The sequence below is a fragment of the Saccostrea echinata genome, unplaced genomic scaffold (assembly GCF_033153115.1).
Source record: "Saccostrea echinata isolate AGI-Se365-2 ecotype Australia unplaced genomic scaffold, CSIRO_AGI_Sech_v1 ptg000009l, whole genome shotgun sequence".
Classification (NCBI taxonomy): Eukaryota; Metazoa; Mollusca; class Bivalvia; order Ostreida; family Ostreidae; genus Saccostrea; species Saccostrea echinata.
This window is the reverse complement of record NW_026889758.1, coordinates 40,968,076-41,082,329: the sequence shown is the minus strand read 5'-3', so window position 1 is coordinate 41,082,329 and position 114,254 is coordinate 40,968,076. Positions and strand designations below refer to the sequence as shown.

General features: G+C 32.3%; 6 protein-coding genes and 1 non-coding gene across 7 annotated transcripts; 5 read left to right on the top strand and 2 right to left on the bottom strand.

Annotated features, from left to right (window-relative positions):
- The first annotated feature begins 204 nt into the window (after positions 1–204).
- LOC133182391 (calcitonin gene-related peptide type 1 receptor-like) lies at positions 205–19,079 on the top strand. The gene is made up of 11 exons (XM_061317222.1): positions 205–896; positions 8,608–8,708; positions 8,893–8,999; positions 9,642–9,816; positions 11,287–11,437; positions 11,609–11,675; positions 12,023–12,089; positions 14,845–14,939; positions 15,243–15,369; positions 16,410–16,451; positions 17,540–19,079. The coding sequence occupies exons 1-11, from the start codon at positions 449–451 to the stop codon at positions 17,732–17,734; spliced, it is 1,575 nt and encodes a 524-aa protein (XP_061173206.1). The 5' UTR covers positions 205–448; the 3' UTR covers positions 17,735–19,079.
- A 2,653-nt stretch (positions 19,080–21,732) lies between these two features.
- Positions 21,733–30,082, top strand: LOC133182725 (MFS-type transporter SLC18B1-like). The gene is made up of 13 exons (XM_061317574.1): positions 21,733–21,951; positions 22,100–22,195; positions 22,512–22,585; positions 22,994–23,141; positions 23,562–23,630; positions 24,575–24,665; positions 24,941–25,086; positions 25,178–25,276; positions 27,862–27,956; positions 28,116–28,211; positions 28,610–28,684; positions 29,462–29,555; positions 29,641–30,082. The coding sequence occupies exons 1-13, from the start codon at positions 21,733–21,735 to the stop codon at positions 29,755–29,757; spliced, it is 1,419 nt and encodes a 472-aa protein (XP_061173558.1). The 3' UTR covers positions 29,758–30,082.
- Positions 30,083–32,448: 2,366 nt separating this feature from the next.
- On the bottom strand, positions 32,449–41,001 carry LOC133183733 (MFS-type transporter SLC18B1-like). Its single transcript, XM_061318650.1, has 13 exons — positions 40,740–41,001; positions 40,481–40,576; positions 40,266–40,339; positions 39,963–40,110; positions 36,809–36,877; positions 36,553–36,643; positions 35,833–35,978; positions 35,587–35,685; positions 35,216–35,310; positions 34,366–34,461; positions 33,464–33,538; positions 33,135–33,228; positions 32,449–32,620 (listed from the first exon to the last, which is right to left on the bottom strand). Exons 1-13 carry the CDS (start codon positions 40,998–41,000, stop codon positions 32,516–32,518), a joined length of 1,449 nt encoding a protein of 482 aa, XP_061174634.1. The 5' UTR covers position 41,001; the 3' UTR covers positions 32,449–32,515.
- Positions 41,002–46,700: 5,699 nt separating this feature from the next.
- Positions 46,701–59,740, top strand: LOC133182394 (MFS-type transporter SLC18B1-like). The gene is made up of 14 exons (XM_061317226.1): positions 46,701–46,801; positions 51,601–51,815; positions 51,966–52,061; positions 52,483–52,556; positions 53,924–54,071; positions 54,192–54,260; positions 54,609–54,699; positions 55,459–55,604; positions 55,694–55,792; positions 56,077–56,171; positions 56,457–56,552; positions 58,786–58,860; positions 58,975–59,068; positions 59,211–59,740. The coding sequence occupies exons 2-14, from the start codon at positions 51,603–51,605 to the stop codon at positions 59,319–59,321; spliced, it is 1,407 nt and encodes a 468-aa protein (XP_061173210.1). The 5' UTR covers positions 46,701–46,801; positions 51,601–51,602; the 3' UTR covers positions 59,322–59,740.
- On the top strand, positions 55,078–55,150 carry Trnat-cgu (transfer RNA threonine (anticodon CGU)). The gene has a single exon. It is a non-coding gene; the product is annotated as a tRNA-Thr (tRNA).
- A 21,707-nt stretch (positions 59,741–81,447) lies between the features above and the next one.
- LOC133183732 (MFS-type transporter SLC18B1-like) lies at positions 81,448–83,593 on the bottom strand. The gene is made up of 6 exons (XM_061318649.1): positions 83,574–83,593; positions 82,913–83,180; positions 82,650–82,745; positions 82,435–82,508; positions 82,136–82,282; positions 81,448–81,935 (listed from the first exon to the last, which is right to left on the bottom strand). The coding sequence occupies exons 2-5, from the start codon at positions 83,171–83,173 to the stop codon at positions 82,240–82,242; spliced, it is 474 nt and encodes a 157-aa protein (XP_061174633.1). The 5' UTR covers positions 83,174–83,180; positions 83,574–83,593; the 3' UTR covers positions 81,448–81,935; positions 82,136–82,239.
- A 13,384-nt stretch (positions 83,594–96,977) lies between these two features.
- LOC133182724 (MFS-type transporter SLC18B1-like) lies at positions 96,978–104,700 on the top strand. The gene is made up of 11 exons (XM_061317573.1): positions 96,978–96,985; positions 97,743–97,890; positions 98,006–98,074; positions 98,397–98,487; positions 99,814–99,959; positions 100,049–100,147; positions 100,421–100,515; positions 100,795–100,890; positions 103,070–103,144; positions 103,266–103,359; positions 103,504–104,700. Exons 1-11 carry the CDS (start codon positions 96,978–96,980, stop codon positions 103,612–103,614), a joined length of 1,032 nt encoding a protein of 343 aa, XP_061173557.1. The 3' UTR covers positions 103,615–104,700.
- Positions 104,701–114,254: the final 9,554 nt, after the last annotated feature.

The following is a 114,254-nucleotide window of genomic DNA, read 5'->3' as shown; positions in this document are numbered from 1 at the left end:
TTCCAAAATTGAGCATTTCAAAGAATTTGCTCCTTATCACTTGTTTTGTCTTGATGCCATTAAGTAAGATTGGTTCTTCATCTTATTCTAGTACGTAAGAATAGTCTCCACAATAGATCAACAAAAGACATTTCACGACACCGGATGATCAGGCTGTTTACCTCCACTCGAAAAACATAAACACTACAGTAATGAACAAAAATATTATTGTGTTCACACGAGAAATTAAATTGTCCGAAATACTATATCACGCCTTTGTTATTAGGATAACGCTTGCTAACGTGCTAACGGAGCATATGATTATTTGTATGTACCTGGAAATGGAATTAATTCCCTTTTTATTATAGAAAGCTTGTACCGAAGTTCATGAGAATGTACTCTTATAATTGAGTATGAATAATATCGTCTCATTTAAGGACTTTTGGATTAGAGTATAACGACACAGACAATGTTGCCGTCCTGTCTTCAAAGTAATGAATTAACATACAATATCACAACGGCTCTGTTTTGCCATCGACTTCTGGAAATGTTCTTTGGTGATAAATCGGTAGTTCTTTGGGACCCAGTCTTTAAAGCAAACGACTACAGATTTGTCGCAAATAACCTCAATGGAGATTTTCCGGAAGGATATTCCATTGTGCCCGACATTTACAACGCAACAAACGTAGCTATGGTGTGTACTGGATTGAGTGAAAACGAATGTCAGAGATGGATTTCGTGTTCACGTGCAGCCAGAGATTGTTGCAAAAGACAAAAAGCAGCTGAATTGTCAGAAACAGATCAAGAATTTTATTGCAAAATTACATGGGACGGTGTATCTTGTCTCGATGCAACTCCAAATGGAACTGTTCTCGACCTACAGTGTCCATCTTATTATATTCCTACGGATGATTCAAGTGAGTTTATTTCTAATATCTATTTTTGTTGGTTGCATATTGATACCGTTATAAATATACATCCTGTTTTTATGAGAAAAACAGATGTTCAATGGAGGCTAAGTTACATTTATTTGTCGATCCTATGACTGATTCGCTATTTTATCGTTTTAATTATTCAATATTTTTCATCAACTTATTTCTCTTGTTTTCCCTGAATTATGAACGGGAATCATCAATTTGTTAATGGGGTTGATAACAAGAGTCGAGCATTTCGTTTATTCATTAAGTTTCTGGCATACACTTTAAAACCCAACCATACTTTAATGGCCTTGTCCCATATTTAGCCTCAGATTATGAAAGTAAACTAAACGAAGTTGTACACCAGTGTTGCACCTCAGGCCATTTTAGAGTGTGTCAATTCAGAAAAAATATGTCGTTTTTTTCTGCTGGAGATGTTCATATCTAAAATAGTGATAAAATTAGAAGGGCATGCAAGTCGCTCGGGTGATCTAAAGCTATTGTCATTGGGCTTTATCCCTTGTTGCCCATTTACAGTTGAATATTTTTTACCTCTTACTGAATACACCTACAATCGTCTTTAATTTTATATAAAGTATGTAAGGGATCATAGGAAGACAAACTGTGATTTTGAAACTTTGAAAATCTTCCTCTTTACTCATGGACATTAAGCAAGCAATCTCCATGATTATAATACTAGTAAACACTTGGCCCTCTATCAAAATTTTGAAAATCATGGCCCCTGTGCATATGGTTCAGGCTCTTACAACCTTGATTATTTTCCCTGTACTCATCGACGTCTAGCAACTGTGTTGCATTAATTGTGTTGGGGAACTGGTTGCATTATTATCATCAATATGAATCCCCTATTAAAACTGTTAAATTCATGGTATTTGGTCCAGTGTGTAGCCCAAGGTTGGGGTTTAAAATTATTCCTTCATTGAAAATACATCGCATCTTTGAAAATCCTCTTTTCTACTCATGGAAATTTAGGAAAAAGTTGTTTCCATGATTACAATAAACACTAAACATTCTATAAAATTGTGAAATTCATGACACATAGTTCTAGCTCTAGGATGAGGCTTAGCTGGACATATATTGAAAATACATTACATATTTGAAAACCTCTCTTCTTTACTCCTGGACATCTTTTAGACAAACTGTTTGCATGATGATAATTTACTTTTAGCCTTCTATCAAAATTCAACGCCCTTGGCCCCAGGAAGGGACTAAGTTGTTCTTTTATTGAAAATCATAACATTTTTGATAATCTTCTTCATTTACTCATGGACATCCAGTGGGCAAATTATTTACATGATTATAATGTGCAGCGAACAATATAAAAAACAATATACAAATTTATAAAATTCATGCCTTCCGAGTTCAGGAGTTAGTCAAATATATACCGGTATATTGAAATTTATTATACAGAGTACCTTTAGGATCTTCTTTACTCCAAATCTTCCTCACCATACAGTTAAGTCACATAAGTCCCATATGGAGAAATGATGTACAGTTTTTTTCATGAGGTTGCTCCCACGTGATTTACTTCTCATTAATAGTCATAAGATCCTGCATAAACTCGAAATATTCCATTTCTTTAAATTTTTATATTAAAGCCTGCAAGCACAGTTTTGGTAATAAGTAGGTCACACTGATGCAAGAAATTGCCTCTTTCAAATTAAAAAGGCGGTCGTAACTCTTCATGAAATGATTAATCATCTGTATTTTATAAAAATAGGCATTCGTCTGCACCTATTGATCGGCGGAAGAACTCTGTCAACTTGCAATAAACACTTACATTTAATCACCAAAAATGATAAAGACACCAATTTTGTGCTCTTTCCTTCATTAAAACATTATACTCTCGCTTCGGAATTTCAAATCAAAACGGCGGTCGCAACTTTCACTTTGGCATCAACAATATTGTCATTTCCGGTAGAAGATTAAAAAAATCTGAACATCGGCGGAAGAACTTTATCCGAAATAGTTAATATATAAAAATCTGCGGGTTTTTGTTCGTTCTCTATATAAACCTTTATGAAATCTGTCGCTATTATAGCTCCAATATGGCCGATATGTAAATGAGAAGAATGAACACCATTTCTCCTTATGCAGAGTTGCAGTGGGTGGGGTCAAAGTGGACATAGCTTGAGAAATCATGATATTCAGATGACCGTCAAAACCCATTGGTCTCTTGTGAAAAATATGTGATTTTTTCTCATTTATTTTTCTGTTCATTTGTTTGGTAACATACTCTGATACAAAACCTGGGAGAAAAATATCTTGCAGGGTACTTCCACCAGATCTTTCTTGAAAAACTAATAAGTGTTTCTCCCAAATTCAATAAAATATAACAGATCTTGTAAAAACAGAAAAAGGATAACATTGTACACCGACAAAACTTTTAATTCTCAAACATATTAGCACCTCATATCTAAATTATGTGGATAATATATGGCAGAAGATCGGGTTTTTGTGCAATTATCTGCAAGACTTGTTTAAGTTTTCATGTTTCGAATTTATGAATATATTAATGACCTTGTCAGCAACTACAATTTATCATTGAGTCAAATGCTGACTGACGTTTTTCATACTAATTGTTAGACCATTATTTACACACTGAATTCTCGACGGATTTTTCCGTTATTTCCCGATCATGACAAGGAGTACACGGCAGGTGTGACCGGTCGGCAGGGGATGCTCACTCCTCCATGGCACCTCATCCCACCTCTGATGTTTTGGAGGGCCGTGTTTGCTCTGCTCCTATTTTGTATAGTTTAATGGACTTTTGAGCTTGAATACTGTTCGTTCATATATTTCATTTAGCATCAAAACTTGAAATAAATCTTAGAATACAGAGAAGAGAAGGCTAAAAGGATCATGTTTTCAACTTATTGTATTAGTAGATTAATCTATCTCCGGTGGGGATTTTTTTCTCAGAAACCTATTCAACTGATACCTATACTCCGGGATCTTGTGGTATATTAAAATTTCTATTTTAAAAATCATACTGTTCGTTTAACCTCTTTTTGAACACTACGTTAACCAAAAACAAATCATTGAAAAAATAGAAAAAAAGAGAAGGTAATCACCGTTTCAAATTATATATTATAAACAATACATTTTTTATTATTTCCAAATTGAATGTAAAGTTGATTGATTTATTGAAAATTATCATAGTATCAGGCAATGGAATTGAATCGCAATGTGCAGTTAGCGCAAGTACTAAGAATTGTGCGACCCCCTCACTAATGAGCTGGGGAAAAATTATGCCGTGAAAGCTTTTACCTTAATTTGCAAGAATTTATTTGTTCTATGCTTCTTTACATTCAAAAGGGCCAATAAAAAACCATTTGGTTGATCGGTAACACGATCATATTATACACCACATGTTCTCTATCAGACAACATAACAGCTGTAAAAATGCTCGCTATTTTTACAAATCAGTGTAATATTTATGTACAGTAAAGCAATATTCCTGATAGAATAACATATATATCAAACAAAATTTATCGACTGCATCTTTATTTTCGTAAAAGCTTGATAGCAACGATTTAATTTCTTTAAAGATATGTTGAAAAGGTTTACCAAGATTCAAAGTAAAATCTTTGAATACTTTACATTTTTCCTTGAAAGCTGATAGTCTTTAGAATGATTACCTCATTTCGTACAATTTTCGTACTACAATACAGTACTTTGATACAAACTGTGCCTTCTCGGTACTAATGCATATTTGAAAAAAAAAAGACCCTTATATATTACAAAAATATTACATTGCCATTTTATGTAATCTTAAACTTCTCTCAAGTGTATTTTATCATGATCGACATCATCTCTTCAGAAGCATGATTTAGACCAATTTTGGCAATTTCTGCATAATTGCTATGACCTTTATTACTACGAGGGGTTATCAAAAAGTTCGTGGACTAGCGCCATAAAATTAAAACCGCTTTAAATACACCAATGAATTTTAATACATCTAGCTACCATCATCTTTTCTATCTATAGAATAAAACGTAAATCATATAATATATTTTTTTAATAAATTGTAAATGTTTTTGTAAGCAATGGTATGTCCAAGCGGTGCAACCTCAAATATGACGTTTTTTCTACCTGAGTGTAACTGAGAAAAACTCATTTGATATGAGCATTTGTCCTCCAAAAATCCGGTTAATTCAGGCATATGATACAACACAATTGTTCCGTAAAATTTTTCAATTTTTACCCCATTCTGTAAATTCTATGAAATTTTATCGTAAATTTTATATGGAGTATCCAAACAATTAAGGACTTGAAAATGGCGTCAAAAAGGGGGAGGGGTTTCTGTTTCCAACATTCTTTACAGTTTCGCACCTGGAAAAACTGGTATAGACCTAGAGAATGTTTAAATCGGCTACAGAAAAATAAGATACACCCAGAGTACTCGTTTTAAATACCCAAAAAGATTTAGAGAGTTGAAAGATGCACAGTTAAAGTCAATTTGTAGTCAGGGTGTCAAAAATCAGTCACGTCGAAAAGTGACGTTGATCATGTTTGGTAAAAGTTGAACTCCAACAAGCTAAGTATTCTGACATAATCAAGTGAGGATCTTTCTTTATATATAGATACATTTACAATATTATATGCAATGAAAGCAGCTGTTCATGACATTGTAAAGTCACATAAACAAGACGGACTAAAGTCCTTACTTAACTCCAGGTAATTACATCAAGATAAGTGTATAAGGTAGACGGAGTGGACATTGAGAAACAATGAGAAACAATGACGTTGTCGGACGTCATGAAACTAAACGGCGACTGCGCCGGATGATTACACAATGTCTTTTTTAATTTAGAATAATTTGGCAAATTATCAACTTATTAAGCTAAAATGTTCAACATTTCTTAAACTTTTGTTAATTTATGATTTTCATAAATTTTATAAGCACAGACTACATAGTATTAATTTTATCGCATCAGTCCACGAACTTTTTGATAACCCCTCGTATATGTAAATCATGTGACCTTGTCAGAATACATTGACTCAGGGTTCAGAAAACATCCTCCTGTCAGGAATAAAAATAATTTTTACGTTTCTAATTCAAAATTACGGTCTGAACTATTATAATTTTACATTTGAGACACTGTGACTTAGGACTTGTCCCTTATGCCTTGGTTTTGAATTATGACACTCTCCGACTATAATGAATCTTTCTGCTAATGTTTTCCATTTCAAAGTTATGCCTTGACACAAAATGAGTAGAATAGATGGACTTCTTTGTAATGAAATTGTTGGCAAGTAGACTTCGCTTTGAATATGTAAGAATGACAAGTAGAGCAAAATCTAACACACACACACACACACCCTCACACACACACACATTTTATCGGAAATATGTTGATTTCCAGTATTACTTTGCAAGCTTAAAAGAAATTTCATAAGAAATAGTAAGGAGTTTTCTTAAAATTGACAAACAATATATCCATAAATTGACAATTTTAAATACGTTGTTTGGGAATTGTTCATTTATTTTATTTAAATTCCATTTTCAAAAAACCAACCTGACAATCGAAAAAGTTAACATCTAAAACTTGAGACGTGACTTTCATAAATATGTTTTCCACTAATCAACACTATAGTGAAAAAGGTGAAGATAACGAACAGTGATCGATCTTAAAAATTTACAAATACAAATCTGTGAACAGGGCATAAAACACGGATACCCAGAAATTCAGAGGTGAGATCAGGTGCCTAGGAGGAGTAAGCATCCCAGCGACCTGTTACACCCACAGTGAGCCCTGTGTATTGATTAGGTAGACGGAATATTCCGTAGTCAAATTAAGTATAAAAACAAAGGCCTAACAATTGATACGAGACAAGTAAGCCAAAATACGACCCAATAATAGGTTATATTTGCTAACAAGGTCATTATAACGACCATAGAATTTACGAAATGCTGACTGTAAATGAGGTCGTTCAAATCTCTGTAATATCTGTCAGAAGTCTGCCTCGGTTTAAAAATTGTTCGTACTCAAAGCATGCTCTTGAATATCGAATAACTTGGGAGACGTTAACACAATATACAGGTGATAGCGGAATATTACTAAATAGATAAAGAAAGTTGACGATGGAAAAGCTGAAGTCATCTCCTTTGCCATACAATTTAGTTGTTAGTTGGCCCTTAATGTCTATAGTTAGTAAAACATCCAAATATGAAACAGGTGTTGCAGACTCTGTGGTATCTTTCATTTCGAGTTCCCTGCTATATATCGAATCGACATATGAATGGAAGTAACTAGTGTTAATTGAAAAAAAAAAAACGTCGTTGAAGCTTAATATTTCATTCGCTGAATATTTTCATCTATGTTCCTAATGAAAACCATATCGCTGTCTATCCGGAGAAATAAATACAATTTAATTCTTAACTAGCTAGATCAGTTTTTTTTTAAAGAATATGTATTTCATAAGAATTTTGTTTTATTTATTTAAGTATTTTCAACAATGTATTAACAATTAAATGCCTTTTTCGTTTTGTTGTACGGTGTATAACGGTCGAAATCCTTGCAGAAAAAAAATTAACTTTACCCGCTAATGCATTTTTAATGCAATGTCGTACCCGATATCTTCCAAAATAACATAGAAGCATTATATTGTTTAAAAAATTGTTGATCTCGGAACTTGACATCCAGTAGTCAATGTGTAAAGTTAATTAGAAATACGTTTAACAAGAAATGTACATGTACTTTGAAAGCGTTCACGAATCTATTTCTCAAGGTAAATTCAGGAGTTAAGTGAGGAATGGCTAATCCTAAGTCTAAATTCGCCAAGAAGAATAATTATAAATCTTTCATGATTTGCTTCTGTTTTACACAAAAATCAAGATATACCTTATCTGTGAATTTAATCTTCCTTATCATTCAGAGATCTTACCTCATTTCGAAGAGACCTGGAAAGAAAAGCACATATAGTAGACACTTGTTGGCATGATGTAAGGAATCACTGTCTAGTTAGTAGAGTATGCCAGGGCATCAACGATAGTTGGAAACGTGGGATAATTTGCATAACGGGCGAAGCCCGTTATGCATAAATTATCCCACGTTTCCAACTATCGTTGATGTCCCTGGCATACTCTACTAACTTGACAGTGATTCCTTATATTTCCATTTCATTGTGAAATAAAATTGTAAATTTAGATTTTAAAATTGTAGACTAATAGATTTAAATTATACAAGGCCTCACATGTCAATTTCAATAGTCCCCGCTCACTGACGTCAAACACAAAGACAGCCGCACGAGAATTACATGCATATTAGGCCTCTTTAGAGTCAGACACAAAGATATCCGCACGAGAATTACATGCATATTAGGCCTTCTTAGCTCCTGACCTTTCGCTTGGCGAAATTTGCATTCCGTTAGAATGATCAAGAAATCAACTCTCCTAACTTTCAAAGAGTTATCACAGAGAGAACAAATAGAAATGGAAATATTACTTTTAGAACTCTAATATTAATATTTATTCTTCAACACGTTTTATTCAGAAATCATTCATATGTGAATTTGAAATATATGTTATATTTGAAAAGCCCAAGCATTTTTGAAAAAAAAAATTATATTCTTTTCCTGTTGAATTGGCTTTTGTTCAGGGAATTGTAAGATACATGCCTAACTAATAATTTAAAATGGAAAGGAAATATGCTTACTCAGATAACTTCAAATTATCTTATTTTAGAAACATTCTCAACTGTGTGTTTGCCTAGCGGGAAATGGAAAGAGCGTGTTATTGAAAATGGAACACTTCTTGTATACAAAACTTGCAAAGTACCTAAAAAGGTAAGCATTTAAAAAATAAGTGCACGTCAATTCAGTTTGCAACATTAATGACAAATGTTTTTGCAATCGTAAAATATGATTATATTTTAACGTTAACATCTACTTATTGTAAATGTTATATTTATTTTTGGAAAAAATGTTTCTTATGGTAAGTGTTTATTTAAAGATTAATTTACTATATAAGATACTCGGAGCAGAATTCTTAGAAGAGCACATAATGGTTACCCTGGTTACAAACCTCATTAGCTTAGCAATCACATTGCCTGCCATAGCAATTCTAACTCTTTTCAGGTAAGAATATATATGAATATGCTAAATTACATTTCACAATGTTAGTTGCTTAGCTAACTCGTACTTATAAAACCTTTGAAGACAGAGAGTCACAAAAAGTCTCACTACTATTTTCAATTTTTTCTTTAAAAGAGATGCATACCGTATATACTATAAGTCGGTTTTTTGGGGAGTAGAATTTTGGACTAAAACTCCTTGTCCGAGGCAAGTTATAAAAAGATTGGTATTTTAGATGGTCAATCCCTTTAAGGAGGCTGGGGGGTCAACAAATTAACCATCAGATATAACTTAATTTTTTAGATATGATATCTTAAGCTGTCAACTATCATTTGGCAAACAAAAATTTCAAACATTTTAGTTTTAAAATTTGATCATTTTTGTATATCTTTATATGGGACTCTTCTTCTAAAGGAGACCAATATAGTCTGAAAATGGCCACAACCACCCAGCCCTCCTAATATAAGCTTCAAAAACACAACCGACTTATAATACGGACCGACTTATAGGCGATTATATACGGTAATAAATATCATAGACACTCTTTTCAATATTTCATTTGTCGCACTTCGCCTAAACAGGTGGCATGAGTGAAAACTTCTGGAATGAATGCGACTTACAATCAATCAATCTTTGTTTTCATAGGTGCCCAGGCAACACAGAGTCAAGAAGAAGGACTCGAAAAATGTACAGAATTCATCAGCATTTTCTGCTATCTTTGATACTTGTTAGCATTGTAACATTGATTTGGGACGAAGTTATTGCAAAAGAACACATTGTCAAATTGCACAAAGGAGCAAGTCAAATAGACTTAAATTCGGTAAATTCTCTACATCCGATACCATTAATAAGATGATTAATCATTAAATTACATGAAACGAAGGTTTTTTTTACACAACTCGTCTGGATGTAGTGTTACAAGGATATGGAAAAAGCGTAGGAAGGTTAAATAGCTTTATTAGATTAGCTCTCATATTTTTGTTATCATGTTGCTTGTCAATGCAAATTAGATACAAGTTAAATCTGCTTGAAATGGCAAACGTATTACATATTTTTAACTCCTTAACTTAAAGGAAATTTGAGATAGAGACTACCGACTCCTACAGCGTAAAGTCCACCATATAAAATTTGTTAACTGGGCTTACTTTCTTTTCGTAATGTTTTAACGCTGCACACATCTGTTTTCTTTGACAATTACAGAACACTACTCATCATCTTTAAGACATTCAAATAGAAATTGTTAAAGATGGAAGAAGGCTTCATATTGTTCTTATCTTCCATTGTTTCATTCCTAAGTCACGTATCACAAGTTTAAACAGACTTATTTTCATTACCTCCATAACAAAATAATGATGTTTTAAACCCAAGTGTTCTGTTACTGAGGCTTGTTTTATCTAGGTTTCTGTCCCCAGTATAGACAAGAAAATTCATGAAATATTAAAACTAAAATCCCTTCAGCATAGAAGATTTGTTAAAATCGGAGATAAATGTTTAAAAGAGAGAAATTAAAAACTATTCATTTGATTTCAGTGAAATCAACTCATCGAATGAATATTCGAATGTTCGAATATTCGTTGCCATCCCTAGATTTCACCCATGTTAATGCTTTGAAAAATATATTAAAGTTAAATGGGAAAAAATATAGAAAAGTGTTTTCTATTTGGGAAATTAAATCACAATGTTAGTGGATTCAGTTTATCGAAGGAAGTTTTTCAAATTTCTAGCATCAGGTTGACGAAGTCATAACCTTGGCGAAGATAGATAACTCTATTATGGAACCCTAGAGTTTTTTCCCCCCATTTTTCACCAAATTATGTGGATTCACCAAACATTAAGTTGTTTAACTAAACAGATATCACTTCTTCTGTGAGATAGGTACTTATTTAAGCAAATATATTTTAATTTTAGATGGAAAAAAATTGTTTGTGTTATTTATCCTCAAGATGTCTGTATGTCCCGATACTATAATTCGGAGGTTCGAAGAGATTCCTGCATAACCTCGACTGTATTCATATATTTTATAAGTATTACACGATAGTTGAATTCTTTAAAAGATTTTAAAGAGCACATTATTTTTACGAAAGACATACCTCTAAGCACGGTGCTTTGATTTTGTTTTTATTTTTTTATCGTACTTTACCTATATATCTTCAGATGCTTATATTCTCTACAAGAGGGAAAAGTTCAAAGAATTCGACTTTGATAATACATGCAATTGTCTTAAGTACTTGAAGTTATATGATTCTATATACATGTATGATAAGCACATTAATATTTTCTTACTTCTAAGGCCTTTTGCAAGATTCTACATATCACACAGAGGTATCTTAGATCAGCCACCTATTTCTGGATGTTTGTAGAAGGACTCAATGTTCTCATTCCATTGCTTCCGAGTTTCCAAAAAGAAATAAGGTTGATGTGGATATATTTCATCGGGTGGGGTACGTTATACTTAATCATATTACGTGCATACATATGATTGATTTCACATTATAATTGTCTCGAAATAAAAATGAGCTGAAAGTCACATCCTTCTGTTGATATTTGAATTGATAAGTCCTCCATGATTCAATGAAATGCCTTTAATCCATTTCTTTTTTTTTAAACTCTAGGAGTTCCATTAATCCCTATTGCTATTTACGCATCGTTGAGGACGGCTATCAGTCAGTATGATTATAAGTATGTGAATGTTTCTTCATCATAATTTTAAAAAAATATATACATGATATACAACTGAATATGAATCCCTCATCCTATCTCTTTTAAATGAATACATATTTTTTAAACAACAATTTAGACACAAGATTCTAGTGTTTTATCCAATAACCTGTTGCAAAGGATATATTACACAAAAAAAAAAAAAAAAAAAAAAAGTGAACAAAAAAAAAATAAAAAATTTCATTTAGGGTGATAATATTAATCAGTATAATTATATTATATTCTTTTTTAGTGTATGTGTATTCAAATGGCAGAAAAACAGCAATATGTTTGCTTGAACTTTCAATTCTGCTGTTTCGTTTTTAAAGGTGCTGGATATATCCAGTTCTTTGGTTGGAATTTATAATTATAGGACCAAATGTCATATCTGTATTGGTGAGTGATTTTTCTCTTACCGATTATGTTTTCATCAATTTTGCAAGGTTAAAAATAAAACTTGTAAGTCTGTCCAAATTATAAATTAACAAAATTCTAACCTTTAAGCCGACTTGGGCGACAAGGCTCGGATGTGATACAATCAATGAATCTATCTATAAAGTAAAAAACAACAAAATTGATCGTACATTGTTATACATGTAATCAATCATGCTGATGATAATATATCCAGTCACCTAGAAAAGTACTGTAAATAACATCCAATTCCAATATATGAAATAGGTAAGATAACGAACAGTAATCGATCTAAAAAACACAAAACACAGCTACAAACAATACAAATCTGTAAACAGGGCTAAAACCACGGACCCCTGAAAATTCCAGAGGTGGAATCAGGTGCTTAAGAGGAGTAAGCATCCCCTGTCGAACCGTCAGTCGCACTCGCCGTGAGCCCTAGGTACTGATCAGGTAGACGGAGTATTCCGTAGTCATGTTTAATGTACAAACAAAGGCCTTACAATTGATACGAAATATGTCAGTCAAAATACAATCCAATGATATGTTTAAGTTACCAATAAAGTCTTTAAAACGACCATAGAATTTACAAAATGTTGACTTTAAACGAGATTGTTTAAATCCCTATAACATCAGTAGCATGCCTCGGTTTAAAAATTGATCATACTCAGAGCATGCTCTTAAGTATCGAAGAACATGGGAGATAAAAACACCATGTGCAGGTGATAGCGGAATATTACTACATAAATAACAAAAGTTGACGATGGAAAACTAAAGTCATCTCCTTTGTCATATAATTTAGTTGTTAGTAATCTCTTATCGTCTTTTGTCAGTAAAATCAAAATAAGAAACAGAGGCGGGAGACTCTGTGGTGTATTATATTTCGAATTCACTGGGGTATATTGCGTCGACATATGAATGGAAATAACTATTATTAATTGATAAAATATCTTTGATATATCTGAATGTCGAGTTGAAGACCACAACATGTATTTCATCTAAAAGTTGTTAAAAATAACTGCTTCATAGGAATATAAGAACAGGTCGGCTAACAAAGGAGCAAAACAAGTATCCATTGAAATTCCAACAGTTTGTTGGAAGACCTGTAGCCCTTTTCACAAAAAATCTTAAGTTTTTGCATAGGATTTTAACTTAAGAATCTCTTACGACAAATCTTAAGTGCTTTTCACGAACGCATTCGTAGCAGATTGAACTTAAGATTTTACTTACGACAGACTTCATCCCTAGCAACGACTTCAATATGCTTTATAATCCTTAAATAAGTGTGTGAAAATAAAAATAAAACTTAGTTTTCAACATTTGTCAGCAAAACAAACATTATTGAATACAAATATCGAATGCAATCGTTTGTGAAGCAAGGTAGTTTAAAATCTGACGTCACAATGGCAAGTCTGACGTAAAAGTAGGTCATACGAAAATCTTAAGTGAAACTTACATCGTAAATATTTTGAAGTGTATTTCATTTAATTTTTCGACAATGATTGTGAAAAAAAAATTTTAAATATTATTGGAAGTTGCTTTAAAAAGTTTAATGTAACGTGTATTTTGTTTTTTGCGGTTATATTTTGACAATAAAATCTATTATAAAATACTTAAGAGTGGGTTGGGGCTCTCGTAAAGTTACGACAGATTTTGCACTTAGGACTTTCTTAAGAAATTTTGTGAAAACGATTTTTATCATAAGTTTTCACTTAAGATAAAAATATGTTGTAAGATTTTTTGTGAAAAGGTCCACTGGTCTCCAAAGACTACATAAATTGTATTCATTGAGGAACTCCAGCATCCTTTTTAATATCAACTTCAGATTACTTGTGTGTAGAATCAGAGTGATTTTTAACAAAGTAATTTTGTTGATAACCAATCACAAGATATGAAAATTTCCGAGTTCTATTTTGTTATTTAGGAAACAGCTGTATATATATGATATCAAAAAGCCCAGTTTTTAATTTATCGTGAGGAATGGTTGTATAAAGTGTAGCAAAAGAATACGTTGTGATTTTATTAACGTTTGAAAAAAAATTGTAATTTTAAATTTCTAAAAGTTCTTTGGAGTTTCTGAGAATCCACATTTGATTTACACCACTTCTAGAATAAATGCTGTAGCACAGTACGTCTAAAGTAAATCCTTTATAGCAGTTGATATTTTTGTGAGGAATAAAGATGGGGGCTTTGTAGGCATTTGCTGGGCCCAGCAATGGATCTTTATATGTCAGGCAAACTAATTGAAACATTAAAGGCTTGGGTAGGGCGCTCTGAATCTGTTACAAATCAACAGTGAAATTGATAATTAATCACAAAAGTCATTGAGAACTCTGTTGTCAAGTCCAAAACCGCGTGTAACCTATGGCAGCCCTTTGGAAGACGTAAAATATTGAAATCAAAACCAATTATAAAAGTGTTCTGAAATCCATTGTTTATCAAATTACACTGAGTAGATTTAGATAAAACATTGCGTTTTGTCGATCATTAATTATGCACTTAATAGCTAATAGGATTAGATAACTGTAAACGCACTAAAATTAAAGCTTTCAATTTTATTTTTCTTTTATACTATTTTTATTTATTTATTTATTTATTTATTTATTTATTTATTTATTTATTTATTTTTGTAAAGTTCTTGGAAATATAAAACACCCGAATTTTTGGATAAAAACTAAAGTCAATCACAAACACAAACATGATATATTCCTTATACGTATATGGTATGTTTTATTTGCAGTGTAACATTATTTTCCTGGTAATAATAGTGGTGACAATTGTAATCAAAGAACGGAAAACGAATGAAACCCGTGCATCATTTTGTACTGTCATGCCGTAAGTTCATACTTGCTACGATTATATCGTTTTAAAAAATACATCCGAGTGTGCGTATCAAAGTTTAATGACATTATTCAAAGATTGACAATTTTTAAGTTAAATATTTTCATTAAGACGCAAAATATTTCATGATAGAGAATTCTCTTCTTGAAAGCTAACTAAACTGTAAAATGGGTTGTTATCATTTAACTTATTTATTTTACAATTTGATTATCACTCAAACAATATATTTTGAAGATAGAATATAATGAAGTGAAAAAATTATATACTACTAGCTCAATTAATTCCTTTCAATTTCAGAAAACCACTCCGTGCACTGTTCTTTCTCATTCCATTGTTCGGACTCCATTTCATTTTGGCTTGGGTGCTCCACGTGTTCGATGGAACATGGTGCTTCGTTGTCAACAGTGTAGTAGAAGGATTACAGGTATCAGTTCTGTACTTTGTCTTTCTAACATCTTAGCTAGAGATAACAAACAGAAATCCTCAATTTTAAGTCAATAGTTCGTAGAACACGGGTATCATTCTGTAGCAAAATCTTAAAATCACGTTGAACATATAATCTTTATGGCATTAATTGACAATGAAATGTTTAAGAGAGTTTTCTCGATATTTTAAGCTAATACGTGTAAAGCAATAAGTGGTGTGTCCTACTATTTCGTTACAGTATACACCAGCGACATACAGTTAAGGAAGCTCTAAACACCAAGAAAAGATGTTTTTTTGGGCTTTGACAAAATTGTATTATGTCATGTTGTGTATATTGAGTTTTTGAGTTATTTTTCAACATAGGTACGAGCCATATTTCTCCAGAAAAATGCTCTCAGACATTGAAGCATTTGGTGTACAGAAACCACCGTTATATATATTTACCTTCATTGGAAAAATGTATGCAAATAAAATATTCAATTATTTTATCATGGTCTAATATGTCGTTAAGAATACTTCAGTTTATTTAAAATGATGTCATTTACTGTAGATTCGTTTTTTTAGTTATATGTACTTGAATATATATTGAAAACATTCTAATTGTGTCAATTGTTACAAAATCATACCATTTTTGTATCAAATCAGTGATTCAAGAAAGGCATGAGTGTGTGTTTGTGTTTGTAATTGGTTTAGTTAAGAATTTTATCGCGAAAACTTTGCGAATAGCAGTGCTTCGCATGAAGTCTGCGCTAAGGTAAAATTTCAGATGATGGAAAATCCTGTCACAATCAGTGCACAAATTAATCAAATGACATAAAAGAGTCATATATATTCCGATACTTCAATTATGAGAATACGTACAAGAAATTTACTGTCGAGATCTGTTTTTAAAACATTTTTAGCTGGCGTTTTGTATGATCCAATCAAATTGTTAGATGATTATCTATGAAATTCGAGAAAAAAGAACATTTTTTATGTTTTTAATAAAAGTTTTCAATAGCTTGAACAAAATAAGACTAACATACTATTCTTTTTCAGGGTTCTCTAGTATCCATCTTATGGGTTTTCTGCAGTAAACAGGTAGGCGACTAAATAAAATTTCTTTAAAATTCTTAAATTCTCAAATTTGCAGTTGTGTAGAACCCAAGAGTCATTTTAGGTAGATGTCTTGCAAATTAGTATTATTACAGAAATTAGATTCCAATCAGATATTTTTCATCATATAACTCAGTCATCTTGGCTAATACAAAGTCATATGACGTCTATGGGCCATAGATAGCAACATAATTTAGCTTGATTATTCCAAGTTACAATTACGAGTTTGAGTAAAGTTCTTAATAAAACCTATACGTCATCAACAGGAATATACTTTCCTTATAAATTCATTTCAGGTAGGAGGGAAAATGAATTGTTAAAATGATTTAAATGTTTTAAAATTGTATAATGTAGATTTAGTTATATTGACCTTCAATAGAGATATGAGCATCCATTTTAATCATGGGGGATTATTTTTATCGCAAGCATTTACATAATGCATTTTGTGACTGTAAGCGGACAGATAGATAGGCAAAACGATAAACGTAGTAGGACAGACAGAAAGATAACAAAATATAAGATCCTGGAGACACTATTCATTTGGACACGACAAATTACAGCAGGGAGGATCTAAATGTGAATCAGTTGTTTCTTAGCGTGAGAAAGGCAACTGAAGAAGTCATCTAAATGGTCCTAGTTATGGATTATATGAGACAGTAAAAATTATTTGTCTCAAAAATAAAGGTTAATTTATCGACTAGAAGATGCTGTAATGAAAAATAGCAAAAGGTGTCTGGGATCATAAGACCTCACATAAATACATGGAGATCAAAATGACGACAAATTTACCAAATAAGGGTTTTACAAATTCTCCGTTTCATTATAGTGTCAATGATGATTTGTCTGGTTTGTTCTTGTCCTTCAGTGTTTGTTTATTAAATCATTAATCATGTCTCCTTGTATTTAATTAGATCAATTTGGACTAAATGTTAGGGAGATACTTATTACTTCTACCTCTCACTGCGTCAAGATGATTGCAAATCATAAGACCACAACTTGAGGTTTCATTACTTGTTTTTTCGTATGTGATTTTTATTGATAAATAATGAGATTTTTCATTTTCTTTTTCAAAGCTACGGGATTTCTTAAGAGCGTCCATTGAACGCAAATGTCCGCAACTTTTTTTCCGATTTAGGGAACGTAAACTCAGTGCCTTATCCAGTACTCAACTGACGCACGTTGTACATCCAGTACATAACACGGCTATGGCAGAAAATGTCATTCCACAAGAGGCTGAAGTACAGAGACTAGCACCCGAGGAGAGATGAAATATTAAAATAAAAACATTGTAAAGCTATTTTCCTACCTTTATCAATAGAAATATATTTTGTTTATCTCCTTAAGGGGGCCGACTGGAGTTTTCATTACGCAATACTTCGCGCAGCATAGTAAAATAAAGCGTATTTACTCTTTTAAAGTAACTATTTTTACATAATTTATAAAAATTAACAAATTTAGGAAAGCTAAGGTTAAAAAATCTAATTACGTTTTTAAATAAGTGATTTTCAAATGATTTTTCAAATGATGGGTAGATAGACGTCGTAATAGCGTGTTTTTGACGTTATGAATAACCGAAGTTCGACAAGCAGGGTCATTAATTATGTCATAAAATAAAAAGTATAAAATAGATGCTCTTGAAATTTTAAACATAGAAAATTGAGAATCTCACAATCATTTTTGTTATTTTTTATGTAAATCTGTGGCATCCGTCATGTTTTGTTGTACGCCATAAAAACGGGAAAATATCACGATTTTTGACATTTTGAGATGCCCCCTCTGGAAACCAGACGGTAGAATTTTGTGTTTCTTGCCAAAAATGTACAATATAGTATTACTAATCAAATAATATAATTTGAGCAAAAATTCTATGGTAGCATTTGAATATTTTGCTCCGAAGTGCGAAAAAATAGTATTTTCCTACATAATCCTATAGCAAATGTACCTGTATTTTGAGATGGTCCCTAAAAAATAACCAGACGGTAGATGTTCACTAAACTTGGCATGTATACTGTAAGGTACATATGGTATAAACTTAAAGAGTTTCTCTATAGTAGTTTTCACACAATAAAACCCCAGTCGGCTCCCTTAAAGTGAACCCTCGCTGCGACTGTGTATACCCGTATAACTTGCATTCTTATGTATTAGAAAAGTTTTATTATTATAATTATTATTTGTGCAATATTATATATGACTTAATAATTTATGGTGTGTGTTTGAAGTTTACTTTTATGTGTATTTTCTCTTTTACAAAAAGTTGAAAAGTTGATCAAGATATGCTATTTCCAAGTGTATGTATGCTTAAAATTATATGCTTTGTTTTAATCTATTTAAATCTTGCTGTATTGATATCTTTATGACGTCTAGAAAAGAATGACTGGAAGTATCACAGCTTTGAAAAAATTGAAAAATGTTTGATAACTCAATGATCTCACTTAGTAAGTGAAAATGTGTACAAGTACAAATCTTGTTCTGAATTGAATGGGGCATTTTAGCCATGAACACCTATACAGATGTTATGTACTGGAAATATGTTCATTCTTGTTGGTTTTCTTTTTTTATTTTTGTTTTCCATGTATTCCTTATGTTTGATTGAAAAATATATATATAACATTATACCCAAGACTTTTTTTTATTTTAATCTAGCTGTATGATCAAACGATCATATGAAATCCATTTCATTAAGTGACAACCGGAAGGAAGCTAGTTTTATTAGGATCGTATTTTGAGCCTATTTTTCACCCTCAAAACTTATTCAAAAGAATCCTGTCTCACAAATATTCATTAACTTCCAGAAACTGTAAAATATTTTCATAAACGTTAACCTATTGATATCGATACGAGGATTACATGCTAACAGTTCAATAAACCAAATGCAGCAATTTGATCACACAATGATTTCTAGAATTTTAAGTTAATTGGGGCACCGCTATTTGTGTATACCCTATAGTGATCAGTCTTTCCGCCCGCCTGTCCATTTGTCCGTCTGATTTCGTTTGTCCGGAGCTTTTTCTCTCCCCTTGTCCCAGTCAGGCTCAAACTTTACCCATAGATAGCCCGTGAGTAGAGGGTGTGCAGTGGCCTTGAACAGTTTTCTAGATTAAAGGTCTCTCTATGTAAAATCCTTGTTCGGAACATATATTCTCTCCCTTTGGCCCACCTGGGCTAATACTTCAAACATGGGGTTCTGTGGGTAGAGGGCGTGTAGTGACCTTGAACCAATTTTTCTGGATTAAAAGTCAAGGTTAGAAATCTCTGAATAAGAAAAAGCTTGTCAGCTTTTTCTCTCTCCTTGACCCAGACAGTCTCAACCTTCACCCATAGAGTTTCCGTGGGTAACAGGTGTGCAGTGATCTCGAATCAATTTTCCACTCGAAGAACAAAGTTATAAAACCTCTCTGTGTTCCTTATTCGGAGCATATTTTCTCTCCCTTGGCTCAGTTAGGCTCATACTCTACCCATAGAGTGTTCTTGGTTAAAGGATGTGCAGTGACCTTACACAAAAAAGTTGACGATAGAAGCGATAGGAAAACTTAAGTCATCTTGTTTGTCATACAAATAAGTTATTAGCTTCCCTTATTCTTTATAGTCAGTAAGATATCCATCTATGAAACAAATGTGACAGACTCTGTGGTGTCTTTTATTTCAAGTTCACTTGGATATATCAAGTTTTTGAAAAAATTCTACGCCATAGGAAAATAAGAACAGGTCGGCTAATAAAGGCACACAATTACTGCCCTTCGAAATTCCAACAGTTCGTTGGAAGAACTGGTCTCCGAAGACTACATAAACGTTGTCAATGACGAATTCCAGGATTCTTTTGATATTGTTTAAGAGTACTTATGTGTAGAATCAGAGTGATTTTTCACAAAGTAATTTTGTTGATGACAAATTACAAGATATGAAATTTCCGAGTTCTTTTGTTTTCTTGAAGAAGCAAGTGTATATACAAACAATTTCTAAAACGAGGCAAGCTATTTACAAATAAGTTGATAAACAAAAATATCAACAGTCTCGTTTAAAGTCAACATTTCGCAAATTCTATGGTCGATACAATGACCTTGTCAGCAGATATAATCTCTCATTATGTCGAATGTTGACTGACTTTTTTCATACAACGTGGAAGGCCATTATTTTCACATGAATTGTCAACGGATTTTTCTATTTGTCCGATCATGTCAAGGAGCACACGGCGGGTGTGACCTGTCAACAGGGGATGCTCACTCCTCCATGGCACCTGATCCACCTCTGATATTTTTAGAGGTCCGTGTTTGCTCTCCTCCAAATTTGTGTTGTTTCAATGGATTTCTGAGCTTGATTACTGTTCGACATCTTCATAATTCATGATATCAAAAAGCCTAGTTTTTAATTTATATATGACGTTGCCGTTTTCATATGTCTTGTGTACCTACTTTATATTACGTCATGCACTGATAATCCTAACAATTTTAAGTCAATAAAATATTTGAACTTCGGTCAAGTAAGCCTTAAACAAATGATTTGGACTTCTCAATATATTAACACACTTACCTTCGCAGGGAGGATACGTCATTGATGCAAGGTAAAAACTATCAAACTTTAGTCTAATTACTGTAAAATATGTGTACATTTCCTTTGTGTGCATATCTTGATCTTAAGAGAGATAACTTCATATTTAGTAGGTTATATACATGTATGAATATGCGAGTGTTTATATTTATAACTAACAACACTTCTTTATTTACTTTGTTTATCGATATGCATTTATAAATTGCTTTCATCACTGACTTGGCCGATATTTATCATGGTCAAATTGTTAGATAACGCCCTAGCAATAAAATTTTTCAACACTTGACAAGTAAATAGCTTGGCTTTTTCCTCCCTTGTAAATTATGTAGCAAGATCCCACTATTGAAGGCCAAGACCAATCACTTTAACAGGAAGGATATTGTTCCACTAAAATTCGCCCATATTATTATTTTACCGTGCTACGTTCTGTGCAGTTAAAAGGATGGTGAAATTGTTAAAATGCAGGATGTTAACACTACGGGACAGATAAATATCAAGATTTAGTGATTGTTTCTTAACTCTCTATTCCAAATGGCACAAAACATGTCGGAGTTTTCTTCAAAAGTCTTCTTATTCGTTAAGTACAAGACTGGAATAGATACGTTTACACTAACACCGCAGTTTAATGCAATTTTTCACACAGTTTTGTCACTTTTATTGCTTACCGCCTCGAAGAGCAATGAAAGTCTTCTTAGCTTCTACCTTTTCTTTCTCCCAAGGAATGGGTGACAACGAAACCGAGCCCCTCATAAGTCACAATATAAGCACTACGGATTATAGGAAGGAAAGTCTTAACACCAACATCAATACAAAGAAAGATGATGAGTTTTCATTTTCAAAAATACCGAAACACAGAAAAGTCCTTCTGGCATCCATGGCATTGGTCAATTTTTTAAGTGTTACGGGATTCGCACTTCTTGCACCCTTCTTCCCGGCAGAGGTAACAGTACACAAATTCAGAAACATCTTATAAATAAATAAATCATATGATGAAACATCATACAAAAAGAAACGATACAGTTAATGACATTTCTTTAAAAGTCCTTCTTAACTCAGAATAAATTGTAACGAGTTTGTGTTGATTTTAGGCTAAAAAGAAGGGAGCTTCGCAAACCGTGGTTGGAATGATATTTGGAGTTTTTGAGTTTGTTGTCTTCTTATCGGCTCCAGTACTAGGAAATTATGCAAGTTTATATGAACTCACCTTACTAATTATTTACAGTATAGGTTCCATTTCTATACATTCAAATGAATTACTAGTATTTTTTAAAAATAAAAGATGTTGCGCTGATTTGCTTCGAAGATTCTAGCAAAACTACAGATATCCTCTGTCAGTAAAAATATTTCTATCTCAGTAAAATGGAGACCAACATGATAAGGTATTATTAAAATGTTGTAAACAAAAGAAGAAGGGTACTGTTCATCTGTATAAGGCAGCATAGTAGGATGTTTATGTTCAATACTCTTTTAAGAGTTTTTTTTTATTTATACATTTGACAGATTACAAAAATTGGGTCAAAGTTTATGTATCTCTCAGGTACCATGATTGGAGGTATATGTGGTATATTATTTGGGTATGTACACACTCTAAGTATAAATATTTAATAAATTTTGCACTTGTTCTGTATTTAATACTTTAATTCTAATAATTAAATATTGGAACGAATTACATGTATATTAACTTTTTTCATTTTTATACTATAAATAACTTTTTTATTCGCGAGAACTTTATTTATGCTAATTACGCGAGGCTGTCTGCTCACGAAAATTTCATTCTCGCGTACATGTATATACCGGTCGATTATATACTCTAATACATGTAACCATAATTCGTGAAAAATTTTATCCCACTTATCTAAATAACTATCTCATGAAAATAAGGTGTCGCGAATATTTGGTGATCTACAGTACCCATAACTGCTAGATGGGGAAGGCAGAAAAACACAATAGTCGACATTTAAATTTTGTTCTTTTTTTTTCAGAGTGTTAGATAAAAGTCCCGATGGAACTATATACATAGTAATGTGTTTTCTCTGCCGTACAATAGAAGCTTTAGGATGTTCGATGTTCTTGACGGCCAGTTTTGCCATTATTGCGACGGTGTTCCCTGACAACGTTGCTACTGTTTTTGTAAGTACATGTATAAGCTGTTGGAATTGATGAAAAAACTCAAATAATCGATCATTAAGTGCACATCTGTATTTTCTTTTATGTGAAAAGTGCTCACCATACATTTGTAGATTTGTTTGAATTTATAGTACACTTATTTTTAATGAATTTGTCTATATTGAACAGAATGCTATGCTTGCCTGCGAATAAAATAGTACAGACTTTGAATTTGTGGGAATATTTTTTTAATTATTATTTTCCATTTTCTTTTTGTAAGATGTAAAAGAGACTATACAGAGATATAATGTGTTAATAGATTGTTGATTTTTTTTTTTTTTTTTTTTTTTTTTTTTTTTTTTTTTTTTTGTATATTGAATGCATTAGAAACATTTACATTTTTGTTACCTTTTGCATGATGTATTAAGTATATGTACAATGTAGAGCGTATTAGAGACGTTCTCTGGTCTTGGAATGATCGCTGGTCCAGCAGTTGGTGGCGCCCTCTATCAGGTAATATACACAGATTATTGTTTTTAATGTGCTCATAAAAATATTTTACAAGTATTGAAATGATTTATTGTTTAATTGTACTTTGAGCTTCAATACTGTTCGTCATCGCCATATTTCATTAAACCTGCAATTCTTTATGGTATTTCTTAAGGTATCTTGAGTATTTGGGAATCCTTCTCATACACTCAGAATATGCATCCATACGAACTCTTTGTTCATTAAACTACAAAGATGTTATGTAACCTATATTTATTTGGCTTTAAAACAAGGAGAAGTCGGAAATTAAAGTCATTTTCGTAACTCTTTTACCACAACAATCTTAATTGTTTTATTAAGATTTGGTACCATAAATGATAGAAATATTAATTGTCATTGATGCCGTAAATGAATTGGTTACTTACGTGAAAATGATGTTTCCAAATCATTAAAGAGTAGATTGTGCGTTTTTTACTTTACCAGCTTAAATAGTTTTCTTAACAAATTACTTCTGAAAATCTATTGTCTAAATACTGATTTCTTTTTTCAAATGATGGTTTTGTTTTAGAGTATCTTAGGTACGGAAGCACTGAAGGGACATTAGAAGTAAATTTAAAACGTAAATCTTTGCTGGAACTATGTACCTTCCATCATAAACCCCACCGTTTTTTTTTTTTAAATTAGTATACGTGTATTAACAAATGTAAATTATCAATTCAGAATTAACAAATAAGTCATAAAAAATAAGTCAAAACAAGTAAGAAGTAAGACAATGTCCTTCCAGGCTTCCATACTCAGGTCATATCTTTAAGTGACTTTCTTTTGCATGAATTTTTTTTTTTTTTTTTTTTTTTTTTTTTTTTTTTTTGGTCATAATCAAAGTAAAGAGTGTCGCCTGCCATTGCAATATTGAAATAGAAAAAGAATGTATGTAATGGTTAATAACTTACCATACATTTTATTTTCAGTTGGGAGGATTTGGGTTGCCATTTTTCGTAGTTGGATCCATAACAGTGCTTAATGGAGTACTTGGACACTTCTTTATAGGGCATATTAATGGTGAGTTAATGATGGATATTAATTATATTAATTAATATAACTTATAGAATCGTACTATCAATTTTGAAATTTAAAAATTTGAAGCACCAAAAAAGCTTTCGTTATTCACATTAAATTTAAATTGTATTTTTGAAGGAATTGAAGAACAACTAAAATCCTAGTATATTAGCAACTTTAAATGATTTTTTTTAAAGTAAGTCATAATTGTCAACACTGAAAAACAGTATTAGAATTATATCATCATAACAAATAGAAACCCCTATATACACTTTCAGATTCCCCAAGACCCAAGTCAAAATCCATACTATCTCTACTCAGAAATCCATTTTCCTGGGTCATTGCCTTAAGTTTATCAGCTGGGAGTTTTTCTTTAGCATTTCTTGATCCCACATTAGCTTTGCATGTGAAAAACCTACCTGAGGTATTGTGCCATTATTTTATTTCTTTTGACCGATTTCTTCAATTGTCTCTAAAAAAGGATCTTTTTTTCGATCAACTCTTCTTCATTTCAGTTAAAGGATAATACAGCATTAATAGGACTGGTATTTTTGATAGCTGGTGGTATTTACACTTTTACTGCTCCTCTATGGGGATTTATCACGGATAAAAAGGTAAAAATGGCACTGAGATTGGATATCAGAAACTTCCATAGCTAACCCATATATTCCAGATTGTATCGGAGAAATCAGTCATTTACATGTATATGACTAATTTATCCCCATGAGTGTCCATCAAAAATAATAATGAGAGAGATTGTAAGTAAAGACAATTATTATACCTACAGACCACTGTTTGACTATGGGATAGTATAATTTTAAAACAGTTGTCCTTTGACCGTCTTGGCCAGTAATGAGCTCCATATGTATGCATTCATAAAATCTAGTTGGGACTTGCATTAATTGACTAACAAATATAATATTATATAGTTATTCAAAGGCTTTAAGGGAGCCGACTGGGGTTTTATTGTGTGAAAACTACTATAGAGAAACTCTTTAATTTTATACCATATATACCTTACATTGACTTCAGTATACATGCCAAGTTTAGTGAAAATCTACCGTCTGGTTATTTTTGAGGGACCGTCTCAAAATACAGGTACATTTACTATAGGATTATATAGGAAAATACCATTTTTTCGCACTTCGGAGCAAATTATACAAATACTACTATAGACTTTTTGCTCAAATTTTATTATTTGATGAGTAATACTATATTGTACATTTTGTGCAAGAAACACAAAATTCTACAGTCTGGTTTCCAGAGGGGGCATCTCAAAATGTCAAAATCTATGATATTTTCCGGTTTTTATGGAGTACAACAAAACATGACAGATACCACGGATTTATTAAAAAATAATAACAATGATTGCTAGATTCTCAATTTCCTATGTTTAAAATTTCAAGAGCATATATTTTATACTTTTTATTTTATGGCATAATTAATGACCCCGCTTAAAGAACTTCGGTTATTCATAACGTCAAAAACACACTATTACGACGTCTTTCTACCCATCATTTGAAAAATCGTTAAAAAAATCAGTTATTTAAAAACGTAATTAGATTTTTTAACCTCGTATTTCCTAAATTTGTTATTTTTTTTATAAATTATGTAAAAATAGTTGCTTTAAAAGAGTAAATACGCTTTATTTTACTATGCTGCGCGAAGTATTGCGCAATGAAAACCCCAGTCGGCCCCCTTAAATAACCAGATATTTGTACATCTTTATTTGTACCTCTGTATTTGTACATCATTACATCTGTATAGATCTCTACATTGTACAATAAGAATCACAAACAGCATTTGAAGCATAAATGATGCTTGCCGTGATATACTATGTATGAAAAAGGTGAAGATAACGAACAGTGATCGATCTCAAAGAACGCATAAAACACGAACCCCTGGAAATTCCAGATGTGGGATCTGATGCAAGTTTATACAATTTAGAAATTACGGCTTATTGCGAAAGGTCTTACCTGAAAAAATAATCTTAATAATATGATTAAATAAAGCATCTTAAGCATCGTTTTCCGTGCGTACCCTTACTGTTGACTCCTCTACAGATTCATTCACTGTATATCTTTGGAAATTAACGTGTTCCAAAGACTTCTATGTGGAACCTTAAAGAGACATGCCAAAAATCTGCTCATTATCTACAAGCACAGCAAAAACATCCGGAAAAAACTGAATAATTAGAAAACTACGGGCAATAACTTACGTGAAAATTGGTCAATTAATGAAACTTGAAATTGATCTGTAAGTCATCATTATAAGGAGTCATAATTCAAACACAGAATTTGAATCATTATTGATAGTATTATATCCTTACTGCCTACCATACAATGTAGACCGTGCCACAGAGGAATTATAGATACATGTACTTTCGAAGAAATCTTATAGAGGAACTTAACTTGGTTTCTCATTCAGAAAATAAAAGACGCTTGCAAAATTGCTGATTTTTTTTTACACATTCCACAATATTCAAACCCTCAAAAATTTACAGAATTTCTGTGACAAACTCTCCACATACTTTTGAGCCTTTGGGTAGCTCTGCAGCAGAAACGAAACTTTCTTTAGTTAATTTAATTTCATGTGTACAAAACATGATCCATCGTATATAAATCCATTTTTCTGCTAACTCTAAAAGGTAGGTTGTAGTTTACTGAAAAACAATGTGTTTCAGACGGAGGAATTAGCAAATATAACATCAATATTCCCTAACATTTGAGAATGAGTGGGTATTATGCTATCTGAATGATTAAGTACTTTTTTTCAACTTAATTATTTATACTTTATCTTTTTCAAATGTACAGATGGTTTCATTCATTTACACATTCAACTTCTGAATTTTTAAGTATAATGGCGAGTTAAACCTCCAATCGGATATTTTAATTATGTGCACGCTTTAATGATGAGAGGCCTACTGTATTACTTCACCCTTTAATTCTTGCTGGGTTTTTTTGTTTGTTTGTTTGTTGATCTTTTGATTTTTTAATTTTATTTTTATTATTTTTTTTTGGGGTGGGGGGGTGGGGGGGGGGGGGGTCAGCTCTATGGAATAAATCGGTACTTCTAAAGACCAGAGGGTCTTTAGTGGGACGACTTAATTACACATTTTTTTTTAGTTTATGATTGTTTGCATCTCAAAATATGGTCATCTGTGTAGTTCAATACCACGTATTTTAACTTATATTACTAGGGCTACGTGAAGAGCATGATGGCAATTGGGAATTTGGTTGGGGCAGTTGGCTATTTACTAATGGGACCGACACCCTTAATAGATCACTTACCTTTGTAAGTACAAGTGGATGGATTTGACTATGTGAAAAAGAAACAAATTTTTAAAATTACGTTTACGATCACTCAATAAATAAGTTAAGATGTAAACATTTTCAAATGAAAAACTGTAATTGAGTATATATTTCAATGATATTTTTGGACTTTTGTTACTAGCAAACTGTGGTCTGTAATTTTATCCCTGATACTTATGGGACTTGGTTTAGGATGTGCAATCATTCCCACATTCAGAGGGTTAATAGAGTCAGCAAAGTAAGTGAAACCTCGAACCTTCGTATAATTTTTGCTTTTTCTGAAAACATTAGCTAGTGATTATGTCTTTGTGTAATGATCAAGTTTATAATTGAGTCTCGGCTTCATAAAAGGAAAATTGGAACATAATTATAGTCCAATACCTGACTATAACCCTAGAATTTGTTTTTCTTTATGCATAGTGTTCAGTTTAGGTCCATTTAGTTATTGAAATATTACCTCATGTGCTAATGTTAGCAATATCTTTATCCATATGCTGACATATTGCTTTCCATTATGTTAAGACTTAAAAATGCATGTATTAAATATTTAGTACCAATTCGAAGTTGTTTATCCTTACAAATGTCAGTTAAGGGTGACTTGTATAAAACATGTTTCTTTTCGTTTGCTGTTAATAGGGCACTTGGAATGGAGGAAAATATGGACACTCATGGCATGGTCTCTGGACTTTTTAATTCCTGCTTCTCTCTTGGGTACTAGTACATATATATATATATATTATATATATATATATATATATATATATATATATATATATATATATATATATATATATATATATATATATATATATATATATATATATATATATATATAAAGCACATTTTACAACTGTTAAAGTAACATAACTGCCCTAAGTGAAGAAATATTAATATAGAAAGCACAAAGAAATTCACTTTTATAAGGATACCCACTTCCGCCCCAGCCCGGAGTTGAACTCTCGAACTACGGAATCTGTCTCCTAGCAGTACAGGAACAGCGCGCTAGACCGCTCGGCTATCTAGGCAAGTCAAAAAACTTGCTTTCGATGCCGATGGAATTCTCGCGGCGCTGCCCTACACTACACTGTCGTTGAGAATATATATATATATATATATATATATATATATATATATATATATATATATATATATATATATATATATATATATATATATATATATAATGCAATTGGCATTTTGCATAGGATCTTAAGCATATTCTCATGCACACATATTCATTGAATTTGTCAATAAACTGTGAACCCAAATTTTATTGGCTATTTATCTTCTAAAACAATCGAATTGATAGTGCAAATTTCTTTCGAAAGAAAAGTACATGATTGTATGTTTCTCAAAAATTCAAATTGTTTTGAGGCTGTTTTTGGTTGACACTTTCTTTCTCAAACACCATTACGGTATCATTATATGAATAATTGTTTCCAAGTACATAATTGCAATTAGAATAATTTTAATTTAGTGCTTTTTCAGTGCATTCATAGGGCCAACAGTAGGAGGAGCTTTGGCAGATGAATATGGTTTTGATTGGTCAGCAACAGTATGTGCCGGGTTAATTACTGTCTCAGTAAGTTGTTAAATAACTGTATTTTAAGCTTAAGATAAAAAATATTTTCAGAGTGAAATTTTGAATGTGTTGCTTCTGTTTTCAGGTAATATTTATTGCAGCTTTTGGAATCTTTAAGACTTGGAATGAGAAGAAATACTTAAGAGGTTCGGACAAAGGCAACGATACGATAGTTTATAAATCAGAGAAAAATAATGTATAACTACTGCCATCTATATTCTAACTTTCTTCGGGACATTTTTGCTATTCAAACGATATACTACTGTTTATATTTGTGGCAAAGAAGGTGAAACATATTTTCATAATAACCAAAAAGAACAAGCAGTTATTTAAAAACAAAGCCGTGGTTGCTAAACATTATAATTGTATAATGGTATAAACAAACACAACTAACTTCAATATAAATAAGGCATTGAATATTTAAGTTCAGTATAAAAGGGCATTTTAGATTTGTGTCAAAATTTACACATAACTTGGAAAAACACTTTTAAAATATCATGCCAGATGCATTTTGTCACATAAAAACACTATCCATTATATTTTATGTATATTTAGAGTATATTTTATGTTGCTTCCATTTAGCACAAAACATGTACGTTTGGTACAACAGGTGAACCAAGAATATTGCATCAATGATTAATTTGAACTTGTCTTATTTCGATAAGAATTTTTTTTAATATAGAAAGGACAATAAAATGTTTGTTTGCTAGCTTGCTTAACGCCCTTCAAGAAATTTTCACTCATTGAGACGCCACCACTTGCCGATGGAGGGCTGCAAATTTAGACCTGTATTCGGAACTTATGACCTTTGAGCAGTGAGAGAAACTTTCGTACCAGCTTCTGCTGCGACACGGGACCACGGTTAATACGGTCTCATCCGAAGGACCGGTCTCCACGTTACACAGTTGATTCGAATCCGCAACGTAAGGATCAACACTCGACTCAAAGCAAACGTTTTAACCACTTCGCCACGAGAGCGACGACAATAAAATGTAAGATCAATTTAGTACCCGGCATTTCTGATTTAACTTACATATAGTACTGATTGTATTTTCCACGTTTGTTATCAGTTTTATGCAGAAGGAAGTGCTTAACAATCTTTTTAGTTTGTCATGCGTACGTACATGAATCGTCTATTTTGCTACCAAATAAAAAAGACTAATTTAGCATCTAAAAAAGATACAAAATGGAGATAGCGGGAGTCACGTAGGCAACAAAGGTTATATTTAGGATGCATATCTTGTGGTTTTTCTGCTAACAAATTGTATAAAAGTAATTATTTTAACATTTTTTTTACATTATAAATATTATATGGAATTAAGTCAGGGAAATGAATAAAGATCTTTATCTAAAATGTAAGTACTCTATTTTTACGTATTTTTATTTTTCAAAAAATTAATTTGCATGATGAAAAATATAGAGTATACATTTTGTATTTCATTTGTGCAAATATGATTGATAAAAATATTAGTGGAATTGATATGCGAAATATTACGTCATAAGACTTTCACTTCTTACAAACATTCTCGGTTTATCTAAAAAGAGACAATAACAATACGTTTATAGAAAAAAAGACATAATTATGTTTAAGCTCAGTACGTGTAGAATTCAAAACGATTGGATGGTTTCATATTTACTTGACAGTTATATAAGATGTCATCTTTTTTTTTTAAGAAGGACAATCTTAAACTGATAAATCAAATTGAAATCCTTGAATGCATTTTAACAATTAAAGGATACAAGAAACACTTTTTTTTCTGTAAGGGAGAAACATTGAGCCAATGTTTAACGTGAATATTAAATGACTATATCAATTGATCTATTACAAGGATAACTAAACTTGATTTATGCAGCTGCTTAAGATATATCGCCATTTGGGATTTCATTGATGGGAACTTATTCTTCATCACAAATAGGAGATACTGACTTTCATGAAGTACTTCAATTTCATTTACTTCGTAACATCTGAATATAGTTCAACACGTAATGGATTTATTTTCTATAGTTTAAAATGAACAAAAATATCAATTCTGGAATCTTCTTTGAGATTTTATTCACTAGAATTAGGCCTACAGTAAATTTTAAATCCTAGTATTCATGTTCTATGATTTTTAAATGGGAGGTATCTTAATTTATACATGGTGAATATTCACGTCTTCTTTGGAGAACGGTACAATGTATCTGTTTAGTTTGTTATACCCGCACTTTCTAAAGAAAGATGTTATCTCGGTCCTTCCCTCCGTCCAACTGTCAAACTGACTTCTTCTTCAAACTTCTATTCCATTTTAAGCAGTAGTCAGTTCATATTTTTGAATATTTAATATGATTGAAGGTTTCTTTAAGATGTTCAATAAGGATTTGGGCTTTTCTTTCTCATTCTGGAAGCCGACTGGGGGCCGACAAACTTTTTACAACAAAAACCTGGTTACCAGAACTCCTCTTAAATTTTAGGCAATACCCAGTTCATTTTTTGGAAGTTGATTAGAAGTTCCTGTAGATGTGCATGTACGTTTCTAAATTTTCGTTTTCATCCTGAGAGCCAATTGGGGTCGAAAAACAATGTTTTTTCTACATAAATCCAGTTCTCAGAACTCCTCATACATTTTATGCAGTAAACAAATCACTTTTTTTAATATGATTGGTGGTGTTTTATATCTATGTATAGTTTCGAAATTTTTATTTTTTATCTTAGGGACAAGAGGTGCCAAAAAATTCATTTTTCTATAAAGTGTATGTAAATTATAGAATAGCTCCCATACTATTTACAAGATTACCTTTAGAGGCAAACACTTTGTAAGGGTAATACAGTACTCTCTGATGAAAGTATCTAGTTTAAATTTTTTAAGAAATTCTTTAATAATGTAAAATTCGAAATCTAAATAATCACAGCAAGTGATTCTTTTATCATTTATTGAATATTTGTAAACTTTTATTTTACAAATTCCCTTGTATATATGATATCACAAAATGATAGTTGGTGATGCGTCTTTTAGTGACTGATATCCCTGTCGTTTTCCACAGGCTCTGCTGTTCCGACATATTCCAAACAATATCACAGTGGTTGCCTTGAAATCAAACCAGAGCATATATTTGAAACGAAACCAACTTTATCCTGTTGTAGTAGTATTTCCAATTTAATCACGGGTAAGTTTTATAGCCGAGAAAAATATCAAAGTTGGACAAATAAGAAAGTAAAAAAATTAAAATCAAACAAAAACGCATTTTTTACTTATTAAATAACAATTTTATATATACCTATGTAAAACCAATTTAGTTTCTGCAATTTTATTTCGTGAAAATATTTGAAGTTTAGTTATTCGAGCCTCTTATTACATAACGAGTACTTCTTGTACCGGTATTTGAATTGCATACTTGCAAAGCAACCGGCAAGATTTTTTTTTTTAGTTTTTTTTTTAATTCTCACAGAATTGTTTTCTTTCCTTTTTACCACTCGTGATTTTTGCCGACAGACATATTAATCAATTTTAAAAAATCTATTCAGTTAAGCACTTAAACAATCAAATATAACAATTTCATACGCCTTATTCCCAGATATTAGATAAATGTACATTAACTTACTGTGCACGCATTCAATCCTGCAAGGCATGTAGCAGCCCAATTAAATCCAATTTTGTAAACGAGAATGCCACCAAGTGTTGGACCAAGAAATGCTCTGTTTGAAAATGAAGAGATCTTTTTCATAAGTAACGAATTGACTTTGAAGTGATTTATAGTATTATACAACACCGAAATGTAACTCATACTAGTTCTCTTTTTATTGTAATGACATTTCCTAAAGTAAAATCTAACTCATTATAGATTTATTTGATTTTTAATAAGTATTAATTATAAAACATGTTGTCTTATAGTAATGGGTCCAAACTGTGTGAAAAGAAATGCTTAATTACCCTAGAGAAAATGTGGAATTGAAAAATCCGGACACAGTACCATGGGTATCCATATTATCCTCCATACCTAGTTCTCTAAAGCAGAAAAATCAGTAGTATGGAGCAGGTCTAAATTATAAAACCTAATCTCCTTATAATGGAAAGCATAAAAATCAGTAATTTCTCCAGGAAGTTTAACATTCTTTTCATGTAGAAATGTGCTCGACATTTCAACTACACGCCTTTAAGACTTTGAATAGTTCTTTGCTATATGTATCTAACATTTAAACCGTTCACGGCAGCTCAGTCGGTAGAGCGCTCGCTCCGTGATCGGGAGGTCGTGAGTTCGAATCTCGGCCGCGACAGACCTAAGTCGATAAAAAATAGGTAGCAACTGTTCCTTCGCCATGCGCTCGGCACTTTGAAGTGAAAGTTGCGGGTCCTTCGGATGAGACCTTAAAAACCGAGGCCCCGTGTCACGGCAGGCGTTGGCACGATAAAGATCCCTCACTGCTCAATGGCCCTGAGTGCCGAGTAAAGGTCAAAATTTGAAGCCCTTCACCGGTATATGGTGACGTCTCTATATGAGTGAAAAATTCTCGAATGGGACGTAAAACAATATACAATCAATCAATCTAACATTTAATTTCATGCTTTCATTTGAACCTTCTTCTGTCTTTTACATATACACATGTATTTATTTGTACATGTATGTACAAAATGATAACGTAAAAGCAAGTGAGGAACTTCGAACAAGCTTTCATTGCACGTGCTATAAAATATTTAACTACGAAAAGAAATACTTATACTAGGAACTGATGTTTTGACGAAACAGGTACAAACTAAATGAAATGCTCAATTTTCATAGATTTAAACGGCATGCAAATCATTATGGAATAAGCTAATACATAGACTGGATTTACCTAGCAGAATCCAGTAAACCTCTGAATGTTGGAACAGAAGAAACGCCTGATCCAATACCCATTAAGAACAACGAAATAGAAATAGTAACCAATGAACTGTAAATAAATACAACAGATTAATCCTTTCACAAAAGGAGGAATGCTACACCAAATTTTTATTTGATGAATCTTTACGACATCCCTTTTTAACTATGGTTTTAGCATTGAAATACCGATATTAGCTTTCAATTATGTTATTTGAATTTTTTTGGCATTTTTCAGAGGAAAATGTAAAAATTGTTTTATTTGCAAATATGATGCTTTATGATAAAACTTTGCTTTTTTATATATTTTCTACTTTTCACTGAAAAAACGTGAAAGATATTCGTATAAAAAAAGCAAAAGATATTCGTATGAAAAAAAATTATGCAGAACTAATATCGGTCTATCAATGCTAAAATATTTCAAAATATGCTACTGAAAGACCAATGTTAGTTCTGAATAATTTTTTTCATTAATATTTTAAAAGGGACGTCTTAAAGATTCATTTAGTAAAACTTTGGAATAGCATTCCTTTGTAAATCTGTAGTGATAGATCCAATTTCATTGTACGATTTTTCTCAAATCGAAAATTATTTGACGTTCTGTCAAAAATTTCTTTAAAATTGTTTTATAAAATTTGAAGCCACGAAATACATCATGTTTCTTAAGATCAATTACTATTGGATTATATATATATATATATATATATATATATATATATATATATATATATATATATATATATATATATATATATATATATATATATATATATATATATATATATATATATATATATACATACATACATACATACATACATACATACTAGTGCAAGAATTTGAGGAAAGGTGAGGGTCCCATCAGCAGCCATGCAATCGTGCCCAAAATGTTTCCTACTGACATTAGACTTAGAACACAATGCTTAAAGAAACAAAAACCATAAGACAATAAAAGATTAGTTGTTTTATATTACAACACACTGAATAATTATTTTAAATTATCAAAACCATTTACTGTCGCTTAGAACCACTCTTTGCAATGCATGAATATATATATCTTATAAGTTGAACGACGTAAATTTTGTAGAAATTTAAAAGAAGTATATATATATATATATATATATATATATATATATATATATATATATATATATATATATATATATATATATATATATATATATATATATAATTTTACCTTTTTATCAACAATATACCCCCAAAAAGGTGCCGATATCGAGTAGGTTCCTGCACCAATCATAAACATTAGTCCTATAAGGCCTGTCTTGCCATTCAGCTACAATAATAACTAAATCTTTTATCAATATACCATTTTTGTTACTTAAATATGCCAAAAATTACAATTATTTTTCCTCAATCATTTAAATTACGTCATCGATGAAAAAGCTTTCGTATCAAATTGACAAAATTGCAAAGTCATTACCTCTGGTAATATGGAAAGTTTCAATGCTAGGGTGGGCTCAAGGAACCCCATAGAAAAACTTCCTGTTGCACAACCTAAAGCAGAGACCCATGTGTAGGGATTCCTGAGCAAATAAAACAACGATCTTGACTGTGACTTTGATGCATCTAAAACAGAAATAATGGGACAATATAGAGTTAGATGATAAAAATTAAGTGCAAAATATTGCATTTTATGGGGTTGGTAATCAGTTTTGATATTCCTGTTGGTGACACGTATACACTTGTTCGAAAAATAGATATGTATTTTGGCGAATTCATTTCAGATTTAACATACTGTTGCGTATATTACGATTTTGAAGCAGATCAAACTTGACTTTATAGGAATCTGACCCATTTGTAATAACTTATTTTTTTATTGACAAAAAATTACGTTTTTTAAAAAAAGTTTTTTCTGAAAGATTATTAATATAATTGATAAACATTGATAAACTAGTATGAGAATGACGGATTCGGTACACTCTCATGCAATAATGACTTAAAGAGTAAGTTTTAGTTTCACGAGGTTCCGATCCCTTTTACTCTTTAGTCACTGGAAATCGCGAGATGTTTTCCGTAATATTCTTTTATGGGACCTAAATCAACATTCTTTTAGCTTTATTTTTGGAATGTTAAACATTTTCTTCCAATTGGGAATACCAAGTTTTACAAGTAGTTTAACGTCAAAGATAGAAGTAATTACCACCATGTCCTGGTAGAAAAAAGTATCCAAACACGCCGGTCATTATGCAAGCACAGCCTACGACAAAGAATGGTAGCTGGTACCCACCCGCCTGGAAATATAAAGCAAATAAAAATGACTTCTTGTTATGGCATAAATTTTCAAATCAAAATTAAAGTAAATATAACAAAGCTAACATTTAGATGATATTTAGAAGTGTTGAACTGATTTAAACCTTCCAAACATATAAAAGATGGCTATTCTAAAGATATGTGACCTGATATAAGGCGCCTCCCACAGCGGGTCCACACAGCAATCCAAGGCCACAGAAGGTCTCCAAGGCACCCTTTAATTTACGTTATAAAAAATACTGAATTCAATTCTTCAATTTAATAGCAGAGGTGTGACGGTTCATCTTGTGACAGGTGTTCTGTATACACGAGGGCCATTCATTGAATAATGCAACCTTAGGCTTTACATTAAATATCAGTTTTATTCATTCCCTCTCATTTGTCGAAAATTGAATCATTTTGCTTTCGTATTCGTAAAACTCTTACAATTAAAAAACGACACGATCACTACACTAAGGGTTTAGCTCTAAGATGGTCTTTCAGACCATGACAACGGAAATGCAAGTCTATGTGAGATACTGTGTATTGCTCGGGAAATCATTAAAAGAAATGCAGAGAGATGATTGCTATATATGGGAAAGTTATGATTTCACACAGTGCAGTTTGTATGTGGATGAAGAAATTCAAACACGGAGAAACAACTCGGGAAAATCAAACACGTCCAGGACTCGATTTTTTGTGCTTTAATACCGATAAATCGAGAGTGATCTGTACTTTGCTTTGAATATTAAAAATAATGTACCTAATTGAAGTTTTAAAATTTGAACTTCTTTCTCTATTAAGGACCAAAAAGCGCAAGGATCCAAAGAAACATTGATACTGCACGAACACTATGATAATTACGGAAGTGTATTAGTGCCACGTAATATTTTTTTTAAGTTGGCTTTTCCAACTTTGATCTTGGCTTTTCAAACTTTAAAGTTGGCTTTTCCAACTTTGCACGGCTTTATGCGTTATATTCAGATACTTTGTAGCTGGACTCGTGTTGCCGTTTTGTACATGTAATTACAATGGAATTATTTCATTGTGTTTTCATACACAGAATTGATGCATTTAGTTCTGTTGTATTTGTAGCATGTAATATAGTGTTTATTCAACCTACATATCAAAGACTTAATAATGGTTCCATTTGTTTAAGCTTATTCTCTCATACAAAACAAAATATATATCTTGATAGGTTAGGTTGAAATCCTGTCAGTACGGAGTTGTGTGAAGTTATTCTCTATATACGGAGTTGCATGAAGTTATTCTCTATATATTTATAAATTGCCCGCGTGGCGCAGTGGTTAGAGCGTCTGCTCTATAGTCGCCAAGTAAGGAGTTGATCCTTACGTCGCGGGTTCGAATCCCACTGTGGGACGTGGGGACCGGTCCTCCGGATCAGACCGTATAAACCGAGGTCTCGTGTCGCAGTAGGTGCTGGCACGAGAAAGATCCCTCACTGCTCAATGGCCGTAAGTGCCGGGTATAGGACAAAATTTGCAGATCTCCATCAGCAAGTGGTGGCGTCTCCATATGAGTGAAAAATTCTCGAGAGGGACGTTAAACAACACACAACGTACGGTTTATATAAGATGGACCAAAAGAAATATAAAGATTTTTGATTAAAAGTTGGAAGTTATATGTAAGGTCATAGGGAAGGTCAAGGTAAAAAAATTATTGACACAGATTAATTGCTCACCATTCTATTTCAGTGTATCAATTTTGCACCTAAAAAAAGAAAAGGGCTAGAAAAACTCAAAGATGGAAAAGCCAAGATTTACCAACTTCAAAGTTGGAATTACCAACTTTAACGCTGTAATTACCAACTTTAAGGTTGCAAAAGCTAACATAAAAGTTAAAATTAACAACTTTAAAGTTGGTAAAGCTAACAAAGTTGGAATTGACAAATTTAAAATTGGAATTAACTTCTTTTAAGTTGGAAAAGCTAAGACTTAAGCTGGAATTAACAACTTCAAATTTAGAATTACCAACTTTGAAGTTGGAAATGCCAAGATTAAAGTTGGAAAAGCCGACATTAAAGTTGGAATTAACAACTTTAAAGTTGGAAAAGCCAACTTTAAAGTTGGAAGTACCAACTTTTTAGTTGGAAAAGTCAACTTTTAAGTTGGAAAAACCAATATTAAAGTTGGAAATCCCAACTTTAAAGTTGAAAAGCCAAGATTAAAGATAAAATACACTTCCGTGGATAAAAGAAGATGCAAGATATACAGTAAAAGAAATTGCAAGTGCCCTCCAGATTTCAACGGGAACAGCACAGAAAGTTCTAACAGAAAAGGAGTAATAGTACATAAAAGTAAATCTTATTAATGTTTCAGTCAGGTAGGTGCCTCGTTTACTCACTGAAAAACAAAGAACACAAGGGTTCAAATGGCATAAGTTTCAGAATTGTGGCAAAAGAAAACTACCATATATCATAACAGAAATGAGACCTCGATCTATTATTTTGTTGTGGATAGTAGAATGTGGCTTCATAAAAGAAGCGGAAGGCCAATTATTGCAAGGAGATGACAGAATTCAAAAAAGTTTTGTATATCGTTTTCTTAGACGCTACAGGTGCAATCGTTAAATTTTACAACTAATGGAAGGAGACTTTCATGGTTTATACCGGTGTATATATATATATATATATATATATATATATATATATATATATATATATATATATATATATATATATATATATATATAGGGCATTGAAGAAAGATAAACAAAAAAATCTATAAAAGACAGCCAAAGACAGGTCTTGTTGCGTGTGTCGATGCATTGTTATAAGAAGGGTTACTGTGTGAAATATGTGGGCAGTGCGGGTAGGTTACATATTGTCGCCGGCGTAGTACTATGGCGACAAAATGTACCGTCACAAGAGGGATCTTGGCATGCATGATAAGTGTTTAAATCAACTGACTTAAAGGCTTAAATGAGTTTTTTAACTGGTTGTGCGTGCACTTATGCTATCCGTATATCAGGGTATGTGCGCAACTGAACTTATTAAACCAAATCCAGCATCACTATTACCGTCTAATTTTGAACTGCTTTTTTATACGTGTACAATTGAAATTCTCTTGTAACTTGCTATTTGATTGGCTGAGCACACTAAAAACAATAAGTTTATATTAGAAAACTTTTCCCGGCATGTGTACTTTGTAGTAAAGTCCTCCGCTCGAAATAATTACCAAAAAAAAAAAAAAAAAAAAAAAAGATTTGTTCAAGCTTACATGTAATTCAGATTTTTTTTAAAAATATCTTTATATCAATTGCTTCCCATAAAATTACATTTTCTAAATTTTAAATACTTACAAAAACTGTAATAGCTTTGTCTGGAAACACGTTAGCTATGATAGCGAATCCTGCTGTAATGAACATAGAACATCCAATACCCTCTAATACTCGAAAAATGAACGCTAGTACAATGAACAAAGTCCCCCCTTGGCATTTGTCTAAGAGTCTGGAAAAAAAAAAGTTGATTAACATTGAAATTTTTTTACGTATAAAAATTGTCTATACTAGAATGCGAATTTCTGAAAAGTAACCTATCAAATGAATTTCAATTGTTGAAATTTTATAAACACTGTATTTTTTTAATATAAATAATTAACTAACCCAAAAGCGATCGAACAAGCACCGGCTAACATGCATCCTGACAGATACGTACGTTTAGCTCCAATTTTGGTAATCTGGAAAAAATGTTCATTTACTAGTTATGAATTAATTTTTGGCATGTGAAACTTTCTTTAAAATGTGAAAACTAAGAGAAACTATTTTCTCTGAAAATTATTTTATATACTGGGTACCTTATATATCTTCTGTATACTCACAAAACTTCCTATTATTGGTGACACTAAGAAAATAGTTAATTCAAAAATCCCAAATATTACTCCCACAACAATCTGTGACGCCCCTTTCTTTTCGGCCTATAAAAATTTGAAATGCATGAATTACATATTTTGAGTGTCTTTTCATGTAATTCTCGAGAATTAAAAAAATTCATGCAATTACTTTTTTCCCATCAGTTGAAACATTATTAAACCAAAATTTGTGCTATTTTTAAAGTGCAAAACAGATAACTAAAATTACCTCAGCCGGAAAAAATGGTGCCAACATCGAAAATGAGGCATATCCAAAGAAATCTACGAGTACCAGAGAGACCAGTAATAATTTTCTATGTCTTGGTGCCTCTCGATAAGACATTGTAGGATTTGTCTCGTCGCCACTGGGCCCACTTTGTTGAGCATTTTGTGACTGTTGGCATTTCTTCTCCTCTCCACCTATACAGCTATATTTTCTATCGTATGTGACAGAACTAAGAATATATGATGTTTCATCTGTCTCTGTCATTTTTCATCTGGAAGAAAATTGAGTTAAACAATTGATTTTTGTTCAAACGAGTTTTTATTTAAAGAAAGTTAATTCTTAGAAACGTGTTTGAGCACTCCATAAATAGAACTTTTAATTTAAAAAAACTATATTTTTAGCTCACCTGAGCTGAAAGCTCAAGTGAGCTTTTCTGATCACATTTTGTCTGTAGTCTGTCTGTCCGTCTGTCTGTCCGTCCGTCTGTCTGTCTGTAAACTTTTCACATTTTCGACTTCTTCTCCGGAACCACTGGGCTAATTTCAACCAAACTTGCCACAAAGCATCCTTGGGTAAAGGGGATTCAAGTTTGTTCAAATGAAGGGCCACACCCTCTTTCAAGGGGAGATAATAAAGAATTAGTGAAAAATTAATAGCATCTTTTAAAAATCTTCTTCTCAAGAACCACAGGGCCAGGAAAGATGAAACTCATGTGGAAGCATCCTCAGGTAGAGTAGATTCAAGTTTGTTCAAATGATGACCCCTTGGTTAGGGAGGAGCCACAATTTTACAAAGGAATATATGGGAAATTTTTTTAAAAATCTTCCGAACTATAACAAAACCATTTGTTATATTGACATGGAAGCATCATCAAGTAGTTTAAAATTCAAGCCCCCCCCCCTTCCGGTAATCTTTTCAATACTGATTTGTGCTTTTACCTTGCCAATGTGCTCAGTTGAGCGATGTATCCCATGGGCCTCTTGTTATTATTATTATTATTTATTAAAGTCTTATGAATCTCCTTCCTTGCCTACGAAAGTATACATGTGGAAATATCAAAATATATTTTAAAGTAGATTTCTTATTCACTTGAAGCCTGAATATTCAATTAGTCTGTTCAAAATGTCATTAGCAGTAACGTGTTTCACACACATACACCAACCCTTATTCCTTTTGCATCATTAATATACCTGCTTTGAAGTAAAAGCAATCTATAGCAAAAAAATTACATCTGCGGAGCATATATTTTACAAAATCACATGTAGCTACTAACCTTATTTGAGAAACACAATGCTTACATGCATCACTTACACTGCATAAAATTACTGGTCGGAAACGCTTGCCCTGACATTACATGTCAAAGGTCACATTTACCATATCACAACAGGATACAATGACGCCATAACTATATATCATATATAGTGTCTAGGTCCGTTTCCTATTTTTACTATATAAATAACACTATATAGTAAATCAAATATAGGTCATTTTTTATAATTTAGTTTAGAGGATGTGGTACCTTTGAAGTTTGGTTTTATTACCTTCACACTGAGTTCCTGCAATTTATGAGTATATCCATGAAGTTACAAATGATGAAGGGACAACGACCATAACACGTAAAAGTATTCGAACTTTTTAAAATTCCTTAACTGTTTACTTAATGGACTTTTCTGCAAGATAGGTATGTCACACAAATAGTTTTTGTGTGACCAGAATCCAACTTCCTTCATTAGAAATAATGAGATATTTATTTGCTTACGTTTCAAAATAAATTTAGCATGATAAATTCTGTGCACAGTCAGTCAGTGACCCTTAACAAAAAAAAGCTGTATCTGATATTTATTTCATTTGATTGACATAAAATTAAAACAGTATATGATTTTTTTTTCATTAAATAATATGACTAAGTAAGATGTGGAAAGTACAATGAAGAACACTGTACCATAACTTACTTCAGCTACATGTTCTTCAATTTTCCATTGACAGAAAAATATTAGTAAATTCATATTTTACACCTGCATTTCCTTAAGTAGGGTATTATATATTGTTGTTATTCTGGTCCTTCTCTCCGTTCATCACTTTATCCTCTTTCTCAAACTCCTCTTCAATTTTACGCAGTAGCCAAATCATATTTTTTGGATTATGATTGGTATTCCGAAAGATTTCGAAATTTTCGTTTTCATCCAGGCTGCCAGAACTCCTCTTACGTTTAACGCAGTAGCCTAATCATCTTTTGGAATAAGATTGGTTGTCCTGTAGATGTACAATAAGGTCTTGAAATTTTTATCTTCATACAGGAAGCTGAGGGTCGAAAAACGCCGTGTTTTTTCAAAGAACCATATTCCCAGAACTTTCTCACATTTAAAGCAGCAATAAATCATACTTTGGAAGATAATTGGAATATGATTGTTGGAGTCCTGTAGATGTGCGATAAGGTTTCGAAATTTAATTCACGTCCTGGAAGAAATTATGACCAAGAACCGACGTTTTTTCTACAAAATGCATTCTTTCAAAGTCTCCTTTTTTTTAGTCAGACTATATTCTTCATTAAATTCTTTTTTTTTTTTTTTTTTTTTTTTTTTTTTTTTTTTTTTTTGCTGAAATAAAGTTTATGAAATATCTTCAAATGATAAGATTAAAAGTATGCAAGTTTTCATGTTCAAATGCAAGAGAAATATCAATCAGATTTGTTGTGCTTATGTTGGTAAATGAAATAACGATGTGAGGGAATGGGTCAAAACGTAATTATTATCACTTATACATTTTTTTACTGATACTTGTTGAGTTCTAATGAATCAATTTTACAGTACATAGACTAAATTGTATACATAGGCTATGTACATTGGTTACCATAAATTTCATCAATATCCCGACAAGAAAAAGGGAGATCTAGTATTCTAGAACTGGATGAAAACTTTTGGCATCGTCCATTAAAGTGAAAAAGGGAATCAGCATTCATAAGTTCTATGGTCGATACAATGACCTTGTCAGCAAATACAATCTTTCAGTAAGTCATATGCTGACTGACTTTTTTCATACTAATTGTAAGGACATAATTTACACTGATTTGTCGACGGAATTTCGTTATTTCCCGATCATGACGAGGAGCACACGGCGGGTGTGACCGGTCGGCAGGGGATGCTCACTCCTCCATGGCACCTGATCCCACCTCTGATGTCTTAAAGGTCCGTATTTACTCTGCTCCTATTTTGTAATGTTTAATGGACTTTTGAGCTAGAATACTGTTTGTTATCTCCACATATTTTATTCATTTAATTTTTTTTATTGCATCTCTACTTTCGTTTTCAGTCATCTGAGTTAAACAATGTCATCATTTTCTGTATTTGATAGCTAAATGAACATTCAAAATTATTGCTTCCAGGCTATAAATATTATATAAATACTGCATGTAGTTAAGGGTAACATTGAAACTTTTCACCTCGAGAAAACCATCGTCAACCGAGGCGCAGCCGAGGTTGACAATGGTTTTCGAGGGGTGAAAAGTTTCAATGTTACCCTTAACTACATGCAGTATTTATTATATTATACTGAATGTTTTATACAAATAAATATAACACTGAACCCTGCGCGCATAAATTCTGTGCAGTCAATATTTTTTGGAATATCACCCGTCGTCAAGCAATGTTGACTGTTGCTACGCTGGAGGGCGTGGTTTCATCATTCAGAGGGTAATTGTTTTTAACCAATGTTTCTCGACGAATCAGATTCAACTAATTTACATGAAAATATAATATATCAACTTGTCACATAATGATGTCAACTTGTGAGATGTTATGTCGACGTGTCAGAAAATTATATTGACTTGTCAGATAATAATGTCGATTTATTAGATATTTATGCCGACTTATTTGAAGTTATGTCGACTTGTCAGATGATTATGTTAACTGGTCAAATCTTCATGTCGACTTGTCAGATCCTTTTGTCGACTTGTCAGAAAAATATGTTGTCAACTGGTTGGCTCCAGTTTAGTGAAAATGGGTAGGGACATGTTGATTCATGTTGATTTCTAAACACGTGAATAGGTGACAAATCAACAAAAAGATCTGACACGTCAACTTAATTACCTGCCAATTCTTCATAAACATATGACAAGACGTCATACACATCTGACAAATGGTAGCAGAAATGACAATAATTTTCCTTCGTAAATTAAACTTAAAAGTACACGTGCGGATCTAGAGGGGGGGGGGGGGGAACAGATCCCATTTAAAATGGTAAGAAAAGTCATGTATCTCAATGAAGAAAATAGATTAAGGAAAGTGTCTTCTCCTACCCCCCCCCCCAGCCCATAGATAGGTTTTTCAGGTCTGAGGAAACTTATTACTATTTTCTGAGTCTGACATCTGTTAGAGTTGGTGTGGAAACACCGCCGAAAAAAAAATCCTGGATCCGCGTCCGAGGACAATCATAAATTATGTTTTTGAATCTTTATGAGTGAAATAGTGATCAAGATATCAAGAATTTTTATTATTCAAATATATTTTCTCCGGAATGTTATTTGTACATGCACTTTCACTGAAATATGGAGATAAGCTCAAAACTCCACTGAAACAATACAAATCGGGAGCAGAGAAACCACGGACCTCTAAAAAACATCAGGTGTGAGATCAGGTGCCATGGAGAAGTAAGCATCCCCTGTCGACCGGTCACACCCACCGTGTGCTCGTTGTCATGATCGGGCAAAGGAAAAATCCGTAGACAATTCAGTGTTTAAACAATGGCTTAACAATCAATATGAAAAACGACAGTCAGCATTCGACTTAATGACAGATTGTATTTGCTGACAAGTTCATTGTATCGATCATAGAACTTGCGAATTGATGACTTTAGATATCGTTGATTCATCAACTTGTTTGTCAATAGGTTGCCTCGTTTTAGAAATTGTTCCTACAGTGGAGCATGCTCTTGCGTATCGAATCAACTGGGAGATATAAACCCCATATGCATGTGATAAATGTATATTGCTACATAAGTAAGGGGAATTGACGATAGAAAAGTTGAAGTCATCACGTTTATCATAAAATTTTGTTGTTAGGTTGTACTTAACGTCTTTTTCTAGTAAAAGTCGAGTTGAAGTTGAAGCAAGTGTCTTCTTCTTCTCAGGCATAAGTTTTTGAATAAATTCTGCTTCATATGAATACAAAAATATGTCTGCTGTTAACTGGGGGCAGTTGGTACCCATGGGAATTCCGAAAGATTGTTGGAAGACCTGGTCTCCAAAAACCACATAGATTTTGTCAATCAGAAACTTATTAAGCATCTTTTTAATATCTACTTCAGAGTACTTGTGAGTACATTCAGAATTTTTTTTAACAAAATAATTTTGCAAATGACCAATGCAATAACACGATGAGTAAATTTACGAGTTCCATTTTTATTTAAAAGGCAGCTGTCTATGATGTCAAAAAGCCTGGACTTAATTTAAATTATCGTAGGGAATGGTTGTATAAAGTGTTGAAAAGTCGTAGGTTTTAATGTTATTGATTTAGGTAAAATTTTGTGATTTCAAATTTTCTAAAAGTTCCTTGGAGTTTTTAAGTATCCACAACTGATTTACACCACATCTCAAATGTATCGTTGTACAGTACTCCTGAAGTTTCTCCTTCATTGCTGTTAATATTTAAGTGAGGCTTGGTACACTGTAGAACATTTACTGGAACCTGCTATGTGTCTTTATTTGTAAGGATTTTTATGAAGTTAAGGAATCCATAACAGTTTTCAAGAATTTATATTATACAATTATATTTTCTCCGGAATGCATTTTGTATATGTAAAAATTTAAAGAAACATGAAATTGTAGGCCATAAGGTATATCCACCATTGTGCATCATAGTATCCCGGAAATAACGCTATTGTCTGTTTTTCATTCCAGATTTGTTAGCGCATCCTCAATATCCAGTATAATTTTTGTGCAATACTCACTTGGTACATGTACTGCAGGACGGGATTGCATAATCAAAATGTAACAGTGAATGCGCGTTTTGTCGTATATAAAAAAAAAAAGTGCCCTTGAGGCGGTTAAGCTGCTCCAGTGAATAATTCAGGTTAGTACTGTTGTATTTCTAATTTTCTATCACACGATTTTCTTAAATTTATAGACTAATGTGGACTAAAGATGTATCGTGGAAGGTCCTAAATCAATGGGGTCCTGATATCAGTGGCATCTCCTTTTAAGCTGGTACATTTTATATATTTATTTTGTTTTTTTTATTCTTCTTTTTTTTTTATTGGTGAAGATCTTACTTTATCAATACATTGTATATGAATAATGTTTGGTAAGTAGTAACAGTCGCTTATACAGTATATATGTGAAAAATCCCTGAAAGGAAATAATATGAACAGTGTAGCCACTGGACCCTTAGCAGCTTTACTTCAAAAGAAGTTTTCAGATATATGTGATCGATTTATTCATCACTTTCAAATATAACCATATATTTCTGTTGAAAGTATTCTGTATTTGTTACTGTGTTTATTTTCATAATTTCTATATAATTGTATGTTTGGTGTTAAGCTTGAGTATAGAAACTTTTGAAAAGTGTCGTACCACAGATTTAGGTACCTCATCTATCTGCACATGTCTAAAACAGAAAATGATATATTTAGAGAAAAAATATCTATTGGTTATTTAATTGTGTCATGGTGCGGTACTTTTTCTTTTGATGTTTGCCATACTTAAAATCAGATAGAAAACCTTTGGCTGAATTCCAACGTACTATAACTTCTAGGGGGCTGAGCTTAGCCGTACAATAACTTCCAATGTACTGTACAATAACTTCCAAAGGAACTCAATACTTTTGAAATTTTTTTTCTTCAATTTCTGTAAGCATATACAACCTATCCAGAGGAAAAATGAGAAACCTCACAAAATTCACCCCCCCCCCTTTTGATCTGAAAATGCATACGTGAAAACCATTTTCATGAGGATTACATGTAAACTCATTAGTTAACCAATTTAAACAAATATTTTAAAAATACACAGACTTTCTTGAAATGCGTATTCAAATTAAAACAGATAACTGAAATCTAACAATATTGAAAACGCGCAGTTCGATGATTCCCTTAATGGCAACTGTTTTCTGAGTTCTTTGAGTTACATGCAAACTGATACATGTTCGTATATAATTGTATCTGGACTATTTCACACTACATTCCATAATTTTGATACCTGTGGCTTCAGTACTTGACTCGGATTTCCTCGGGACATGCAAGCGTATCCCTAGTAACAATAATGTAGCGGGTCAAAGTGCGGATGGATCCAGGTTTCCAGTATTGTGCCTGTATTTGTAATGGTTTTTGAAATACTCGCACTGCTAAAATTAATCCATCAAATACAATTTCACACTCGTTTAACATTGCTTGATTTTTCAATGCAACCATCTCCTTCGTACTTTCTGCTTTGTTTGAACACCGGGCCTGTTCACTTACGATGGACCTAGGCCTATGACGTAATGTCGCGTGCAGTTTGGTGCTGAAGGAGTGACTATGCAAATTACCATGACACAAGACATTTACAGACACTTTCTTTCGTTTGTAAGGAATTTATTGTACAGAGAGGCGTGACAGTCTCGTCGCTGCGCGACTCGACTGCCAGGCCTCTCTGTACAATAAATCCCTTACAAACAAAAGAAAGTACTGTAAATATAACTTATTGACCAAAATTCTGGAAATATTTTAATAAATTGAAGAAACCTTTTATGAAAAACTTTATTAATTTCTTATTCAATTGTTCTTGTTAAGAAATTTTGTAATTGAATGCAAATTACCACCAAAATAGGTTCCTCAAGGATACATTATGCACTCATGTTTGATATCAGAAGTGTATACTGTAAATTCTTTCAACATACTAGATTTAGTACATAAAGAAGTGTATACTGTAAATTCTTTCAACATACTAGATTTAGTACATAAATGTAATATATAACTTCCCATGTGCATTAAGATTACACCATATCCATCTACATTCTTATAACAAACTTTGCCTTTGTAATGTTTTTGATAATAAATTAACTGCATATATTTGGGGGAGGGGGGGGGGGGGGTTACAATTTAAATTTATATTTTTTCAATGAAGTTTTGTTTCTTTTTATTATTTTATTATTATTATAATTATTATTAGGGGTTTTTTAAATTTATTTAGCTTTTTTGTTTTCTTTTGTTTAGTGCTTGTCAAGTTCTGTATCTTTTCTTGTCAATTACATGTACATGTATCTTCTGACTCCCCCCCCCCCCCCTTTTTTTTTTGAAAAATAATCTTGAGTTTTTTTGATAATAATCCAACTCAAGTTTGTAGACCCATTTCTTTCAGTATTAAGTTATATTTTTAACCTCAGAAGGTGGCCATTATGAATGTCTATATTGCAAAATGTTGTATATGTAACATTGACATTTGAATGATTAATGAAATGATGTATTCTATTTACATTGTTTCTTTTCATCACAAAGGTGATAACTTTTAATTTTTTTTTTAAATTAAAGTTGTTCTAGAACTTCTTTCTGAGGAGAGTGAATGTATTTATATATTCGTAATATGCATTAGAAAGGGGGTAAATAATGACAATTAATGCAGACCAAAAGCTGGTAAAATTTTTTATAAAGAATTCAAGAAAAAAATACAGAAAAAAAAACACTTTAAGAACTTATAAACAAATAAGTTAAAATATAAAAGAAGTGTTTTTAAAGACACCTGAGTGACTCCGGTGATTGTTTCAACTACATGTATTATTTATAGGGATGTCAATGAATAATCGACTATTCAACTATCAGTCGAATGGACTGACGATCGAATAACGGAACGACATTCGAATAAGTAAATTCAATAAAAGAGTGATAAAGAGATGGAATTCTCATCCTAAAATTGAAAAACAGTCTTTCCCCCGACACAGTCGATAAGATAATTTTCCTCATTAAAAACTGCTGACTTTACATGTAGAAAGTACAGTAATTAGAAATGTTTCACTTCCGTGAGAATTATTTGTCAAATAATGTGTTGTTTTTGTAATGAAATTATCTTGCTATACTGCGCTTTCTTTGTAAAATTATTAATTGGTCTTGATCTCATACCATGTACCCATTATAGCCGTGACATGTTTGGACACTACGATAATTATTATAAGATTAATATTCTTTTACATATTTTAGAGACATTTTGATAGTTGGTACAAAAAGTTTATTCGAATATTTAACATTATCACAGATATTGTGATATTGTGTCCCCCCCCCCCCCCATCATTTAATAAGCTGTAAAAAAAAATATATATATATATCGTACTGTCATTTTTTATGCTTCCTAAAAAACCGACTTTACAGAACAATTTATGAACATGATGGATGGGAAATCATACATTTTGGAGAATTAGCAGTCTATATTTAGTAAATATAAACATATGATACACATTTTAAGTCCATGTGAACATCTGTGTGTAACATTTGATTTTACTTGTTTATAAATTTAAGAAAAGGGGATTTGGGGGTTAAATGTGTCATGTACCGGTGAAGTTTGAAATAAAATTCGTTCGAATAATGCAATCGAATATTCGACTAAAGAAAATAAATATTTTGACATCCCTAATTATTTAATCTTTAAATATTTTAATACTGAAGAATGAAGACAATCACTAAAATTTCTCTCTCTCCCCCCCCCCCTCTCTCTCTCTCTCAGACTGTAGCTTGAACACAAACTGTTAAACTCATGATGAACAATTATAAGCCTATATTATGGGAATATGCATTACATACTATTCTGAAATTTTGGATTTTATCAAAATGATCATCTATACTAAACATTTTGTTTGCATAATTTTCTCTTCATCAACAATTCATGCACAGAGATTACAAAGTTAGAAATATGTATTGAATATACAAGGAATTAATCCAGAATCTTTACAGCTACTGATATTATGTATTTTTTAAAAGTCTATGGTAAATCCTTAAAAGGCACAGTAAATAAAAACCAAGAAAATAAGTTAGTAAGAAATTGTATATAATATACAGTTCTAGATTTTTTTTTTAGTTTGATATGGGTTCGATCAGTGTAGAAAAAAATGTTGATTTAATCTGGGCTTACCTGGGAGGCATTGGGATGGGAGATATGAATTGTAATGTTTTTCATTAATCATAGGATTATTAAGGACAGATGATACAAACAAACTTTTGTCAAATATCTTAAAAATAACTTAAGTCATGTTCAAAGGAGTAAAATGAATTACTTTAACCACATAGTTTTTCATTTTTAATTCAAAGTTTCACAATAATTGGATTTAAAGTGACGAAAAGTTGTATAGATTAATAAGGATGATTGCAAAAAGGTAGAATTTTGAACATCATAAAAAGTTAACAATTTCTTAATATTTTACAGATTTATTATTCACATCATTTACAACCAAAATAGGTCCAAAAATATATACCTATCCAGGCATCCATTTTTTTTTGTTTGTATCATCTATCTTTAAGACAATAATGAAATCAACATTTTTGAAAAATAAGTCAACACTTAAATTATTCATTTTATCATATACAGTACTTGCTAGTTAACATGCAAAACAAAATGAATGTGTAGGTCAATGATTGTGATTGCATTGAATTGGATGATATGTGTTGATCACTTCATCATGTGAGAAATTATGTTCTTTTAATGAAACCACATAGGAGGAGAGGGATAATGCTATGATTTGTCCTTGTTGAAAGTGTAACAAGTCTTCTGGAGCTGCTAGTTGTTTTGCTAATACTTTATACTATAAAATACTATTGTCAGCATTAAAAAAAAGTTATATACATCACTTGATTTTTAAAAGTTAACTTATTTGATTGAATCTTTTATTTTTCTTTTTAATTTTTATTCATCAAGATATGGAGGACAGTGAGCATGAACCCCTATTAAAGCAACCTGTGAACGCTTTAGAATTAAGTAAAGGTGACAAAAGCAACAGTAGTGAAGAAGACAAAGAATTTTCATTCTCTAAAATTACAAAGCAAAAGAAGATCCTCCTGGTATCCATGGCCATGGTGAACTTCTTCAGTGTCACTTGTTATTCACTATTAGCACCATTCTTTCCAGCAGAGGTATACATGTAATCTCATGATAACATATTACCTGGTATTCTTGAAGAAATTGCCATAGATTGACAAAAGTTATCGTAATACCACTGAATTTAAGAAAACTCTTCTGAGCATTATCAATTTATGCTTTCATCATTTTTTTTTTAATTTTAGGCAGGAAAGAAAGGTGTTTCACAAACTGTGGTTGGAATGATATTTGGAGTATTTGAGTTTGTTATTTTCTTGACATCCCCCATATTAGGAAATTATGCAAGTGCTCCTTTTTCTTTTTCTTTCCTATCTCTCTCTTTCACAACTCTCTCTTTCACTTTCTCTCTCTCTCTATCTCATAAAAAAATGATTATCAAATTGTTATTTTTTGCATTATTCTTATTTGTGATGTCATATGTAAGCAGTGCCTGCTCTTTCAAAGATTATTAATCATTTTTAATTGATTTAGTACTTACTAAAAATTTTGTGCACATATAAAATAATAATTGAAGAAGACATTTCTGACAAATTTAATAAAAATCTATTTTTAAGGCCAAAAGCACCCCTATTATGCTGTGTTCTTTACAATTACTAGCTTTTTTTTTTTTTTTTTTTTTTTGGTTTTAAAATAATGTTATAATTAAACTTATGCAGGTAAATTTAGAGTCAATTTACAAAGATATTAACAAATTCTTTACAGATTACAAAAATTGGGTCAAAGTTCATGTATCTCTCGGGTACCATGATTGGAGGTACATGTGCCATATTATTTGGGTATGTCAACTCTTCATATTTATATAGATCAATTAATTTATATAGTTTTGGTACTTCTAGTATTTCCTTTTAAAGTTTTGAACTCTTTAGTGAAAGATTTGTAGTTTATGCTTCATATAAATTCATGTATGACCTACTTTTATGTGCATAGAAGAATGTATCAATACATTATTAACTCACCTGAGTGAAAAGCTCAAGTGAGCTTTACTGATAAAAATTTATTGGTTGTCTGTTCAATTGTCATAATTCTTGTTGTAAACTTTCTACATTTTCATCTTCTTCTCCAGAATCACTGGGCCATTTTCGACCAAACTTGGCACAGAGTATTCTTGGATGAAGGGGATTCAGGTTTTTTTTCAAATGAATGGCCTCACCCTTTTCCAAGGGGAGATAATTAAGAAAAAGCGAAAATTGGATGGGGTCATTTAACAATCTTCTTCTCAAAAAACACTAAACCAGAAAAGATGAAACTTAATTCGAAAGTTTCCTAATGTAGAGTAGATATTCAAGCTTGTTCAAATCATGAAGGTCAGGGGAAGGGTGGGGCCACTCTTGGAGATCAGAGTTTTACATGGGAATGTAAAATAAAAATCTTTAAAAATCTTCTCAAGAACAGGATAGCTATGATCATGCAGTCATATTTATATGGAAGCATCCTCAGGTAATGTTTATACTAGTTTATTCAAATTATGACCCCTGGGGGTAGGGAGGGGCCACAATGGGTGATCAAAGTTTTACATAGGAATACATAGGAAAAAATTTTAACAATCTTTTTTTCTGGGGAACAGCAAAGCCTGATTAGTCATATTTATATGAAAGCATACTTAGCTAGTGTGACATTCTAGTTTGTTCAAATCTTGACCCTTGGGGGTAGAGTAGGGCCACAGTGAATGAAGTTTTATATAACAATGCATAGGAAAAATCTTGATTAAAACTTCTCAAGAAAAGCAGACCATGATTGGTCATATTTATATAGGAGTACCCTCAAATAGTGTAGATTAAAGTTTGTTCAAATCTTGACCTCTGGGGGAAGAGTGGGCCACAATAGGAGATCAAAGTTTTGAATAGGAATATATGGGGAAAATCTTTTAAAATCCTTTTTTCAAGAACAGCAAAGCCATGATTAGTCATATCTACATGTATATGGAAGCATCTTCAGGCAATGTAAATTCAAATTTGTTCAAATCATGACCCCCAGGGGTGGTGTGGGGCCACAATATATGATGTAAATTTTACATAAGATATATAGGAAAGAGAATCTTCTGTTGAAGAACAGAAGGTCCATAGTTAGTCAGGTGAGCATTGCAGCCCATGGGCCTCTTGTTACTGTAAGATGATTGTTCATAGATGTGTATACTTTATTCCAGAGTGTTAGATAAAAGTCCTGATGGAACTACCTACATTGTAATGTGTTTTCTGTGCCGTACAATAGAAGCGTTTGGGTGTTCACTGTTTGTAACAGCCAGTTTTGCCATCATAGCTACCGTGTTCCCTGATCATGTTGCCACCGTCTTTGTAAGCATTAGCTTAAATATATCCAGATGTATAAGAAAAAATGTCATTTTATGGTTCTTATGTAAGATATGTGTGGATCATTTTATGGAATGTATTTATATTTTCTGTGTATGTTTGTAGGGTGTTTTAGAGACATTCAGTGGACTTGGTCTTATTGTTGGACCAGCTGTAGGTGGTGCCCTCTATCAGGTAATGTAATCTGTATAATCTCATTGCTATAACTTTTAAGGGTATATACATGTCATTTTGGAGAGACTTTTGAGTCATATGATAAATCAGTTGTCAATTTTTAACACCAGACAGGAATTCCACAATTTTGCAAAACACAAAGTGGTATACATGTACATGTACATACATATATATATTTCTTTTTTTTTGGAGTTTTGATATTGCAGACCTTTCTGTATATTTCTGTCTGTAATTTTTTATGATCATTATTTGAAAAGAAAATATTTTGATCAAATGTAGACTACACAGGTAAATTCTTTGTTGCAGTCTGTAATTTTGATGAGCAGGTTTTTCATGATTTCTTTTCAGTTGGGAGGATTTGGGTTGCCATTCTTTGTAGTTGGTTCTATAACAGTACTTAATGGAGTACTTGGCTATTTTCTACTTGGGCATATTGATGGTGAGTACATTTTGTTGGTTTTCCATTGTCTGATGAGATTTTCATTTGTTAATATAAATGTTACAACTGCATGGTACTACACATATTAAATCAAATTGTTTGATTAGAATGATAGATATTCATGTCTAGAAAGTAATGTTTTTCAATGATAAGATTATTCCTTGAAGAGTTTTTCAATTTGAATTGGTATTGAACAGTATCAAAGTGTAATTAAAGCTTTCTGAAAATAGAAGCAAAGGATCAGATGAGAGAATATGGCTATTCTGAAATTGTTTTGATGATATAATTGATAAATGCAAAAGTATGTTTGTGATTTTTATTCTAGATTTCTTATTGTCACTGGGTTCACGGGTGCGTGAAAGTCTGTCAACATATTGGGTCTCAATAGCTCAGTGGTTAGAGCGATGGCATCGTACACCAGATGCCTTGGGTTCGAGTCCCGGTTGAGACTTGATTTTTCACCACCTGTGACATTACTATAATGTCAAGATTATCAAGTCATTGAAATCATTCTATAACTTTTTATATACACTCAAGTAGAATAAAAGGAAATGTAATTACTTGTAGAGAAATCACCACTTTCAGGGTTTTCAATAACTTTGAAGTGAAAAGGTGAATTTATCCATTTGAAGAGACTGTTTTAGAATTATTTTCAATTGTTTATTTTGCCATCTATAAAATTCAAGCAGTGAATTCTGATAAAATTGCCTCCTGTCACCCCTAATGGAAAGCCCAACACCTCTATTTTGTATCTTTCAGATTCTCCAAGACCCAAGACAAAATCTATCCTTCATCTTCTGAAAAATCCATATACATGGGTCATTGCTTTAACTATATCAGCTGGAAGTTTTTCTTTAGGATTTCTTGATCCTACTTTAGCGCTTCATGTTGAAAAGCTACCTGAGGTATGGTTGGCTCTTGATGAGGCCTTATGCACACATTTCCATGCAGATAAATCTAAAACAGTTTGTTCACTGCTTTATTTATTTTCAAGTTGAATGGTAAAACAGCACTGATTGGACTGATGTTTCTTATATCTGGTGGTGTGTACTCTTTTACTGCTCCTCTCTGGGGATATCTTACTGACAAAAAGGCAAGTCTTCTGGTTTTTTAAAGTTAGATTCATAAGGTTGTATAATTTTAGATCTTGATTATCTACTATTTAAATCAAATTTAAGTACCAGTATTTGTAAATCAAGATGCAAAAGGATATTATTAGGAAACACTATTTGATAGATCTTTTTTTTTTTTTTTTAGAATATTAATTCTTTTTCTGCAAATACTTGCACATAGATATTGTTTTGATACAGAATTTAACAAAAGCTGCTTGTATTCCAGCTTTCCTAAAAAATGTCTTGTGAACTTATCTTTTTACAGGGCAATGTGAAGACCATGATTGTATTGGGAGGTTTGGTTGGGGCAGTTGGCTATTTATTAATTGGACCTACTCCTTTGATAGAACAGTTACCTTTGTAAGTACATATAAGTATAGGTAATTAAGTCCATATGTTTCAAATGCAATTGTGAGTCAATCTTGGGAAATTGATTCACAATTCTGGAAAAGCAGACATTCTTTTAAATTTTTTAAAAGGATACCTCAGAAAAGCAAAGAATAACAATAAATATTATATTGTCAAAAATAATTTCGTTTTTTTTTTTCAATTTTTTTTTTCTTTTAGGAGGACTTCGATTTTTATGAAACTTTCCACACTTATAAAATTCATTTCCTTATACACTTTTATAACCTTTCTTAACAGTGAACTGTGGTCTATCATTTTATCATTGGCATTAATGGGGCTGGGTATAGGATGTGCAATCATTCCTACATTCAGAGGCTTGATAGAGTCAGCAAAGTAAGCAATGCTATATTTCATTTCTTTTTTTATTGCTTTTATTATATCCATGCAAACATATTAGTAAATGGTGGTTTGATGTTTGTCCCTCTATTTACCTAGCTGGCCATTTGTTCTGATATTTTTGTCTGCAGATTACATGTATTTCACAAACTAATGAAAGTTTTGGTTTATTAATTGTTCTTATCCCATCCATTTGTAACACTTTCTTCTTCCTCAAACTCTGTTTACATTTTAAGCATTATCAAGTCAATCTTTTGGAATATTATTGGTGGTTTGTTACAATGCAAAATGTAATAACTTGTAGTAAAATGCATTTTGCATTATTACATTCTGCATTGATATCAACACAAAATGTAATAATCTCAGTTTATTACATTTTGCATCATTATTGTTTTTCTACAAAACTTGCTTCCCAGTAGTCCTGTTACATTTAACACAGTGGAACATGCTGGGTGGTGACCTTTAATGTGTGTGTGTGTGAGAGGGTGTGTGTGTCTGTAACTCTGTGTGTTGGGCATGGGAAATGACAACATTTTTCTACAAAAGCGTAGCCATTTCTTCTTTTGGAATATGATTGGTGGTGTGCTGTAGATGTGCAACAAGTTTTTAAGAGTTTTGTTGTCATCCAATAGGCAATGTGGGGCCAAAAATTGACATTTTTCCTCAAGAATCTGGTTTCCAGAACTTAAATGTGAAATAATGTTTAGTTGTGTCTTTAAATGTGCAATAAGATTTTGGAATTCATTTCCGTCAGAGAGGCCAATATGAGGTGCCAAAAATGTGTTTTCTTCAAAACCTTGTCACCAGAACTGAACATTTTTGTTTTACAAAGCAACTAAATCAAATTTTAAAATATGATTATTGGTGTCTTCTATGTATGCAAAAAGGTTTTGAAATTCTTATTTTCATCTAAGAGGCCAATCTGGGACCTAAAAAAATTTTTACACAAGAATTTGGTTCCTAGAACTCCTCTTATATTCTTCTGAACCCATATCATCTTTTGAAATATGATTTTAGTGCCCTGTAAATGTGCAATAAAGTTTCAGAATTTTCATCTGTGGCAAAATAAAACCATGTTTTTCTGCAAATTGATGTCCTCTAGCTTTCACATTTTACTGAATCATCATTTGAAATATGATTTCTGGTATCCTTCAGATGTGCAAGAAAAAAATTTGGAATTTACATTTTCATCAAGGTTGCAAATAAGGGGTTAAAAAAATATGTTTTTCTTCAAAAACCATATTCCTAGAACTTCTCTTTTATTTCAAGCAGTAACTAAATCATATTTTAGAATATGATTGGTTGTGTCCTGTAGATGTGCAGTTAATGCTGGGGTTTTATATTTCACAGGTGCATTTCTTTTGACAAGACCTTCCCTTGGGCATCATTTATTTCGACCCTTTGACCTTAACCTTTGAATTTGACCTACTTATCAAAAACCTAAACCTTGGTCATAACTTTTGAATGGGCTTTCATATTTCACAAGTATATTCCTTGTGACAATACCTTACCTTGGGTACCTACAATTTTGACCCTTTGACTTTAGAGTTTGACCTTCTTTTGAAAAAAAACTTTAACCTTGGCCATATCTTTTGAATGATTGGTGCTAGGACTTTAATACTTCACTTGCATATTCCTTGTAATAAGACCATTCCTTAGGTACAAATATTTCTGACCTCTTGATGTTAACATTGGAGTGTGACCTCCTTTTGAAAAACTTTAACCTTGGCCATAACTTTTGAACGGTTGATGCTAGGGCTTTCATATTTCACAGGTGTATTCATTGTGACAAGACCTTTCTTTGAGTACCAATATTTTTGATCTCTTGACCTCTGCTTTAGAGTTTGACTTGCATTTGAGAACTTTAACCTTTGTCATGAGCTGCCACACAGGGGCATCAGTGTTTCACAAACACATCTTGTTAATCTAAGGATTTTAGAGTGTAATTACTTTCAACAAATAACACTTTTCTAAAGGTTTCTCAATCCCAAAGAGATTTAATTCTAGTAAGTATTGACCAACATTGTAAAGGTTCAGTTTTTTTTAATCAACAAATTGTATGAATTGATTTTAAGTGAGCAAACTAGTGGTTTGATAATTAACATACTGTCTGGAAAAATATAAATGCCAGCATAATGATTTATTCATCTTAATATTTGATTAAGTACAACACTTATATATACTAGCAATAGTTAAATAATACATGTACATTTTCAATAACAATTGACAGGGAACTTGGAATGGAGGAAAATATGGACACTCATGGTATGGTCTCTGGACTTTTTAATTCCTGCTTTTCCTTAGGGTAATACCTTTATTTCATTTTAATAACTGTATATTTTCAAGAGAAAAAAAACAAACACATTTGTGTTTTTATTCAAGAAATTATATGATGAATTAAAATTAATTCTATATATAGGGCATTTATGGGGCCCACTGTAGGGGGAGTTTTTGTGGAAGAATTTGGTTTTGATTGGTCAGCAACAGGCTGTGCAGGATTGATTACCCTCTCTGTAAGTTAAAGTGTTGAGTAAAGCTATGCTTAAACTTCCATAGATTTAAATGTGAAAATCAACAGAGTACAAGGTCATTGATTTAAATTAAGATCTATATTATTTTCTCTAAACTGAAAATTTCAAATTCATCATATTTCAGGTAATTGTAACAACAATATATGGTCTTTTGAGATTTAGATCTGAGAAGAAACCTCATCTCAGACAAGGTTATGAAAAGATTTTAAATAAACCTGTCACAAGTAATGTATGATAACTGCCAATTATAGTCTTTTTTCCATGAATATTCTTTTTATAAAGCCAAAGTTTACATTTTTTTTACTTAATGATATTATTTTCACACACACAAACATATTTATAATGTATTGGTTTTCTTGCCTTTGAAGTAGGAATCATACATGTTCTTATCCAGTGTATTGGCATACAATCAAATTTTGTGTTTAAATATTATTCCAAAGACTTAGTAGAGTATACTCAGGTTCATTGTATTTATGCAGATCTGATGTTTCTGTATATAACAGCAAATACATGTATTCAATAGATTATTTTTCATTTGAAAGTTACTTAAAATCTAAGAAATACCATGTTTTTAAAGACCTTGTTATTACTGAATCTTAAAAGTTTCGCTGATAATTATTTAGTTTTCATATGAATAGATATATGTATGATATGTATGATAAAATGTGACTCTTATATAGTTATTTTGAGGCATTCATTTATGATCAATAATGTGAGTAGTATTATACTCATTTACACTTTATATTTGATGCCCTGCCATTTATGTATTAATGTTTTTTTCTTATAAGATATATTTTAAAAAGATGTTTTTTTATTGTGTTATAAAGAACAAGAGCCACTTAGGGCTTTTTATGGCCCTGTGAATTTCTGAAAATTCAAAATTGTATAGTCTTAGTCAACAAGGCAATAAATAATACTTGAGCACTTGGTGAATGAATATCTACGAAAAATGACGTAATTTTCTTTATAGTCAATGCATTATGACATCATGAATTGTGTTATCATTCACATATCCTGAATATTTCTTCAAAAATGGCCAAAATATGATGCCATTTTTCAATATTTCGTATACAGCACAACCTCCGATCCAAAATGAGTAAATACATTATAAAAGAACTTTTAATGAAGATTATAAAACATATTTTAATTTTTGGATTGAGGGATGTGCTCATATTTTAATTCTTTGCTGAAGGTTCTCAAAAACACCTGTTTTCTGCAAAATTCAATAACATTGCAATTTCATACAACCTGTTTTTCAATGCCTGGACTCTTCAAAGGAAATTTTGTTTTATAAACTGAAAGCACTAAATCTCTACTTTATATTAATGTTGAAAATGGTACACGGGGTATTAGTCAATAAATTGGTATATCTACAGGGCCATTTTATGCATAAAGTGAACTTAGCTCTTTCTTTCTCTCAATATAATAAATTGTAGTTTTTATCATTTTCAAACCTTTGACAGTTTTTGGACAGGTGATCAGGATTGTGAAGAATTGTAAGACTAAGTGCATTGTATATTTTGAAAGTGTGATATTTATACACATCAAAGTGTTTCAACATTACATTAAATAACTTCCTTGTTTGAGTTTACTGGCTTCCTTAAGTTTTGCATTTAAATAAGAACAGCAATTTTTGTAGTTTAACCGTATGTGATATTTCATTTTCAGGCAAATGAATTTTCATCTCAGAATCCAATGTATTCACAAACTGTGCCATTTAATGCAGTGAATTTTGCAAAATTGAGATTTTACAATTGTGATTTTTTTTTGTGTGTGTACGTTCTATATATTTTTTTAAACAATAAACTGTTACTCAGTAACAAAGAAATATTGTGTTCTTCAGTGTTTTAAGTAGATAAATTTACACTTTAGAGAAGTTAACTTACACAATGCCCAATTGTAGATCACTTCATTGAAACAGTAATCGGTTCTCTGTAGTTTTGACTGGTGCTTAGTTATCACGTCTTTGTAAAGTTTACACAACCCCAATTGTTGCATCTGTATTATCTGTTTTTTTTATGAAAATAACATAGACTTTTAATATCAGCACATGATGCTACAGTATAGAATTTTGCATTGCACTTTCATTTATTACACATAGCTGTACTTGCCAGAGTCCAGAAGAGTTTATGCATTGGTAAAGTGTCTGTCTTCCGTTCTTCAACTGTCTAGCTGTCCGCCTGTATGTTAACAATTTTTCAAAATGCTTCTCCTCCTACAGTTTTGGTCCAATCTTAATAAAACTTTTGTACACAAGTAAACTATAGTAAGAAACATAATTCTTTATATTGATTTTTACAAACAATGTTGCCATGGTTACTAAAAATCTTAATAAAACTTTTGTACACAAGTAAACTATAATAAGAAACATAATTCTTTATACTGATTTTTTATTTTTACAAATGGTGTTGCCATGGTTACTAAAAATAGAAATTTCTTTAAAATTTCTTTTAAAACACTTCACCCCCTACACTTTTTGGTTCAATTTCAATAAGACTTGGTACTCCACTAGACTACATGTATATATACTAAGATACATAATTTTGCTTATCTGTTTTTGATTTTAACAAAGGTTGTTCTCATGGATACTAAAAAATAGAGATTCCTTAAATTCTTTAAAAACTCTACTCCTCTTCCAGTTTTGGTCAAATTTCAATTAGTAGACTATAGTTAGATACATTGTTCATAATTCTGTAAATCTGCTTTTGATCTCCACATAAGGTGTTGCCATGGTTACTAAAATACAAATGTCTGAAATTCTTTTAAGACACTACTCCTCTTCCAGTTTTTGACCAATTTCAATAAGACCTGGTACACAAATAGACTATTCTAAGATACATATAACCTGTATAACGGTTTATGTTTTCAAAACTGTGTTGCCATGGTTACTTAAAATAGAAATAATTAAAAACTCTTTAATGCTAGTCCTCCTACTGTTTTGGTCACATTTTAGTAAGACTTAGTAAACAATTTGACTATATTAAGGTACATAATTCTATTTGTCTGTTTTTTATTTCGGTGATTGTTGTTGCCATGGATACTAAAAATTGAAATTTCTTCGAAATTCTTTTAAAATGCTACTTTTCTTTAAGTTTTGCTCAAATGTCAGTAAGACTTGGAACACAAGTAGACTACATGTATAATAAGATACCTAAAATATGGAGATGGCAAACGGTATTCAAGCTCAAAGTCCATTCAAACAATACAAATCTGGTGCGGAGCTCAAAAACGTCGGAGGTGGAATCAGGTGCCATATGGAGGAGTGAGCATCCCCTGTTGACCGGTCCCACCCGCCGCGTGCTCCTTTTCATGATCAGGAATAAAACGGAAAAATTCGAAGACAATTCAGTGTGTAAATAATAGCCTAACAATTAGTATGAAAAATGTCAGTCAGCATTTGACTTAATGATAGGTTGTATTTGCTGACAAGGTCATTGTATCGACCATAAAACTTGAGAAATGATGACTTCAAACTAGTCTGTTGATATCCTTGTTTCATCAACTTGTTTATCAATAGCTTGCATCGTTTTAGAAATTGTTCATATATAGAGCATGCTCTTGCGTATTGAATCAACTGGGAGACAAAAACCCCATATGCAAGTGATAAGGGTAATATTGCTACATAAGTAAAGGAAGTTGACGTTTGAAAACTTGAAGTCATCATGTTTATTATATAGATTTGTTGTTATGTAACCATTAAAGTCTTTTTCTAACAAAATATCCAAATATGATATAGATGCGTCAGACTCTATGGTATCTTTTGTTTCAAGCTCAGTGGAATAAATTAAGTCGACATATGAATGGAAGTAACTATTGTTAATTGATAAAATATCGTCAATATATCTAAATGTTGAGTTGAAGGTCATGGTAAATGTTTTCTTCTTATTTAGAAAATTTTGAATAAATTCTTATTCATATGAATACAAAAATAGGTCAGCTAACAAGGGGTACAATTGGTACCCATGGAAATTCCAACAGATTGTTGAAAGAGCTGATCTCCAAAAACTACATAGATATTGTCAATCAGAAACTCAAGCATCTTTTTAATATCAACTTCAGAGTACTTGTGTATACAATCAGTAGAACATTTACTGGAACCCGCTATGTATCTTTCTTTGTAAGGATTTTTATTGAGTTTTGGAATCCAGTATAGGTATGGTAATTCAAATTCATTTTGATTCTTGGGAACGTTAAAAATATTTAAAACTGACATATGAAAGATCGGGGTTCCTTAAATTTTGGCCCTCTTATAAAAGTTATTGAAGGTCCTCATTGTTAACTATATTTACGTCACCAGTAATGACGTGTCCTGCAGTACTATAGCTCTGGGGTGAAGAAGAACATGAGCACGTTGGATGTAATTCGCCATGTTATGTTGTCCCAGGTACATGACTATCAAGATATTTTTTTTCTCTTTCTAATAATATTGATAATATACTTTTCAATGATCTTGCTCGTTTATTCCGATACCGAAAATGGGGATTGTTCCAGCATACCTTTGATATGGAATCGTATCTACCAACGACATAGCTACTTTTACTGCACTTATTAAACCTGGTCAATGATTTATAAGTAAAACATTAATATACATAAAAAATTGTTACTATTGATTCTATAGCATGTTTTAATATCATAAACAGTGATAGTGATGACCAGGGGTATAAACAATATCACAATCTTAAGAAATACAACCCGAGGTTAATAATCAAACACACTCGCACTTTATGTAATGTTTATAAAGCTATACATATAAATTTTTTATTCATTCTTAAATATTTTATAATTATTGCCGCTTCTGGGATCGAATATGTAAATGAGTACAATATTCAGAGACCAGGAATTCTGAAATCATCGTATTGACAAAAAAAGCAAATAGGGGTTTAATGATGTATGTTTAAATGATTGAATGATACACACTCGTTTAGCAAACTTCGTCTATTTTCTTTGTTCTTTACACCTGCTAAATTCCTTAATTAACGAACGCAGTGAGACGCGCACGGGATTGCATTAGAGACAAAAATAAGTATATCCAATCATCAATTCCAGATCTATTTTTGGTTCAAAGTCTAGTTAAAAGTCGAAATTTTAATTTTATTTTTATCTGTAAGGTCACTTTTTGAATTGTAGAATATTGCATTTTAGTCAATCAGAAAGCTAGAAATTATTTAATCATATAAAACTATTTTATTTCTTACAATTATCAACACGTTTTTTAATTTGTGTTGCAAATATCTTACATAATATCATTATAGATTTGAATGATCAAAGCTATGGCGTGTAAAACGTTGCTTTATTCGATAATCTTGTGATGTATATTCAAAATCTTGTGATGTATGTTCAAAATCTTGTGATGTATATTCAATATCTTGTGATGTATATTCAAAATCTTGTGATGTATGTGCAATATCTTGTGATGTATATTCAAAATCTTGTGATGTATGTTCAAAATCTTGTGATGTATATTCAATATCTTGTGATGTATATTCAAAATCTTGTGATGTATGTGCAATATCTTGTGATGTATATTCAAAATCTTGTGATGTATGTGCAATGTCTTGTGATGTATATTCAAAATCTTGTGATGTATGTTCTATAATCTTGTGATGTATGTGCAAAATCTTGTTATGTATATTCAAAATCTTGTTATGTATGTTCTATAATCTTGTGATGTATGTGCAAAATCTTGTGATGTATATTCAAAATCTTGTGATGTATATTCGATAATCTTGTGATGTATGTGCAAAATCTTAATATGTATATTCAAAATCTTGTGATGTATGTTGTATAATCTTGTGATGTATGTGCAAAATCTTGTGATGTATATTCAAAATCTTGTGATGTATATTCGATAATCTTGTGATGTATGTTCAATAATCTTGTGATGTATATGCAAAATCTTGTGATGTATGTTCTATAATCTAAGAAAGTTGTACAAAGTCACTGTAGGTACAAGTAGGTACGTATAGGAGTGCACTTTTGATAAAAAAGGAATCATCATGAACATAAACATTTTTTTTATGAGAAAGTGATTGTACGCGTACATGATTTCGCATTTTAGATTAAGCCTTTTAAATTGTAAATTTACTTTTCCATGACTTTTCCATCGAAGAAATGAATGTAGCCTAATATTTTTTCTTTGACCGAAGTATCAAACAAAAATTTGGATGGAAAACTTTTTCATCCTACGCACATTGATGACGTTTTCTGTCCAAATTTTTGTTTGATACTTTGGTCAAAAAAAAAATATTACATTCATTTCTTAATTTATTTTAACCCCCCCCCCTCCCCCCGGAGGTGGGTGGATCAAGGCAGGTCTTTACTTCCAAATTTTCACTATGATTTTTATATTTTTTTATTCCAGTCAACTCTAGTTACGCAGTATCTGTTTGTACTGTGAATGTCCATTGGATAACTTCATATGACATCATTTTGAAACAACCTCTGCACCTCTGTTGTGTGGGTAATTATAAAATATGCATTAAGATTTACATGTACAGTACTTATAATTTAAATGAACATCTACAAGTTTCTGTTGTAAAGTGAAATTAATTTGATTTTTTTTTTCCTCAATCAGTTAAGAGGTTAAAATGGAAACTGTATAAATTAAAGCTGACATGAACTCTTAAATATGTGATATTTTCATCCTTGTACGACTTATTTCATTCCCGTACTCCCTTTTCCGCCATATTTCTTTCAGATTCGCTCACTTATTTTACCGGCTATATAAACCCTGATGCCTTTGTTACACTTGAGTGATTTTCTAGCCTGGCTGTCGACATGTACACATCTCCGATAGCAAAGTTTTGGAACACGCCATGAACTGACCGAAAACATGTAGGCCTGTATACATCTCCGATAAAGCAGTTTTGGAACATGCCATAAATCTAACAATCCTACCAAAACTCGGAATTTCATTGAAAAATGGAAAGGAGTATATAAATTTTGAATAATTTAGATGCAATGCATGAAAATCAAAACGACAAATGCATGTTTGATATACATATATATTTGAACAATAAAGAAGAAAAGGCTACCACATGCATTTTTTTCCAAATAACACTGTACTTTGAGCTTTATGCATGCTAAACGGTATAAGCACATACTATGCAACTTACGCATTCAAGTTACACATGCATGCATGCCGAGAAAACGCGTCGAACGCTACGCTTTAAACTTATCTACCTGAAATACTGCTATCGCTACAGGGATGTGCACATGTCGAAAGAATTACTTCCTATTTTCCTTTTATTGAAATATGCATCACAGAAGAAATAACTCCATTTGTAACTCAACGGTAAACACATTGTCACTAGCACTTGAACTCACGTGGTCCCTGCCGATCAGCATTTTTGGTCAGGGAAAATGTCGAAGGTGGAAATGACACTGGTATTTGCCTGATTAGACAATATAGTCACGCAAATAAAACATTTCAGAAAATCAAACTAATTGTTGTCGGTACATGTAGTAAATATGTTCATGAATGTGGCTTCATGACATCAAATTTATGACATAAACATACATGCATTCTTGTTACGGATCTTACATCTTTTAAAGAAAATGAAAGGGGGATGGAATATGTAGAATACATTTATCAATATATTTTAAACAAACGTCGGAAAACGGTCGGATTTTTCTTGATCAAATACGTCACGTAAAATGAACTGGCTTCAACTACTTTAGATATAAAATTAATAGATCTTAAATTAACACACACTGAACAATTTGTTCCTGTAGACAGATTATTTTTTTAAATCAGGGCCCTTTTAGGCGTCACAAATTACAAAGACGATTCATACAATTACCAACGAGCACAGACATAATTATGTGTATATAATCTACAGTACATCTTTTTATATACATTAAAGTAGTAAGTATTACACTATTAGTTTATATGAAAGTAATATTGATAATTTAAATAGTTCTACCGTGTACCCAAATGTAAATTGGGGAGATTCAACAATTCTCGCATTGCAAAAGATATCACGAGGCGATGCAACAGTACTAATTATTATATTACATCAAGTGGTTTTTTTTTTTTAACAATAACACATATTTACACGTTCTAGATATTTAAAGAAATGTAATGTGACTGAATTATTAAAATATGGTTGCGTGCATGTGTATTATTTCTTTAGTTATTTTATAATTAATAGTCAAAGTTTATAGGAAAGGAAAACAACGTGCCCCTGAGAGTGCCCCCCCCCCCAAAAAAAAGGGGAAAAAATGTTTTTTTTAAATAAATTTTGATATAAATTATTTTTTTGGTCCAAAAATTTCTGGTAGGAACCCTCTGTGCTCTTGAGAGCTTCTAATAGGTATAAAGAAACAAAAAACTGACTTCGTTTCCTTCTGGAAAGTACGTGAGAAGGGTCCACATGTTTCAATTCCCGAGAAATATAGTTTTCTCAATTGTTTAGTTCCCCTTTCATTTAGGTGTAGTTTTTTTTTCATTTTTTTTTTCAGCAGGTTTGATCCACCCTGCCCCAGAAAAAGTTCTTGATCTGCCCTTGTAAAGACTATAGCATTTCCCATGATTTTTATTACATCGGATTTTATATGCATTATTGCTCTACATGTATGGATGCTTACACATGAGAGACAGAGAGAGAGAAAGAAAGAGAGAATACTTGTATTGAAAATGCAAAAAATAAATTTATCCATAATCTTGAGGTTAGGGTTTCAAGTAATCCTTAAACTATCTTTTAAGATTTTCTCAAAATACAAGAAATTGAATAGTACCAAATTTTAGACTGCCTGCGGAAATTCTCCGATCAGGAAAGGCTTCCGTTACATTCATATAAAACAGGCACGTGGCACCGTTTCTCAGAATGTGTGTATGCGAGGGGGAGCGGGGGACAGTAAAATGATCGACAAGCAAAAGAAAAAGTTAAGGCACTTAAAAATTGGGGGAAATGAAGAAGGAAAACAGGCATTAAAAAAAATCCGTAGTCAGGGGAGGGACAGATTCCATTCATACTATCATTTTCGGCAGAAATATATTTGAGTAAAATGTACAACAATGTTGAATGAAACTGGGGGGGGGGGGCTAGCCAGTCTTAAAATGATAACAATCCTTACAAAGTCAACCATAAAAGACAGGCCTGTAGAACGCGTGGGTGGGGGTGCCCCCTACCACTTTTTTCTGAGCATAATGTTTTACTGTTTAGTGTGAAATACACATTAAAAGGTTGACCTCCTCCACTTTTTGTTGCACTATAGTCAAATCGTCGAAAAAGTTGCCCAACCCCCCAATCCCCAATCACCACCACAAAATTGGATTTTGGAGATTTTTTTATTTTAATTTATTCATATTATTATTATAAATTTTTTTTTTTTTTTTTTTTTTTTGCTTGTCAAAGGTTTTTTTTTTCAGGTAAAGTGTCAATTATTTCTTAGATGCTACGTGCCTGAACTAAAAGACACTCTCAGAAAAGGGGGTACCCCCCTCCCCCCGCTCCACGTGTGTGTATATTTGTTAATTTGCGTTCTGGTATGGTTTCATGTCGTGTCCTTAATCATTTTCTTACACCAAATTACTCAGTTAAGTTTTTAGATAATCAGCAATCAAACTTTTTTTAAAGTGATTTCTTTTTTTTTTTAACCCAGTCGCGCAAATACTTATTCCCTTTTTCACTTTTGATATTTTCCCTGACCAAAATCTGATCAGCACGGACTTAGTGTATTTGAGTGCTAGGCTGTACGATGAAGTGAAAACGTGTTTACTGTTGAGTTTTATGGAGTTTATTACTTTTTTGTGATTCATATTTCAATAAATGGAATACAAGGTGTAAATCACTCGGCATGTGCACATCTTCGAATGGGTACAGTGGTCTATTTCCAGGTATGAATAAGTTTACACGCGTTCGACGTGTTCCTCGACATGCATCAACTGTATTTGAATGCATATGGGCATGCATGGCAAATACCAGAATACGCTGGTTGTTTGATTCGTTTTTACAATAGATTATTGCAGATTGTTTGTACGAGTTTTACTGTGAATTATTTTCAAGTTTAGTATACATATATTGGTATGCTTTAAAAAAAAACACGCGCAACTACGGTTTTTTATCCAAACTAGCAATTACAAAAGTATTCTATTCAAAACAATAATTATTCATAAATATCTTTATGACTGTATTTATCTGTTATGGTTTTAAAATGTTTTCATCAATTCATGAGTTCCCAAATACTTTACTATCGAAGATGTGCACACCTCGATAGCCAAACCAAAAATTCACTCAAGTGTAACGGGGGCACTGGGGTATATATCGTTACAATAAGAGAAGGTATCTGAAAGAAATATGGCGGAATACGGCTAGTTGGTATAAAACAAGTCGTACATTGATGCAAATGTTGTGTTTTTAAGAATTCATGTCAGCTTTAACGGAATCAGTTAATTATTCTTGTGTATTCTGTACTAATTTGTTTTAATGAAATTAATTATAATTATTATACTCCCCGGTTGAAAAGTGGGGGGGGGGGTTAATGATGGGGGTGTCCGTCCGTCTAGCTCTCCATCTTTCTGTACAACCATCCATTAATATATACTTTGGGGTACCCATTTCTTATCAGCATCTCATCTTATACCACTGAATGAAATTTGATGAGACTTTTACAAAATCTTTGTTACATAGTGCCATTTTCAACCCCTATTTTGCTTTTAACTGGACACATATTTCAGGTTTCCCATAGCAAAATATGGACTTTGCCATTATAATAACATGGGAGGCAGGGGGTTTATTTTTATTTTCTTTTTCAGATATAAATGTATGCTGTGTATGTAAAACATATGTAAAGTGTTGGTGGCTTAAAAATCTGAAGACATCAATGGAACACAAAAACCATGGTGCATAAGTTATGTCCAACAAATCCTTTAAAATACAGGTAAAAATTACAGTACATTAATGAACAAAAATGTCTACTTTTAAGGATCCTTCAATCACTTTTCAACAAACAAACAAATTATCCTTGCTATTTTTGTCTCACCTGCAAAGCAGAGTGACACTTAGGGATCACTTTACCCGCTGTCTGTCTGTCACACATTGGATTTGATATTTTGCACAAATTATTTGCATCGCACAATGACTTTTGTAAAATACCATAGTTACAAACTCTGAGACCATTGAATGTGACCTTTGACTATACTTTTTTTAAATAGTTCATAATGAATGTATCTGGTTAGGCTTTTGATATTTAAGAGGTAAGGCCATCATTAAAAATATCTTTGTTTCCCCTAACCCGACCCTAAAATTTCAAGTTGAGTAGGTAGGTAGGTAAATTATTTTTTTTTCTGACAGCAGTTTGAAAACACATTCTGAAAATTGAATATCTCTATGAATAAGAAAGAACAAAAGAAACCGATTTTTAAACCGAATATCATACAAATGAAATTTAAAAGCAACATGTATGGTAAATTAATTCACATATATTATTCATTTGAACTTGTGAAATATCTCAGGCCAGCGTAAATTTATTGAAATTGATTTTTTACAAAAAGAAAAGATTCGCAAATACTCAACCATCGGCCATCCGAGTATATTTTTTTCAGACCTACTATCATCTTCGAGTGCTTACACAGATAATTAAGTCACAGGTCCCGACGTGGGGCGTGGAAACTGGTCAGTCGAATGAGACCGTAAAAAACCTAGGGCCATGTACCGGTAGTGTCACAGTATACATGTAGATGTTGGCACGAAAAAAACCCTTACTGATGCTTTATGATCAATGGCCATAAGTGCCGAGAAAAAGTCTAAATTAGGAGCTCTCTACCAGGCAGATGTTCAAGTGTTGTCGACCCAGCAATTTTTAAAGGTATTTTAAAGCAAAGAAACAACCTATTTTCAAGGACCCAAGTAAAGAAAAGAAAAATACACTGGACGTCTCAGGAAGCCATACCATAAGCCAACTTTAAATATTTCAACACTATTTGAAAAGAGAATACCTGTATAAACAATATTTAATTCAACCAAACCATATCTAAAATGATTAAAGTTTCATTTATCTAATGTTTTAGTCACGAAGTTTACCCCATAAATAAAAGGAATGAAGAAACGACGTCCGAACTATATTTATCAAGATGAAATAATTATACTAAGATATATTTACAACTACTACGGTATGTTTAATTCACGAAATGTTTCAAGAGTGTAGGATTCTAATAAGTTAAAGATGTATATATTAAGATTGATACATCGCCGTTGTTTTATAACACTAAATAACCCTCTGTGGCCACATGTTGTGGGCGCCAAATGAGAGTAAAACAAAAGCCGCCGTTCTGATAAAAAACGAATTTTGATGAAATTGTATTTTAGAAAGTTGATAAACAATAAAAATAACTAGAAACTCATTGCGAGCAATGAGAGGTCTTCCGTCCGATTCTGAAAATAAAAATGAAAATTCAAGCTAAAAAGTGATAAAAGAAATTCAGACACTCTGAAGATTTAACACTTGTCGTCAGAGTGTAAATCCAAAGTGCTAACCATTAAGCATTCACTTTTTTGCATCACATCCTGTTATGACCGAATCCGGGATGTTTCGCGCCGATTCTGTTTCGCTCCGAGATGGTTCGCGCCCAGTTGATTCGCGCCGATTTTGGCGCGAAACATCTCACGTTTTATTTTAAATATTTCATCACATTTTGATCCCTTTTAAATTATTTATCAAATATAAGATATAAATATGTTGTATGCTCAAATTCATGTCTTAATAACATGCACTGCCATAGTTAACGGAGGTCGTACGGTGCCCTTTTGCTCAGCGTGTCGACCTGTTCAACAATTCAACAGTGATTTAATGAGGATTTAATTGTAATAAATTGGAGATCAAAAGGTGAGAATTTAAGTTGTTCAATTCAATTCAATTCAATTTATTCACTCAAAAACCATGTAAATGGTTACATGAGGTACATAAACATATAAAACATATATACATATAATACAGTGGGTCAAGCAAAAGGTGAGATTAATTAAGCTAGCTAGGGAGAACAGACCATACTATTAATCTTAGTAATAAATGTACATAATTTTTTCAAAGAATCAGCATCATTTTGGCACATAACTTCACAAAACTTCATAGTGTTTGGCTTAGAACAAAATTTTGGGTTCAAAAAAATTTTCCTCGCTTGATTTAAAGCACTACATTCTAAAATATAATGATATTCATCTCCTATCTGATTACTATCACATAAGCTACAGAATCTTTCACTTCTTTGAGTACCATTCCATCTACCTGTTTCAATTGGAAGGTGGTGGTTTGTGGTTCTAAATTTAACTAAAGTTTTTCTAAATTTACATGATAACAGTGTTAAATATTTTTCGCACTCAAAATTGGTTTTAAAAATTCTATAATTTAAACTTTTTGAAGATTCTTGAACTTCACTATTCCACTTTTGAATATATTGATCTTTTAATCTTTGTTTGACTGTAGCAGTTATCCATTCTACATTATAGAAATATTGCTCATACCATATATTTGATAAACCACATCTGTCAAAAATATTTTGTACAAATGAAATCCAGGAGTTTATCATTTCTCCTTTATCATATTTTTTACGTAAATACATATATACAATTCTGCACAATTTGTTTTCTTTCCCATACACAAGTTTTGCCCAATATTTTACCATTCTTGAGTAAATATTTATATATAATGGAAACCGTCCAGTTTCTCCATAAATCATATTACTTGGAGTGGTACTTTTTAAATTCAATATATGTTTCAGAAAACGTAAATGTACTCGTTCAATAATATCAATATTTTCATAACCCCATATTTCACAGCCATATAACAATACTGGTAAAACTACTTTACCAAACAGATCCAATTGACATTCGAAGGGTAGATTAAATTGTCTAATTTTACGTATCACACCATACATTGCCTTTTGTGCTTGTTCACATAGGTGTTTTCTTGCTTTACATAATGAGCCTGTACGAGAAAATACAATCCCCAAATAATTAAAATTTTTGACTACTTCTATGAGACTGCCGTTATATGTAAAAATATTTTTTGGTTGTCTACCCTTAGAGAAAATAAGTATCTTTGTTTTTTTAATATTCACACACAATTTCCATTTTTCACAATATACGTAAAATTCATTTAATGCTCTTTGAAGATCGTCAGCAGTTTCCGCAAGTATTACAGTATCGTCGGCATAAAATAAGATAAACAATTTCATAAACAAAAACAGCTATATACCTTTATACCTCTATACCTTTGCTAATGCTAGACAAACCGACAATATTCTTTTCTATCAAAAAATCTTCCAAGTCATTAATATACAATGAGAATAAGAAGGGCGATAAGTTTTCCCCTTGTCGTACACCAACATTACAGTTAAAAAATTCTGATGACACACCATTCATCTGTATTTTAGATTTGATACCATTATACATATTTCTAATAAAAGTAAAACATTTACCGTTGGTTGTCCAAGCCAGCAATAATTACTTAATTAGATGGCGGTATTATAATTATCTACTGTATACGTAATTAGCACAGTGTTATAATAATTCATAATTATGCTATGTATGTCAGTATACTTCAAACACAGACATAAATACATTGTAATTTACGTCTGTGCTTCAAATATAATCTTCTTAAATTAAAAAAAAAATGTTCCAAAAATATCTATATTTACATATATTTAAAATCTAAAACTTTGTTAAATGAACTAAACTCAGTAGCACATTTATGTACTTGGAGTGAAACATCGCGGGGCGAACCATCTCAGCGCGAAACAGAATGGGCGCGAAACATCTCGGGGCGAACCATGCATAGGTGCAAAACATCCCGTTACCTCATGACCGGGAGTAACGGCGATACAAGATTTTCTCACGTATCAAATACAATGTAAACTGATTACTGACTATCAGTCCTGAAAGTTTTAGACTTCAGTCTTTAACTGTTGCCGAGCAATATTGTGAGAACAAATCTAATTTTGAGAACAGGTAAACACGAGACCAGAAGTGAATTTTATAAAAATCTCTGACTTTTCTCTAGACATTTGCAGTATCTAAAACATACATGAAATTATTTCAAGTGTTTTATCGATAAGCAATATTTATGAGAAAGTTAAATATCAAAATAACGTAGTTTATCTCCTAAAACCGGAAGTTGACGTTTGTGTTTCCGGTGGAATCTAACATATTTCAAAACAGCAAAAGAGATGCAATAAAGTGATGCAAATTTTAATTTAAAAAAGAAAAGTTAATTTTTTTGATTTCTTTGATCACTTCCTGTAGCGAGCGGAAGTAACGACTGACGTGTTTAACCCAAATGGTTTCGCCTACTCCTCAAGGTCTATTACTCATAAAAGTTTGGTGTTTTAATCTTTTACCTGGTTTTGAGATCTCGCGCAGAAATCTTCTCATTTTATGGACAGGAACACACGCGACCGGAAGTGAATTTTTGAAATATATTTAAGGTTACTCTAGACATTTACACTCTGAATGACATATTTAAGATTCATTTCAAAAACTTTATCTATAAAGAATATTTATGGGAAAGAAAAATACTCAAATTGTAGTTTTTCTCTTATAACCGGAAGTTGTCGTTTTTGTTTCCGGTGGGACCAACATTTTTCGAATCTGCAAAAAAGATGCAATAAAGTGATGCAATTTTTAATTGAAAAAAGACAAGTTGAAATTTTTTATTTTTTTGGTCACTTCCTGTGACGACCGGAAGTGACGACTGACGCTCTGAACCAAATGGATTTGCCTACATCTTAAGGTCTGTTGCTCATATAAGATTGGTGTCTTAATCTCTCACCGTTTCCGAGATCTTGCTCAGACAACTTCTCATTTTGAGGACAGAAAAACACGCGACCGGAAGTGAATTTTACAAAGATATTTGACGTTACTCTAGACATTTGTAGTCTGAATAACATATTTAAAATCCATTTCAAATACTTTATCTACAAAAGATATTAATGGGAAAGAAAAATACTCAAACTATCTAGCTTTTCTCTTATAACCGGAAGTTGACGTTTTTGTTTCCGGTGGGACCAACATATTTCGAAACTACAGAAGAGAAGTAATAATGTGATGTAAGTATTGATTTAAAAACGGAAAGTTGAAATTTTACGATTTCTTTGATCACTTCCGTAAGCGACCAGAAGTGCCGACGACGAACGAAAAGGTGATTCTGTTCACCTATACGTCATGTACTATCATCTCCAACTAGTCTCCAGTTCATATCTTTAGCCATTTCTTAGATCCTTCGAGGACAAAATTTCATTTTAAAATCAGGAAATTGTCCATAACTTGGCATCGGAAGCGAATTTTCCAAATTCCTCCAAGATGTATCAAGTTCCTATAGCTGCGCATTAATCCTGAAAATTTCATTGAAAACCACTGAATAGTTGCTGAGAAATCGCATGCACAAAATTTAGGAAAAAAAATAAGAATAATAGTAATAAGAAACAGTAGAATCACTATAAGGTCTTCCGTGAAGACGGAAGACCTTAAATATTTGAATAATCTTATGAAAAAAACTTTTCAGTCGGCACGATTTAAGTGGGTAGGTCGCGTTAGGGGAAACAAACCTATTTTTTATTTTGGCCTAAGTATATGCTATTTAGTATGTGCACTGATTGTTGTCAATACCAACATTATGTGAACAGTCTACAACTCTACATGTCCTTGATCTTTGACCTACTTCACAAAAAATACTCCAGACATTTAATTTAACATAATTATGTGTATGCATTTTGAGTTTTGAGAGGTAAGGTATCGATAATTAATTAGCATTTATGCATGTTTATGAGCTCATGACACTGTACTTGCTGGATTATGTATAGTTACCATACACATTGAAATTTAAATACTCATGTATTTCTATCAAAGTCTTACACACTTTACTATTCATGGATTTTTTTTTCTTAGCAGGCAATAAGAACTATAATGCTAGTAGGAAATAAATAGCTGACCACTCTTAAGATTATTTACACTTTTAATGATGCAATATAGGGAAGGTTACACTTCTTTGAAACACTCTAATTATATTATTCTGTATATTTTAAATTAAAATAAAAGAGCATTAGATATGTCATTTGATAATAAGTACAGGATTTTCCTTAGAAAGATATTGGCAAGGCTTGTCAGGTTTATTGTTAAAATTTGGAACATTGTATGAATGATTTATTTTTTTTTTAGCTCACCTGACCTGAAAGCTTAATTAAGCATCTCATGTATTGTGATGAGGTTTTGAAATTTCTAAACTGTACAAATCATGACCCCTGGATGGTAAGATGGGGCCTTTCAATTGGGGATAAAAGTCTTTAAAATCTTCTTCTACTGAACAACTTACTAGGAAAAAAATGAAACTTTATAGAAAGCTTCCTGGGGTAGTGTAGATTCTAATCTGTTTTAATAACTTGTTGCCTCTAGGGGTAGGATTGGTCCATAACAGGGGATCAAAGTTTTGCATGGAACTATGTAAGATTTTTTTTGAATGAAAAGTAACACATTAGAACCATTAATTTGCAAACATTCCCAATTTTTATACTTTTTTAAAATTATGAACCACAGGTTATAGAGTTAAAATATTAATTGGCATCATCAACTAAATGTTTTTAATGTATTCAGCTATGGATTGGATTCAGCAGCCAGAGTCACATGAGCACCAGTCATCCTTCTTGCTCCTATGACAGAGGATCCTTGACTTGTCTGAAATTTACTGAAGCAGATGCTCCATTTGTCTGGTTATGCTATGCAATGATTCTGTCCAAATACTACAGAGGCACCAAAAGGGTATTGAACAAATCTTATGCAGCTACATAGATAGGGTATATGCACAAGTCTGTCCTCCATAATTATTATTATTATTATTATTTTTTTTTTTTTTTTTTGGTTACTTTATAATTTGAATGTATTTCCGCCATTTCACGTGTATCTTGTATATTGTTTTTGTATATATTGTACATAGAACCTCATGTACCATTAATTGGTTTGAGTGAATAAATTGAACTTGAACTTGAACTTGGAAGTCATGAGAACACAAAGGATAACTGTCTCCAACTTTGAAGCTGTGCTTAATTTTAAGTGAAAAAGGTAATGCTTGTGCACATCTGCAAATGGGTGTCTGAACATGTGTAGAAAAAGTATGTGTAGCCATGTACAAACAATTTAAGATTCCTCTATACACTGCACACTAAAGAGTTCTGATTTGTGGTATTTTTATGCAGATAGAGTAATCTGCCCTTTGATCTAGAATAAGATAAGTTGATGTGTACAGTTTATTTCTTAATTTGTGATCAAATAAAGCATTTGTAACATTTTAATAGGCTAAGATGAATAGATTGAACACTTTAATTTGCTGGTATTTTGCCCATTTAAGTAAACAACAGTAATTTTTGTTCATCAGTACTTCATTGTCTTTGAACATTTTTTCTGGGGGGTAAATGCAAGGTACACTATGTTGAACATGTAATAGATAAGCTCAACATTTACACCTTTACACACTATAATTTTCTCAATGTCCAAAACATCTTTTCCTTTAGTGTATAGAGGATCCTTAATGCAATGAAATTTAAATTTTAGTTTAATGTTATATATTTAAATGTTTATGAAAAAATCAATGAATTAAATCAGATAAAACTGTTTTGTTTTATGCAAAAACTAATTAATTGCAGACTAGCTGTTTTTTACCTTCTTTTTGACCTTACTATTTTAAACTCAATTGAAAAGAAACCATTAAAGGTATTTTTATCTTTATCACATATAATAAAACTTATTGGTGAAAACTTATCAACTCTGTCCATTATTTTTTACCTTGTCCTTCCCCATGACATTTTGACTTTACTAATAGTCTTGTTTTAATATTAGTTTGAAAGAAACTATTCTCAAGATTTTCGTTACACCTCATTCACTAACACAAATTGGTCACAGCTATTCAACTGTGTCACATCTTTTTGACTTAACTTTCACTGTGACCTTAATTTACCTCAATATCTCTCATTTACCTCATCTTTAACAAAGAAGCAAAGCACATTTCTTTTCATGTTGCATTACAATGAACACTGGGTAGGGCATTCATGTACTATGGACATGGTTTTAGTTTTCAATGATTGAAATATTTTGGTTCACTTTTCAGGAATTTGGCTTGATGAATTGATTGGGTGCTTAAGGTGTTTCACATAATTTAGTTCTGCATCCTCCTCTCTGTGAAGCATCTTACCAGACTCTGTATGCTAGGAAAGCAATTTCCAAGTTTGTGAAAGTCAAGTGTACCTACACTGCTGCATTATTAACAGCAGAAGATGCAGTCCATTATCTGAAAGACTTATCCTTAGGTACATGTTATTGTTTATAATATTATCAAAAGGTTTATTACTCCAGTGCTCCTTTGGGCTATCACCGACTACTTGGCGAAATTTATCTGTAAAAAATTTACCTTAGTTTACATAAATTCTAATTATATTTTCATATTTCAGAATACGGGAAAGATTCTTTACATCTGGAAACTGACCTTGCCTACTACCACCAGATTCAAGGTCAACACGTGTAAAAAGACATGTTGCATCTTCTTGTCAACAGTGTCATTATTATAAGAATTGTGTAGGATAAGGAATGTACTAAAAATATTGCACTGCTATAATTTTTTACTACAGTACCTTTATTCCAGCACCAAGAGAAAACTAGAAACTTTGACAAACTTAATGTTGGTCTACGTACTGTTCAGTAATTGATATGACAATGTAAATCTGAGATAAATAAAGTGAAGGAGATTTTGTAAAAAAAAAAAAAATAATAATAATAATAATAAAATAAAATTTCAATTCAGTTCCTTTTTAGTGCATGGACATACAAAATTTAGTAGTAAATTCCATACACGTGTAGTTCAGTGACATGTAAAAATACACTTTCTGCATAATGTCTAATTTTTAATCATTCATTTGTAAAACATGATCATTTAAATATTGCAACAAGTAACCTGTGTATTTAAAATACTTATGTTGTCAAAGGAATAAGTGAAGAACTCATTGCCATTGATTGCTGTCCAACTGATAAGTGTGTTCGTATGTTGTTTAATGTCCCTCTCGAGTATTTTTCACTCATATGGAGGTGCCACCACTTGCCAATGGAGAGCTGCAAATTTTGTCCTATGCTCGGCACTTAGGGCCATTGAGCAGGGAGGGATCTTTTTCATATCAGCACCTACTGTGACACGGGACCTCGGTTTGTACGGTCTCATCTGAAGGACCGGTCTCCATGTCCCACAGTGGGATTCGAACCCACAACATAGGATCAACTCCTTACTTCGGGACTCTAGAGCAGATGCTCTAACCACTGCGCCATGTAAATCTAGAGCAGATGCTCTAAGCACTGTGCCATGCAGGCAACCTGATGAGTGTAAGAATTTTTTAAAACACATAAAATGGTCAATTTCACTCTTAACCAATAACAAATCTACAAAATACAAAACTTCCATCAGAAACATTGGGAGAACATAGACTTAAGTACATGTATATAATAGTTGAACAGGTGACAAAAGGATAATATTGAAGTTCAATTATGCAACTTCTTTCAAAAGAGGGACTTGCAAGTTAACAAGATGAACATAGTTGAAATATCTGTGAAAGTAAACCAAAAATGAAGTATTTCAATTTTTGATCCTTTCATTGGCACGTGGCAGTGATGTTGTGCACTGGCAATTTTAAAGCACAATGCAGCCTCTAGTTGAGTGAACTGACCTCTGAAAAAAAGAAAAGCAGGTATATTTAGACACAGTCCTGATTCAGTGAATGATGAATCTTTCATCAGATACATGTAAGATAATTAAGGACTCCTGCACTGATTTTAGAATTTGAACCTCACTATGTAGGACTATGACAAACATCCGATGTTGAGCCAGGATATATTAGCTTTGAGCAAAATGTTATGAAGTATGATGATTTATGTAAGAGATGTAAGCCATTGCAAGCATATCTATATGTGATGGAATGTCTTGTGTCATTTTAATAGCATCTATCAAGGCTGTAGCTGATACAACTCTGCGGAAGATTTAGACAGTGATATTTTGCTTTTCAATTGACAGGGAAAAAACAGGGCTTTTATCCGACTTCCTCTAACAAGTTACACCTGTCCATGTGAAGCTTGCATGTACATTGTATATTTAAAAATGATTGGAAGGCTTACAAAAAAATCTGTGAGATAAGTTTAGGTCACATAGGTTTAAACATTGGGTTGCATCAAGTTGGTCATCAGTTTTAGCAATCATGGTTGTAGGTGACCAATCACCATATCCCATGTCAAACCTAATCAGCTGTCCCACTACATGTGTAATACACTGAGAAAATCATGTGACAGTGATGTATACAGTAGCTGCGAACTGAAGAAAAAAACATACAAAAGATAGAGTGTAGTTGACATTGTAATTAGATAAGCCTTAAACTTCTATATATACTCTTCAAATTTATCATGAGTATATTCCAAATATAAAATTATGCTGGAAGTAATCACCCTGATTAATATGACAAGAAGATAATCTTTTTTGTGTTTTCATTATTACTAGACTACCGATCAGCTCTTTTACAGGAGAAGAAAAAAACTTGATGAACAGCTATTGTTTTTCTTTAGAAAATAAGATTTTCGATGATTTGAGGACTTCACTCTATTTATCATGTTAATTACATGTACATTTATATCTTCCTCACTGATATACCTGCATATATAATCCATATCTTATGTCTCTTTTCTTTGTATCAAAACGAGAGACTGATTGATAATTATTGTTTAACGCCGAGTCGGCAATATTTCGGCGATCAAAACGAAAGAAATGAAAGTCCAACTGATCTACGAATGCATCATCCCGCTACTTTCGTTATTTCCAACCAACGAAAATTGTCCTTACTTAACTAGAACACTATTGCGTCATATTACCCAAAATACAATTATTGCACATACATTACAAGATTATTGCATATACATCACAAGATTATTGCATATACACCACAAGATTATAGAACATACATCACAAGATTTTGCATATACATCACAAGATTTTGAATATACATCACAAGATTTTGAATATACATCACAAGATTTTGAACATAAATCACAAGATTTTGAATATACATCACAAGATTATAGAACATACATCACAAGATTTTGTATATACATCACAAGATTTTGAATACACATCACAAGATTTTGAATATACATCACAAGATTTTGAATATACATAACAAGATATTGCATATATATCACAAGATTATAGAACATACATCACAAGATTTTGAATATACATCACAAGATATTGCATATACATCACAAGATTATAGAACATACATCACAAGATTTTGAATATACATCACAAGATTTTGAATATACATAACAAGATATGGCACATACATCACAAGATTATAGAACATACATCACAAGATTTTGAATATACATAACAAGATATTGCATATACATCACAAGATTATAGAACATACATCACAAGATTTTGAATATACATAACAAGATATAGCACATACATCTCAAGATTTTGAATATACATCACAAGATTTTGAATATACATCACATGATTTTGAACATACATCTCAAGATTTTGAATATACATCACAAGATTTTGAACATACATCACAAGATTTTGAATATACATCACAAGATTTTGAACATACATCACAAGATTTTGAATATACATCACAAGATTATCGAATAAAGCAACGTTTTACACGCCATAGTTGTGCGTGCACTTATGCTATCCGTATATCAGGGTATGTGCGCAACTGAACTTATTAAACCAAATCCAGCATCACTATTACCGTCTAATTTTGAACTGCTTTTTTATACGTGTACAATTGAAATTCTCTGGTAACTTGCTATTTGATCGGCTGAGCACACTAAAAACAATAAGCTTATATTAGAAAATTTTTCCCGGCATGTGTACTTTGTAGTAAAGTCCTCCGCTCGAAATAATTACCAAAAACAAAAAAACAAAAGATTTGTTCAAGCTTACATGTAATTCAGATTTTTTTAAAAAAAATATCTTTATATCAATTGCATCCCATAAAATTACATTTTCTAAATTTTAAATACTTACAAAAACTGTAATAGCTTTGTCTGGAAACACGTTAGCTATGATAGCGAATCCTGCTGTAATGAACATAGAACATCCAATACCCTCTAATACTCGAAAAATGAACGCTAGTACAATGAACAAAGTCCCCCTTGGCATTTGTCTAAGAGTCTGGAAAAAAAAGTTGATTAACATTGAAATTTTATTGCGTATAAAAATGGTCTATACTAGAATGCGAATTTCTGAAAAGTAACCTATCAAATGAATTTCAATTGTTGAAATCTTATAAACACTGTATTTTTTTATATAAATAATTAACTAACCCAAAAGCGATCGAACAAGCACCGGCTAACATGCATCCTGACAGATACGTACGTTTAGCTCCAATTTTGGTAATCTGGAAAAAATGTTCATTTACTAGTTATGAATTAATTTTTGGCATGTGAAACTTTCTTTAAAATGTGACAACTAAGAGAAACTATTTTCTCTGAAAATTATTTTATATACTGGGTACCTTATATATCTTCTGTATACTCACAAAACTTCCTATTATTGGTGACACTAAGAAAATGGTTAATTCAAAAATCCCAAATATTACTCCCACAACAATCTGTGACGCCCCTTTCTTTTCGGCCTATAAAAATTTGAAATGCATGAATTATATATTTTGAGTGTCTTTTCATGTAATTCTCGAGAATTAAAAAATTCATGCAATTACTTTTTTCCCATCATTGAAGTTGAAACATTATTAAACCAAAATTTGTGCTATTTTTAAAGTGCAAAACAGATAACTAAAATTACCTCAGCCGGAAAAAATGGTGCCAACATCGAAAATGAGGCATATCCAAAGAAATCTACGAGTGCCAGAGAGACCAGTAATAATTTTCTATGTCTTGGTGCCTCTCGATAAGACATTGTAGGATTTGTCTCGTCGCCACTGGGCCCACTTTGTTGAGCATTTTGTGACTGTTGGCATTTCTTCTCCTCTCCACCTATACAGCTATATTTTCTATCGTATGTGACAGAACTAAGAATATATGATGTTTCATCTGTCTCTGTCATTTTTCATCTGGAAGAAAATGGAGTTAAACAATTGATTTTTGTTCAAACGAGTTTTTATTTAAAGAAAGTTAATTCTTAGAAACGTGTTTGAGCACTCCATAAATTGAATTTTTAATTAGAAACAACTATATTTTTATTATTATTATTATTTATTAAAGTCTTATGAATCTCCTTCCTTGCCTACGAAAGATATTTTAAAGTAGATTTCTTATTCACTTGAAGCCTGAATATTCAATTAGTCTGTTCAAAATGTCATTAGCAGTAACGTGTTTCACACACATACACCAACCCTTATTCCTTTTGCATCATTAATATACCTGCTTTAAAGTAAAAGCAATCTATAGCGAAAAAATTACCTCTGCGGAGCATATATCTTACAAAATCACATGTAGCTACTAACCTTATTTGAGAAACACAATGCTTACATGCATCACTTACACTGCATAAAATTACTGGTCGGAAACACTTGCCCGGACATTACATGTAAAAGGTCACATTTACCATATCAGAACAGGATACAATGACGCCATAACTATATATCATATATAGTGTCTAGGTCTGTTTCCTATTTTTAATATATAAATAACACTATATAGTAATTCAAATATAGGCCATTTTTATAATTTAGTTTAGAGGATGTGGTACCTTTGAAGTTTGGTTTTATTACCTTCACACTGAGTTCCTGCAATTTATGAGTATATCCATGAAGTTACAAATGATGAAGGGACAACGACCATAACACGTAAACTGTATAAGTATTCGAACTTTTTAAAATTCCTTAACTGTTTACTTAATGGACTTTTCTGCAAGATAGGTATGTCACACAAATAGTTTTATTAGAAATAGCTTCATTAGAAATAATGAGATATTTATTTGCTTACGTTTCAAAATAAATTTAGCATGATAAATTCTGTGCACAGTCAGTCAGTGACCCTTAACAAAAAAGCTGTATCTGATATTTATTTCATTTGATTGACTATTAAATTAAAACAGTATATGATTTTTTTCATTAAATAATATGACTAAGTAAGATGTGGAAAGTACAATGAAGAACACTGTACCATAACTTACTTCAGCTACATGTTCTTCAATTTTCCATTGACAGAAAAATATTAGTAAATTCATATTTTACACCTGCATTTCCTTAAGTAGGGTATTATATATTGTTGTTATCCCGGTCCTTCTTTCCGTTCATCACTTTATCCTCTTTCTCAAACTCCTCTTCAATTTTACGCAGTAGCCAAATCATATTTTTTTGGATTATGATTGGTATTCCGAAAGATTTCGAAATTTTCGTTTTCATCCAGGCTGCCAGAACTCCTCTTACGTTTAACGCAGTAGCCCAATCATCTTTTGGAATAAGATTATGCTTATGTTGGTAAATGAAATAACGATGTGAGGGAATGGGTCAAAACGTAATTATTATCACTTATACATTTTTTTACTGATACTTGTTGAGTTCTAATGGATCAATTTTACAGTACATAGACTAAATTGTGTACATAGGCTATGTACATTGGCTACCAAATATTTCATCAATATCCCGACAAGAAAAAGGGAGATATAGTATTCTAGAACTGGATGAAAACTTTTGTCATCGTCCATTAAAGTGAAAAAGGGAATCAGCATTCATAAGTTCTATGGTCGATACAATGACCTTGTCAGCAAATAGAAATCTTTCATTAAGTCATATGCCGACTGACTTTTTCATACTAATTGTTAGGCCATAATTTACACTGATTTGTCGACGGAATTTCGTTATTTCCCGATCATGACGAGGAGCACACGGCGGGTGTGACCGGTCGGCAGGGGATGCTCACTCCTCCACGGCACCTGATCCCACCTCTGATGTCTTAAAGGTCCGTGTTTACTCTGCTCCTATTTTGTAATGTTTAATGGACTTTTGAGCTAGAATACTGTTTGTTATCTCCACATATTTCATTCATTTAATTTTTTTTATTGCATCTCTACTTTCGTTTTCAGTCATTCTGAGTTAAACAATGTCATCATTTTCTGTATTTGATAGCTAAATGAACATTCAAAATTATTGCTTCCAATAAATATTATATAAAAACTGCTTGTAGTTAAGGGTAACATTGAAACTTTTCACCTCGAGAAAACCATCGTCAACCGATTCGCAGCCGAGGTTGACAATGGTTTTCGAGGGCTGAAAATTTTCAATGTTACCCTTAACTACATGCAGTATTTATTATATTATACTGAATGTTTTATACAAATAAATATAACACTGAACCCTGCGCGCATAAATTCTGTGCAGTCAATATTTTTTGGAATATCACCCGTCGTCAAGCAATGTTGACTGTTGCTACGCTGGAGGGCGTGGTTTCATCATTCAGAGGGTAATTGTGTTTTTAACAAATGTTTCTCGACGAATCGGATTCAACTAATTTACATGAAAGTATAATATATCAACTTGTCACATAATGATGTCAACTTGTGAGATGTTATGTCGACGTGTCAGAAAATTATATTGACTTGTCAGATAATAATGTCGATTTATCAGATATTTATGCCGACTTATTTGAAGTTATGTCGACTTGTCAGATGATTATGTTAACTGGTCAAATCTTCATGTCGACTTGTCAGATCCTTTTGTCGACTTGTCAGAAAAATATGTTGTCAACTGGTTGGCACCAGTTTTATGAAAATGGGAAGGGACATGTTGATTCATGTTGATTTCTAAACACGTGAATAAGTGACAAATCAACAAAAAGATCTGACACGTCAACTTAATTACCTGCCAATTCTTCATAAACATATGACAAGACGTCATACACATCTGACAAATGGTAGCAGAAATGACAATAATTTTCCTTCGTAAATTAAACTTAAAAGTACACATGTGCGGATCTAGAGGGGGGGGGGGGACAGATCCCATTTAAAATGGTAAGAAAAGTCATGTATCTCAATGAAGAAAATAGATTAAAGAAAGTGTCTTCTCCTACCCCCCCCCCCCCCCCCCCAGCCCATAGATAGGTTTTTCAGGTCTGAGGAAACTGATTACTATTTTCTGAGTCCGACATCTGTTAGAGTTGGTGTGGAAACACCCCCGAAAAAAAAATCCTGGATCCGCGCGTAGGACAATCATAAATTATGTTTTCGAACCTTTATGAGTGAAACAGTGATCAAGATATCAAGAATTTTTATTATTCAAATATATTTTCTCCGGAATGTTATTTGTACATGCACTTTCACTGAAATATGGAGATAAGCTCAAAACTCCACTGAAACAATACAAATCGGGAGCAGAGAAACCACGGACCTCTAAGAAACATCAGATGTGAGATCAGGTGCCATAGAGGAGTAAGCATCCCCTGTCGACAGGTCACACCCGCCGTGTGCTCGTTGTCATGATCGGGCAAAGGAAAAATCCGTAGACAATTCAGTGTTTAAATAATGACCTAACAATTAGTATGAAAAACGTCAGTCAGCATTCGACTTAATTATAGATTGTATTTGCTGACAAGTCCATTGTATCGACCATAGAACTTGCGAATTGATGACTTTAGGTATCGTTGATTCATCAACTTGTTTGTCAATAATTTACCTCGTTTTAGAAATTGTTCCTACAGTGGAGCATGCTCTTGCGTATCGAATCAACTGGGAGATATAAACCCCATATGCATGTGATAAATGTATATTGCTACATAAGTAAGGGGAATTGACGATAGAAAAGTTGAAGTCATCACGTTTATCATAAAAATTTTTGTTAGGTTTTACTTAACGTCTTTTTCTAGTAAAAGTCGAGTTGAAGTTGAAGCAAGTGTCTTCTTCTTCTCAGGCGTAAGTTTTTGAATAAATTCTGCTTCATATGAATACAAAAATAGGTCTGCTGTTAACTTGGCGCAGTTGGTACCCATGGGAATTCCGAAAGATTGTTGGAAGACCTGGTCTCCAAAAACCACATAGATTTTGTCAATCAGAAACTTATTATCTTTTTAATATCTACTTCAGAGTACTTGTGAGTACAATCAGAATTTTTTTTAACAAAATAATTTTGCAAATGACCAATAACACGATGAGTAAATTTACGAGTTCCATTTTTATTTAAAAGGCAGCTGTCTATGATGTCAAAAAGTTTGGACTTAATTTAAAATTATCGTAGGGAATAGACCCTTTTCCTATGACATATTTTGCCTAGGAGTTATTTCTCTTAGCCGCCATATTGTAGGGCAACATTCCCAGATCCCTTCATTATTCAACCAAGTTCAATTTCTTATACTGGTTACTGAGGTAAAGATAACACTATTTTTCTTATGAATACACATTTGTTATATCCTCTATTAAATCATGACAATAAGATTGTAAATATTTTCCCCCATATTTTTCTTGAATGCATGTTTAAAATTGGTTGCTCAAAGAGGTAAATTCACTGCTTTGCCATACAAGATGGCGGCTAAGGGGAATAACTCCTAAGCAAAATGTGTCATAGGAAAAGGGTCTATGGTTGTATAAAGTGTTGAAAAGTCGTAGGTTTTAATGTTATTGATTTTGGTAAAATTTTGTGATTTCAAATCCAAAAGTTCCTTGGGTTTTTTAAGTATCCACAACTGATTTACACCACATCTCAAATATATCGTTGAACAAGTACTCCTGAAGTTTCTCCATTACTGCTGTTAATATTTTAGTGAGGCTTGGTACACTGTAGAACATTTACTGGAACCTGCTATGTGTCTTTATTTGTAAGGATTTTTATGAAGTTAAGGAATCCATAACAGTTTTCAAGAATTTATATTATACAATTATATTTTCTCCGGAATGCATTTTGTATATGTAAAAATTTAAAGAAACATGAAATTGTAGGCCATAAGTCATATCGACCATTGTGCATCCACAGGGGCTTGCTCCCGGCGTGTAATAATTATTTATTAAAAAAATCATATACGGTAATACTAAAACTACACAGGGGCTTGCTCCCGGCGTGTAATAATTATTTATTTAAAAATCATATACGGTAATACTAAAACTACACAGGGGCTTGCTCCCGGCGTGTAATAATTATTTATTAAAAAAATCATATACGGTAATACTAAAACTTTAGTATTACCGTATATGATTTTTTTAATAAATAATTATTACACGCCGGGAGCAAGCCCCTGTGGTGCATCATAGTATCCCGGAAATAACGCTATCGTCTGTTTTTCATTCCAGATTTGTTAGCGCATCCTCAATATCCAGTATAATTTTTGTGCAATACTCACTTGGTACATTAGTTAGAATAATCTAACTGTGTCTCGGGACAAGCCCTCACCACAAGCCCTCACCACAGTTAGAATACGTCCCATATACTTGCAATGTAGCAAATCGGAGTGGATCCACTCCGAAATGATTTTGAAGAATACAAAAGGAGTTGCACTGAAAATAACTACCAAATTAATCATAACAAACCTTTTTGAGATTGTATATGCCTTTTCACCTAAAAAATAATCCATATAAATACGAAAATTCAACTCATTTTCTCAACGTTTTTTCCTCGCTTCAAATTTAACGCCATGTTGACATTCGGAACTCTCTGGATTGTTCATAGAAAATGCACAGAGTTCGAGTTATCGCCCGTGTTTATTTGCTACATTGCGAATACACGGAACGAATTCTATCGTTAAACCGGGTCCGTAGGACAATATCATTTTAACGATAGAACATTCTATCTATTGGTACATGTACTGCAGGACGGGATTGCATAATCAAAATGTAACAGTGAATGCGCGTTTTCTCGTATATTTAAAAAAAAGTGCCCTTGAGGCGTTTAAGCTGCTCCAGCGAATAATTCAGGTTAGTACTGTTGTATTTCTAATTTTCTATCACACGATTTTCTTAAATTGTTTATAGACTCATGTAGACTAAAGGTGTATCGTGGAAGGTCCTAAATCAATGGGGTCCTTATATCAGTGGCATCTCCTTTTAACAGTTTAAGCTGGTGCATTTTATTTATTTATTTTTTTTTTGGGGGGGGGGGGGAGATCTTACTTTATCAATATATGAATAATGTTTGGTAAGTAGTAACAGTCGCTTATACAGTATATATGTGAAAAATCCCTGAAAGGAAATAATATGCCACTGGACCCTTAGCAGCTTTACTTCAAAAGAAGTTTTCAGATATAGTGTTAAATCTAAAGCAAACTAGCATGGCGCGGCGCCATGCCCTTTTCTCTCGGCGCCATGCCCTTTTTTCCAGCGCCATGCCCTTTTTTCCTTGCAAAAATATATAAATGTGCCTAGCAGAGGCAAGATGGATTAGCGGCTTTGTTTATTCAGTGCATGCTTAGTAGCCCCTTTGTTTATTTAATGCACGCAAAGGTGTGAATTCAGGACAGGAAATCACTTCTCGCTTGAACGCACACAGCCACCTGGCAGGTAACATGCCTCAGGCTGTTAGGGTATAAGTACGGAAGCCGGTTGGTGCCAGGTAGAAAAAATATTTTATCTGGCGGCCGCCAGATAACTTTCTGGCGGCCGCCAGATAATTTCTGGCGGCCGCCAAATAACTTTCTGGCGGCCGCCAGATAAGTTATCTGGCGGCCGCCAGATCTTTTTATCTGGCGGCCGCCAGAAAATTATATGGCGGCCGCCAGATAAGTTTCTGGCGGCCGCCAGATAGGTTTCTGGCGGCCGCCAGTTATTTATCTGGCGGCCGCCAGAAACTTATCTGGCGGCCGCCAGATAAAATATTTTTTTACCTGGCACCTACCGGCTTCCGTATATAAGAGATAACACGAGAAAATATCATTTGATTGCATTGATTATGCAAGAATTAGCCCAATGTCAAAGATAGATTAATTTGTAAATTAAGATGTTACACATTTTAAATCAGGATCGTTTCTTTTTAAATTGAAAGTAGAAAAAACAGAGTTGATGAAGAAATGTGAAAAATAAAACTGCTGATGAATTAAGTCAACTTACAATGTACAGTACCAAAAAAAACCTGAATATTATGTGTGAAATGGGCTAGGAAACAACGAAGTATGAAGTTAGTTTCTTTCAACATGTTCAATGATTCTGTGTTCTACTTTGTGAGTTGACACCCAGAGGCTCAATGCTTCTAAGCCAGAAAAAAGTTTTAACCAATTTATATATTATTTCAAGTTTAATTTTTTGGTATAATCAGTTTTCACTTGATTTTGTTGATAAATTATTTTCAAAATAAAGAGAATGCCCTCTACATTTATTATCCAAGTACCCCCCCCCCCCCCCCCCCCGTTTGCAATTTTGTTCTGTTATTTACCTCATACACAAATAACAATATTAAAGGAAGGGGAAAAAAAATCATACCCCAGACTAAAATAATTCTTGAGCAAGTGACAAAAAGATTCACACCTATTACTCTTTAAGCATAACCTTGATAACCATACTAATTTCTTGATTAAAAAATTTGAATTTCAATTTTGGCAATAATTGCCCTCTCAGTGAGTATTAAATGAATTAAGCTGACAGATTTATAAATTTTTCTTTTAGATACTTGTATAACTAAAGATTTCAGTATTAAATAATAATTTAAGTACATAAACATGATAAGGCCAAACAAAAAAATATGTGTGGTTCCGGTTACACTTCCAAAAAAATTAGGGTAGGTAGGTTTTTTTTTTTTTTTTTTTTTTTTTTTTTTAACAAAATGATTTTCTTAATTTTTTCTAAACAATACCTATCACTGCTTTGCAAATGGCATTTAGATGTGGTGTGATAATATACTAGTCAATATTGGTAGGGGACACCTACGTGCTAGCTTGCTTTGGATTTAACACTATTAAACACTTGCAATATGTTTTGCAAGCAGGCCGTCATTGCTGAAACTTAAAAACTTAAACTGGAGCCATTGATGGAAATCGGGGGAAATTCCGGAAAAAATATGAAAATTGCCCAAAAAAAGTTTAGGGTCGGGGGTATAAAATAGGGAAGGTCGGGTAACCGGAACCACGCATATTTTTTTATTTGGCCTAAAGAAAATATTTATAATTTCAAAGACGTTAAAAAAGTGCCCTCATGAAAACTTGTCACGGCGTAAAGTGCCCTTTTGATTATTGGATTACCATGCCCTTTTTAGGGTCCGGATTTAACACTATCAGATATATGTGAGCGATTTATTCATCACTTTCAAATATAACCATATATTTCTGTTGAAAGTATTCTGTATTTGTTACTGTGTTTATTTTCATAATTTCTATATAATTGTATGTTTGGTGTTAAGCTTAATGAGTAAAGAAACTTTTGAAAAGTGTCGTACCACAGATTTAGGTACTTCATCTATCTGCACATGTCTAAAACAGAAAATGATATATTTAGAGAAAAAATATCTATTGGTTATTTAATTATTGACCAAATTTGGCAAAATTCTGGAAATATTTTAATAAATTGAAGAAACCTTTTATGAAAAACTGTATTAATTTCTTATTCAATTGTTCTTGTTAAGAAATTTTGTAATTGAATGCAAATTACCACCGAAATAGGTTCCTCAAGGAAACTTTATGCATTCATGTTTGATATCAGCAGTGTATACTGTATATTCTTTCAACGTACTAGATTTAGTACATAAATGTAATATATAACTTCCCATGTGCATTAAGATTACACCATATCCATCTACATTCTTATAACAAACTTTGCCTTTGTAATGTTTTTGATAATAAATTAACTGCATATATTTTTTGGGGGGGAGGGGGGGTTACAATTAAAATTTATATTGTTTCAATGAAGTTTCGTTTCTTTTTATTATTATTATAATTATTATTAGGGTTTTTTTTTTATTTATTTAGCTTTTTTTTTTCTTTTGTTCTGTGCTTGTCAAGTATCTTTTCTTGTCAATTACATGTACATGTATCTGCTGACTCCCCCCCCCCCCATTTTTTTTTGAAAAATAATCTCGAGTTTTTTTTTAATAATAATCCAACTCAAGTTTGTAGACTCATTTCTTTCAGTATTAAGTTATATTTTTAACCTCAGTAGGTGGCCATTATGAATGTCTAGATTGCAATATGTTGTATATGTAACACTGACATTTGAATGATTAATGAGATGATATATTCAATTTACATTATTTCTTTTCATCACAAAGGTGATAACTTTTAATTTTTTTAAAAATTAAAGTTGTTCTAGAACTTCTTTCTGAGGAGAGTGAATGTATTTATATATTCATAATATGCATTAAAAAGGGGGTAAATAATGACAATTAATGCAGACCAATACCTGGTAAAAAAAATTTTATAAAGAATTCAAGAAAAAAAAATACAGAAAAAAAACACTTTATGAGCTTATAAACAAAATAAGTTAAAATATAAAAGAAGTGTTTTTAAGGACACCTGAGTAACTCAGATGATTGTTTCAACTACATGTATTATTTAATAATCTTTAAATATTTTAATACTGAAGAATGAAAACAATCACTAAAATTTCTCTCTCTCTCTCTCTCTCTCTCTCTCTCTCTCTCTCAGACTGTAGCTTGAACACAAACTGTTAAACTCATGATGAACAATTATAAGCCTATATTATGGGAATATGCATTACATACTATTCAGAAATTTTGGATTTTATCATAATGATCATCTATACTAAACATTTTGTTTGCATAATTTTCTCTTCATCAATGATTCATGCACAGAGATTACAAAGTTAGAAATATGTATTGAATATACAAGGAATTAATCCAGAATCTTTACAGCTACTGATATTATGTATTTTTTAAAAGTCTATGGTAAATCCTTAAAAGGCATAGTAAATAAAAACCAAGAAAATAAGTTAGTAAGAAATTGTATATAATATATAGTTCTAGATTTTTTTTTAGTTTGACATGGGTTCTATCAGTGTAGAAAAAAATGTTGATTTAATCTGGGCTTACCTGGGAGGCATTGGGATGGGAGATGAATTGTAATGTTTTTCATTAATCATAGGATTATTAAGGACAGATGATACAAACAAAATTTTGTCAAAAATCTTAAAAATAACAACTTAAGTCATGTTCAAAGGAGTAAAATGAATTACTTTAACCACATAGTTTTCATTTTTAATTCAAAGTTTCACAATAATTGGATTTAAAGTGACGAAAAGTTGTATAGATTAATAAGGATGATTGCAAAAAGGTAGAATTTTGAACATCATAAAAAGTTAACAATTTCTTAATATTCTACAAATTTATTATTCACATCATTTACAACCAAAATAGGTCCAAAAATATATACCTATCCAGGCATCCATTTTTTTGTTTGTATCATCTATCTTTAAGACAATAATGAAATCAACATTTTTGAAAAATAAGTCAACACTTAAATTATTCATTTTGTCATATACAGTACTTGCTAGTTAACATGCAAAACAAAATGAATGTGTAGGTCAATGATTATGATTGCATTGAATTGGATGATATGTGTTGATCAATTCATCATGTGAGAAATTATGTTCTTTTAATGAAACCACATAGGAGGAGAGGGATAATGCTATGATTTGTCCTTGTTGAAAGTGTAACAAGTCTTCTGGAGCTGCTATTTGTTTTGCTAATATTTTATACTATAAAATACTATTGTCAGCATTAAAAAAAAGTTATATACATCACTTGATTTTTAAAAGTTAACTTATTTGAATTGAATCTTTTGTTTTTTCTTTTTAATTTTTATTCATCAAGATATGGAGGACAGTGAGCATGAACCCATATTAATGCAACCTGTGAACACGTTAGAATTAAGTAAAGATGACAAAAGCAACAGTAGTGAGGAAGACAAAGAATTTTCATTCTCTAAAATTACAAAGCAAAAGAAGATCCTCCTGGTATCCATGGCCATGGTGAACTTCTTCAGTGTGACTTGTTATTCACTATTAGCACCATTCTTTCCAGCAGAGGTAAACATGTAATCTCATGATAACATATTACCTGGTATTCTTGAAGAAATTGTCATAGATTGACAAAAGTTATCGTAATACCACTGAATTTAAGAAAACTCTTCTGAGCATTATCAATTTATGCTTTCATCATTTTTTTTTTAATTTTAGGCAGGAAAGAAAGGTGTTTCACAAACTGTGGTTGGAATGATATTTGGAGTATTTGAGTTTGTTATTTTCTTGACATCCCCCATATTAGGAAATTATGCAAGTGCTCCCTGTCTTTTTCTTCTCTTTCTTTTACACACACACTCTCTCTCTCTTTCTCTCTCTCATAAAAAAATGTGTATCAAATTGTTATTTTTGCACAATTCTTATTTGTGATGTCATATGTAAGCAGTGCCTGCATCTTTCAAAGATTATTAGTCATGCATTGTTAATTGAATTAGTACATCATATGTACTTGCTAACAAATTTGTGCACATAAATAATAATTGAAGAAGACATTTCTGACAAGCTTATTAAAACTATTTTGAAGGCCAAAAGCAGCCCTATTATGCCTTGTTCTTTACAATTATTAGGTTTTTTTTCCCAAAATAATGTTGTAATTAAACTTGTGCAAGTAAATTTAGAGTCAATTAAAAAAAAATATTAACAATTTCCTTACAGATTACAAAAATTGGGTCAAAGTTCATGTATCTCTCAGGTACCATGATTGGAGGTACATGTGCCATATTATTTGGGTATGCCTACTCTTCATGTTTATATAGATCAATTAATTTATTTAGTTTTGTACTTCTAGTTTTTCCTCTTAAAGTTTTGAACTCTTTAGTGAAAGATTTGTAGTTTATGCTACATATAAAAGTATGACTTACATGTACCTCTATGTGTATAGAAAAATGTACCTGTCCAATACATTATTAACTCACCTGCAAAAGGCTCAAGTGAACTTTACTGATTGAATTTTGTCTGTTGTCTGTCATCAGATTGTTATTGTAAATTTTTTTGAATTTTCATCTTCTTCTCCAAAATCATTGAGCCAATTTCGATCAAACTTGGCACAGAGTATTCTTGGTTAAAGGGGATTGAGATTCTTTGAATGAAGGGCCACACTCTCTTCCAATGGGAGATAATTAAGAAAAAGTGAAAATTGGGTGGGTTATTTAAAAATCTTTTTCTCAAGAACCACTAAGCCAGTGAAGACAAAACTTACGTGAAAGTTTCCTGACATAATGTAGATTCAAGTTTTTAGGTCACCTGAGTCACTCAGGTGACCTATTGCTATCTGTTCTCATCCGTCAGAGTGCGTCGTGCGTTGTGTGTTAACATTTGAACATTTTTACCTTCTTCTCTGATTAAATAAAGTAACTAAGTACATAGTTATGATGAGCAAGAGTGCCTCTTCCAAAATTGTGAATTTCATGGCCCCAGGGTCTGGGGTTCTGGTGTTAGGGCGGGGCTCTATTGATTATATAGTGAAAATGCATTACCGGTAATTCTTTGAAAATCTTCTCTGCTCCTGGGTATTAAATAAAGTAACTAAGTATATAGTTATGATGAGCAAGAGTGCCTCTTCCAAAATTGTGAATTTCATGGCCCCAGGGTCAGGGGTTCTGGTGTTAGGGCAGGGCTCTATTGACTATATAGCGAAAATGCATTAATTCTTTGAAAATCTTCTTCTCTGCTCCTGGATATTAAATAAACTAACTAAGAACATAGTTATGATGAGCATGGCTGCCTTTTCAGAAATTGTGAATTTTATGGCTCCAGGGTCAGGGGTTCAGGTGTCAGGGCGGGGCTCTATTGATTATATAGTAAAATTGCATTAATTCTTTGAAAATCTTCTGCTATGCTCCTGGATATTAAATAAATTAAGTACATAGTGATGATGAGTTATGATGAGCATGGTTGCCTCTTCCAAAATTATGAATTTCATGGCCCCTGGGTCAAGGGTTCTGGTGTTAGGGCGGGGCTCTATTGATTAAATAGGGAAAATGCATAAATTCTTTCAAAATCTTCTTCTCTGCTCCTTGGTATTATTCAAACAAAGGAAGTGCATGGTTATGATAAGGAAGAATGCCTCTTCCAAATTGTGAAATTCCTAGCCCCTGGGTCAGGGGTTAGGTGAAGGGGGGGGGACTCTATTGATTATATATTGAAAATGCATAATTTCTTTCAAAATATTTTTTTCTACTACTGGTTATAAAGCAAAGAAACAATTGTATAGTTATGATGAGCAAGGGTGCTTCTTCCAGAATTGTGAGTTCATGGCCCCTGGGTCAGATGTTCTGGTGTAAGGGTGGGGCTTTATTTATTTAATAATATAATGAAAATGCATTTCTTTGAAAATCTTCTATGCTTCTGGGCATATTCGAGGCAAACAGAGTAGAAGTTTTAATAAGCAAAAGTATTTTTACCAGAATTTTGAACACCTGGACCATTAAGTCAAGTGTTCTGGTCCTGCCCAGTGCTCTATTAACTTGTATTCTGCTAAGCAAAGTTATTCCCCTTTGCCACTGTAAACAATGTATTTGAAAGGTTAATAGAATATGAGAATTATGCAAGAATATTTATTGTAAAATACAAAAAGTACTTTCACAGTTTTAATGATCAGGTAGACTTGGAAATAATAGATGAATAAAATTGAGACAAAAATAACTTATCCTTTTTAAATGTTCTTCTAAGGCCAAGAGAGGCCAATGTGAGAAGTAATAATATGGGGTTCAAAAATAGACATTTTGTTAAATAGTCTGCATGGTAATAGTGATAAATGGTGGACAGATAGATACTAGACCAATTATTTTGTTGATGCTAATCATACTATATTTCTTGCTTTTGGGCAACAAAGCTTCATTTATCAGTTTATGGATCCTCTAAATTGTTGTGTTGTACTCAGGTGACCGTTAAGGCCCTTGGGCCTCTTGTTTCAAATCATAGACCCCCAGGGATAGGATGGGGCCACTTTGAGAGAACAAAGTTTTACATGGGAATGTAAAGTAAAAATCTTTAAAAATCTTTCTCTCAAGTACAGCACAGCTATGATCATGCAGTCATATCATGCAGTCATATTTATATGGAAGCATCCTCAGGTAGTGTTTATTCTAATTTGTTCAAATTACAACCCTTGGTGGTAGGAAGGGGCCACAATGCATGATCAAAGTTTTACATAGGAATACACAGGAAAAACTTTAACAATCTTTTTCTGGGGAACAGCAGAGCCTGATAAATTATATTTATATGAAAGCATCCTTAGCTAGTGTACATTCTAGTTTGTTTTCAACCCTTGGGAGAAAAGTAAGGACACAATGGATGATCAAAGTTTTGTATATAAGAATACATAGGAAAAATACTTGTTAATACTTCTGGAAGTATCCTCAGGTAGTATAGATTCAAGTTTGTTCAGATCATGTCCTTTGGGGGTAGAGTGGGACCAAAATGGGAGATCAAAGTTTTGAGTAGAAATATATAGAAGAATCTTCAAAAATCTTCTTTTCAAGAACAGCAAAGCAATGATTAGTCATATCTAAATGTACGTGTATATGGAAGCATCTTCAGGCAATGTAAATTCGAGTTTGTTCAAATTAATACCCCCTGGGGTAGGATGGGGCCAGAGATATACACTGTATAGGAAAAAGAATCTGCTGATGAAGAACAGAAGGTCCATAGTTATTCAGGTGAGCATTGTGGCCCATGGGCCTCTTGTTACTGTTAAGAATGATTGTTCATAGATGTGTATACTTTATTCCAGAGTGTTAGATAAGAGTCCTAATGGAACTACCTACATTGTAATGTGTTTTCTGTGCCGTACAATAGAAGGGATTGGGTGTTCACTGTTCGTAACAGCCAGTTTTGCCATCATAGCTACCGTGTTCCCTGATCATGTTGCCACCGTTTTTGTAAGCATTAGCATAAACATATCCAGATGTATAAAAAATGTCATTTTATGGTTGTTATGCCAGATATCTGAGGATCATTTTATGAAATGGATTTATATTTTCTGTGTGTGTATAGGGTGTTTTAGAGACATTCAGTGGACTTGGTCTTATTGTTGGACCAGCTGTAGGTGGCGCCCTCTATCAGGTAATATAATCTGTGTAATCTCATTGCTATAACTTTTAAGGGTACATGTCATGTTGGAGAGACATTTGAATCATATAATAAATCAGGTGTCAATTTTTAACACCAGACAGGAAATCCAAAATTTTGCAAAACACAAAGTGGTATACATGTTTAAATATATTTGGGGGGATGATATTGCAGACCTGTCTGTATATTTCTGTCTGTAATTTTTTTATTTCATTATTTGAAAAAAAAATATTTTGAACAAATGTAGACTACATAGGTTAATTCTTTGTTGCAGTCTGTAATTTTTATGAGCAGGTTTTTCATGATTTCTTTTCAGTTGGGAGGATTTGGGTTGCCATTCTTCGTAGTTGGTTCTATAGCAGTACTTAATGGAGTACTTGGCTATTTTCTACTTGGGCATATTGATGGTGAGTACATGAATGTCATTTTGTTGGTTTTCCATTGTCTGATGAGATTTCCATTTGTTACTATAAATGTTAGAACTGCATGGTACTACATATATTAAATCAAATTGTTTGATTAGAATGATAGATACATGTATTCATGTTTAGAAAGTAATACAGGGATAGACATTAACTTTCAAATTGACTTGCCCTTCGGGCAAGTGAACTCAAACTTTGACTTGCCCGAATGCAAAACTTGCTTGCCCAAAATTTAGAAAGAAGAAAAAACCGGTACCTAAATTTATTATTGTAAATAAAGTGAGATATTACTCTATATATAATGCAAGTTAAGTGCCAGAAGAAAAAAAATTGATGTGCCAGTGATGCTACAATTTAAATACTTGTAAACTCACACTGTCATGCAGCAATATTTCCTTTAAAATAAAATTCATATCTTTGAAAATTATTTTCTGCATAATCTTTTTGTAATTTTTTAAAAAAAATTTCCCCTGTAAACTGAAGCCACGCTAAAGGAAAACACTTTCCATGTTTCGAAATACATGTATACATATCCTGAGCATGCGCCGATAATAACTGGTGTTTTTTTTTTATTCTGTGAGTGAATAAAGGAACTATTTCATAATAAGAATGTAAAGAAAGTTGTCAGACGGAAAACATATTTTTGTCAACTACCACGAAAGAAAAATGGAATAACGAACCTGATTTTTGAATAAACGGTATGGTCTAGAAACGCTATCGAGGAATTTCCGAATGTAAAAACAATGTTATATTATTGGTAGAAATCAAATGTTCAATTTATTGTTTGTTTATAAAGTAGTGTAAGAAATAAAGAAAAAAAATCTATCAGAAATATTCACTTGCCCGATCGGACAAGTACATCAGCAGTTTCACTTGCCCGAACTGAGAATTTACTTGCCCCGGGCAATCGGACAACCGTTAATGTCGATCCCTGTAATATTTTTCAATGATAAGATTATTCCTTGAAGAGTTTTTCAATTTGAATTCGTATTGAACAGTATCAAAGTGTAATTTTACTACCTGTGACATTACTATGACAAGATTATCAAGTCATTGAAATCATTCTATAACTTTTTATATACATTTACATAGAATAAAAGGAAATGTCATCACTAGTAGAGAAATCACCACTTCTAGGGTTTTCAATAACTTTGAAGTGAAAAGGTGAATTTATCCATTTGAAGAGACTGTTTTAGAATTATTTCCAATAGATTATTTTGCCATCTATGAAATTCAAAGCAGTGAATTCTGATAACTTGCCTCTTGCCACCCCTTATGGAAAGCCCTGCACCTCTGTTTTGTATCTTTCAGATTCTCCAAGACCCAAGACAAAATCTATCCTTCATCTTCTGAAAAATCCATATACATGGGTCATTGCTTTAACTATATCAGCTGGAAGTTTTTCTTTAGGATTTCTTGATCCTACTTTAGCGCTTCATGTTGAAAAGCTACCTGAGGTATGGTTGGCTCTTGATGAGGTCTTATGCACACATTTCCTTGCGGATAAATCTAAAACAGTTTGTTCACTGCTTTATTTATTTTCAAGTTGAATGGTAAAACAGCATTGATTGGACTGATGTTCCTTATATCTGGTGGTGTGTATTCTTTTACTGCTCCTCTCTGGGGTTATCTCACTGATAAAAAGGCAAGTCTTCTGTTTTGTAATGTTAGATTCATAAGGTTGTATTTTAGATCATGGCTATCTACGATTTTAATCAAATTTAAGTACCAGTATTTGTAAATCAAGATGCAGAAGGAATTTTTTAGGAAACAGTATTTGATAGATCTTTTCTTTTAGAACATTAATTCTTTTTCTGTAAATACCTGCACATAGATATTGTTTTGATTCAGAATTTAACAAAAGCTGCTTGTATTCCAGCTTTTCTAAAAACAGTCTTGTGAACTTACTTTTTTACAGGGCATTGTGAAGACCATGATTGTATTGGGAGGTTTGGTTGGGGCAGTTGGCTATTTATTAATGGGACCTACTCCTTTGATAGAACAGTTACCTTTGTAAGTACATATAAGTATACAAGTAATTAAGTCCATATTTTTCAAATGCAGTTGTGAGTTAATCTTGGGAAATTGATTCACAATTCTGGAAAGGCAGACATTCTTTTAAATTTTTTAAAAGGATACCTCAGAAAAGCAAAGAATAACAATATTTTATTTTGTCAAAAATAATTCCAACTTTTTTTTCAATTTTTTTTCTTTTGGAGGACTTCAATTTTCATGAAACTTTCCACATAAGAAATTCATTTCCCTATACACTTTTATGACCTTTCTTTACAGTGAATTGTGGTCTATCATTTTATCACTGGCATTAATGGGGCTGGGTATAGGATGTGCCATCATTCCTACATTCAGAGGCTTGATAGACTCGGCAAAGTAAGAAATGCTATATTACATTTATTTTTCTTGCTATGCTTTTATTATAAACTCCAAGGTCAAGGTCAAAAGGTCAAACATGATGGTACCCAAAGAAAGGCCTTGTCACAAGAAATACACATGTGAAATATGAAAGTCATAGCTCCAACCAATCAAAAGTTATGGGCAAGGATAAAGTTTTTGAGGACAAACAAACAGATAGACAAACAGACAGACAGACGGACAGACAGGGCAAAAACTATATACCCCCGAATCTTCGATATGGGGGCATAAAAACTGAAATTTTCATTTTCATCTAGGTCCCAAATAAGGGTTTAAAAAAATAATGTTTTTCTTCAAAAAGGATGTTCCTAGAACTCCTCTCTTATTTTAAGCAGTAAATAAATCATATTTTGGAATATGATTGGTTGTGTCCTATAGATGTGCAATATCATTTCGGAATTTTCATTTTCAACCAAGTGACCAATAAAGGTTCTGAAAATCAATTTTTATGCCCCCATAATCGAAGTTCTGGGGCATATAGTTTTTGCTTTGTCCATCCATGTGTCTGTTTAGCTGTTTGTTTGTCCACAAAAACTTTATCCTTGCCCATGACTTTTGATTGGTCGGAGATTTGGCTTTCATATTTCACACGTTCTTCCTTGTGACAAGTCATTTCTTTGGGTACCAACAAATTTGGCCTCTTGACCTTGACGTTTGACCACTTCTGCAAAATTTTACTTAACATTAACCTTGACCAAAACTTTTGAATGATTGGTTCTAGTGGCTTTCATACTTCACATGTATTCCTTATGACAAGGTCTTCCCTTAGGTACCAAAGACTTTTACCCTTTGACCTTAACCTTGGAGTTTGACCTACTTTTGAAGAACTTTAACCTTGGCCATTACTTTTGAACAGTTACTGCTAGGGCTATTATATTTCACACATGCATTTCTTGTGACAAGACCTTCCCTTGGGCATCATTTATTTTGACCCTTTGACCTTTGAATTGACCTACTTTTGAAAAACCTAAATCTTGGTCATAACTTTTGAATGGTTAGTGCTAGGGCTTTCACATTCTTAAAGCTGAACACGACTCATAAATAGGCATACGCCATTTTCGATACTACTATCTAAGATATCAGCACTAGGGGTATACTCTTCGCATTCGTTACACCTGACTGCTTTATTGTCACGGGTATCGGCGTGGAATGGCGACCGTGTTCGTGCTGGTTATCTTGCATTATCTCTGTTTACATTTTATTGCAGTTACTGACGTGTATTTTTGTTTGTTTGTATACTGCACTGCCCTGTGCAACTGTTGTAAATCTTTTTGGCATCTTACTCTCCTGCATAAGAAGCACACAGTTATTTTTGTCGCTACCAAGTGCTGTATAGCATACGTCCGTCTACACCGGTGACAGTGATTACACTGAACAGTGACCAAGTGAGCGGCTCTATATATAGGGGTCCTCAGATATAGCGCAAGTCCAACCGAATATGGCGGACAGATTCTTTTTACGAAGCGTGTTCAGCTTCAAGTATATTCCTTTTGACAAGGCCTTTCCTTGGTTACCAACAATTTTGACCCTTTGACATTGAGTGTGACCTTCTTTTGAAAAACTTTAACCTTGGCCATACATTTTGAATGATTGATGCTAGGACTTTAATACTTCACATATATATTCCTTGTGATAAGACCTTAATATTATTGACCTCTTGACATTGACATTGGAGTTTGACCTCTTTTGAAAAACTTTAACCTTGGCCATAACTTTTGAATGGTTGAATGGTTGATGCTAGGGCTTTGAGTTTGACTTGCATCTGAGAACTTTAATCTTCGCCTTGAGCTGCCACACAGGGACATCAGTGTTTCACAAACACATCTTATTAATTCTAGGATTTTAGAGTGTAATTACTTTCAACATATAACACTTTTCTAAAGGTTTCTTAATCTTGAAGAGATTTAATTTGAGTATAAGTATTGACCAACATTGTAAAGGTTCATTTTTTTTATGAACAAATTGTGTGAATTGATTTTAAGTGAGCAAACTAGTGGTTTGATAATTAACATACTGTCTGGAAAAATATAAATACCAGCATAATGATTTATTTATCTTAAATATTTGATTAAGTACCACAACTTAAATACTAGTAATAGTTAAATGATACATGTACATATTCAATAACAATTGACAGGGAACTTGGAATGGAGGAAAATATGGACACTCATGGTATGGTCTCTGGACTTTTTAATTCCTGCTTTTCCTTAGGGTAATACCTACCTTTATCTCATGTTAATAATTGTATATTTTCAAGAGAAAAAAGAACAAACATATGTTTGTTGTTTTATTCAAGAAATTGTTATGATGTATTAAATTAATTCTATTTATAGGGCATTTATGGGGCCCACTGTAGGGGGAGTTTTGGTGGAAGAATTTGGTTTTGATTGGTCAGCAACAGGTTGTGCAGGATTGATTACCCTCTCTGTAAGTTAAAGTGTTGAGTAAAGCTATATGCTTAAACTTCCATAGATTTAAATGTGAAAATCAAGAGAATACAACGTCATTGATTTAAACCAAGATCTATATTATTTTCTCTAAACTGAAAATTTCAAATTCATCTTATTGCAGGTATTTGTAACAACAATATATGGTCTTTTAAGATCAAGATCTGAGAAGAAACCTCATCTCAGACAACGTTATGAAAAGATTTTAAATAAACCTGTCACAAGTAATGTATGATAACTGCCTAATGTATTCTTTTTTCCTTGAATATTCTTTTTATAAAACCAAAGTTTACATTTTTTTTTACTCTATGATATTATTTTCACACACACAAACATATTTAGTAACTCATTGGTTTTCTTGCTTTTGAAGTAGGAATCATGTTCTTATTCAGTGTATTGTCATACAAACAAATTTTGTGTTTAGACTTAGTAGAGTACACTCAGGTTCATTATATTTGTGCAGATCTGATGTTTCTGTATATAACAGCAAATCTTCAATAGATTATTTTTCATTTGACCCAAAGTTACTTAAAATCTAAGAAACACCATGTTTTTAAAGATCTTGTTATTACTGAATCTTAAAAGTTTCGCTGATAATTATCTAGTTTTCATATTGAGAACTTTTTTTCTGAGAAGTTAATTAATACATTTCCTTGTCCAAATGAATATAGATACATGTATGATGAAATATATTCAGATAATGTTACTCTCATAGTCATTTTGAGGCATTCATTTATGATCAATAATGTTAAGTACCTTATATATATATATATAATATAGTATAATGATACTCAACATTTACACGTTATGTTTGAGGCCCTGCCACTTATGTACTAATTTTTTTCTTATAAAGATATATTTTAAAAAGATATTTCTTTATTTTGTTATTAATTTCTTTCTCTCAATGTAATAATTGTATCATTTTTTTTTATAATTTTTATCATTTTCAAACCTTTGACAGTTTTTGGACTGGTGATCAGGTTTGTGAAGAATTGTAAGACAAAGTGCATTGTATATTTTAAAGTGTGTTATTTAAACACATGAAAGTGTTTCAACATTACATTAAATAACTTCCTTTTTGAGTTTACTGGCTTCCTTAACTTTTGCATTTAAATAGGAACAGCAATTTTTGTAGTTTACCGGTATGTGATATTTTATTTTCACACAAATGAATTTTCATCTCAGAATCCAATGTGTTCACAAACTGTGCCATTTAATGCAGTGAATTTTGCAAAGTTGAGATTTTACAATTGTGATTTTTTTTGTACATTCTATCTATTTTTTTTAAACAATAAACTGTTACTCAGTAACAAAGAAATATTGTGTTCTAGCGTTTCAGTGTTTTAAGTAGATAAATCTACACTTTAGAGAAGCTAACTTACACAATGCCCAATTGTAGATTATTCATTGAAACAGTAATCTGTTCTCTGTAGTTTTGACTGGTGCTTAGTTATCACTTCTTTGTAAAGTTTACACAACCCCAATTGTAGCATTTGTATTATCTGTTTTTTGATGAAAATAACATAGACTTTTAATATTAGCACATGATGCTATATTATAAAATTTTGCATTGCACTTTCATTTATTACACAATGTCTGATTTTTTAGCTGTACTGGTCAGAGACCAGAAGAGTTTATGCATTGGTAAAGTGTCCGTTGTCGGTCCTTCCAACAAACTGTCTAGCTGTCCAGCTGTCTGTAAACAATTTTTCAAAATGCTTCTCCTCCTACAGTTTTGGTCCAATCTTAATAAAACTTTGTACACAAGTAAACTAAAATAAGAAACATAATTCTTTGTATTGATTTTTGATTTTTAAAAACGGTGTTGCCATGGTTACTAAAAATAGAAATTTCTTTAAAAATTCTTTTAAAACACTTAATTCACCACCTACACTTTTTGGTTCAATTTCAATAAGACTTAATTGGTACTCTAGTAGACTATACCAATACCCCATTCATACGACACGATTTGCATACCTCAGTATATTTTACACATATGTAAATTTACTTACATGTGCAATTTTTGTCGTATGAACTGATTTGCTCATATGCAAATTATGCACAGTAGAGTAAATTTGCACCTGGTCAGGACAAGGTGTAAATTAACTTTTGCATACATGTTGTCACAAAATATTTGCTCCCGTGTGTAAAATTTGTCGTATGAAGACGCAGCAAATTTACTTATGTAAGTTTTCGTCATGTGTATTGCATGAATCTCCATTTTAAGTGTTATGGTTGTATATGCATTGGCATGTAAAATATCAGTCCGTAAACATGGCTGCTAGAAAGTAAAGCTCTAAAAATACGCGGATTTTCAAAGGTCAGTCTTGCGCTAAGTAAACAAAAATTGAAAGTGAACTCGGTTACTGTAAATGTAGATCTGTTGTGTATGGCTTCAAAAGCCAAGTCTTCAAAGGCTATACGCTCTGTCGCCGAGAAGTACTACTAGCATAGTAATTTCTCCAAACTGCTTTCTCCACTCTGGAAACAAGGAACCATTATCTCCTCTGAAATAAATTTTCGAATATGCAAAAATGCGGGCATCTGACCCTTCCTGGCAAACCTGTTTATGTCTCTAAAGATATAGCTGTGGTTGCAAACATCCTGCAGATTCAATGAGTAGAATCCCTTCCTGTTCAAGTAGTCTCCGTGTGAATGCTTAGGAGCTATGATAGGAATATGTGTGTCGTCAATCGCTCCACCATAGTTTAGCCCTTGATGACTTTCTTCATCCTTTCTCAGTTTTAAACTGAGACAGGCTACTGACAGATAAGTTTATGTTACAAGGATTTCAACAACGTCGTTTCAAGTCAGCATTTGGTAAATAGATAGATTTCATATGACACATTTTTAATTCGAGTTATTTACCTTGGTCGCCATCTTGGAGATCAAACTGGTATTTGAGCAGAAATATAAGGGCAAAAATCTTTGAATTACTAAACCTATGAACTTTGTTAACATATATTCGTAAGAAAAACTGTGTATCTTCGCCTCATTGTCCAGTATGAGAAGTTTAAATTGGTTGAATTATGAAGGAATATGGCCTTGTTAGCGCCCAATATGGAGACCGACGGAAAATTACTCTATGGTCATTATAATGATCTTATTAGCAAATATAACCTATCATTGGATCGTATTTTGGCTGACTTCTTTCATACCAATTGTTAGGACTTTGTTTATACTTAATTTGACTACAGAATGATCAATACATAGGGCTTATGGCGAGTGTGACCGGTCGACAGGGAATGCTCACTCCTCCTAGGCACCTGATCCCACCACTGGAATTTCCAGGGGTCCGTGTTTATTCCCTCTTCACATATTTGTATTGTTCGAAGATTTTTGAGATCGATCACAGTTTGTTATCTTCACCCTTTTCATTCTCCTTCTGGAAAATACACATATTCTTCAAGCAGATGTTCCATAATGGCCTCGTAAACTTGATGTTTGCAATCATACATGGTAGATTTCCCAACACCAAAATGATTTCCAATCGTACGTCCCTTATTCCGCTGAAGACGCTAACCAGTAGATGGTAACAGCCACCTTCTTCTTTACATCCAATGGTTCTTTTACAGTCTTTGGATCGGGACAAAAGCATTTCCCAACTTCTCACAAAATTTTATGAAATCTTCCTTAAACATTCGAAAATTCTCATACCAATCTTCGTCCTTTAAGTCATAAAGAACGGATCTGTCGTACCAATTTTTGGATCGGATTTTTCTTGTAGTTTCTTTTAGGAACATACAAAAGTTAATCCTATACCTAAATAGTAAGTTAATCCTATACCCAAATAGTAAGGAAATACCCTTTTTTCTGTGAAAATTCACAAGTCTGAAGCGGTCCATCTCCTTATTTTAAATGACAATTTGAGGATTTACTTATGGTACATAAATCTCATCTGAACGCATAGCAAATTAACTTTTACTTATGTGTGTAAATTTACTCATCTGTAAATTTGCACACATAAGCAAATTTTCGTCGTATGAATGGGGTATAATTAGATACATAATTCTGCTTTTCTGTTTTTAGTCCCCTACCGGTGAAACCGGAGGGGACTATAGGTTTCCTCTGAGTCTGTCCGTCCCTCTGTCATGTGAGTGTATCTTCATGAGTTACAGATCAAGTTTGCATATCGTTCCGCTCCATTGATTTTTTAAGGAATTTAAACCTTTTCAATTTTTCAGGTTTTTCCGCAATTTTGTTCTAAATACTTGCAGATACTGAGCTGATTTTTGGTACATGACTTTACCTTGATCAAGTTTGCATTTCCCTTGATTGATTTTTGACGGAATTGGGGCATTTTCAATTTTTAACGGGAACCGATTACACTTGCCGGTAGGGGACTAGTATTGCTAATGCAATACTTTCAGAATGCTTGTTGATTTTTGATTTTGACAAAGGGTGTTCCCATGGATACTAAAAATAGAAATTCCTTAAATTCTTTAAAAACGCTACTCCTCTTCCAGTTTTGGTCGAATTTCAATAAGTAGACTATACTTAGATACTTTCGATCTTGACATAAGGTGTTGCCATGGTTACTAAAATACGAATGTCTTTGAAATTCTTCTAAGACAATAATCCTTTTCCAGTTTTTGATCAATTTCAATAAGACCTGGTACACAAATAGACTATTCTAAGATACATATAATCTGTATTTCAGTTTATGATTTCAAAAACTGTGTTGCCATGGTTACTTAAAATAGAAATAATTAAAAACTCTTCAGTGCTACTCCTACTGTTTTGGTCAAATTTCAGTAAGACTTGGTAAACAAATTGACTATATTAAGATACATAATTCTCTTAATCTGTTTTTGATTTCGGCAGTTGTTGTTGCCATGGATACTAAAAATTGAAATTTCTTCGAAATTCTTTTAAAATGCACTTTTCTTTAAGTTTTGGTCAAATGTCATTAAGACTTGGAACACAGGTAGACTACATGTAAGATACGATACCTAAAATATGGAGATAGCGAACAGTATTCAAGCTCAAAGTCCATTCAGACAATACAAATCGGGAACAGACCTCAAAAACGTCGGAGGTGGAATCAGGTTCATATGTAGGAGTGAGCATCCCCTGTCGGCTGGTCACACCCGCCGTGTGCTCATTGTCATGATCGGGAAAAATCCGTAGACAATTCAGTGAGTAAATAATAGCCTAACAATAAGTATGAAAAACGTCAGTCAGCATTTGACTAAATGATAAGTTGTATTTGCTGACAAGGTCATTGTATCGACCATATAACTTGCAAAATGATGACTTCAAATGAGACTGTTGATATCCTTGTTTCATCAACTTGTTTGTCAATAGCTTGCCTTGTTTTAGAAATTGTTCATACTTAGAGCATGTTCTTGCGTGTCGAATCAACTGGGAGACAAAAACCCCATATGCAGGTGATAAGGGTATATTGCTACATAAGTAAGGGAAGTTGACGATTGAAAAATTAAAGTCATCACATTTATTATAAAACTTTGTTGTTAGGATACCATTAAAGTCTTTTTCTAGTAAAATATCCAAATATGAAACAGATGCGTCAGACTCTATGGTATCTTTTATTTCTAGCTCACTGGAATAAATTGAGTCGGCATATGTATGGAAGTAACTATTGTTAATTGATAAAATATCGTCAGTATATCTAAATGTCCAGTTGAAGGCCACGGTAAATGTTTTCTTCTCATTTAGAAAATTTTGAATAAATTCTTATTCATATGAGTACAAAAATAGGTCTGCTAACAAGAGGCGCAATTGGACTAATGGGAATTCCAATAGATTGTTGAAAGAGCTGACCTCCAAAAACTACACAGATATTGTCGATCAAAAACTCAAGCATCTTTTTAATATCAACTTCAGAGTACAATGTACTTGTGTGTACAATTAGTAGAACATTTACTGGAACCCGCTATGTATCTTTGTTTGTAAGGATTTTTATTGAGTTTTGGAATCCAGTATAGGTATGGTAATTCAAATTCATTTTGATTGTTGGGAATATTAAAAGTATTTAAAACTGACATATGAAAGATCGGGGTTCCCTAAACTTTGGCCCTCTTATAAAAGTCATTGAAGGTCCTCATTGTTAACTATATTAATGACCTGTCCTGCAGGACTATGCCGGTAGGCCTATAGTTGTAGGACGAAGAAGAACATGAACACGTTCAACGTCGTTGGATGTAATTTGCCATGCTATGTTGTCCCAGGTACATGACTATCAAGATATTTTATCTATTTCTAAAAATATTGATAATATACTTTTCAATGATCTTGCTCGTTTATTCCGATACCGAAAAAATGGGGATTGCTCCAGCATACCTTTGATATGGAATCGTATCTACCAATGACATAGCAACTTTTACTGCACTTATTAAACCTGGTCAATGATTTATAAGTAAAACATTAATATACATAAAAATTGTTACTATTGATTCAATAGCATGTTTTAATATCATAAACAGTGATAGTGATAACCAGGGGTATAAACAATATCACAATCTTAAGAAATACAACCTGAGGTTAATAATTAAACACACTCGCACTTTATGTAATGCTTATAAAACAAAACATATAAACTTTTTATTCATTCTTTAATATTTTATTATTGCCGCTTCTGGGATCGAATATGTAAATGAGTACAATATTCAGAAACCAGGAATTCTGAAATCATCGTATTGACAAAAAAGCAAATAGTGGTTTAATGATGTATGTTTAAATGATTGAATGATACACACTCGTTTAGCAAACTTCGTCTATTTTCTTTGTTCTTTACACCTGCTAAATTCCTTAATTAACGAACGCAGTGAGACGCGCACGGGATTGCATTAGAGACAAAAATAAGTATATCCAATCATCAATTCCAGATCTATTTTTGGTTCAAAGTCTAGTAAAAAGTCGAAATTTTAATTTTATTTTTATCTGTAAGGTCACTTTTTGAATTGTAGAATATTGCATATTCAGAAAGTCAATCAGAAAGCTAGAAATTATTTAATCATATAAAACTATTTTATTTCTTACAATTATCAACACGTTTTTTTAACTTGTGTTGCAAATGTCGTACATAATATCATTATAGATTTGAATGATCAAAGCCTTATACATGTACATGTGCATTAAGCAAATGCCAAAATGCTCATGAAAATGACTGACGCGAGAATGAAAAACACGGAGAAAAACAATACGCAAATTCTATCTAACGCAGACGCTAATTTCTTCATTCGATTGGTTCTAGTAGAAGTAGTTGAAAGTGAACTTCCCTTTTGTTCCTTTGTTGGTTTCTTAATGTCGCCATCCAACTCAGAGTCGATGGTTGACTGAATAGTTATGGAATTGTTTAACCTTTTCTCCAAAATACATATTAGACAGTGCATAATTCTTGTGTTGTCTTCGTCTTCTATGTAATATATCCCAAAAATGAATATCAATGCCAAGATAATTAAGGAACTAAAGGTGATCATAACAAGTAGATAAACTGAGAATAACGACACTGTTAGACTGGTTTGTGGCATTTTATCCGTGACTAATGTTAGAAAAACGGCAAACGACAACAAAATGGTGACGGCAAATGATATTCTTTCCCCTGATTCAACTGGAATGGCAAATACAAAAAGATTAGCAGATGCAAGAAATAAAATTGGAGCAAAAATGTTTATTAGCAAGAAAGTTGGTCTTCTCTTAATTTTTATCTCAGCTTTGACCATGGACATGTTTCCTCGCAAATAACCATGTCCATAAACAGAGCGCAGTTCCCAAATAGTGTTTGGTTCAAACGCAAGAGTGGAAATATAGTCGTCAATATGCAAGGAAATTTCCCGTTCGTGTAAAAAACTCGAAATTTCCAAGTTACAGTCATGAGTATCAAATGGGTAGTACGTTACAATGGGGGAACACGTTGATGATGTTATGATACCAGCAGAGAGCAGAGCACTGCCGTCGGCAGAGTATTTCACAGTTTGCATTTCATGATCTCCCAAATTAACATGAAAATCGGTCGCAGAATTTATCAGGAAAAATGAAGGTGTCCATACTTTCGACATGGGAAGTCGCACCATTGTCATTTGGCCAAAATTAGAAGGAATCCATTGTATTAATTCATCTCTCCATGTCAAAGTTAGTCCAATAACTAAATGTAGAACTCCTTCAATTTCATCAAATTTATTAATGGTTTTCACCCTAAAGCTGATATTGACGTCTAATACGTCTGTCTGTGTTGTTACTGGCCTAATGTCTTTTGAATAATTCTTCAGTAGATCAGATTGTAATGTTCTGTAGATCTCGTAAGTGTTGGACTGAGCAGATGCAAAATAAGTAAGAATACAGAGAGCACAAAACATATTCGATGATTCCATATCTATTAAACCAACTTTAGACACCAAAAACTGTTCAAGCAATGTGGTAAGCTAACTAGTAGAGAAAATTGATTTTTACGCATAACGTTTGAAAATTTAATTGTAATCAATAAGGAGTAAATAAAAAAGAAACTGCAATCTAATTCTCATTACCAAGTCTATTGAACCCTATATATTATGCACCATCCAATTACCACTAATGAATTAATTTAGGTTTATTTCCCATTTCTTTACGTTTATTAAAATTACATGCAGTTGTAACTAGAGATTGAGCACGTTACTATATCACTCAAGTTCAAGTTCAATTTATTCACCCAAACCAAAATATTGGTACATGGGGTTCATTAATAACATATATACATTATATACAATCTGGTCAGAGGTACATATACAAAACAAAAAACATGACAGATGATTGAAAAAGAAAATAAATAAATAAGAGAGGGGAAAATATATCAAGGAGGACAGACAGCATCATAAATTTTTAAGATAAACATACATAGTTTTTTCAGGATTTTTTCGTTTTTAGTTGACATTAGTTCCATGAATTTAATAACATTAGGTCTGTGGGAATAATAATTGCCCGGTAATTTTTTCTTACATTAGTTAAAGTTTTACATTCTAAGATATAATGAAATTCATCAGCAGTTTGAGTATTATTACAAAGTGTACAGATTCTATCACACAGTGGTATACCATACCATCTTCCAGTCTCTACTGGCAGATGATGATTTGCAGTTCGAAATTTTACAAATATTTTTTCTAAATTTAGGAGATAATTTATCAATATAATGTTCAGATCCAAAGTTTTGTTTAAAGATTCTGTAAATCTGTCCTTTTGAAGAATTATTTACATGTACGTCACTAGACCACTTTTGAATAAATTGATCTTGTAATATTTGTTTTACAGTGGCAGTTATCCATTTATAATTCATATTGACACCCTGTTCGTACCTTACATTCGATAAACCACACATATTACATATTTTCTGTATGCAGTCCAACCATGGGTTTGTTAAGTTTCCATCACAGTACAGTTTAAACATATGTTTGTGTAAAACATTTACAATTTTATTTGGTGGGCCTGAAAAAAGCTTTGCCCAATATGACATGAAATCATTCTACAATATACCGAAATATACAGAGGAAAGCGACCTGTTTCACCATAGACCATGTACGATGGCGTGGAACTTTTCAAATTAAATACATACTTTATAAACTTCAAGTGCAAACGCTCAATAATATCAAGATTTTCATAGCCCCATATTTCAGAGCCATATAGTAAGACCGGAACTACAACTCTATCAAAAAGGTCAAATTGACAGTCTACTGGTAATTGGAATTGTCTATTTTTTCTTATAATGCCATACATCGCTTTTTGTGCTTGTTCATATAAGTGTTTTTTTTGTTTTACAAAAGGAACCTGTGCATGAAAAAAAAACGCCTAAATATTTAAACTCTCTAACATTTTCAATAACTAAGTTGTCGTAATAAAATTTTCTTTTTAACATAGGACCCTTTGAAAATACTAGAATCTTCGTTTTTTCGACATTCACTTTCAACTTCCATTGTAAACAATATGTCTGAAATATATTGATTGCATGTTGTAATTCATCGGCTGATTCAGCCATAATAACATTCGCATAAAAGAGAATCAACAATTCAAAATACATTAATAATTCATTCTCAATGGTTCTTGAAATACTTTGTAAGCCTGCAATATTCTTGTTCAGTAAAAAATCTTCAAGATCATTAATATACATTGAAAATAAAAAGGGTGAAAGATTTACTCCCTGCCTTACTTCTACATTACAACTAAAAAATTCTGTGGACATGCCATTTATTTTCACCATAGATTTAACACCTTTGTACATATTTTGAATGTATTGAAAACATTTACCGTTTATTCCATTAATATGTAACTTGGTCCAAAGCCCACTCCGCCATACAGTATCAAATGCCTGTTTAAAGTCAACAAAGGCGCAGAATAGTTTCTTTTTTCTTTGCATCAAGATATTTGATAAAAATTGTAAGGTAAGGATATGATCAAGTGTAGAATAATTTTTCCTAAAACCCGCTTGGTTTTCTTTAAGTAGATTGATTGCATTTGCATACGCTTCCAATCTAGTATTTAAAATACAAGTAAATACTTTTCCTAAGCAACTAAGCAATGTTATGGGGCGGTAATTATCAGATTTACTCGGGTCTCCTTTGTTTTTATATATATAGGTTTAATTAAAACGTATCAACCATTCTTCGGGAACAAAACCACTTTCGTATATGATGTTAAAATTTTTTAAATAGACTGGCATAAATGTAGTTAACGTTGATGAAATATGTTCATTCAGCATATTGTCAACTCCAGGGGATTTACCTTTTTTTTTATTTTTGTTACAGCTTCTAATATTTCATTTTCACGAATAACAGAATTAAAAACCTCGTCGGATGTGACATGGGTTGCATTTGTGACGGATGGTGCATTATTACAATATGTATAGTTCTCTTCATTATCGCTTTCATTGATATTTTTCAAGAAATCATA

Bases quoted from the DNA above. Each gene is read 5' to 3' on its own strand.
- LOC133182391 (XM_061317222.1), top strand. From the start codon at position 449: ATGTTGCCGTCCTGTCTTCAAAGTAATGAATTAACATACAATATCACA. The intron at 9,817-11,286 runs GTAAATTCTCTA...CTTACTTCTAAG, and splicing joins GTCAAATAGACTTAAATTCG to GCCTTTTGCAAGATTCTACA. The intron at 12,090-14,844 runs GTGAGTGATTTT...TTTTATTTGCAG, and splicing joins CAAATGTCATATCTGTATTG to TGTAACATTATTTTCCTGGT.
- LOC133182725 (XM_061317574.1), top strand. From the start codon at position 21,733: ATGGGTGACAACGAAACCGAGCCCCTCATAAGTCACAATATAAGCACT. The intron at 22,196-22,511 runs GCAAGTTTATAT...TACATTTGACAG, and splicing joins CTCCAGTACTAGGAAATTAT to ATTACAAAAATTGGGTCAAA. The intron at 28,685-29,461 runs GTACTAGTACAT...GTGCTTTTTCAG, and splicing joins AATTCCTGCTTCTCTCTTGG to TGCATTCATAGGGCCAACAG.
- LOC133183733 (XM_061318650.1), bottom strand. From the start codon at position 41,000: ATGACAGAGACAGATGAAACATCATATATTCTTAGTTCTGTCACATAC. The intron at 40,111-40,265 runs GTTAGTTAATTA...TTTTTTTTCCAG, and splicing joins GCTTGTTCGATCGCTTTTGG to ACTCTTAGACAAATGCCAAG. The intron at 36,878-39,962 runs GTAAGTATTTAA...CGTAAATTAAAG, and splicing joins ACAAAGCTATTACAGTTTTT to GGTGCCTTGGAGACCTTCTG.
- LOC133182394 (XM_061317226.1), top strand. From the start codon at position 51,603: ATGGAGGACAGTGAGCATGAACCCCTATTAAAGCAACCTGTGAACGCT. The intron at 54,072-54,191 runs GTAAGCATTAGC...GTATGTTTGTAG, and splicing joins ATCATGTTGCCACCGTCTTT to GGTGTTTTAGAGACATTCAG. The intron at 59,069-59,210 runs GTAAGTTAAAGT...ATCATATTTCAG, and splicing joins CAGGATTGATTACCCTCTCT to GTAATTGTAACAACAATATA.
- LOC133183732 (XM_061318649.1), bottom strand. From the start codon at position 83,173: ATGACAGAGACAGATGAAACATCATATATTCTTAGTTCTGTCACATAC. The intron at 82,746-82,912 runs GTAATTTTAGTT...AAATTTTTATAG, and splicing joins CACCATTTTTTCCGGCTGAG to GCCGAAAAGAAAGGGGCGTC. The intron at 82,509-82,649 runs GTGAGTATACAG...CATTTTTTCCAG, and splicing joins CACCAATAATAGGAAGTTTT to ATTACCAAAATTGGAGCTAA.
- LOC133182724 (XM_061317573.1), top strand. The intron at 98,488-99,813 runs GTGAGTACATGA...TGTATCTTTCAG, and splicing joins TCTACTTGGGCATATTGATG to ATTCTCCAAGACCCAAGACA. The intron at 99,960-100,048 runs GTATGGTTGGCT...TTTATTTTCAAG, and splicing joins ATGTTGAAAAGCTACCTGAG to TTGAATGGTAAAACAGCATT.